A 144,179-nucleotide genomic window follows, 5' to 3' on the forward strand; every position below is an offset into this window, starting at 1 on the left:
AGTGTCCCACAGAGAGTGCAAATGGGCACAAGACTCACCATGCAGCTGCCTTTTAAAAGAAAATGCCAGTTAAGGGGAAAAAAATCGCCTTTCCAACGAAATGATATAGCAAAAGGGGAAGTAATGGAATACTGTCTTTCTTCACAAGAAACTATTTCTCTTATCAGACTCTTTCCAGTTAAGGTAAGCCTTATATGGGAGAGGTCAGAGGGAAAGCGGGGGCCACATCTGGGGAAACAGGGAGACATTAATGAATAGTTTTGCCTTTATAGGTAAAGTATATATACAATATGAAACCCCTAATATTTCGAGTCATATTATCAATGTTCAGACTGCTGCTTAGCAGTTATGCGGCTATGAGCATGGCCTTCATTCATTCTGAGCGTTTTCTCTCAGCCAGTCAATGGAGGTTACAGTCTGAAAAGAGAGACACGCCTGCCCTTCTGGTGCTTACATTCTAGCAAGGGGAAGCAGAAGACAAACATGCATGCCGATGAAATGATCATTTTAGACCAGGGTAGAACAAGAAAATCATACGGAGAACCACTGGCTGGGCGAGCAGGGGTTCTCTTAGGTTAATGCTTAGTTGAGGTGGTGACCTGAATGCAGTGAGGGGAGCCGGGTGGGAGGAAGAGCTGTCCAGGCAGAGGGAACAGTAAGTGCAGAGGACACACTGCAGTGAAGCTGGCAGGCAGGCCACCATGTTTGGACTTTATCTGGTAAACTGGGAAGCCCGTGCAGGACCTCAAGCAGGGAGTGATGGAATCTGAGCCTGACTGGGGAGAGTGAGCCTTCATGTCCTCATCCCTCGCTTTAGGGTTAACATGGGAGGAACACCAGACCGAGGCCTTTGCAAAGAGCAGGGAATCCAAAGGATGCTGCCCAGACAAGGTCAGAATTCACGGTGATTTGCTGAGTGTGGATGCTGTGGTTGCTGATGGTGCTGCTGGAATGAAGGCAGGGAAGTTACGGCTTCCTAGCAAGCCAGAGAGTGAAATAAGGACCCGTCTTTGACAGATCCATCAAAGTGAACCGGACTTGAATCAGGCTTTGCTGGTGTGGCTTATGGAGCTTACCTGAGCTCAGCTGGTAAAGAATCCGCCTGCAATGCAGGAGACGTCAGTGAGGCTTATTCCGGAGATTTCCAGGTTTGGGGCATAGTAAAATGAATTAAAAGATTTCAGGGAAAGACTCTTCCCACTAAGGCACACCTTTTGTGGAGCTGGCCAAGGCGAAAAGTGTGGGCATATTTGGGGAACCAGGGAGATAACTAAAAAAACAAATAAAAAAACAAATAAGTTTCTCATTATTTATAGGTAAAGTATGGTTGTTAAGCCTCTGTTATTTAGAGTCAGATTACCAGGGGTCAAACTCTTGGGTTTGAACACCAGAACTGTTTGGGTTTATAGAAATTGTGACCTCTTTGAGCCTTTCTTGTTCTCCATATTGTGCAGATAATAAAAAGATCTAACCTCATGAAATAGTAAAGATGAAACCAAGCAGTGAATTTAAAGAGTTCAGACAGGGGCTGGTATCTGGTACATAATAAGAGGTCAATAAATGTTACCTGCAATTATTACTATTATTCATTACTCAATATTATCTCAGCATTTATCAGCCTCATCCATACTGAATTCTACCACACAGACCCAGGGGATCACATATAATTGTATTCCATATTTTTCTCTTCCCACACCTCCATCCATACCCTCCTCAGGCAACTCGTTCGTTTTAGGATTTTACTCAGAGACCCAGGGATGCATATTCCTCGTGTTGAAATCACTGCAGCCTTCTTCTCCATGACCGGATCCGGAAAGAGACCTTCTGGACATGATCTCAATTGTGAGAACATTCCTAACATGTTCCATGTTTACAGGTGAGGAAATCGGGGCTCAGAAGGGGAAGTGACTCCTGTAGAGTCACCAGGTCAGCAAAAAGCAGAACTGAGATTCAGACTCAGGTCTGTTTGACCTCGATGTCTTGTAAAACTGAAAAAAAAAAAAAAAAGCATCTATTCAACCCCCCCACCAAATACCCCTGACACCCACACAGAAAGTACCAGTGACTTTAGGGCTCAAAATTAGAGAACTGTGATCAGGCCCAGCAAATGGAGAGCCCAAGGTTCTCAGTCTGCAGAGAGTCACAAAGTATCTCCCCGCATCCCCCACCCCCGCACGCCCTCCCACCCAGGCCAGTGGTAACACAATGTGCTGGTATTACTTTGACTGTGGCCATGTGGTGGTGAGCAGCCCTGAGCCCCTTCCGGCCTCTTTGTCCTGTTTAGTGCTCCATCTGTGGGCCCCTCACCGGCTGCCCGGCTGGTCTTGACTCTGAGGTGGAGGAGTAAACATCTCGGGAATCTTTATTAGTTTATTTCAGAAGATGGAGCCTGTTTGTCCCTGGGGCCCGTCCCTTTTTTATGGCCTCCAGCCCTTCTTGACAAATTCTGGTGACTGGAGAGAAAACCGCTTTCTACAGCGGATCATTAAAACACCACCATAAACCCAGGGCCATAAAATATTATTTGCTGGGCATAAAAGAAGGGTAGATTTTCCCAGAATGACAGCCCAGCCCTGGTTTCTCCCACTGAGAAAGCCAGCACAGGGATGCGATCGTTCATAAATTCCTTATCTCACACTCTGTTTTGTGAAATAACCCTGGTGGGAGAGCAGCCAAAAATATTGATTTATTTGTTCCACAGGCTCAAAAGCATTTTTAATGAGTGGAGTATGGTGATGCCTTGCCAGTGTGTCTGCAGATGACTCAATCTGTATGCACACACCCAAATGTACACACGCTTGGAAAAGGGAAACCATGGAGTTGCACAAACTGGAGGCAGGTGAGGCCAGAATATCTGCAGAGGGAGGTGAAGGGGCATCCATTTCCCTCCTTCTGGCTGTCTGCCTGTCTGCCAGCCAAACTGACCAACACCCATGGTGGGGCTGCTGCTTACAACAGGGCCCGTTTTGCAGAGGAGAACCTGATTGAAGGCTCACAGTGGATTTCACAGTTGGTTTCCCTTGACATTTTCCCCTGGAAAGAATTCCTTCATCCATTCATGCATTCATCAGATCATTCATCAAACACTACCAAGCACTTACTAAGCACCAGGTACTATTCTGAGCAGCAGAGTGAGTGAGCGCTGTGGAAAACACTGTTACCGAGCTTACTGCATCCTCCGGGCGTATAATCTCAGCACAGACATTATTAATATCATCAGATAAAGTTCACAATCTTTTATCTGAACTCCTTGGGGGATAGACTGATTTGTTGGAAATTTTAGAATTTTTTTTGAAAGATAAAATGGGGGCATATGATAATTTAGTTTGCAAATAGCCCCCGTGAGGTCTGGGGAAGTACCCAGTAACCCAACACCATTGGTATTTCTTCTGTGGAAAGTATGAACATTCACTTCAACTGGGATAAATTAAGACTCTAAATGATCTTGTCACAGGAGGTCCAGTTTCACCACCAAAGGAGCTTGAAAAGCCATGTTCAGAGCTGCGTTTTGCAGAGGAGCAGGTAATGAGTACCCTGTGTGCTGCCTGACCCCTGCTAAGTTCTCCATGAGCTCTGCTGTTCATTCTCACTGCACCCAGATTTTCAAGGTCACCTGTTTCATTTTCACTGCTTTCCTACCAGGTAGGTCATCATATTTCTGTTTTTCTTTGTTGTGTGGCGAAGTCATTATATTTCTCTGGTTTTTGTTTATATTGTAACAAAATCAATATTTTTGTTATTGTTGTCATAGGTGTGCGTTTAAGAGGATTCTGAGAGGCTAAATGACATGTCTCAGGTTTCACAGTTAGAAAGTGGCAATTTTAGGACTGGAACTCCAGACTTCAGAGTTTATACTCAGCCATAACCCAGCTCTAGTGTCTTCTCCAGGAGAGAAAAGACAGCAGAGCAGGAAATAAAAGTGCTGGGGCTGTGTCTACACACACTAACAAAGGCAGTGGGAGAGAAGCAGGCAATTGTTCAGATAATTCAGAATATAACAAGTTAATACAACATGTTAAAAAAAAAAAAGATTTGTGGTGAGGAAGCTGGTGTTTCTGGACTGATGGTATGTGGGGGGCAAATTCTGCCAGTAGGATCTTGTAAACATTGGCCTCCAGCACTTGGGTGACAAGCCCCACCAGGGGAACTGTGTTCTTAGTCAGCTTACTTCTGGCCACTTGTCAGAGCCTCCGTGAGTGAACTGGGTCTGTGGGGCATCGCTGGGGCACCTGCTTGGGATGAGAGTGTGCTCCCCACGGCCTGGATAAGCCAGGCTGCAACCTGGGCCAAGGAACTGGAGAGGGAACTGCGGGGGCGGAGGAGGGGGCGGGGAAGGGGGGCGGCCTGTCGAGCGGAGACCCCTCTTTGTTTAGACCCTCTCTCCCATAGGCAGATCTAAGGCTAGATTATAAATTGGAAAATAGCCCCCCAAGTGGTCAAGGCCTAGAGAAGGTCTAGCGGAAAGGGGATTCAGGTGAATGGGCTGCGTCCCAAGGGGATCGAAGGTAAACATGTATTGGCCCTTAGGTCTGCGCGCACCCCTGATGAAGCGAGCTTCACACTGCCCTTTTGATGCGCCCAGCAGGTCAGGGCCTTGGAGGGGTGCAGTCAGGTAGGACAAGTCAGGGTCAGGAAGGGACTTGGGAGGCACCTGCGGCGATACCCTGGGGTAGTCCGCCAGAGATGGGAGTGGGGAATGGAAAGAACAAACAGCTACCATCCCAAGTACCCGCCTTAAGGTCAAGTACATGCTGGAGTTACTGCGGAAATGGGGTGTGTGTGTGTGTGTGTGTGTGTGTGTGTGTGTGTGTGTGATGTGTATATGTGGGGTGTGTGTGTGTGTGGGTGGGTGTGTGTGATGTGTATATGTAGGGTGTGGGTTGGGGATGGCGAGAGCTGAGAAGAGTAACTGTGTTCCAGTGTGAGGCATGGTTTAACCTGGGTGGCGCCCTTGGCATACTGGGTGTAGGCAACAATCTGGCAACCCCGCCCAAGCAGGACCCCCAAACCACAGGTGTCTGGAAGTGCCTGGAAGTTGCAGCGGAACCTGATTTTGCCGAACTTTGCAGGCTTCTCACCTGAGATTGGGAACCAGTCAAGATCCAACCGGCAGGACCGCGGGTCGCTTCTAGATGCACTGGGTCACAGCCAGATGCTCAAATCTGCTACACTGGGGGCAGGACTCGCGCACTTACCCTCTTTTCCAGCCCGGGGGCTTGGGGACCCTCCCCCAGGGATAAGAATGGGGAGGTGGTCCTCCTAGAGGTTCCGTGGCATGGCGGCAGCCTGGGTGCAGCCCCGTGCAAGCAGCCTTGGACAGGCGAGCCAAGGGGTCCAAGCTGAAGTTGGGGTTCACCTTCCAGCGGGTAGGCGGCTTTGGAAGGAGAGCAGAGCGCCAGGCGGCTGTCAGGCTGCGGCTAAGGAATGGACCTCTCTCTTTCATCAGATGCCTGGGGGATGGGAAGCCAAGAGGAGGGGGCTCCTGCTGGGAGTGTATCCCGACGCCCCCCTGCACCCCAGCTTGTGGTACGGCTTTAAAATCCTGCGGAGTTTGTCATAGGTCGGCCTCACCACGCATGCGCAAAGGCAAAGTTAGTTTTTTTCTCCCATCCACCCCCCCCCCCCCCCGCCCACCCGCCCCTTCTTTCCAGCCGCCTTTGGTTCTCCAACTTAATTTTTTTTTTTTTTTCTCTGAGAACACCAGGGGAAAGAGGAGTCCGGAGAGAGGGAGGGAGAGGAGGAGGCAGTTGGCCAGGAGGGCCGGGGGGTGGGGGGGGGGGACGTGGTCCCTGCGGTCGGTCAGTCTGTCTGCGGGGCGCAGGATCGCGTGGAAGTTTGCTGCAAGCTCCCAGGCGCCGCCTCCGCCACCCGGAGTCCGGTTCCGTGCAGCCTCTGCCGAGTGAGCTCCTTCGCCGCTGCCGGAACCCGACCGCCCGCCGCCCGCCGCCCGCCGCCTGCTCTCCCGCCCCTCCGGCCCCGGCGCCAAACGAGGAGGTGGGCAGCCACGCCGGCCATGGACCGCCGGAGCTGAAGAGCCTCTGCGAAGCCCCTGGCCCTCGCGCCTCTTCGCCCTTTTCCCTGGAAAGGCGGGGGAAGAGAGGGGGACTAACCAGAAGAGAGAAAGAAGAGCGTAGGGAGGGGGAACCGGTGTCTCCCCCGGGGGCAGTCGCGCGTCGACCCCGAACCCACCAGAGGCAGAACTTTCAGGGACGACTTTTACCAGTTTGCTCCCACCTTTTTGCCAAACCCTAAAAATGAAAGGACAAAAGTTGGCGCTGACTCTGGCAGCTCGGATGACGACTGGAGCGTTTTCAGCGGCATCTCCAGGAGAAAAAACCGTGCGCGTCTGATTGTTCTGTGGCCCCCAAGCTGCAGTGCGCGTGTGTGTCGGGGGTGTGTTTGGGTGTGTGTCTGTGTGTGTACACAGACGTCCACACACTCACTCGCAGCCGCGGGATCAGCGCCTGGAAGCAGACGTTTCGGCCACAGACTCAGACTCGTAGAGGAGGAGCTGGCGATCGGGAGGCGTGAGCCACCAAAAGTGCAGGATCCTGGTGTGAATGAACCGGAGGCACCTGGGCGCAGGGATCACCTCCCCCACACCCCGCCCCGGGCCAGAGTTGAGTTGTGGGGCATTTTTTTTCACCCTCTTGTGAAGAATTTTTTTTTTATTATTTGTTGTAAAGTCTTTTGCACAATCACGCCCACATTTGGGGTTGGAAAGCCCTAATTACCGCCGTCGCTGATGGACGTTGGAGAGGGAGCGCCTCGCCGAGGAACAGTCGCCTGCGCGCCCTCGCCGGACCCGCGGCTCCCTTGTTGCGCGCCGGCCGGGCCCTGCTCCTGCTGCTGGCAGGCGGACTTCGGCGCCCCCTCGGTTCCCGCGCGCATCCCAGCGCTACTCTGGCTCGGGCACCCAGACTCGAACGCTAGTGACGGCTTAGGCTCCAGTCCCCAGAGCCTGCCGGACGAGCCCTGGAGGAAGCCGCAGCTCTGCGCAGGATCGTCTCCTCAGGCTTAACGAGGACGCGCCGCTCCGGTTCTTCGGCTCCGGTGGCGACTTCCTCTCCGCGCCCCCCTCCCCCTCGCAATGAAGGTAGGTGTTCTCTGTGCCGCCGAGGCTCCTCACTTCTTTTTTTCTTTACATTGTTTTCTTTTGGAAGTTAACTGACCCCTCCCCCCCACCTCTCCCTAACCCCCCTCCATTTCTCCTACCTCTGGAGACGCTAGAACCCCCCGCGTAGCTGGCAGAGACCCCTACCCTTTCGCCCTCCCCCCATCCCCGTGCACTACCTCGGTCTCCCAGGAGACAGACCTCTTCTTGTCCCACCAAAAGTTCTGCAAACTTTTTTAGACTTTGGAGAAAAAGTGGGGTAGAGACAGCGCAGAAAAACTGAGAGGTCCGCAGACGACTTTCCTTTTGCCCTGAGAAACTCAAGGGTAGCTTACTATGTATATTTCAGTAACAGGATAATGATTCAATTCAATAAATATTTACCAAGCGCCCACTGGCGCGGACCCCGAGAGGGTGGGTGGCCGGGGCTCAGAAAGGGGAAGGGGACTCCTTGGTTGAGAGACCGTGAAGCCCGACCAGGAGCCGACTATTCCTGAGCCTCGTACCCCCGCCCTCTGCTGCCAGAGGCCAGGTTGCCGGCTCAACGCAGCCGGGGAGCCCAAGCGCAGCAGGCCCTGTGCCTTTAAGAGTGCCTGGCAGAGGGCCAGCTCGCACCCTGGCGCTGGGATGGGGTCCTGTTATTAGCATTATTAGCCGCCACTGGGTGAGCTCCGCACTTTGCAGCGGTGATGGGGGTGGGGAGGGCTGGCGGTGGTTGCTCTAATTTGGTCCACTGGGAGAGCGCACCCCGGCCCCCCGCGCGGAATCCTCCCTGTCCTTTAGAAACATTTGGGCCTCCGGGTTGGGAGAGCGGGCGGGGGGCAGTTTGTGAACTCTTGTTTGTTTTAATTGTCAGTTGTATGTTAAAGCCGAGTCACACACTCCGAGGGTCACCGAGAGTTCACTTTTACGAAAAGTTAACATTTCCTGCAGTATAACTAGCTATTTTCCAAACAATTTTTCCTCTCTGTCCTCCAAGCTTCGATCCTTATTTTCATTTTTCTTGATTCTCCACTTTTAAGTTTTCTAGAAAATATCTTTGGGATTGGAATTCAGATGTTTCCTAAAGCACCCCCCAAAAAGTTTATTAAAAACCCACAACTTGGAGACCCCGTGGCCTGTTTTACTCTCCAATCGCAGTCTGGCATGGGGGCCCCTTCTCGTCTCCCGTCTTTCTTTAGATGGACAGCTCGATGTTTGGAAGTCACTTGGAGTCAGTGGTGGGATCACACCTCCTCACCCACTGCCCTCCTGCCAACGTTCAAGGCTACTCCGGCCAGATGCAGAGATTTTGCTTCTAGACAAACTCTGTGGGGAGCCGAGGGTGTGCAGGCAGTGGACATTGTGTGTCCCAGTGTGTGGATCTGTGCCCTGCATGTTGTGGAGAGTGAAGGGCCAGTTGTTCTCGGGTCTTGCACATATTAAATCCTCAGCCAGGACCGGTGCCACAAAGGAAGACCCTTCCTCCCCAGGAGGCTCGGTCACAGTCCCTTGCGTTTCCCTCCGTTCAACCGAGCGCTCTGGTGCACAAGGGGTTAGCACCGTCTGCCGGAGTTCAGCTAGTCCTCTGCCTGTTTCTTTCTCGCTGTGCGGTGCCGGCTGCCCCCTGTTGGCTGCCTTGAGGTAGGACATCTTGGAGCCTGTGTCTTGGCTGGGCAGGCAGCTTGCTCGCCTCTTCCGCCCACCTCTGGCTTTACAAGAACATCCCTTCGGATCTCCAGGTCCCACTCTCCCAGGAAGGCCCCTCGGAGGCCTCCAGAGGACATGCTGCCCTGCGTGGCTGCATTAGTAAGGGGCCAAGTGTCCGACCCAGCGAATGGGGCTCGGGCGAATGGAAGAAGGGTTGGTACCCCTTCTCCCCCGGGCACATTAAGGAGCAGGAGGGTCCCCCTAGGAACTCTCGGGTCTGGTCTTGAGACCCTCACTGGTTCACCCTGTAGCCGAGGACCAGCGCTTCTTTTTCGCTCTCGGCCTCAGTTTCTCGTCTATTAAAAAGTGGAGTTGAAACCACCTCTGGAAAATGGGTGTTGAAGCCTTCTGTCATTTCCTTTCTCTTACAGTTCTTTGGGACAGAGTTGAGAGGCTGTGCCTAGAGATCTGGGGAAGGTAGAAGTGATGTTTCCCTCTCTTCCCTGGTCCCCCCAGGTGCGTGTGTGTGTGAGAGAGAGAGTTGCCTTGCAGTCTGGAGATCTTGTCGGAGGATGGATGAGGTGAGGCCGGCAAGAGAACGAGACTTGGCCACTGTCCTTCCCTCGGAGACTCCTTGGCACCCGACTTGGTGTCCCTTCTGAGTCAGGGCAGTCAGAAGCCGCACACCTTCCTTGCACTGATTTGGGCTCAAGGAACTCCCTCCTCCACCTCCTCTCTTGGCTCCCCCACCCCTTCCGACCCTCAGTGCTGTGGATACATCCGGATGGCTAGGGGCAGCTCCGGCTCTCTTGCTCCAGGCTAGAGGCCTGGGGGAGCGCGGGCTCCTCCTGGGCTCCCCCAAAATGGACCTCCTTTCAGCCCACCATCCCCTCCTGCTTCTCCTCGCGTTCCCCAACTTTGTGGCTCCCCCTGAATTTTTCTCCTGCAGTTTTCTCCATCTCTCTATCCTTGCTTTCGGGAGAGATTGAAGTGGGGAAAACAAAATTTATCTCCCACTAAGAGCTGGGATTCTTAAGAGTTTCCTGTGCTTTTCGCCACCGCGAGCCCAGGTCAATCTAATTTATTCTCCCAGTTTCTCCATCATTTCCGCTTCCAGAGACTAGGGCCTGGGGGCTGGGGCTGGACGTGAAGTGGAAGGGGCTGCCCAGACCGAGTGAGGTAGCGCCAGTGGCTGAGGGGCAAGAATTTTCTCCCTGCCTCGAGGGAATTTCTTTTTAGGCGCTTCTGGCCTCCGACTTGGGCGTGCTTTCCCAGGCTTTCTGCCGCCCCCCAAAGTCCTCTAGTTTAGAGGATTCTCGGCCCGCACACCAGTTGATAAAGAAGGGGTAGGGACACTTTTAATCCAGCGGGGAAGGGTTTGGAGGAGAGACAATATAAGCCGACTCTACGTGGGTCTGTTCTGGGGCTGGAAGCAAGGGCGCGCAAACGCCCTACCCCCACCTCCCCCCTCCCTGGCGCTTGAACCTCTCAAACGCCCGCAGCCCTCCTCTCTGACGCGCACTAGAAACAGATTCAAAGTATCCTTACAAAGTCCATTTTCTCGGACCCTGAAATTGTTCAGAATTTTTAGCCTGGTCTTTCTTCGGTGAATTCAGCTTCTGCCCAGAACTTTCTACCCTGCGTGTTACGGTCTCCGGAGAGGTCTTATTTTGTCCTCTTTTTGGGTCAGTTCTCTTGGTAAACAGGCAGGGACGTTTACTCTACAGTTCGATGTATCAGTGAGTTGGCTGTGGGTTCCTTCAGTCTTTAAAACTTGTGGGGCCTTTTCTGGGTTGCACGGGGGATTGGAGCGGGAAGAGGGCCAAGCTGTTTCCGGGCAAGCGCGCGGGTTAAGTGGAGACGCGACTCGCGGGCTCTCCCGGCAGATTCCCTTCGGGATACCTCCGGCCTACTCCCAGCCTTGGGCTTAGAGACCCGCGTCGCGGAAGCCAACTGCCCCGCTCCCATTTTGGCCCCAGTTCTGTGAACGAGTGGCTTCTCCCCGAGGTCGTCGGGCCGAGAGTGGGATCGGTTTGTGTGGCTTCTCTTCTAACAAAGAGATCCGCAGTAATCCGCGGAATCTGTTATCAATTTCTGCGCTGCCCGCGCCCCGCCCCGCGTGCCCCGCCCGTCGGAAAGCTGGAAAAGTGCGCGCGTCCCGCAGCGCGGTCTCTGCCTCCGCCTGGGAAGCACGTCGGAGAGCGTGTGTGTCTGTGCACGAGTGAGTGTGTGAATGTGCCGGAGTGTGAGTGTGTATGAGTGTGTGCACGCGCGCGGCCTTGGCCCCCGATGGAGAGAGTTGACTTCGCAGCTTGGGCCGCTCGAGAAGGCAGCCCTCGCGAGCGACCCCCTCCCCTAGAGGAAACTTGACACTTCGGGCGGGGGTGGGGAGGAAGACCGAGCCTTCTCTCTCCTGGGCTGGGGAAACCCCAGGCTTCTCGTCTGCGGCATGCGCCCCCCAGCTTTGCGACGTTTTAGGGATGAGTGGACCTCGGGCGCGGAGCCCTGGGTGGCGGGCACTGAGGACCGCATAAGCATTTCCTCTAGAGAAGCCCCGAGGAATCCGGGCCAAAAGGGAGGCTGGCAAGGGAAAGCCGAGGCGCGCTCCTCAGCCCCTCTGCGTCTCCACCGCTGCCTCGGTCCCCCCAGTCTTTCCTGGTGCCGGTTCCAGCCCAGGCCCTTCTGCAGCCTGGAGGAGGTTCACGTTTCCTTTTCCGAGGAAGGGGCTCCCTTGGCAGCCGAGGGTGGCGCAGCGCGGCAGGGTTACTCTTATCAGAGATGTAAAAGGGATTTGGAAAGCCGTTCCTCCCACCCGCCGCCGTCTCGCTCCGCCGCCGCCTACAGGTGGAGAAGTCACCAGTGGGGAGGACGGCGGCGGAAACCTCCAAGGCCGTCCCCGGCCCCCGAAATTCTTGACGACGGGAACCTTTGCTGCCGAGGCCCTCTGCGCCCTGGAAGCCAGGGGCTCGGCCGAGGCGCGGGAGCCAGCGCATCTCTGGCCCAGCCGGGGGCTCCTTCGCACCGGCCCGGCCCGGGCCTCGCCCTGTACTCTCATCTTGCGGGACTGACCCAACCGCGTCCGAATTGGGCTGGAGGGTTGGGTAGCGGAGTTTCAAGACCACGCTAAAGGTGCCCCGATGGCGAGATGATGAACTCCAGACCAGGACCAAAGGAAACTAGAGTCCCCTCGGCTTCCTTTCCCCTTTCTCCGTGGCAGCTGCTAGAAGTGGGGACTGGAGGGAGCGGTAGTGGGAGTGAGAAGATCAGATTTTGGGGGAGTGCTGTGGGGAGGGCCAGGAAGGGAGCCCCTCTCCTCGGACAGCACGACTGGGGTTGGGGGGGTGTATCCCTCCTCTGGGATACACTCCAAGGCGGAGGCCGAAGGCAGGGAGAGGGCACTGGTTTCCGGTTTCCTGCGTTGGGAGAGCAGCTCGCCCATCCCCTTATGCCCCGTGTACCCCCATCCCCTTCTTCCCACTCCAGTCTGGCCGAAGAGCGGTTTAAGGAAGACCAGGCTGCCTTGCCCGCTATGGAAGCGGCTAGCCCCGGAGCGGGCCGTAAACTGATTATGAAACTGATGATGTTAATTCCGAGCTGCATTTCCCAGCTGGGCACTCCCGCGCGCGCCGCTCCCGGGGGCCTCGCCCCCCACCCCTTGCCCTTCCCTCCCGCGTGCTGCCCCCACCCCCCACCCCCGCGCCGGCCACCCCGCCTCCTCTGCAGCCGCCGGCGGCGCGCTTCACTCGCCTTCGCGCTCCTCTCGCCCATGGAATTAATTCCGGCTCCACTTGTTGCTCGGCCCAGGTCGGGGAGAGGACGAGGGTGGCAGCGGGTCCCCGAGTGAATTCCCGAGGAGGGACTCAGCACAGCGCGAAACTAGAGGGGAGCGAGGGGGTGCAGGACGCGAGCAAGCAGGAAGGAGGCAGCGCCTGGCACCGGGGCTTTGACTCAACAGCATTGAGACATGTTTGTAATCGCTGGCGTGCCCCGCGCGCAGGATCCCAGCGAAATCAGATTTCCTGGTGAGGTTGCGTGGGTGGATTAATTTGGAAAAAGAAACTGCCTATATCTTGCCATCAAAAAACTCACGGAGGAGAAGCGCAGTCAATCAACAGTAAACTTGAGAGATCCCGGATGCTTCCGTTGTTTAAACTTGTATGCTTGAAAATTATCTGAGAGGCAATAAACATCTGCTCCTTTCTTCCCTCTCCAGAAGTCGATTGGAATATTAAGCCCAGGAGTTGCTTGGGGGACGGCTGCAAGGGCAATGTCTTCCAAGTTCTTCCTAATGGCTTTGGCCATATTTCTCTCCTTCGCCCAGGTTGTAATAGAAGCTAATTCTTGGTGGTAAGTTTATCCTATATGCATATTCTTTTACTTTAAGATGCGTTTGTATTGTATAATAAATGCTGCAGTATTCTCAGTCGTGAATTTGGGTGCATTTATGTAATATACACACACACATATATATATTATATATATTTATATATGTGTATATATGAACATAATGTATCTTTAAATCAAATTTAATTTTGTGAATTAAGATTTTTGCTAATTTTTAACACTGTGAAGCTTATCTTGAGCTCCATAGGGAATAGAAGCTATAAATTTAACTTTTGTGTTTTTTTTGAGGTTCATATTATGTAGTACATCATGTAATTAAGGGAAACCAGAATTCACTTCTCTAATAATTGTAAGCCCATCTATAAAATGTGCTTTTTGCTACCTCTAGGTAGTAAATGTGAGTTCCAACACTTATTTTCTGTCACTTGAGGTTACTAATTTTCAGGGTCTAAGGTAGGCAGAGTTACTAGGAAGATAGCTAAACTCCAAGTGGGGAAGTACTGGGGGCTTGAAATTTAATCAAAAGAGGTTATCTTGAGTAGTTCAGTGTCCCTAAATGCGGGTTTCTTGCTGGTAGGGGCCTAGAGGGTAGACTGCATTATATCTAGAGGATTATTTTTGACTGCGTTCTGGGTTGGTTTTTTTTTTTTTTACTGTAAATGAACAGTGTTTTTCTGTCAAACATGACTTCTGTTCCCCGGATACTCTGTCTTGGGTCCCTCACAGTCACATAAGGAGCCCTTTTAAAACGTCCAGAACAGGGTGAATTTTCTTCCGTCTGTATACTTGTCCTCCTGTTCGTCCATCAGTCAAAAGGAACTGCTATCTCCTACCCGTGTCGAATTGTGTCTGCTTTCGGTATTCATACATTTTCAAGCAGATCGGTCCAATTTGTGGGGCAAAGTGAGTCATTTTCTCTCGTCAGACGCCCATCCCCCCCCCCCCCAACTGCCTTTTACCCCATTTCTGGTGTGGAATATCAGAAATTTTGGTTCAGGTATATGGCAGAAAGGGGCAAGGAGGGGAGTGAGAACTCTAGCTGAGAAGCCAGATGGCGGGATAGGGGCTATACAATGCCTCCGTTTTCTGAGTGGAGTTTAAACAGAGGAGTTCTATGAAGCCCGTCTCATACTTTGTCATGAGGACAAGCAGGAGAGAAAAAGCATCTGTGTGCTTAAACTTCTGTATTGCTGACATGTTTTCAGGGGGCCCACCTTGAGAGTTCACGTAAATCTTGAATGCACATCTCCCCCCCTTTTTAGGTCGCTAGGTATGAATAACCCTGTTCAGATGTCAGAAGTATATATCATAGGAGCGCAGCCTCTCTGCAGCCAACTGGCAGGACTTTCCCAAGGACAGAAGAAACTCTGCCACTTGTATCAGGACCACATGCAGTACATTGGAGAGGGCGCCAAGACGGGCATCAAGGAGTGCCAGTATCAGTTTCGACACCGGCGGTGGAACTGCAGCACCGTGGATAACACCTCTGTCTTCGGCAGGGTCATGCAGATCGGTAGGAAATCGTTTCAGATATTGTTAACTACATAGAAACTCTTCTCCTAGGAAACGTCTCTAGTGTTTTACTTAGAGCTTCATCTGATGGGACTCTTCCAGCAGGGTGGCGGCCCGGGACTTCTGTCATTATGGCTGTGTTCGTGCCTGTCCTCTAGATGTCTAATGATAAGTTTTGGACCTTTTGAATTAGATCAGGAGGGGGTGGGCATCAACTACACCTTCATTTTTCTGATCACTTAATTTTCCTAAAAAGCATTTTGTGTAAAATAGTACCAGAACACTTATTTTGGTTTCACAAAAGTAGATGGGGAAAGCTGAGTCATTTCTGTCCTTAAACTTCAAAACTCTTAACTGTTAGAAGTTTCCTAACCTAAGCCACAATTCAGATGGCCCAGACATCAAACTGAAAATTGCCATCTTGCAGAATGCTGGATGAGCAGCATGTAAGTAAGGTTTTAATTTTCCTAATACAGGTATTTCCTAAAGCTATCTGTCGAGATATATGTTAGACACTTTACTTTTACTCCCAGGAAGAATTTTAATTAGAAGTGATCCAGTTTACATTTGTGTTGGCCATTGATATAAGAACACCTGCTTCAAAGGGCATCCTGGAAACTTAGAAGTGTTCAATATATCTTTCACAGTCCAGTTCTTTATTTTTAAATGTGTTGTTGAACTTGTTATTCTATTCAGGGAGAAGGTGGCACTAAAACTGGGCTAAAGGCAAAGAATTTGGAAAATCAGTCTGCCTCTGGTTTGGTTGAATAGCGTAGGCTACAGTCTGACAGATGTGGTCCTGTGTGTGTTTGCTAGTGAATATTTTTGGTCTCTTTACTTTTATGCAAACAAGCCCATATAATTAATATGACTGCAGTGACTCCTAAAATAAGAAGCAATTTATCAAAGCAATTAACTATTTATACTGACTGAAGATAAAAAGTTGGCTTAATGTCCGTCACGGATGGATAAAATGCTTTTTAAAAAAACCCTGAAAAGTGCATTCATTGAGAACAAAAAAGAGTTGTCAGTGGATGTTTGAGCCAAGTGGCTTCATAAACTAAAATAATACAGGACTGGAAGCCGTTCCTCTAATTGAATGGGAGAACGGTCTGCAGCCTCAGCCTACAGAGCCTCCTAAGGCTTTCCTGTTAATGATTAAAATGTGCTAATGCATATTCTGGGACCTGAATCTAGGAATTAAGCTTTAGGAACACAGGAGTTTTCCCCAAATATGGGCTGCCTTATGTGGTTAACTCTGGGTGTAGTGAAGATTTAATTCTCCTGCATTTTGATGATATTGTGAGTGATCCAAAAACATCTTTGTCAGCTATATCACAGTAACCTCTCAGCTTTCTCTTCACCTTTGCCTTATGTGGTCCCTCTATCTGCCTTCCTCTCAAACTTTGGGAGTTTTCCCCATGTGTATGAGTTAGTGAAAATCATATACCTCTGATGGTAACAAGGAAGGAAAACAGCAATTGGAACTGTTTTTCTGTATAGTCACTGGAACACAGCTTTGATTTAAGATCCTCTTTGTATGTAGCCTGTTTGGGGCCAAAATGTTCAGAATAAGCTATCATTTGCTAAGTGGATTTGAGCTCTGCTGAAGATTTATTTAAAATGTGGTCCAAGATTCAAAGAGCCTGCTTCCTCAGGGAACAAGCAGAACCCCTGGTACAAAGGCCTGTGTTTAATTGTCCCCTGTCGACTCTCTGGTCCTTAGCTGTGTGGCACCGTCTTGGTTGATGGGAAGTAGGCAGGAGTGGACACTCGTGATGGCCCCAGAGGAGGGAGCCCTCCTGGGTCCGACCATCCCCGAGGCCCCCTCGCCAAAGGGTCCTCAGGTGGCCGAGCTCTCAGAGCAGACAGCTGCTGCAGGGTGGCTCATGGTGGAACACAGGGCCTTAGAGAGAGATGAAAACTCAATCGATTTTTATGGAAGAGGAACATGAACCCCACCCCAACGGTGGAAAAGTTCCTTCATTTTCACTTTTCTACTTTAGGGTTTGTTAGATGAGAATGAGCTAAGGGAAATTTTGAAACACCTTTGATGGGAAGTGTGTGGGTGCCCACTGCAGAGCATGGAGGTCACCAGGGACGTGGAAGCTGGCTCTCCTCCCTGAGAGACCCTATGATGGGGCCAGTGTCTGAGACGCAGGCTGCCACCCCCAAGCGCTCACCTACATTCTCGAGAGGCCAGTCCAGGCGCTGTACACAGTCGCCTCTTCATTATGAAAACTTCCTCATTTTTCATCATGCTAGCCTTTCCTTCCAGCTTTTGTCTCCGGCTTGTCTTTGTTTGCCTGCTGTGAAAAGATGTGTAAGAAAGGCGCCGTCCCCAGAGGGTGAGGACAGGAGAGGCTGATCTCTCAGGGCGGAGCTGTCACCGGATGCACTGCTGCTTCCAGGAGGACTGGGTCCCCACGCTGCAGCCAGAGAGCACTTCTCGTGCTGACGCTTTCCCTGCAGTGACCAGCTAGCTTAGAGATTGCTACCAGGTTTGACTTCTGGGTCAAAAAAAGAAAATGGTCAAGAATAGCACTGTCGTGCTTTGTATAAAATCCCTTTGATGCTCTCTGTATGCAGGACAGTGTTTTTTCTCTTCCTCTGTCTCCAGAGGATGGTTTATCTCTCTTCCTCAAGCTACCTCTACGAGTCTCCCGTCCACAGGCTTTTCTGTACTATCAGTGTTAATCCTCAGATCACTCCCTAGGATCTGTCTGCTTTCCTCATTTCTCACCACTCCCTTGATGTTCTCTGCCTTGCTAATTCAACTAGATAGATGGAACACCCCCACAGGAACTTTCTGGATCCTCCTGCCAACCACCAGCACACTCCTCAAGTTATTCATTTTTTACAATGTGGGGGGGGGGAAGGTTTGGTAAATCAGAGCCATCGCCATTTCTGAGAGGGAAATCACAAGTGGTCACAGATTGAGGGGCAGAAGCTCAAAGGAAGGGCAGTCTGCAGATTCCCCGAGTTGGCAGAGCCACCCTCCTGCAGGATGGCCCCTGAGTACTATGGTCAGCTGTTGCTGTGATTCCCTACGCCCACCAAAAAAAGCTCTTTAAGAGAAACTGATCCTGGTACAGGGATCCCAGTGTCAGAAGGGGCCTTTTCCCCCTGGGCAACTAATTCAATACCCTTATTTTATAGTTGAGGAAAATGAGGCCCCCTCATCACCCCGTGCCCGTAGGCCCAGCTTCAGCTGGCCGGGTATTAACCCTTCTCCCTCATAGTATGACACTTTCATTAAGTGACTTCTTGTCCCATGTAGAAATGTCTCTGGGTACAAGTGGAAACTGGAAATTAAGATAGTCTATCCTCACCTCCGTTTTTCTCCATACAAATAGGGCTCCTATAGAACTGTTTGGCAGGGAGATATTCTTTACAAGTTTTAGGGAAGGAGAACCTTTCTCTTCTTTTCTCCTGAAGACTGTATTTTCCCCCTCTTTGCGTTGTCTTCCTGACACTTGGAGTCAGAGGCTGCTGCAGAGTCGCAGAACTGACATTAAAGAGCGGCAGGCTGTTATGCAAGTAAGATACTCACCTTCTTGAGTGAGAAGCATCAGGCCGGTCAGCTTCGGAACTGAGAAGAGTCGAGAGTTTCATTTGTAACTCTCTAGGAACCGGTTGATAAATATCCTCTGGGGAAGTCAGGAGCCTTGTTCTGAGTCAGACTTGATGCTGCAAATGGAGGAAGGGGAAGCCAGGTTACTACCAGTGGGGCCACAGGAGCGGGAAGGGAGGGGCGGCTGCAGTGTGTGGCTTCCCTGGGGGCCCAGGGCTTTCAGTGGCTCTGAGCCTCTGTGCTCCTGTGCTGTGGGTCACTCAGAATGAAAATAGTAACAAATGTTTAAAATACGTGTCAAGAAGTCTACCCCAATTGTGTGTTTTCTTCCCTTGGTGACTTCTTTCCTAGGCATTTGGGTTATTTTCAGAAGAGGTGTATAGAACAATCCATCTCTGAGCATCCCGCCTTGGGCTCTGCGTGAAATGGCAGAGCAGAGGTGGGGTGTGTGGGTGTTAATACCCTCCTGGCTGGTTTCTGCGTGTTGGGGCGGAGGGCCTGGGTCCTGGGGCCTTCTAGTTCCCCCTCTAGGAGCCGGGTAGGTGTTCGCCGTCCGGGGCTGCAGAGTCGGGGGCGCCCGCTGACCGGTCCTCGCCCGCAGGCAGCCGCGAGACGGCCTTCACGTACGCGGTGAGCGCCGCGGGGGTGGTCAACGCCATGAGCCGCGCCTGCCGCGAGGGCGAGCTGTCCACCTGCGGCTGCAGCCGCGCCGCGCGCCCCAAGGACCTGCCGCGGGACTGGCTGTGGGGCGGCTGCGGCGACAACATCGACTACGGCTACCGCTTCGCCAAGGAGTTCGTGGACGCCCGCGAGCGGGAGCGCATCCACGCCAAGGGCTCCTACGAGAGCGCACGCATCCTGATGAACCTGCACAACAACGAGGCCGGCCGCCGGGTGAGTCCCGTCCCGCCGCGGGTCTGGGAGGGGCCGGGGCTCCCGTCTCTCCCTGTGTCTCTGCGACTCTCTTCCTGTCTCCGCCTCCCTTCCTAGCTTTTCCGGTCTATTTCCCCCCTGCCTGCTCCTCTCTGTCCCTCCACTCCCCTCAGCCAGCTCCCCACAGTCCTCCCTGGAGAGGGGTGCACACCCCAGAAAGGCCTCCTGGAGCGGAAGCAGCCCGCCCTGGCCAGCTCCAGCCAAGGGGCGCCGGCAGTGGCCTGAGAAAGATCTTTCTCCGCCTCTTTAATTAGTCCCCAGTGCAATTGGCCAGGCCAGAGCTAAACATGCTGCTTAGGTTCGCAGCCCTCCTCCCTGGAACAAGTCTGTGGCTGTGATTAAGTCGGGGAGAGGGAGTTATTTATTTCAGTAGGTGCCCAGTTGAGCAAGCCCTCGCCCAGCTCCGGGTTACCTCCTCCCCTCCCTGTGCCCCTCCTTGTGTCCTCGACAGCAGGCCTGATGGATTGAGGGTTTGTAAAAAGAGCTTTTCTAGGAAAACTCTCTACCCAACGGGGTGGAATTTCGTAGGTCTGACGATCAGGCCTGGAAGGGAAGAGAGAGGGCCTCGGAAGTGTCCAGAGAGAAAGTCCTCCCAAGGCAGCCCACTTCCCCACCCCATCCCCCATTTCACTCTTTCCTTCCCCTGGTGGGGCTGTGAAAAGCTCCCTCACAATAGTTAAAAAGACCTTTTTTTCCTGCGGTTAAACACATGGCACTTTATGGCTGCTTTAAAATGAAGGGGTGAAAACTTTTCCTAATTTTGGCAGCACTGAAAACCAGGACCATTATTTTTTTCAGAGAACCCAAGGTGGGTGCCAGGAACTTTCTGGTCAGATATCTCACTCTTCTGTGTTTTGGGGTGAGGAACAGGAATGGTAATCACAGAGTAACATCCAGGGGGCAGGAAGGAACCTGAGAGCCCCCGGCCGCACACCCTCACGTGAAAGATGGGAAACTGAGACTGGAGAACCACTTCCAGGTGGGGGCAGAGAATTAGGGGATGGAGCTGTCAGCCCAGGCACTTTTTTCCTTAAACTAAGGCGTTGCAGCTCTGGGGTAAAGGACTGCAGGTTTGGGGATTAAAGAAATCTAGGTTAACACCCTGCTCTGTTTCTGAGCCTCCGTTGCCCCATCTGCTCACCGGTTAGATGGACTTTAACACTGTCGCTTGGGGTTGCTGTAAGGACTCACTGGGGTCATACAATAGACTGAACCTTGTTATCAACAGTTGGCCACTTCTGAGTTCTAATTAATAAGGCTCAACCGAAGGGCTGAGTTCAGTGTCAACCAGTGGTAAGTGCTTGATGATAACTGAGTCCCTAGACCTAATGAAGCAGAGCACATGGGAAAGTGTGTGAACCCAGATCCCTCCAGGTAACCTGTTTCTTCTCAACTTTGATCTTGACTATGTGGGGGATCACAGAAGGACTCAACTCTGCAGAATCTTACCTGTGATGCCTGAGGGGTCAGATGGTTGCTCCAGGGGAGTGTGGCCACTCCTCTCTGAGGCTCCCCCTTGCTGGGGTGCCTGTACCAGGGGTGGACTTTCTGCCCCTTGCAGCCGGCCCAGGCCTTGGAGTGGGCACGGCCACCCCACTGTCTCAGGAGCCTAGCACCTTGGTCCTGTTCTCTACCCAGCACACATCACCTTAATCTGCATGCAGGGCGCCCAGCGTCTCAGACCACAGATGCCTCCAGGACAGAGGTATGGCTGACTCGGGCCCCACCGTGTCCCTCTCTGGTGCTTTCAGCCTTCTTTGGGGATTTCCTAGGTTTCTCTCATGGAGAGAAATCACAGGAGCTTAGCAACCAAGAAGAGCAGGTCAAGGGACTTCCAAGGGGAGACAGGTGGGGTCAGAGAGTGGGAAAAGCACATTTGATATAATTTCATTTAACATGAGCATTTATACATAGGTTTTTTGGAAATGTTATAGTTGGAGCAGTGAACTATGCTTGATCCTGGTGGATGAGGTTACAGAGAAGACGGTTTTCCTCCAGGATCGTAGGGGTGAGAGGAGGAAAGCTAGACACTGGGTCAGGAAACGGCATTAGACTCCTAGAAAGAGAATCAGGCTTCAGATTCTCCTCAAAGGGGAGTGAAGGTTAAACACATTTGCAGGACCCTTTCCCACACTAGCCACGGGCCTGAAACCCTTCATGTGGAGGGGGTTCGCTTGAGCCCCTTTGAGGAAAGCCCCTTCTGAAGCCCTGGAGGGAGAGGGTGGCTGCTGGGGCAGGAGCTGCCTCTCACGGCTCCGGCCTCCAGGTCCTGACAGGCCGCTGCCAGCAGCACGCCAGCTCGGGAGGCTCACTGGCACAGCACCGGGCAGCTGGCACTGCAGATAGGCAGCGGCCACCCCCAGACCCATGCTGCAGCACCAGGGGACTGGCAGGGGCCCAGCACCATGCCCTCGTCACCCTGCAGACCAGCTTTACTGATTGCATCCTGCCCACCCAGTACCTCAAGCCAGCATCTCTTGGTTTCACCCTTGTAACACTGCCGTGAGGTTGGCACCGCCACAATGCCCTTTGCAGATGGGGAATGGAGGCCGGGAATGGTGATGCCCTTGCCTAAATTCAGGGGCAGGACAGAATCTGTGTCCGCCTGGGTCCGGGGTGCACGCGCTCAGCCTGCACAGAGCATAGGGGCTGTGCAGGAAGCAGGAGGGAAGGCACCTGAGATCCAGGCCTGGTCCCCCTCTGTCCAGCCTGTGTGACTGTCTGGGCCGCTTACCTTCTCTGCGTCACTGGGCCCTTGTCCAGTCCCACCCAGGTTACAACCTTGCTGGGAGGATTTGGTGAGATGAGAGTGGAGAGGCTGTTAGGACAGGGCTCACCCCATGGCAGTAGGAACAGAAAGAGTGAGGAAAGATTTGAACCCTGACCACTTACCAGCTGGGCACCCATGGCGTGAGCTTGGAGGGCACCTGCCTGGCTTCCAGTCACGGCCCCTCCTTCCCAGTGTTGGGCGGGCAGCACGCCTCGCTGGGCCTCCCTTTCCTTCTCTGAGACACGGGCGGTGGAGCTCTTCCCTCACAGGCCGCTGCTGAAGGAGTCCAGGTGGTCACCTGACAGCAGTCTCCTGCTTCCAAAAAAGAAGCCGAGGCAACAGTTTTGTTTCTTGTTTCCATTCAAAACCAGGTAGTTTATGATGATGATGTGTAACAATGAGGGGCTAAGAACTGATTCATTTTGCAGACTAATTTTTAAAGAAGGCCACAAAAGGCTCCAGGTCTGGAGGACGAGGGAGAGGTGGCCTGGACTGAGCTGGTGATAAGGGTCTGGGTTCCCAGATGAGGGCACCCCCCGCTGACTATCCCCTTCTCCCCGCAGACGGTGTACAGCCTGGCCGACGTGGCCTGCAAGTGCCACGGGGTGTCAGGCTCGTGCAGCCTCAAGACGTGCTGGCTGCAGCTGGCCGACTTCCGCAAGGTGGGTGATGCCCTGAAGGAGAAGTACGACAGCGCGGCGGCCATGCGGCTCAATAGCCGGGGCAAGCTGGTGCAGGTCAACAGCCGCTTCAACTCGCCCACCACCCAGGACCTGGTCTACATCGACCCCAGCCCCGACTACTGCGTGCGCAACGAGAGCACCGGCTCGCTGGGCACGCAGGGCCGCCTGTGCAACAAGACGTCCGAGGGCATGGACGGCTGCGAGCTCATGTGCTGCGGCCGCGGCTACGACCAGTTCAAGACGGTGCAGACCGAGCGCTGCCACTGCAAGTTCCACTGGTGCTGCTACGTCAAGTGCAAGAAGTGCACGCAGGTCGTGGACCAGTTCGTCTGCAAGTAGCGGCGCCCTGCCGCCTGCCTGCCGCCCGGCCCCGCTCCCAGGACCCACTTATTTATAGAAAGTACAGTGATTCTGTTTGGTTTTTTAATGTTTTTTTTTTTATCCCTAAGAGTTGCAACCGGAACCATCCCCCCCCCGCCCCGTTCCCATCTGAGAACTCTGTGGTTAATAATATTATAATTATTATTTGGCAATAAGGGGGTTGGGAACCAAGAAAATATTTATTTTGTGGATCTTTGAAAAGGTAAGACAAGACTTGTTTTGATGCTATAATGGATGGGGGGGGGGAATAAAACATGCCCTTGCTGAGATGTGTGCACATCTGGAGGTCAAGGAAACGTTTTCTTTGTCTCAGCTATCGCATGAGACAGGTAGCACCCCACTGCAAGGAGGTGGCCCGGAGTGATGCGTGACTCAGCAGCGGTGAGCAAAAGGAGTTCTTCGGTCTGGGGAGCCGGAAGGTCTTGAGAAACAGACAAAACAATGAGAACCCCACCCCTCTGTTTCCCAGGGGCTGCCAGCCTGAAATGTTTCCAAAATGTATTTAAAATTTAAGAACAAGAATCTCATATCCCTTCAAGAAAGGTTTATCATATGTCTCACTGTCCTCCAGCATTCCGTCTACAGCTGGTCCATTCTATTAGCTACTGAAACCTGGGGAGCAGGGAGAGACGCCCTAGATATTAAAAAAACAAAAAACTCCTTATATTGAGTCAGTTGGTTTAACATTCAAAGCTGTTGTGAGAATCAGGTTATCCACTTGGAAAAGGATCCCTGGATGATTCTGGTACCAGACATTTTGTTTGCAGAAGGGCAGGGAGGTTGGCTTGGCAATAAAGGAAAATATACTGTAATTTTCTTAGGGATACTTGGTTAATAAATGATAATAATGAAAATAACACATGAATTCCATTCACAGATCCTCAACCCGAACTTCAAGGTACTTGTGTGCAGTTCAGCCCTGCACCAAAGCAGAAAACCTAGCTGAGGGAAAAAAAGTGACCTCCGCCCTCCCTCCTTGACCCTGCGCCCCCTCCAATTCCGTGCCTTGCTGCGCTGCGGCCGCGTTTCCAAGCGGAGCTCCGCTGGGTCCCCTCTGATTGTAGGACAGGGAATGAAACCTTAGGAGCTCCTCTTGGAAAACAGCTCGCTACGTAGGGATTTTATTCCCCCTACCACTTTTATTTCGAGGAACAGCAGTTTTCTATGTGTTCGTGACATCACTTGGCGAATGGACGTCACGGAGGCGTGGCCGCATTTCTCCCTTCTGCTCCTGTGTTCAGACTCCACTGGCGCTTCCCGCTCCTCTGCAGGTGTCCCGAGAACTGCTCCCAGTGGACTTGAACAGTTGGTTCAGTGGTACCTGATAGCTCAGTCTCTTGTACATAACATATATATATATATATACACATATATAAATATACATATAGTTATATCGGCGCAGCCAGTGATCTGGGTTCCAGTTTACTCGGGTTATTTCTTCGGCCTAGAGCCTTGTGGTCCTCCACTGCAATTTAAGTGGGATTTTCCCCGACGGCTTCTAAGCTGAGCTCGGGCTGTGGCCCTGATGCCATTACATGCTGAGCATCTCGAGGCAGCTGTGTTTCTGAGGAGTCTGGAAGGTCTTGGTTGTGGGCATGGTGGTTTGAAGATTTCCTTTTGTCTCCCCTGCTCCGTCCCCTGGTTGTCCAGCCTCGTTTTCTGCACCCTTTCTGGAGAGGGCATTACTTGTTCACTGCAGAGGTGGGGATGGAGAGGACACACTGCCAGTGTTTCTCTTTCCTCTGTTCACTTTGCAGGGTGGAACTTGGTGCCCGTTAGACCTGAGGGCACCTGTACCGAGTCCCTAGGGAATATTCAGCTCGCAACATCTTCAGCTAGTTAAAAAAAAAACCAAAAACAAAAAACCAGGACACCTCTTTGCAAAGAGTACCATCACCTGTGTTCTCATCTCAGACTTGTGCTGTTTTAGAAGTTTGGGAAGACACATGTTCTGCAGCCCTCACAGGCTCAGTGGCCCTCAGGTCAGCCCGGCCACCTGTGGCTCTTATTGCACAAGGATATTCGCTCCCCCTGCCCCCAGCTGCAGTGAATTGCAAGCAAAAGATCTTGAAAGTAAAAAGCACTAATTAGTTTGAAATGTCACTTTTTTGGTTTTTATTATACAAAAACCATGAAGTAATTTTTTTTATTTGCTAAACCAGATTTTTTGTTCCTTTCTAGTGATTCATGTTTATGAAGAGAGTTGAATTTAACAATCCTAGTTTTTAAAAGAAACTATTTAATGTAAAATATTCTACTTGTCATTCAGATATTATGTATATCTTCTATGGCCTTTATTCTGTACTTTTAATGTACATATGTCTGTCTTGTGTGATTTGTATATTTCACTGGTTCAAAAACAAACTTCGAAAGGCTTATGCCAAATGGAAGATAGAATATAAAATAAAATATTACTTGTATATTGGTAAGTGGTTTCAATTGTCCTTCAGATACTTCATGTGGAGAGTTTTTGAGAAAACATGAGGGATAGTTTAGGGGTGACTACATGTTAGAAGAGTGGAGAATTTTACCAAAACCAAACTATTTGGGAGCTTCAAAAGATTTCTATATGTAACAGAACAAAAGGGGAATTCTCTTTTCCTATATATGTTCCTCAAAAAAATCAAGCAGATGGCTTAAAGCTGGTTATGGGATTGCTCACATTCTTCGAGCATTATGCATGTAGCTTAATTGTTTTAGAGCGTGTTGGTGGCGTAGCATCTCCAAGAAGAACTGAAAAGGCACATGCTTTTATCCTTGAAGAGAATCTTAGTGCAGAACCAGCGCATTTGGGTTCAGCACTGCAGCTAGTGTGCCACTTGACTTGAGCTTCTGTGGATGGAGTGTCTCTGTGCCCCTTGGAAAGCAGTTTTATGAAAAGCAAGCCTCGATCTGCAGAGAAGGAAGGAAACTGAAGGTTCGTTGTGTTAAGTGCAATTAATACGGGCCCTTGTGCTTCTTGAAGGCGCGGTGAGTCTGGGCCGCGACGCACAAGTTGATATGTTAGCCCCTTGCTTTTTTCTTTCTGGATAACCTTGCAACATATTGAAACCTTTTAAGGATGCCAAGAATGCATTATTCCACAAAAAACAGTAGACCAACATATAGAGTGTTTAAAATAGCATTTCTGGGCAAATTCAAACGCTTGTGGTTCTAGGACTCACATCTGTTTCAGCTTTTCCTCAGTTGTATATTGACCAGTGTTCTTTATTGCAAAAACATATATTCGATTTAGGAGTGTCAGCATTTTTTTTTTTTTTTCCATCTCATCCTGGACTGCATTCAAAATCTTCCCAATACAGGAAAATTAGCAAAAAAATTTATATACAGGCAGCAGCGAATGGAGTTATGTTCAAAATAGTAATTATGGGCTTAAGTAAAAGGAAGACTGTTTTAAGCTTTAGTCCAGTGTATCTGTTCAGTTCTTTGAGCTGTTGACCTGAGACCGGCACTGTTTAGTAGGCCATGCAAACCCTCTGCTTGTTCTATTTTCCAATACAGTTATCAATTTGTTTTTGTAAGACCTTATTCAAGCCACCAGAATCATCAAAGATGACATGTTACCACAAGTACTCCAAATAAAGAGACTGTCACGGGCTGACTCCTAGAGATCGTTAGCAAAAGCAACCCCCGAAGAGTGAGTGATCCATAATGTAAATAGAGACAGCCAGAAAAGGGACTAATAACTTGAAAGGTATATATATAATGCAAATACACCCCAAGGCATAGGTCTGCAATACTGTATTAGCACTGTAAAATAGACTTCTAAAATATTTATTTTTTTTAAAAGTATTTGTTACTCTCCCCTCTCTGTGGATTGGTGAGAGCCAGATGCAGATGCTATACCTTGAAAGTAAGGCAATGAAATACATTCTTAATATTGGAAACAGCAATGCAGGAATTAAAACTGAGTAAAAGAACCTTCTAATTTACCTGTTCACACAGCCCCTATATTTAACTCTGATGACTGGATAATATTTTATGTTAGAGAAACAGCATCTTGTGAGCCAACTTTAAAAAAAAATGAATGATTAAAGGTTGGTATTTTTTTCTTAAAAACAAAAATGTATCAATTTTAATCTAGAAGATTTAATTAACATGCTGTCTCTGTATTTCAGAGGCAAACAAGAAATGAGGAAAATTGCATCGTAGACCAGTTTTACGTGCAGTGTACTATTTGCTGGGCTAGAAATGAGATAAAAATTATTTATTTTTGTTCATATTTTGTACTATTCTATTAAAATCATTTTATGAAATCGGTGCAGTCACGTGTTATGTTTGGCAGAGATGGTGTTCATGACAACTGAAGTTTAATGTGGACCTGGAGCTTGATGTTGGCTCAGAGAATCCAGAAAAAATATCCACATTTCAGGCATGTACATCCTATGGTCAGATTTCAAGGCTCTATCGTGGATCTGAATGCTTACCTTTCTTTTTGCCCACAGCTGTTTCCCACCCCCTGCCACCCCCCATCATTTCTTATTTGTTCTGCTGCTACTAATGTATAAGAGAGTTGTATTTGGGAGACTGTTACTGCAGGCATTCAGCACAGTGACATCAGATTATGAAGACATTCCTGGGCAAGAGAAGAAAATGATTTGAGAAGAGAGAACAGTCTTCGGGAAATAGACTGAATCACCTGGAATATTCTGCTGGCTCCCTCTTGGATGCTGCCATGGTTGCCAGCCAGCTGCTGAGATCAGGTTCCTTACCTCGGTGGTGTTGACATCTGAGGCTGGAGCATTCTTTATTGTGGGGGTGCAATGTTGAGCAGCATCATTAGCCTCTACCCATGAGATGCCAGGAGGCCCCCCATTTGTGACAAGCAATAATGTCTCCTGACACCGGGGACTGTACCCCAGGGAGTAGAATCAACCCCCAGCTGAGAAGCACAGCCTGAGATAGAGGGACTGAGGTTCTGAGCACGCAGGGAAGGAGGGTCGATGGTGGATGGGTGCTTGCCCAGGGTGACACCTGAGCCTGAGAAGTTCCCTGCAAGCTTCCCCGTGTGAAGGACGGGGCTGCACCACCCTCCAGAGGGCAGCCCGACTGAGAATACAGGCTCTGCATCTCCAGTGGATGCCACAAATAAGACCTGGTGCAGCCAAACCAATAAATATTTTAAAAATATACATAGGCTCTGAAGCCAGACTCCTGGTTCAGATCTTGGTACTGCCATTAGCGCTGTCCCCGTGGGAAGCTGTATAACCTCTGTGCGCCCGTGTTTGAAGTGAGAGAATATTATACTGCAGGTTTTGTGAATAAGAGTTGCCGTGTTCGGGATGTTCAGAGCAGGTTCGAGTCCACAGTGAGGGCTTGCTCTCGGTTAGCTAGCAAGGACAGAAGAAGTCTGGAAAGACTACACCCTGGAGGGCGGGGCCCCTGTTGTGTACAATACCCCCAGCAGCCAGCTCAGAGCCAGGAAGGCCCTCTGAGCGTTTGGGGGAGCTTTCACACCGTGGCCCCCTGGCTGTGTGCTGCCAGATGTGCTTTCTTTGACTGGCAAAACATTAAAAAAAAAACACAAACCTCAAATTAGTTGCCAGCACTTGAAAGATGAGTGTGTTCACATTCAAGTGTGCATTTCTGGCTGCGACACGGGAAGACCTGGCCACCTGGGTCCACGGCGCCACAAGTCCCCAGCACAGGGGACACTCAGCTGCACCCCAACAGCTGCTGCCCACGCCCCCACCCGTCCAGCCTGTGTGTCCAGTCGGCCAGGCTTTCTGTCACCTGACTGAGCCCGCAGGCTCACGTGCTTGCTGTGCTCTTCACCAGTGTTTTCCTTCTAAGTCAGTTTCTCAATGTCATCCCTAATGACATTGTGGCCCAAGCAATCGTGAGCAGTTGCCATGTGCAGTGTGCCCTCGGAGGGGCTCACCACACGCCTCTTGCCTCAGAGACCCTGACCAGAGCAGCTCACCCCAGCGGTGACCCTTTGATGCTGATGCTGCCGACCCCGTGCTATAGACGCAGGGCCTCGAGACTCACAGGCTTGAGCTTCTTCACCCTGACAAGGCGTAGGCCCATTTTACAGGTGAGGACACCGACACCAGAAGAGTCAAGTCACTCACTTTACCACTTGTCCGTTGTTGAATAACACAACACACTCATACAAAAATTAGTGGCTTAGAACCATAGCCATTGTCTCCGCTTATGGTCCCGAGAGTCACTGACATGGGCCAGGTTAGCTGCAGGGGACCAGTGTCCCGCTGCTGTTACTTGGGGCTGGCAGATGGGCAAGGGGCTGGCTGATCCTACACGGCCCCTCATACATACCGAGAGCTGGTTCTGGCTGTTGGTTGGGCCTTTCTCTCCACACGGTCTCTTGTCTTTAGGGATAAGGGGCGCCCTGTGGCACCGTATCCCCTGCAGGTGAGATTGGAAGCTTCAGAGTTCCACTAGAGTCATCCCTCTGCATCCACAGGTACAGGGCACTGACTGTGGGACTCAAACATCCTTGGATTTTGGTATCTGAGGCAGTTCCTAGAACCAATTCCTGTGGCTGTGGAGGCGTGAATGCATATCACATCCGCTGCATTTACTAGCCAAAGCAAGCCCACGCACAGCCAGATTCAGAGAGAGAAACGCACACCACCTCTCAATGAGAAGAGTGGTGAAGCCAGAGTGCAAAAATCCGCACCAACTGTGAGACGCTGCCGAAGACCTTCAGGCCGTCTCCCTCACAGGCCAAGAGTCCAAGAGGCCCTCTCTCCTGCGACAGCACCTGAGACGATTCCCTTCTCTCACCCCCAGAAGCCAACCGTAAGCATGGTGCAGTGGGTGGGACGCAGACTTTGGAGTCAAGAAAACCTGGTTCCAAGCTCTGCTCTTTCGAGCTGTGTGCCCTTTGGCTAGTTACTTAACTTCTCGGAGCGTCATTCAGTATTCTCATGTGGATCAGGAGGCTATGATGCTATAGTGTGTAGGTGAGGATGGCTAATCATAGAAGTAAAGGGCATGGCAACAAATAAGACCTCAGGCAGTGGCATGAACAGCAGTCATGGTGGCAGCAATCACACACCCCCCTCCCGCCCCGCCCCGGCATGGCAAGAAACCAGCCACATTCCTATCACCCTGCTTTTGATGACTCATGAGCCTCCCTGATTCAGCAAATTGCAGGGTGCTTCCTCGGAGGCACTGGGAGGGGGCTCCTGAAGGTTCTTGATCCGGCTCAGGCTGGGGAAGCAGAGGGTGGGGAGTCAGGATGGGCCGGCTCGGCCTCAGCTCAGGCGTGCCAAGTCCTCCCCCATCCCTGGGAAACTCCAAGGAATGTTTTCCCATGTCTTAGGAGAGACCTGTACCACGAGCAGGGTGAGGAGCTACATCCTCTTTACGGAGCAAGATCCTGGGGCACAGGAGAGCAGCCTGGGCTCCTGAACCCCAGGTGCAGCCTGCACCGCACCCCAGCTGGCTGGCGGCAGGTAACTGTGCCCTCGTGGGGAGCCTTTGGGCCAACTGCGCTTCCTTTGGGCCTCAGGTTTCTGTTTATAAAGTGTGAACAGTAAGACCTGTGCAACTCACACCACTGATTTGTTAGCAATTCCTCCCTTTTCCTGAACACATGTCCTGGGTGGCTTATTTCTTTAAGCTATTTTCTTTAAGTTTATTTTCTTTACATGACTGATTTCATGGCATCTGACAAAAAAAGAAGGGTCACTCTTTCCATTTTACAGAAGAAAGAGAAGCCCCAGGAAATTAAGTGTCTTTCCCAAAACTACAGATCTGGTCAGAAGCAAAGCTGGGTCTCTCTGATTACAGAGCCCTTGCTTTCATCCACAAGATAATAGCGCCTCAGGGTTACTGGGAAGAGACAAATGGCAGGCTAGAAACACTAGGAACCCAACCTTTCATTCCTGACCCAGGCACTCGTCCTAGTTTTCAAGCTGAGACCACCTCAGAGTCCTTCATCCGAGTTCAAACGCTTGTGCAAGGAGGCCCCAGTGTGGGTCAGGAAGGGTCCCCTCTACAGGGTAACCAGGCCAGGGAGACCCTGACGCTGGCTGTACTGCGAGCCAGCAGGACCTTCACCGTCCGGATGGTGGCCCGGCTCTGGCCACCACTTTGCTGTGTGGCTTTGGGCGAATCTCTCCCCTTCTCTGGGCCTTACTTCCTGACATGTGCACAAGAGTTTGGTCAGGGTCACATGACTGAGTTTGATTTCCGGTTCTGTAGTTTCGCCTCCCAGGAATGTGAAGGCATGTGGAGATGGAGAACAGGCCTCAAACCCCATTATGTGGAAAGAGAATGCAAATAAAAACTGGGGCGACACAGGGAAAGCATGTCAGTGGCACGTGTCCTCCTCCGGAGCACACGTTCTCACACCCACAGGTCCCTGCCGCGAGCCCTGGCAGGCATAAGGTGGCGGCGTAGGACAGCTCTGAGCGTTGAAATCAGAACCGCCTGCACAATCTTGGGCAAGAGCCTTGACCCTTCTGAGCTCCCATTACCTGGTCTGTGAAAGGGGCAACCCTGTGCAGGGCAGTGGGCCCGAGGAGGATCACCCAGGAAAGGGTTCACCTAGCGGTAGGCAAGCAGTGACCACTCATTCAACAGAAGCTCCTATCTTAACTATCCTAACCCGCAAGCCCTCCTGTCTGCTGGGATCCCTCCCGCCCTGGAGAGAGAAGCCTGGGGCAATTACTTAGTGGCTGATGGCTCCTGAGTTATTCCAACATACTCGCTCTTCTGCATGCAGCTGGGCACCAGGCCTTCCGCAAGGTGCGAGAAAGAGGACACCCTCCTGTGCCTCCAGCTGCTCCACGTGACCCCGAGGTCACCCAGGCCTAACCTTCCAGAGGCCGCGCGGCGATCGCCTGGAGCCTCCATGCGCCGGCAGGAAAACCACACCCTGCGCACGTTCTCAACGAGCAGTGTAAACCACTTGAATTCGGGTCTCGCAAACCAAGAAACCAGTTCTAAGTGTTTTCACCTCTCCCACTGCTTCCTTCTAAATTTCATTAGGGCTGACAATTTGTATATCCACTTACAGTGTAATGTGATTTAAATGGTTGGCCGTAACTGTTAGCGATGGAGTTTTCCCGGGGCGCGGGGAGCTGAGAGGCACCGGGGACCTTTTTCCAGCGCGGCCGGGCCCCCTCCGCACCCAGGCGGTCGTTTTATAAGCCTGGATGTGGCTCGTCAGGCGCGGCGTCCGTCCTCAGAGACGGGAGGGCCTGCCTCTTGGCCCCATTCCCTCTTCACCCCACAGTCACTTTTGTTCTTGGAGGCCGAGCTGTCTTGGAGTTTTCGGCATGCGATAAAACACGCCCGACCGCAGGCCCCGCGTCGAGCCAGGACGGCTGGGGGAGAAGCCAAGCCCCTTGGCCGGCCGGCTGCATGGTTAGGCGGAATTGATAGTGTGTGTCCTGCTCTGCGGCTTTCCCTTTTGTTTTGGCTTTGTAACTAAAACAGAGCTGATGCCTCGGAGATGGGCTGTTCAGCTTTCTTTTATTCCCATCAGTGTGTCATACACATTGTGTGTGTGTGTGTGTGTGTTTGCGGGGGAGGTAAGCAGTTATCATGGATTGAATGTGGGTTTGAATTCTCGCCCTGTCTCGCTTGGGGACGTCAGGCACGACCTTCTGCCTCTCTTTGGGTATCCATTTCCTCATCTGGAACAGGAAGCTGGGTGTTCCTTCCATACAATAATTAATTAGGTGAAGTATCTAGAACTGCACTGTCCAGTGCAGGAGCCACCAGTCACATACAGCTATTTCAATTTAAGGAAAACACAAAAGTAAGATCCCACATGCTGCAGCTAAGACCTGAAACAGCCAAATCAAGACAGAAGATGCCATGCATTTAAAAAACAATAAAATATCCAGTTCCTCAGTTGCACTAGCTGCGCTTCACATGCTTAACAGTCACACATCCAAAGTGACGGTGATGCTACAGGGCTTTCCCGCACTGAGAACAGTTCTGCTGGGAGCGCTGGCCTGGAACGGCACCTTGACCCACTAGACACCCAAGATGGACCAGCAGGAGGAACAGGGGGCCACCACCGGCACCAGCACCAGCGCCTGCGGTGGACAGGGGCTGATTCAAACCAGAAAAACATTATCCACAGTGCCGCTTCCCTGGAATGGAGAATGTGAAACTCACAATTCAGCTGTCTCGTTGCAAGGACCCGTTTCTCGTACATAGAATGCCCAAACGTGGGAAAATACTCCACAGAGAGGCAGATGCAACAAGAACAGCCAAGACTGCGACGTGCAGAATGGAGGCTGTCACCGCACAGGTGTGCAGTGCCATCGGTTCTGGACCATGTTAGTTACGGTTCTTTTGGTGGCAGTCCCAGAACCCCGCTCCAGCTGGAGGGAGCCAGCGCTCCGTGGAAGATGGTGTCATGTCTCCTGGAAGCCAAGGAGGCCTCGAGCCAGGGGGTGGCTCCGGCAGCCTCAGATCAGAGAAGCGCGGGCCCTGCTTCTGCCGCGTGCTCCAGAATCAGCTGGGATTTTCTAAGGGACAGACGCTGGGGCCCTCTTTTGGACAGCAGACTCACTGTGGTCAGAGGGAGTCCCGGGAGTCTGCTCCTTCCAGGAGCCTTGGGTGTTCCAGATGTTCCCTCCCACGTCTCCTGTGTTTCTAGAAATCTCCCTGTCGGGTTGATCACCAGGACCCTGAGTGGGGACCTGCCATCCTTCAGTCAGCACGCGTGGGGGTGGGGAGCTGAGCCCGACTCCTGGAGTCTAAATCCCTAGAGTTAATGTGGGACCCTGCAGCCCCCATTCTGGGTCTTTATTCAAAAGGACCCGAATCAGGATCTCAAAAAGCCGTCTGCACGCCCATCCTCGCTGCACGTTTATTCACAACAGCCGAGACCTGAAAAGAGCCTACACGCCCACCAGCAAATGAATGGATAACATACACACACAAGGAAACAGTATTCAGCTTCAAAAAACCAAAAAACCCAGAAATCCTGCAGTACGTGACAACACAGATGAAACTGGAGGACAGACGTTACGCTGAGCAAAGGAAGCCAGTAGAGAGGACAGGTACTGCGTGATTCCACTTACATGAAACATCCAGAAGAGTCCAGCGCCTACAGAGAGAGAGACTAGAAGGGCGGTTGCCAGGGGATGGAGGGGAGGGGGAAATGAGGGCTGCTGTTCAAGGGTATAGGGTTTCAGGCATGCAAGAAGGATAAATTCTTGCGACCTGCTGTACACCCCTGCGCCTGCCGTTAACAATACTGTATTGTACAGTTAAAATTTGTTAAGAGGTAGATCTCATGTTAAGTGTTCTTACCACAATTTAAAGGGGGGGAAAAAAAGAGGGAGAGAGAATTCTGATGAGGTGTCCAGAGAGCGCAGACACGGCTCCTGCAGGGCAATGCCGTTTCAGGACTGTATTTTGTGACGTCTAGGGGCGGTGAGGCAGTCTGTCATGCAGTCACAGATAACCGATGCAAAGAGCTATATTTTATTTTCTTTTGGGGAGAAAACCATTTCTCTTACTATTTAATGTGTTGTTGATTTTGCAACTTTTCAGTGAAAAACTTAGTCCTGAGAACACGTGATTTTAACGGGTGTGTCACACGCCTGACTTGCTGATATCCAGGGGTCTTCATCTCATTTTTGCCCTTAGACTAAATGCTCTATTCCATAATGGAAATGAATGGGGAAACTTCATCTGTGTGTGGGTGGGGAATGTCTGAATAGCATGCACAAAAGTGTTCACAGCAGCAGAGTCAGTGTTTAATTTGATTTATAATTTGATTATAACGTTTATAATATTGATAATGAATTTTTTTTCAAATAAGTCATTTTAACATATAAAAGGATATATGAAATACTGGTTGACGTGTGTAATTACGCCTGGGAAACCTGTGGAAAACGATCTGTCGGCTACCTTCAGGGGTGAAGTTAGAAAAGTTTTGGGTCCCAAGGGTGGAGGGTCGCTGAGGAGTTCGGCAGTTGTTAACCACACTCCTCCCTACCCAGGAGTCAGAGAAGCAGGATGTGCTAGGATTGTTCCAGAATGTCAGGCTAAGGGCTCCCAAGGAGTTTGCTCTTTGTACTTGGGACAGTGCTCTGTGCTGATAATTTTGTAAAAGTGCTGAAGAAACAGATGAAGAAAGGATTTCAGTCAGACTCACGGGGTGAAGCTTGGAGAGGGGGGAGAATCAGAACGCTAGCGGTCAAGAACTCACCTGCCAGTGCAGGAGGTGTAAGAGATGTGGGTTCGATCCCTGGGTCAGGAAGATCCCCTGGGCATGGCCAGCCACTCCAGTCTTCTTGCCTGGAGAATCCCACGGACAGAGGAGCCTGGTGGGCTGCCATCCACAGGGTCGCATAGAGTCAGACAGCACTGAAGGGACTAAGCGTGTACACACGTGTACATGGTGAAGCTTGGAGAGCAGCGATACTTGGAGGACGTTTACTCGACACAGAGCATCTGGGTTCCCTTGCATCTCTGACCTGGGGCTGGAAGTACAGGGGACCAAGGACGTGTAGCTGAGCAGTTGCGGCTTTCAGTGGGGGTGACTGAGGAACCGTGCCAAACTGTAGTGGAAACCGGTCCACTCGGCCAGCAGTCAAGGGAAGCAAAGCTGTGGTGAGCACGGGGAGGTCCTCCTATTCGAGGCTGCGGTAAAGCGGGATGGCAAGCTCCTAGCAGGCAATGCAGCCCAGCCAACGGAGGAAGCTGGGAGGGAGCTCCCCCTTGGTTTCAACAGAGCTGCCTGCCCCCTTGCCATGGACGTGTTTTCTCAACTACTTGAAGACAGAAATGAATTAATGGCTTCTTACTTATTTGTTCACTTGCTATCTTGCTTGCAAATGAGAACTTTCATTACCACTATTATTCATAATTGTAAATTTATAATTTATATGTATAATTATTAATATCAAATAATGTTGTGCACCTCAAAGTCTCTTGGGTTTAGTATCAATATGGCTATGGTTGTCTTCTTTTGGTTGGTACTTGTCTCTTTCAATCCTTTTATTCAACTGCTCTGAATCTTTAGATTTTGAGTGTTTCTTCTAAACATCTGGAGTTGGATTTTCTTTATTCTGACAACCTTTACTCTTTGTCTTTTAACTGAAAAGTCAGTTCATTATAGTGACTGTGATCATTGATGTATTTTGAGCTTTCTATTTGTCTTACTTTTTCTTTTTTGGGGCTTCCCTGGTGGCTCAGCTGGTAAAGAATCCACCTGGTTCGAACCCTGGGTTGGGAAGATCCCCTGGAGAAGCGAACAGCTACCCACTCCAGTATTCTGGTCTGGAGACTTCCATGGACTATTCCATGGGGTCGCAAAGAGTCAGACACGACTGGGAGACTTTCACTCACTTTCTATCATTAATCTTCCTTCTTCTTTGGGGTGAGTAGTGTTTCTTTTCCCTCATTCCATTTCCTGGCTTTTTGTTTTGAAAATCACAGTTCCTATTTTTTGACAATGTGGATAACCATATGCTTAAACATTTACATTGAAGACAGTCTAATATTAATCAGTACCTTGATCCTCCTCTCAAACAATGCAAGGTTCTTAGATCATTTGAATTTTAGTTTTACTCCTAATGGATATGCTCTTATTTGACCAGTGTGTTAGTTGTTTAATGCCCTGTAATAGACACTGCAAGTATTATTTTACAGTGTTTAGATTTTCCAGTATATTTGCCAAGATCTTGTTTCTCAGACCATCTGTGATCTGTACTGACCTTGCCTAGTGCTGGAAGTACAGCCTTTAGATGTTCTTTTGGTGAGTTATCTTAGTGGGAATTAGCTTTTATTTTATGGAAAATGTTTTTATTTAACCATCAGTCTTAAGTGGATGTTTTTCTGGGTATAAATGACAGTTCTTCATCCATTTCTTTCAGTTCAGTCGCTCAGTCGTGTCCGACTCTTTGCGACCCCATGAATCGCAGCATGCCAGGCCTCCCTGTCCATCACCATCTCCCGGAGTTCACTGAGACTCACGTTCATCGAGTCAGTGATGCCATCCAGCCATCTCATCCTCTGTCATCCCCTTCTCCTCCTGCCCCCAATCCCTCCCAGCATCAGAGTCTTTTCCAGTGAGTCAACTCTTTGCATGAGGTGGCCAGAGTACTGGAGTTTCAGCTTTAGCATCATTCCTTCCAGAGAACACCCAGGGCTGATCTCCTTTAGAATGGACTGGCTGGATCTCCTTGCAGTCCAAGGGACTCTCAAGAGTCTTCTCCAACACCACAGTTCAAAAGCATCAATTCTTCAGCGCTCAGCTTTCTTCACAGTCCAACTTTCATATCCATACATGACTACTGGAAAAACCATAGCCTTGACTAGATGGACCTTTGTTGGCACAAAATATTATGATAACCAAGCTGTGTGCTAGACACTGAGGAATCGGGTGTAAACTGGTGCACACTCTCTCTTGTTCCTATGGGATTAACCAGATGGGAAAACAGACACTCAAACCACTACACCCACAAACATGACAGTGTCGGTAACCGACATGAAGGGTCCACCGTGCTCTGCTTGCACGAGGGAGCTCGTCCTAGTCGGGGAACCAGGAAAGGCTTCCCTCAGAGAAATGAAAATTGAGTTGGGGATTAAACCAAAGCTCAGTGAATAAGTTGGAGGTACCCTGGGCACAGGCAGAGTTGGAAAGAGTGGAGTCGGGAGAGTATTCCAGCCATAAGAAATAGCAAATGCAGAGGCCCTGTGCGGTATGGCATGTCTGAGAAGCTGGAAGATGGCCAGTGGGACTAGATGACCAAGAATGGAGGTAACAGTGGCCAGCGAGGCTGGGAAGTTCCACTGGAGGTCTGAAGAATCTGCAAGAAGAGCTTGCAGATTGTGGTGAAGATTTGGGGCCTTCTACTAAAATGATATCTTTCTATTTAGAATTCACAGTGGAGAAGTTGAAGGAAGGAGATAAGGAAAGAGGAAAGGCAGCTAGCCAGACAGGTTTGATTCCCAAGGATAAGACCCTGTCTAAAGTACAAGGCACTTGCTATCCAAGTCCTCCTGCTGATATGTCTGTAGCCAGACATAGACCTAAACTTCCCGTCTATGGTGTTCACAACTTGCTAAAGCTCATTTCATCTAAAAGAGAAAGGCAGATAATCAACAACTTTTCCTTGACTCACTTTTCAAAATAGTTGACAAAAAGCATTAAAGTCAGTGTCAGCAACCTCCTGTCCCATCCTCTACTCCTGCCCTCTGTCTCTCCCCAAATACACCATGGAAAAAAGACAGTCTCTCCTCAGCAAGTGTTGTTGGGACAACTGGACAGCCACGTGTACATCAATGAAGTTAAACACATCCTCCCACTATCTGCAAAAATAAACTCGAAATGGCTCAAAGACTTAAACGTAACACATGACACCCAAAAACGCAAGATAGACAAAAATAGGCAAAACACTCATAAACTGCAGCAGTGTTCTCTTAGGTCAGTCTCCCAACACAACAGAAATGAAAACAAAAATATATGGGATGAATCAAGCTTAGCAGCGTTTTCACAACAAACAAAAATCATAAATAAAAGACAAGGCAATGTATGGATGGACTGGGAGAAACTATTGGCAAATGATGTAACTGACAAGGGCTTACTTTCCAAAAGACACCAATAGCTCTCGCAGCTCCATAATGAAAAACTATCCAATTAAAAATGGGCAGAAGACCTAAGCAGACATTTCTCCAAAGATGACATATGGGTGGCCAATAAGAACATGAAAAGGTGCTCAACATCACTAATTATCAGGGATATGCAAATCAAAACTCCAATGAGGTATCACTGCACACTGGTCAGAATGGCCATCATGAAAAGCCTATAAATAATAAATGTTGGAGAGGATGAGGAGAAAACGGAACCTGTCTACACTGTTGGCAGCAATGGGGTTGGTGCAGCCACTATGATCACAGACATATTAATATGCCTTTTGCTACCTGAATATTGCTGACTAGAGACATATCAATACATTTTTAGGGAGTGATACAATTAACATTACCGTGTGAAATTGTTAGAGCTTAGAATCGATCACAGGTTCATTATATGACTTATGATTGTTATTATCATCAACATTTTGCCCCATTAGGTTTTTGTTCCAACCATGAATATTATAAACACAAGTTTAGGGCTGTAAAATTTTCAAAAAAGATGCATCACCAAAAAAAAAAAAAAACTTCAAAAATGAGTGGATATTTTTCAGTGAATTTTACGCAAATATTTTCTCTGATTGTCCAAGCAACATATATACTAGTATCTTAGAAGATGATAATTCTTCAGAATATAGTTATGATTCAGACGATGTGAAAATTAGACCAACAGAAAGACAAAAAGATTCTGATACAGACAGCGAAAGTGAAGCTCACGGTGATGGAGAATGCTCCTTTGCTTCTGAGAAGAGTGCATTGAAGGCAACAGTTCCTGAAAATTAGAAGCCTTTACAGCTGTGTCAGGTATAACCACGGGATGTGATAACCCACAGAGTGTTTGTGAAATGATAGATTTAATTTCGGGTAGTGACTTTTGTGAGCTGGTTGCTTGTCTAACTTGTATCACCAACAGAATGAAAAACCATATAAAAAATATGGTAAGGCTTTAAAATGGACTGATGTAGCCAACAGTGACATGAAAAAGTTTCCTGGATAATAATTTTGATGGGACAAATAAGAGTCACAGTGGAAAGAACATTGGTTGACTGATAACCTTACTTGAAACATCTATCTTTCCAAAGTTTATGACAAGAAGAAGGTTCAAATAAATAACGACATTTCTTCAGTTTAAAGACACCTTTAGTGACAACTCCACTTCCTACAGAGAGAATTTCAAAAGTTAAGCCTCTTCTGGATTCTTTTCTACCAAAATTTCAATTGCTGTGCATACTCACACAAGAGCCATCACTTGATGAGACAATGATAAAAGGGGCGTGGATGACTCCGACTCAAAACCTATAATCCAGGAAAAACCCCCAAAATATGGAATTTTGGTCAACATGGTTAGTGAACGTGAAAGTGGACACATATGCAACCTTGAGATTTACACCTTGAGGTGAAGGGAAGAAACTAGGAAATAATATTATTGGTAGTAGCCATATTTTGGGTCATGGAACCATGTTACCAAGACAATTATAATGGTGTGTGTCCACATCTGAAATATTTTTGAAAAATAAAACCAGAGTTTGTTGGAGTATAAGAGAGAATCATGGTCTATGAAATCAATTTAAGGAGAAATCTAGAAATCTATAGAGGGGAAAAATGACATTCTTATGGAAGGGGGAAGCAATTTTTACATGGAAGGACAAGAGGCTCGTATGCACAGAGACAACCATTCACGACACCACCGTAGCCTCTATAGGACAGGAGGACGGGGACTGGCCATCACAGGACTACCCCACTGGCACATTAGAGTATAATAAATATATGAAGGGAGTTGATCGATCCATCAATATCTGGCAAACTTTAATGTCCTCTGGAAAACTTGAAAATGGCATAAGACAGCGGGTTTCTATTTGAATAACTGTGGTTTGCTCAATACATTTAAATTTTATTATAAGCTTGAAAGTGAAGTCGCTCAGTCGTTTCCGACTCTTTGCGACCCCGTGGACTGTAGCCTACCAGGCTCCTCCATCCATGAGATTTTCCAGGTAAGAATGTTGGAGTGGGTTGCCGTTTCCTTCCCCAGCTTAATGCTCCAAATAAAATGCCTTAGAAGCAGTGTTTCCTAGCAGCACCTACAGAATGGGTCACTGAGCATTCTGGGGAGTGCAGTGGCAGCCCCACACCTGGTCCTTCTCGTGGCATTTCTAAAAGAGCCCCCGGGAAACATCCACCCTATTGACTATCACAGAAAACAAAAGAACATATTCTAGATACAATAATACCCCCAGGACTAAAAATAAAAGGTGGCCAGAAAGTACAGAGTCTGCTCTTCCTGCACAGTGAAACACTACATATTTGTAACAGGTGTTCTCTCTCCCTGCACAGAGGTGCCTGCTACGCTGCCTATGCACACGTACACACTATGTCACGTCATCCAGTCAATCAGTCGTGTCCAGTTCTTTGTGACCCACAGTCCACAAGGCTCCTCTGTCCATGAAATTCTCCAGGCAAGAATACTGGAGTGGGTTGCCAATTCCTTCCCCAGGGGATCTTCCCAATCCAAGAACTGAACCCAGGTCTCCCACACTGCAGGCAGATTCTTTACCATCTGAGCCGTGCTTCAGTGAGACGTCTACAAAGTTTCAAACAGATACATTAAATGCAAGAAACTGTTGATATTTACTCAAAGGCAGGTGTTTCAATACTCACACATAACAAATTTCTGGTCATAGGCATTAGTTCCTGCAAAAATCACCCAGTCAGTAATGTGTTAAAGCTAAAAGTAGAGTTATCATATGATTTAGAAATACCCGCTCCTGGGCACGTATCCAGACAAAACTCTCATTTGGAAAGACACTTACTTGCACCGCTCCGGTCATCACGCCAGCTCACAACAGCCAAGACACAGAAGCAACCTGAACGTCCAACGACAGATGGACACAGAAGACGCGGCACGGAGATACAGGGGGATGTTACTCAGCCATAAAAGAGAACGAAATAATGCCGCTTTCAGCAACATGGATGGACCAGATAGCGATTATCACACTACAGGAAGTCAGAGAAAGACAAGTATCGTATCATGTCACTTATATGTAAAATCTAAAATGCAATATAAATGAGCTTATTTACATAAATAGAACCTCAGACATAGAAAGCAAACTTACAGTTACCCAAGGGAAGGGGAGTGGAGAGGGATAAACTGGGAGTTTCGGATTAGCAGATACAAACCACTATATATAACATGGATATACAACAAGGTCTTAGTATAGAGCACAGGGAATTATATTCAATATCTTTTGGGAGAGATCAAGAAGGTAGAACAGAAGGACACGGAGTTCCCTCCTCCCATAAATACATCAAAAAATCTACATGTGGAAAAGCGCTCACAGAACAGCTCCTCACTGCTGGCAGAAGATCTCCTAGGATCGAAACCGCAAGAAAGGGCTTCCCTGGGGGCTCAGTGGTGAACCTACCCATGCAGGCGACACCGGTTCCAGCACCGGCCCAGGAAGATTCCACATGCGCGGAGCAACTAAGCCGGCGCGCCACAGCTACTGAGCCTGTGCCCTAGGGCTTGGACCCGCAACGACTGGACCCACGCGTCGCAACTACTGAAGCTCACGCACCCTGGAGTCTGCTCTGCAACCAGAGAAATCACTGCAATGAGAAGCCGGCGCACGGGGCCTGAAGGAACCCCTACTCGCCACAACCAGAGAAAAGCCCAGGTCTCATCGAAGAGTCAGCACAGCCAAAATTACAGTAATAATAATATTATAACTATATCATAATTATATTGTAATAGTATATGATAAAATTATAATAATATTAATTAATAATTTATAATAATAATAAACCTGCAAGAAACATTACCAAGTGACCAGGTACAAAGGAAGGGGAAGACAAAATGGATTCAGCATGGGGCCTGCACCCCTGGGAGGGTGCTAGGAAAGAGGAGAGGTTCCTTCACTCTGGGAACCCCCTTCAACAGCTGGGACATCAGCCAGGACAGGAAGGAACTTCACAGGCTCAGAGCAGAGTGTGGCAACCAGCCTGTGGCGGGCCAACAGAGAGGAACCATGTGGACGCTGGCCATTTCTGTTGGCTGCAGTCCACAGCCTGAGACTTGCGCCTGCTGGCACGCGCAGTGGCTGGGTGCTGAAACTCAGGTTTCAACGAAAAGATCAGGAGAGAGGACTGGGGCTGGCTGTGGGGAGACAACTCCAAGGGGCTAGAATTTGTATACACCCCTGGCTGCACTGAGGATACAGGCAGGATGGAAGCCCAGCCCAGGCCGACAAGAAGCCCCCTTGTTAATGCACGTTTAGAGAGGGGGTGGGGCTCACCACTGCAACTTCTTTCCCGAGCCGTGCACTCACAGTAGGGGTGGCTCCACCTCGATGAGGTCTGCGGGTGTGCAAGCCAGTGGGCTGACCACACATGTAGGTGGAGCCGAAACTTTAGCTGTATCTTGGCAGCTTTGGAGGACTGATGCTGCTGGCTCCTTTGAGCTCAGTGCCTGAGTGACATCTGAGCTGACTGCAGGTATTCCCATGGTGGGGTGCGCCCTCATCAGCAGCTGCAGGCTTTGTTGGTGCAAGCATGTAGAGGCGAGGCCAGGGTCTGGGCTCACCCCATAGCTTTCATTTTGGGTCCAGGCATGCGACTGCCGCTTATTCCGATACCTGACCTCCATGGATCTGCACTGGAGGCTGGGTGAGCTCAGTGCCTGAGGGACATCTGGGCTGACTGCCTGCACAGCCATGGCTGAGGCATGGCCAAGGGCAGGGCCCAAATGACAGTGCCCTCTGGAAGTGGGCACAGTGGGTGATGGGTGACATTATAAGTGTACTTCCTGTACTTCCTGGTGTAGCTCCTGTGAAGGAATACTCACTGGCTCCTCTTCCAGCTGAAGCACCCCAGTCCCACCTACTCAGATCAGAGAGAGAGCTGGGGCCTCTACTCCAACAACTGGGGCGCAGATCCTGCCCTGGACACTCACTCACCTAGAGCTGTGAAAAACAGCAAAGATGAGACCCTGCTCAACATCCTGACCAGCTCTGGTCACACTACCAGTCATGACCCCATCAGGCAATAATGGCCAGAGCTCACCAAGGAAAGATGTGGTAAGAACCCATACTCAAAAAGGCTCTTACATTAAAAATCCTAGACTCATGCAGGCTACACAGATATACACATCTAAACCCAAAGTTCCAAAGAACAGCAAGGAGAGATAAGCAAGCCTTCCTCAGTGATCAGTGAAAACAGACAGAGAAGAACAACAGACTAGGAAAGACTAGAGATCTCTTCAAGAAAATGAGAGATACCAAGGGAACATTTCATGCAAAGATGGGCACAATAAAGGACGGAAATGGTATGGACCTAACAGAAGCAGATGGCAACCCACTCCAGTGTTCTTGCCTGGAGAATCCCAGGGGCAGGAGAGCCTGGTGGGCTGCCATCTATGGGGTCACACAGAGTCGGACACGACTGAAGCGACTTAGCAGCAGCAGCAGCAACAGAAGCAGAGGATACTAAGAAGAGGTGGCAAGAATACACAGAAGAACTTTACAAAAAAGATCTTCACGACCCAGATAACCAGGATGGTGTGATCACTCACCTAGAGCCAGATATCCTGGAATGTGAAGTCAAGTGGGCCTTAGGAAGCATCACTACAAACAAAGCTAGTAGAGGTGATGGGATTCCAGTTGAGCTATTTCAAATCCTGAAAGATGATGCTGTGAAAGTGCTGCACTCATTATGCCAGCAAATTTGGAAAACTCAGCAGTGGCCACAGGACTGGAAAAGGTCAGTTTTCATTCCAATCCCAAAGAAAGGCAATGCCAAAGAATGCTCAAACTACCACACAATTGCACTCATCTCACACGCTAGCAAAGTAATGCTCGAAATTCTCCAAGCTAGGCTTCAACAGTATGTGAATCAAGAACTTCCAGATGTTCAAACTGGATTTAGAAAAGGCAGAGATCAAATTGCCAACATCTGTTGGATCATCCAAAGAGCTACAGAATTTCAGAAAAAACCATCTGCTTTACTGACTACACAAAAGTCTTTGACTGTGTGGATCACAACAATCCTAAAGGAAAATCCAGTCAATCCTAATCAATCCTGAATATTCACTGGAAGGACTGATGCTGAAGCTGAAGCTCCAATATTTTGGCCACCTGATGCACGGAGCCAACTCATAAGAAAAGACCATGCTGCTGGGAAAGATTGAAGGCAGGAGGAGATGACAAAGGACAAGATGGTTGGATGGCATCACCAACTCAATGGACATGAGTTTGAGCAATCTCTGGGAGATGGTGAAGGACAGAGAAGCCTGGCGTGCTGCTGTCCATGGGGTCGCAAAGAGTCAGACATGACTGAGCTACTGAACAACAACAAAAGGCTACAAAGGGACACTTTTATAAAAAACAGCATTTCGAGACCACAGTAGATAACTGTTTTTCAATTCATAGTGTTAGAGAAATGCAGAAGCGGAGGCAACACTCCAATTAAAAGAACAAGGGAAATTTCCTGTAAGAGTGAAGAATGAAGCAGACCTCTCCAGCACAGTAGATCCCTAGTTCAAAAAAGGACATAAGAAAAATACTGAAGGAATTAAGAAAGGCTATTGATAGAAATACAGATCGCTGTCACAAGGAACTAGAAACTGTGAAGAGGAGCCAATTAGAAAATGCATTTGCTGAGATGAAGCCAAGTTGCAGTCAATAAATAGCAAATGAAAAAATGCAGAAGAAAAAGTAAGTAGTCTGGCAAATAGAATCATGGAAATCACTCAATGAGAATACCAGACATAAAGACAAATTTAAAAAAAAATGAAAGCAATATACAAGGCCTACAGGACAATACAAAATGAGTCGATCTATGTATAATAGGGATCCAAGGAGAAGAAGACAGACAAAATGGGATAAAATATGTATTTCAAGAAACTATCACTTCCTCTGTGGGATGGGAGACAAGATGGTGAAGTATCAACATGTTAGGTAGAATAGGGAAAAAGAGTCCAAAACGGCCGTGGGACACGACTCAGTGACTTCCCTTTCACTTTTCACTTTCATGCATTGGAGAAGGAAATGGCAACCCACTCCAGTGTTCTTGCCTGGAGAATCCCAGGGACGGGGGAGCCTGGTGGGCTGCTGTCTATGGGGTCGCACAGAGTCAGACACGACTGAAGCGACTTAGCAGCAGCAGCAAAAGGCAAAGAAAGGGAAAAGCCTGCGGAAATGGAACAAAAGAAAATCCATGCACCAAAGTGAGAACCTCAGGTGAAACAAACATGCCCCTTCCTGTGGCTAGCCCAGTTTGCACAGGGCAGGCTCAGTGGGGGAGGAGACAAAACATAAAAAGAGGAAGTCAAGATAGATTGAGGTCTTTCCTCTGGAGTCAGCCCGCCCTCACACCTCTAGGGTGTACTATCCTTTGTTTGCCGAATAAAACTCAGAGCTGTAACACTGGTCTGCCATTTCAAATCTTTAGTGTGGTAAGACAGAACCTGGGAAATTATATACTCTCCAAACAAACAGAAGACCTTTGAGCTCACTCCTCTCATGACCACACCAAAATCACAATTAACTGCTAAACAGCCATCAATTAAAAAACGTTCAGTTCAGTTGCTCTGTCATGTCTGACTCTTTGCGACCCCATGGACTGCTGCAGGCCTGCAGGCCAGGCCTCCCTGGCCTGTCCCTCACTAACTCCTGGAGCCTACTCAAACTCATGTCCATTGAGTCGGTGATGCCATCCAACCATCTCATCCTCTGTCAACCCCTTCTCCTCCTACCTTCAATCTTTCCCAGCATCAGGGTCTTTGCAAATCAGTCAATCCTTTGCATCAGGTGGCCAAAGTATTAAAGTTTCAGCTTCAACATCCGTCCTTCCAATAAACATTCAGGACTGATTTCCTTTAGGATGGACTGGTTGGATCTTCTTGCAGTCCAAGAGACTCTCAAGAGTCTGCTCCAACACCACAGTTCAAAAGCATTAATTTTTTGGCACTCAGCCTTCTTCACAGTCCAACTCTCACATCCATACATGACTACTGGGAAAACCATAGCCTTGACTAGATGGACCTTTGTTGGCACAGTAATGTCTCTGCTTTTTAATAGGCTGTCTAGGCTGGTCATAACTTTTCTTTCAAGGAGCAAGCGTCTTTTAATTTCATGGCTTCAGTCACCATCTGCAGTGATTTTGGAGCCCGGAAAAATAAAGTCAGCCACTATTTCCACTGTTTCCCCATCTATTTGCCATGAAGTGATGGGACCAGATGCCACGATCTTAGTTTTCTGAATGTTGAGCTTTAAGCCAACTTTTCACTCTCCTCTTTCACCCAAGATGGACAGGTGATGGCGGAAAGTTCCGACAAAATGTGGTTCACTGGAGAAGGGAATGGCAAACCACTTCAGTATTCTTGCCTTGAGAACCCCATGAACAATATGAAAAGAAAAAAAGATAGGACACTGAAAGATGAACTCCCCAGGTCAGTAGGTGCCCAATATGCTACTGGAGATCAGTGGAGAAATAATTCCAGAAAAAAACGAAGAGATGGAGCCAAAGCAAAAACAACACCCAGTTGTGAATGTGACTGGTGATGAAAGCAAGGTCTGATGTTATAAAGAGCAATATTGCATAGGAACCTGGAATGTTAGGTCCATGAATCAAGGCAAACTGGAAGTGGTCTAACAGGAGATGGCAAGAGTGAATGTCGACATCTTAGGAATCAGTGAACTAAAGTGGACTGGAATGGGTGAATCTAACTCAGATGACCCTTATATCTACTATTGTGGGCAAGAATCCCTTAGAAAAAATGGAGTAGCCATCATAGTCAACAAGAGTCCAAAAGGCAAAACTTGGATGCAATCTCAAAAATGACAGAATGATCTCTGTTCATTTCCAAGGCAAACCATTCAATTTCACGGTAATCCAAGTCTAAGCCCCAACCAGTAATGCTGAAGAAGCTGAGGTTGAACAGTTCTACGAAGACCTACAAGACCTTCTAGAACTAACACCCAAAAAAGATGTCCTTTTCATTATAGGGGACTGGAATGCAAAAGTAGGAAGTCAAGAAACACCTGGAGTAACAGGCCCATTTGGCCTTGGAGTACAGAATGAAGCAGGGCAAAGGCTAACAGGGTTTTGCCAAGAGAATGCACTGGTCATAGCAAACACCCTCTCCCAACAACAGAAGAGAAAACTTTACACATGGACATCACCAGTTGGTCAACACTGAAATCAGATTGATTATATTCTTTGCAGCCAAAGGTGGAGAAGCTCTATACAGTCAGCAAAAACAAGACCTGGAGTTGACTATGGCTCCGATCATGAACTCCTTATTACCAAATTCAGACTTAACCTGAAGAAAGTAGGGAAAACCACTAGATCATTCAGGTATGACCTAAATCAAATCTGTTATGATTATACAGTGGAAGTGAGAAATAGATTTAAAGGACTAGATCTGATAGAGTGTCTGATGAACTATGGATGGAGATTCATGACGTTATATAGGAGACAAGGATCAAGATCATCCCCAAGAAAAAGAAATGCAAAAAAGCAAAATGGCTGTCTGAGGAGGCCTTACAAATAGCTATGGAAAGAAGAGAAGTGAAAGGCAAAGGAGAAAAGGAAATATATACCCATTTGAATGCAGAGTTCCAAAGAATAGCAAGGAGAGATAAGAAAGCCTTCTTCAGTGATCAGTGCAAAGAAATAGAGGAAAGCAATAGAATGGGAAAGACTAGGGATTTCTTCAAGAAAATTAGAGATACCATGGGAACATTTCATGCAAAGATGGGCTCAAGGAAAAAACACCAGACTCTATCAACAATGATATTCTACATCCAAAGACATAAAGAAGAAACCACAATGATATGGCAGGAGGGGCACAGACACAATATAATCAAATCCCACATCCGCTGGATGGGTGACCTACAAACGGGAATGATTACATCACAGATGCTCTCCCACAGAAGTGAGAGTTCTGAGTTTGATGTCAGGCTCCCCAGCCTATGGGCCCAGCATTGGGAGGAGGCACCCCCAGAGCATCTGGCTTTGAAGGCCAATGAGTCTTGACTGCAGAAGCTCCATAGGAATGGGGGAAACAGAGACTCCACTCTTGAAGGGTACACAGAAGGTCTCATGTGCACCAGGAACCAGGGCAAAAGCTTCATAGGAATCTGGGCCAGACCTACCTGCTATTCTTGGGAGGTCACCTGGGTAGCTGGGGGGACCTTTTGTGGCTCGCCCTGGGGACATAGAAACTGCTGGCAGAGATTATGGGAGTATTCATCTGCATAAATTCTCGCTGGAGGCTGACATCTTACTTGGGTCATTGGAACCAAGACCTAGCCCTACTGCCATAGGCTCCAGGGATGCCTCAGGCCAAACAAAAATCAGGGTGGGAACACATCCACACCCATTAGCAGACAAGCTGCCTAAACACCTCCTAAGCCCATAGCCACCTCTAGACACGCCCCTTGACATGGTTCTGCCCAGAGGGCCCAGACTCAGCTCCACCCACCAGTGGGCAGGCAAGAGCCCCTCAACCCAGGAAGCCTGCACAAACCTCTAAATCAACCTCATCCACCAGGGTGCACCAGAGGCAAAAATCTACAAGCCTGCAGCCTGTGAAACTGAGTCTGCAAACAAAGGCCAACACCTACTCTGGGGCCAGCGGGTCCCTAGCCCTTGGGTGACAAGAGGGGAGTGTATTGCTGGGACACATAGGACTTCCCCGAAAGAGGGCCACTTCTCCAAGGTTGAGAAACAAAACATACCACATCATGAAAATAGAAACAGTTATTTAGGCAAAAATTCGATGGGACAGGAATATGTTCCAGATGAAGGAACAAGATAAAACCCCAGAAGATCAACTGAATGGCAGGGGGACAGGTGATCTACCTGGAAAAGGAAATCCACACAAGAAAGAGTTCAGAGTAATGATCATAAAGATGTTCAAAGGACTTAGGAAAACAAAGGATGCAAGAAGTAACAAAGTGAGAAGTTACATGTAGTTTTTAACAAAAAGAAAATATTAACCACCAAACAGAGCTGAAGAATAAAATACATGAAATGAAAAAATACACAGAAGGCATCAATAGAAGGATAAATGAAGTATAAGAATGGACCAGTGAGCTGGAAGACATAGCGGTGGAAATCACTGCAGTGAAACATAATATAGAAAAAAGATCAAGGGGTCATGATCTGTTGCCACCTCCCTCCTGGAGCGGCTGTGAACTGCCGCCTCCATCTGCCCAAACCCCAGGACCAGGCACAAAGGACTGTCTCTGCCCACCTGGACTCCACAAGTGGTTGTGATCCGCCTCCACTCCCATCACGTGCTCCAGGGGTGCCCTGAGCCTCCACCACCACCTAGCACTTCAAGACCAGGCATCAGCTGCCACATCTGCATACCCTATCAAGTGCACAAAGATCAGCACATGCTGAGAAAAGAGGCGATAGGTCTCTATACTAACAACAACCCTGGCACCAAACATGTCAAACTCAGACAAGCTACACAGTGATGCCTCCCCATACAAAGGCCTCAGTAGATAACTGTTTCTTTTAACTTGGAAGGTAAGAGATATATAAATAAAGCAAAGAAGCTGAGAAACCACTCCCAGTTAAAAGACCATGAGAACTACCCTGAAAGGCCAAACAAGGCAACAGACCTCTTCTAATAGACACTGACTTAAGAAAGGATATAATGAAAATGGTGCAATGATGAAGAATCTATCTGCCAATGCTAGATACGCAAGAGATACAAGTTCGATTCCAGGGTTGGGAAGATACCCTGAAGTAGGAAGTGGCAACCCATTCCAGTATTCTCGCCTGGAAATTTCCATGGTCAGAGAAGTCTGGCAGCCTGTAGTCCATGGGATTGCAAAGAGTCGGACACAACAGAGTGAGCACACACACAATGAGAACATGTGAGGGATTAAGAAAGGCTACTGATAGAAATGCAGGGTGCTGTCAAAAGGAACTAGAAACTATAAAGGGGAACCAAGAAAAAATAGAAAACTCATTTGCAGAGACAGGAACTGCAGATGAATGAAAGCAGAATAAGTAATTCAGAAAAACAAATAAGTGACCTGGAAGAAAGAATGGAAATCACCAAATCAGGACAGCAGACAAGCCAAAAAAAAAAAAAAAAAAGAAGCAATATAAGACACCTGTGGGATAGTAAAAAGTGAACCAATCTACTCATAGCAGTGATTCCAGAACAGGCAGAAAGATAAAAGGAAATGGAAAATATATTTGAAGTAATATGGTGGAAAGCTTCCCAAATCTAAAGGAAAGAATATACTGGTACAGAGGGTTCCAAACAAGATGAACCCAGGCAGGCCTACACCAAGACATATGTTAATAAATGGCAAAAGTTAAGGATAAAGAGGATTCTAAAGGCAGCAAGATAAAAATAAAGAGCTAATTACAAGGGAACCCCCATAGGCTATCAGCTTATTTCTCTACAGAAACATTGCAGGTCAGAAAAGAGTGGCAAAATATATTCAAAGTTATGAAAGGGAAAAGTGTATAATATGGGATACTCTACCGAGCAAGATTATCATTGAGAATAGGAGAGAGAAAAAAATGCTCAGACAAGAAAAAGCTAAAGGAATACAGTAACACTAAATCTATCTTAAAGGAAATATTGAAAGGTCTTCTCTAAATAGAAAAGGAGTAAGAATCTATAGGGAAGATAAAAATCTCAATTAAAAAGTAAATCACTTAATAAGCCAGTACACAGATCTTTAAAAAAGCGAAAATATCCTGTGAAACTGTTAATAAGCACCATGAACAGCAAAAGGATAAACACGAAAATGTAAAAGAGGACATCAAAACCATGAAATGTTGGGGAGGAAAGGAAGAAAATATAGATTCCCCCCACCCCAGATCTGTTTGAGCCTATATGACTACCAGTTTAAGATATGTACATACAGGAAGGAGGTAACATACTTGAAAATAGGGTAACCATAAATTAAAAACAGACAACCATTAACAAAAACCTAACAGAAAAGAATGTAAGTATAATACAAAGAAGATGATCAAACCACAAAAGAAACACAAAAAGGAAAAGGAAGTGACAAAGAAGAGACATAAAATGAATGGGAAAACAAGGTATAAAATGGCAATAAATACAAATTTATCAACAATTACCTTAAGTTTCAGTGGACTAAATGGTCCAGTCAAAAGACACAGCCGTTGCAGATTGAAGAAAACAGCAAAAGAGATCAACCCTGAGATTTCTTTGGAAGGAATGATGCTAAAGCTGAAACTCCAGTACTTTGGCCACCTCATGCGAAGAGTTGACTCATTGGAAAAGACCCTGATCTGGGAGGGATTGGGGCCAGGAGGAGAAGGGGACGACCGAGGATGAGATGGCTGGATGGCATCACGGACTCGATGGACGTGAGTCTGAGTGAACTCCAGGAGATGGTGATGGACAGGGAGGCCTGGCATGCTGCAATTCATGGGGTCACAAAGAGTCGGACATGACTGAGCAACTGAACTGAACTGAACAAAAGATCACCTTAGGGCAAAGGAATCACATAGATTGAAAGTGAGGGGATGAAAAATCATATTCCAGGCAAACAGAGAACACAAGAAAGTGGGAGTCATAATACTCATTTCAGAAAAAACAGACTTAAAAACAAAGACCATAAAGAAACATAAAGAAGGTCAGTATCTAATGTTAAAAGGAGGGTTTACATGTGTCAGCAAATATGCACCCAATATCAGTTCAGTTCAACTGCTCAGTCGTGTCTGACTCTTTGCAACCCCATGAATCACAGCACGCCAGGCCTCCCTGTCCATCACCATCTCCCGGAGCTCACTCAAACTCACGTCCATAGAGTTGGTGATGCCATCCAGCCATCTCATCCTGGGTCGTCCCCTTCTCCTCCTGCCCCCAATCCCTCTCAGCATCAGGATCTTTTCCAATGAGTCAACTCTTCGCATGAGGTGGCCAAAGTACTGGAATTTCAGCTTCAGCATTAGTCCTTCCAGTGAACACCCAGGACTGATGTGCTTTAGGATAGACTGATTGGATCTCCTTGCAGTCCAAGGGACTCTCAAGAGTCTTCTCCAACACCACAGTTCAAAAGCATCCATTCTTTAGCACTCAGCTTTCTTCACAGTCCAATTCTCACATCCATACATGACCACTGGAAAAACCGTAGCCTCGACTAGCACCCAATATCGACACACCCAAGTACATAAACAAATTCTAACAGACATAAAAGGAGACATTGGCAAGACGGCAACAGCAGTAGGAGACTTGAACACCTCGCTCACATCAGTGGACACATCCTCAAGATAGAAAATCAATAAGGCAAAAAAGATTCTAAATGGCACAACAGAACAGTTAGATTCAATTGATATTTTCAAAGCATTACATCCACAGAACTCAGAATACACCTTCTTTTCCAGTGCACATGGAACTCTATCTAGAACTGACCACACACTAAGGCACAAAACAAACCTCAACAAATTTAAGAGTACAGAAATTATCTCAGTACCTTTTTTTGACTAAATAGCATGGAACTATGAAAAAAATGATTACATGGATACTAAACAAACGAAAAAACAGTGCGACTAAAAAACCAATGTGTGAACATGGAGGAAAATAACAATATGTTGAGACAAATGACAATGAAAACAGAACCATAGAAAATCTATGGGATGAACCAAGAGCAGTTCTTGGAGGCAAATTCATAGCAGTACAGGCCTTCCTCAAAAAACAAGAAAAATTTCAAATAAGCAAACCTACCAGTTAAAAGGATTAGAAAAAGAAAAACAAAACAAAACCATAGTCAGTAGAAGGATGGAAATAAAGATTAGAGAGGAAATAAAACACAATAGAAAAAAAATCAATAAAACGAATACTTGGTTATTTGAAAGGATAAACAAGATAGAGAAACTTCTGGCCAGGCTAGTCAACAAGAAAAGAGAATCCACACAAACAAACTAAGAAATGATAAAGGAGGCATAACAACTGATACCAAAGAAGCACAAAAGTCCACAAGAAAATACTGTGAACAATTATATGTCAACAAATTTGACAACTTAGAAGAAGAAATGGACAAGTTTCTAGAAACATACAATCCACCAAAACTGAACCAAGAAGCAGCAGATACTTTGAACAGACTTATCCCTAAAAGTGAAATAGAATCTGTACCTTAAAAGCATACTGCAAACAAAAATCCTAGGCCAAACGGCTTCACAGGTCTACCAAACATAAAAAGAAAAACTTTTACTGACCCTTCTCAAACTCTGACTTCTCAAACTGAAGAAGAGAGAACATTCCTCAAAACATTCTATTAACATGAAGCCATCATCACCCTGATATCAAAACCAGATAAAGACACCATGAAAAAAGAAAATTACATTCTTTGATGAATATAGATGCAAAAATTCTCAACAAAATATTAGCAAATCAAATTCAACAACGCATAAAAGTGACCATATACTACGACCAAGTGTAATTCATCCCAAGATCACAATGATGATTCAGCATACACAAATCAACCAACATGATTCACCATATATATAAAAGACAAAAAGCACATTTATCCCAATAGATGCAGATAAAGCATTTGACAAAATTCAACATTCATGCATGATAATAAAAAGTCTTGCCAAAGTGAGTATAGCAGGAACACATCTCAATGTAATACATGCTATTTGTGACAAACCCACCATCAATATAACACTAAATGGTGAAAAGCTAAGACTCCCTGCTCAAATCTGGAACAATGCAAGGATGCCCACTCTCAACTGTATTCAACATAGCATTGGAATGTCAGCCACAGCAATCACATGAGAAAAAGAAATAAAAGGTATCAAAATTGAAAGGGAAGAGGTAAAATTGTCATTAAGTACAGATGGCATGATAGTATACATAGAAAACCCTAAGACACCTAAGAAAAGCTCCTAGAACTGGTAAATTCAGCAAGGCAGCAGGATATAAGATTAATATACAGAAACTGGATGTACTTTTTACATCAACAATGAAGTATCAGAAAAGGAATGTAAAAAAATAACAACTTTTAAATCATACTCTAAAAATTAAAATACTTAGGAATAAACCTGACGAGAGAGATGAAAGGTTTATATGTTGAAAAGTATAAAACATTAATAAAGGACATTAAAGATGACTCACAGAAATGGAAAGATACTCCATGCTCTCTGTCTTTGTTTATTTGGCTATACTGCACAGCTGGTGGGATCTTAGTTCTCTGACCAGGAATTGAACCCAGAACCCCAGGAGTGGGAGGACCAAGTCCTAACCACTGAACTGCCAGGGATCCCCAAGCTCTTTGCTTAGAAAAATGGATATTGTTAAAACAGCCATACTACCCAAAGTAATCTACAGATTTAATGAAATGTCTATCAAATTAACTATAACATTTTTCACTGAACTAGAACATATAATGCAAAAATTCATATGGAACTATAAAAGACCCAGATTTGCCAAAGAAATCCTTATGAAAAAAAATAAAGCAGGAAGCATAATCCTAACAGACTTCAGACAATATTACAAAGTTATTGTAATCGAAATAGCATGTATTGGCACAAAATAGGCATATGGATCCATGGAACAGAATAGAGAACCCCCAAAGAAATCCACACACTTATGGTCAATGCATCTTTGACAAAAGAGGCAAGAGTATATAGTACAATGGGAAAAAGATAGTCTCTTTAGCAAATGGTGTTTGAAAGCTGGACAGGTCCATGTAAATCAACAAAATTAATCTCTAAAATATGTAAGCAGCTCATACAGCTCAATAACAACAACGGCAAAAACACAACCCAATCAAAAAATGGGCATGGGGAGGGAGGTTCAAGAGGGAGGGACATATGTTTATCTATGGCTGATTAATGTTGCTGTCTGGGAGCAACCAACATAATTCTGTAAAGCAATTATCCTTCAATTAAAAAAATAAAAATTTTTAAAGTAAACATAATGAAAAAAAGGAAAAAAAAAGGCAGAAGAAAATATAGACATTTCTCCAAAGAAGACATAAGGATGGCCAATAGGCATATGAAAAGGCACTCAGTGTGGTAATTAGAGAAATTCAAACCAAAACTATAATGATATATGGCCTCACACCAGTCAGAAAGCCCACTATTAGAAAGTCTAGGAAAAACAAATGCTGGAGAGAGTGTAGAAACAGGAACCCTCCCATACTGTTGGTGGGAATGTAAGTTGATGCAGTCACTATGGAAAACCATATGGAGGTTCCCTGGAAAACTGAAAACTTGTCATATGATCCAGCAATCCCTCTCCTGGGCATATACCCAAATAAAATGGTAACTCGAAAAGCTACACGCACCCCTATGTTCATGGCAGCACCATTCACAATAGGCAAGACACGGAAACAACATAAATGCCCATCCACAGATGCACGGATACAGAAAATGCGGCACAAACGTGCAACGGACTACTGCTCATTCATAAAAAGAACAAAGTAAAGCCAGTTTCAGCAACGTGGACGCAACTACAGATTATCATGACCAAGTGAAGTAAGGAAGAATGAGAAAGACAAATACCATATTATAAACACACACACAGAATCTAAAATCTGACTCAAATGAGCCAATCAATGAAACAAACAGAATCATGACATAGAGAACAGACTTCTGGATGTCAAAGTGGAGGTGGTTGGCGGACGGATGGAGGGGGAGGTTAGGTTTGGCAAATGCAAGCGTTTATAGATAGAGTAAATAACAAGGTCCTACTGGATAGCACAAGTATTCCCTGATAGCTCTGTTGGTGAAGAATCTGCCTGCAATGCAGGAGACCCCAGTTTGATTCCTGAGTCGGGAAGATCCCCTAGAGAAGGGACAGGCTACCTACTCCAGTATTCTTCAGCTTCCCCTGTGGCTCAGCTGGTAAAGAATCCGCCTGCAATGTGGGAGACCTAGGTTTGATCCCTGGGTTGGGAAGATCCCCTGGAGAAGGGTAAGGCTACCCACTCCAATATTCTGGCCTGGAGAATTCCATGGCCTGTTATAGTCCATGGGATGGCAAAGAGTCAGATAACCCCCTGTTATAGTCCATGGGATGGCAAAGAGTCAGACATGACTGAGTGACTCTCACTTTCACTTTCATTGTATAGCACAGAGAACTATATACTCAGTATCCTATGATAAACCATATTGCAAAAAGATATATAAAAGAATATGTATATATAAATCACTTTGCAGTACAGCACAAAAAACATTTGTAAATCAACTATATACTCCGATGAAAAATATTGATAGAAAAAAATTGAAAAGAAATGAGGACAGTTTAAGAGCCCTCTGAGATATCAAACACAGTAACATTCACATTATAGGGGGTCCCCAAAAGGACAAGAGAAAGAGAAAGGCCCATGAAAGTGTCTGAAGACAGAGTAGCCGAAAACTTGCTTAACGTGGGAAAGCAAACAGTCACCCCAGTCCAGGAAGTCCAGAGACCTATTCAGGATTAACCAAGAAGGAACATAATGAGACACACAGTAATCAAATTGAAAAAAAATAAATAAATAAATAAAGAGAAAGAGAAAATATGAGAAGAAATGAGGAAAAAATAACAAATAACATAAAAGGAAACTCCTATACGGCTTAGCTGATTTTTAGCAGAAATTCTGCAGGTTAGAAAGGTGTGACGCACTCTATTTAAAGTGATGATAGGGAAAAATCTACAGTCAATAAGGCTATGCAGCAAGGCTCATGTTCAGCTTTGACAGAGAAATCAAAATCTTTATAGACAAGTGAAAGCTAAAATTCAGTCCACCAAACCAGCTTTACAACAACTACTGAAGAGGTTCTCTAGGTGGTGGAAAAGAAAAGGTCACTACTAGAAACAAGGGAAAGATAAAATGGGAAAGCTCACTGGTAAAGGCAAGCATCCAATAAGAGAAATCATCCACACACAATCCAGTAGGAAGGTTAAAAGACAAAAGTAGGAAGATTATCTATATAAAAACAATAAGTTAATGGAGCCACAAAATAATTAGATGTAAAATATAATTATCGAAAACATAAATCATGAGAGGAGAGTACAAATGCAGGATATTTAAAATTGAGAGATAAGCAACTTAGAACAGTCATGGATTTACAGAGTGCTGTATCTAGATCTCATGGTAACTGCAAACCAAAAATCTATAATAGATACATAAACACACACACACACAGACCCACACACAGACAGACACACACACACACACATACACACACCCCCTTGGTGGCTCAGAAGGTAAAGAGCCTGCTCGCAATATGGGAGACCTGCCTGGGTTGGGAAGACCCCCTTGGGAAGGGAATGGCTACTCACTCCAGTATGGAGGAGCTTCCCTGGTGACTCAGATGGTAAAGAATCTGCCCGAAATTTGGGAGACCTGGGTTTGATCGATGGGTCAGGAAGATCCCCTGGAGTAGGAAATGGCAACCTACTCCAGTATGCTTGCTTGGAGAATTCCGTGGACAGAGGAGCCTGGAGGGCTACAGTCCATAGGGTCGCGAAGAGTTGGACATGATTGAGTGCCTAACACTTCCACTTTCACATCAAATACCAAGAGAGGATAACAAAAGAGGAAAGGGGGGAAAAAAAAAAGACATACTAAAACAAACCCAAAACAATTAAGAAAATGGCAATATGAACATACATACTGATGGTTACCTTAAACAGGTTAAACACTCCAACAGAAAAACACAGACTGGTTGGACGGATACAAAAAGACCCATATATACAACTTCTAAAAGAGACACACTTCAGATCTGCACACTTACACGCTGATGTGAGAATGGAAAAAGGTATTCCATGCAAACGGAAATCAAAAGAAACCTGGAGTAGGAATACTTATATTAGGAAAAACACACTTTAAAGACTGCTACGAGAGACAAAGAAGGACACTACACAATAATTAAGGGACCAATACAAGAAGAAGCTACAATTGTAAATATATGTACATGAAAGGGAAGCACTTCAATATACGAGGCAACTGTTAACAGATATAGAAGGAGAAACTGACAGCAACATCATAGTGGGGAGCTGTAACACTCCATTTCCACCAATAGATAGATCACCCAGAAAATCAATAAGGACACAAAGGACTCAGATGACACATTAGACCAGATAGGATGAAATAATAATTATACAGCTGTCTCTCCAAAAGCAGCACAATGCCTGTTCTTTTCAAGTGAAACCTTCTCCAGGATAGATCACATACTGGGCACAGAAGATATCAAGCACCCTTTGCAATCATAACACTATGATATTAGAAATGAAGTACAAGGAAAAAAAAAACTGCAAAAAACACAAACATGTGGAAGCTAATCAATATGCTACCAAACAACCAAAGGATCACTGAATAAACCGGTGGGAGTGGGAGTGGGGGAAATACCTCGAGACAGATGAAAACAAAACATGACAATCCAAAATCTATGGGGAACAGACAAAACAATTCTAAGTGGGAAATTTATAATGATACAAGCTTATCTAAGGAAGCCAAAAAGATCTCCAACAACCTAACGTTAAACTGAAAGGAACTAGACAAACGGAAACAAACAAAATTCAGTGTTTCTAGAAGCAAAGAAATCATAAAGATCAGAAAAAAAATAAGCGAAACTAAGAACTCAATAGAGAAGATCAATGAAACTAAAAGTTGATTCCTTGGAAAGAAAACAAATTGATAATCCTTAGACTCATCAAAAAAAGGGAGAGAGTTCAAATCAATAAAATCAGAAATGAAAAAAGGAGTAATTATAACAGACACTGCAGAAATACAAAGGACCACAAGAGACTACTGCAAGCGAGCCTGTGCCTCTGAGACAGACAGCCTGGGAGAAATGGACAGGCTCTTGGAAAGGTACAATCTCCCAAAACAGAACCAGGAAGAAACAGAAAATATGAACACAATCGCAATTACTAAAATTGAATCTGTGATTAAAAATCTTCCAACAAATAAAGTCCAAAACCAGAGGGCTTCACAGGCAAATTCTACCAAGCATTTAGAGTTAACTCCTATCCTTCTGAAATGATTCTGAAAAACTGCAGAGGAAAGAACACTTCCAAATGCATGCTATGAGGCCATGACCACACTGATATCAAAACCAGACAAAGATATCACAAAAAAGAAAACTATAGGCCAATATCACTGATGAACATAGATGCAAAAACCCTCAACAAAACACTAGCAAACTGAATCCAGCAATACATTGAAACAAAATACACCATGATCAAGTGGAATTTATCCCAGGGATAGAAGGACTTTTCAATATCTATAAACCGATCAGTGTGATACAACACATGAACAAACCGGAGAATGAAAACCCTCTGATTATCTCTATTCAGATCAGTTCCGTCACAGTTGTGTCCGACTCTTTGCAACTCCATGGACTGCAGCGCATCAGGCTTCCCTGTCCATCACCAACTCCCAGAGCTTACTCAAACTCATGTCCATCGAGTTGGTGATGCCATCCAACCATCTCATCCTCTGTCGTCCGCTTCTCCCCCCACCTTCAATATTTCCCAGTGTCAGAGTCTTTTCCAGGGAGTCAGTTCCTTGCATCAGGTGGCCAAAGTATTGGAGTTTCAGCTTCAGTATCAGTCCTTCCAATGAATATTCAGGACTGATTTCCTTTAGGATTGACTGGTTGGATCTCCTTGAAGTCCAAGGGACTCTCAAGAGTCTTCTCCAATACCACGTTCAAAAGCATCAGTTCTTTGGTGCTCAGCTTTCTTTATAGTCCAACTCTCATGATGATCTCTAGAGATGAAGAAGAATCTTTCAACAAAATCCAACACCCATTAATGATAAAAATAAAAAAAACCCTCCAGAAAATGGGTAGAGGAAACCTACCTGAAAATAATAAAGACCATATATGAGACTGATTATATTCTTTGCAGGCAAAGATGGAGAAACTCTATACAGTCAGCACAAACAAGACCTGGAGCTGACTGTGGCTCAACTTATCAGCTTCTTACTGCAAAATTCAGGCTCAAATTGAAGAAAGCTGGGAAAACCACTAGGCCATTCAGGTATGACCTAAATCCCTTATGATTATACAGTGGAGGTGATGAATAAATTCAAGGGACTAGATGTGGTTGCCAGAGTGCCTGAAGAACTATGGACAGAGGTTCCTAACATTGTACAGGGGGTGGTGACCAAAATTATCTCCAAGAAAAAGAAACGCGAGAGGGCAAAGTGGTTGTCTGAGGAGGTCTTACAAATAGCTGAGAAAAGAAGAGACGAGAAAGGCAAAGGAAAGAAAGGCAAGATATACCTAGCTGAATTCAGAGTTCTAGAGAATATCAAGGAAAGATAAGAAAGCCTTCTTAACTGAGCAATTCAAAGAGATAGAAGAAAACAATAGAATGGGAAAGACTAGAGATCTCTTTAAGAAAACTGGAGATACCAAGGGAACATTTCATGCAAAGATGGGCTCAATAAAGGACAGAAACGGCAAGGACCTAAGAGAAGCAGAAGAGATTAAGAAGAAGTGGCAAGAATACACAGACGAAATGTACAAAAAAGATCTTCACAACCCAGATAACCACGATGGTGTGATCACTCACCTAGATAGAGCCTGGCATCCTAGACTGTGAAATCAAGTGGGCCTTAGGAAGCATCACTAGGAATAAAACTAATGGAGGTGACGGAACTCCAGCTGAGCTATTTCAAATCCTAAAAGATGATTCTGTGAAAGTGCTGCACTCATTATGCCAGTAAATTTGGAAAACTGAGCAGTGGCCACAGGACTGGAAAAGGTCAGTTTTTATTCCAATCCCAAAGAAAGGCAATGCCATAGAACATTCAAATTGCCAAACAATTGCACTCATTTCACATGCTATCAATATTATGTCCCAAATCCTTCAAGCTAGACTTCAGCAGTATCTGAACTGAGAAATTCCAGATGTACAAGCTGGATTTAGAAAAGGCAGAGGAACCAGAAATCAAATTGCCAACATACGTTGGATCTTAGAAAAAACAAGGGAATTTCAGAAAAACCATTTACTTGTGCTTCATTGACGATGCTAAAGCCTTTGATTGTGTGGCTCACAACAAACTGAAATATTCTTAAAGAGATGGGAATATCAGACCACATTACCTGATTCTTAAGAAATCCGTATGCAGTACAAGAAGCAACAGAACGAGACATGGAACAATGGACTGGTTCAAAAGTGGGAAAGCAGCATGTCAAGGCTTTGTATTTTCACCCTGCTTATTTAACTTATATGCAGAGTACATCATATGAAGTGTTGGGCTGGATGACTCACAAGCTGGAATCAAAATTGCTGGGAAAAATATCAATAACCTCAGGTATGCACATGATACCACTTTAATGGCAGAAAGTGAAGAGGAACTAAAGAGCCTCTTGATGAAGTTGAAGGAGGAGAGTGAAAAAGCTGGCTTAAAACTCAACATTCAATAAACGAAGATTATGGCAACTGATCCTATCACTTCATGGCAAACAGATGGGGAAAAAGTGGAAACAATGTCAGATTTCATTTTCTTGGGCTCCAAAAATCAATGCGGATGGTGACTGCAGCTATAATATTAAAAGACACTAGGTCCATGGAAGAAAAGCTGTGACAAACCTAGACAGTGTATTAAAAAGCAGAGATTTCACTTTGTTGACAAAGGTTCATTCAGTCAAAACTATTATTTTTCCAGTAGTCATATATGGATGTAAGAGTTGGACCATAAAAATGGCTGAGTGCTGAAGAATTGATGCTTTCGAACTGTGGTGTTGAAGAAGACTCTTGAGAGTACCTTGGACAGCAAGGAGATCAAACCAGTCCATCCTAAAGGAAATTAACCCTGAATACTCATTGGAAGGACTGGTGCTGAAGCTTAACCTCCAGAGCTTTGGCCACCTGATGCCAAGAGCCGACTCATTGGAAAAGACCCTGATGCTGGGAAAGATTGAGGAAAGAGGAGAAGGGGGTAACAGAGAATGAGATGGTTGGATGGCATCACTGGCTCAATGAACATGTGTTTGAACAAACTCAGGGAGATAGTGAAGGACAGGGAAGCCTGGCATGCTGCAGTTCATGGAGTTGCAAGGAGTTGGACATGACTTAGCAGCTGAACAACAATGACAAACACACAATTAACATTGTCCTAAACAGTGAAAAGCTAAAAGCATTCCCTCTAAGATCAGGAAGAAGGCAAGGATGTCCATTGTTACCACTTTTATTCAACACAGTTTTGGAAATCCCAGCCACAGCAATCATAGAAGAAAATGAAATAAAAGAAATCCAAGTTGGAAAAGAAATTAAATCGTCACTGTTTCCAAATGACATGATACTATACCGAAAAAATCCTAAAGATGCTATCAGGAAAATATAAGAGCTCATCAATGAATTCAGTAAAGTTGCAGGATACAAAGTTAGTATTCAGATACCTGTTGCATTTCTATACACTAATGATGAGAGACCAGAAAAGGAAATGAATCAAATAATCCTGTTTACCATTACATCAAAAAGAATAAAATGCCTAGGATTAAAACATACCAAAGTGGGCAAAAACCCATACACCAAAAAATGTAAGAAGCAGATAAACAGAAGATGACACAAAGAGTTAAGAAAAATGTACTGTGTTTGATTGGAAGAATCAATATTTTTCAAATGAGTGTACTACCGAAGGCAATCTACAGATTCAGTGCAATTCCTGTCAAGTCATCAAAGGTATTTTTTTATAGAACCAGATCAAAAAATTTTTAAATTTCCCTGAAAACACAAAAGACCTCCAATAAACAATGCAATCTTGAGATGGAAAAACAGAGCTGGAGGAATGAGGCTCTCTGACTTCAGATTGCACTACAAAGCTAGAGTCATCAAAAGAGTATGCTAATGGCACAGAAAAAAAAATATAAATCAAGGAATCGGATAGAAAGTCCAGAAATACTCCATGCACCTACAGTCAGTCTACAGTGAAGGAAGCAAGAATGTACAATGGAGGAAAGACCATTTCTTCAATACGTGGTGCTTGGGAAACTGGACAGCTATATGCAACGGGATGAAGTGAGAACACATTGTACTACCATTTACAAAACACTAAAAGAAAGAGAAAATACTGTAAAACTCACTGAGGAAAACACAGGCAGAATAGTATAACAAAAAGCACAGCAATGTGTTGTTGAGTCTATCTGCAAGTTAATGGAAATAAAAACAAAAACATGGGACATAATTAAACCTTCATATCTTTTGCACCACAAAGGAGAACACAAAATGAAAAGACAACCTCGTAATGAGAAAAAATATTTGCAAATAATGTATTCTATAAGAAATGTTCAAAATATACAAACAGCCCATACAGCTCAATATTTTAAAAAATAAAAACATAATCAAAAAAATGGGCAAAAGACCTAAATAAGTCACTTCTCCAAAGAAGACATAAGGATGGCTAACAGTCACACAAAAATATGCTCAACATCACTAACTGCTAGAGAAAAGCAAATCAAAATTAAAATGAGGTATCATCTCACGCCAAGCTGAATGGCTATCATCAGAAAGGTTACAAATAATAAATGCTGAAGAGGGTGTGGAGAAAACAGTCCTACTGTGCTGCTGTGGGAAAGTACATCAGTGCAACCACTGAGGAGCACAGTATGGATGTTCCTTAAAAACGGAAGAAGCAGAAGACCCAGCAATCCCACTCCTGAGCATACACGCAGAAAAACTAATTAAAAAAGATACATGCACATCATGTTCATAACAGCACTATCTGCACCAGCCAAGACACGGAGGTAACCTAAATGTCGATCAACATATGAATGAGTAAAGAAGATCTGGTATATGTACAGTGGAATATTGTTGTTATTCAGTTGCTCAGTTATGTCTGACTCTTTGTGACCCCATGGACTGTAAACATGCCAGGCTCCCCTGTCTTCCAATATCTCTCAGAGTTTGCTTAAATTCCTGTCCGTTGAGTTGGTGTTGCTATCTAATCATCTCATCCTCTGCCACCCCCTGTCCTCTTGCCTTCAGTCTTTCCCAGCAACAGGGGTAGAATATTACCCAACCATAAAAGATGAACTAATGCCATCTGCAGCAACAGGGATGGACCCAGAGATTTTCATGCTCAGTGAAATAACAAAGGCAAATATCATATGATATCACTTACATGTAGAATCTAAAAACCATGATACTAATATTATTCCTAAAACAGAAATAGACCCACAGATAGGAAAAAAAAAGCTTATGGTTACCAAAGGAGAAAAGAGAATAGGGATAAATTAGGATTGTGAAATTAACATATACATATTGCTATTTATATTTATATAAAACAAATAACAAACAGGGACCTACAGTGTAGCACAGGGAACTGTATTCAATATTTTTAACAAAGTATAAGGGAAAATAATCTAAAAATACATTATACATATGTTTATATATATGTGTTTATATATACATACACAGAATATACATATATGTGTGCATACATGTCCACATACACACACCCACAGAACATTGTAAAGCGATTGTAATTCAAAAAAATAATAAAAATTAAAAAATCTTTGAACCTATGGAAAGAAAAAAAAGTAAAAGAAGCAATTATGGCTGAAATAGTCCCAAACCTAAAGAAGGAAAAAGATATCTAGGTATAGGAAACACTGAGAGACCCAAAGAAGATGAGCCCAAAGAAACTTACACTAAGGAATATTATAACAAAAATGGCAGAAGTTAAAGATAATAAAAGTATTCTAACAGTCGCAATAAAGAAAAAAGAGTTACTCTGGAACCCCCATAAGGCTACCAACTGTTTTCTCTACAGAAACATTGCAGGCAGGCAGGGAGTGGCAAGATATATTCAAAGTCATGAAAAGAAAAATCTGTAAGCTGAATACTCTACCCAGCAAGCTCATCATTTATCAAAAGAATAGAGAGAGAGAGAAAGAATTTCTCAGACAAAGCAAAAACTAAAGAAACACACTAAGTCTACCATAAAAGAAATATCAAAAGGTCTTCTCTAAATAGCAAAGCATAAAAACCCACAGGAAAGAGAAAATCATACCTGGGAAGTAAGTCACTTAAATAAGGCAGTACATATATTAAAAAAAGAAATTGAAAAAATTCTGCGACGTGCAGTCATTAAAACACTGTATTAGCACAAAAACAGAAATAGAAATTAATGGAACAGGGTAGAAGCCCAGAAATAAACCCTTACAACTGTGGTCAATTAATCTACAACAAAGCAGGCAAGACATGCAACGGAGAGAAGACAGTGTGTTCAATAAATGGTGCTGGGAAACCTGGGCAGTAACATGTTAAAAAAGTGAAGTCAGACCATTCTTTAATACCATACACAAAAATAAACTCAAAATGAAATTAAAATCTAAATTTAAGACCAGAGAATGTAAAACTCTTAGAGGAAAAAATAGGCAGAATACTCTTTGACATGAACTCTAAGAATATTTTTTTCAGTCCATCTCCTCGAGTAATGGAAAAACAAGCAAAAATAAACAAATGGGTCCTAATTAAACACAAAAGCTTTTGCGCAGCAAAGAAAATCATAAACAAAACAACAACCACCACCTCATAATGAGAGAAAATGGTGCAACAAGGGATTAAGCTTCAAAATTTACAAACAGCTCATGCAGCACAATATCAAAAAATAAACCACCTCACCAAAAAAATGGGCAGACCTAGACATTTGTTCAAAGCAGACATACAGATGGACAATAGGCACATAAGAAGATGCTCAACATTGCTAATTATTACAGAAACGTAAATGAAACTACAATGAGATATCACCTCTCACCAGTCAGCGTGGCCACCAACAAAAAGTCTACAAACAATAAATGCAAGAGAGGGTGTGGAGAAAAGGGGACCTCCTACACCAATGGGAATGTAAATTGGTACAGCTGCTATGGAGAACAGTATGGAGGTTCCTTAAGAAACTAAAAATAGAGCTACCATATAAACCAGCACTCTCACTCCCATGGACATATCCAGAGCAAAACGTGGTTGAAAAGGATACATGCACAGCAATGGGCACCGCAGCACTGTTTATAATAGCCAGCATATGGAAGCCATCTAAATGTCCATTGACAGACGAATGGATAAAGAGGATATGTTATGCATATACAATGGAATATAATTCAGCCATTAAAAAGACTGAAATAATGCCATTTGTAGCAACATGCAGGGACCTGGAAATAATTATACTAAGTGAAGTAAGTCAGACAGAGAAAGACACACACACACACATATATATATATATATATATATATATCAGTTAAGTGTGCAATACATATATATATATAGAAACTAAACAAATGAGCTCATTCACAAAACAGAAACTGACTCACAGAAAACAGACTTCTGGTTACCATGGGGTAAGGATGGGGGAAAGGGATAGAGTGGAAGATTGGGAGTGACAAGTACACACTGCTGTCTTTAGAACAGATAACCAACAAGAAATTACCATATGTGCACAGGGAACTCTGCTCAATACTCTAATAAGCTAAACAGGAAAACAGTTTGGAAAAAAAAATAGATATCTGTATAATTGAATCACTTTGTTGCACATCTGAAACTAACACAACATTGTTAACCAAATATACTCCAAAATAAAACTTTTTAACAATAAAAAAGGAATAAAAAAAACAATTATATGACCAAAAATGGACAAACTATAAGAAATGGACAAGGGTCTAGAAATGTACAGCTTACTGAAACTGAATCAAGAAGAAATAAGATATTCTTAACAGAATGATCACTAGAAGTGAAATAGAACATACAGGGAGTTTTTTAAAACCTACGGGGGCGGGGGTGGGGGGGAGGTCCAGTAATAGATGGCTTCACTGGAGAATTCTACCAAACATTTAAAAAAGAATGCGTACCAATGCCTCTCAAAATTTTCTAACAGACGGAAGAGGAGCAAATACTCTCAAAGTCATTCTGTGAAGCCACTCTGATACCAAAACCAGACAAGTTCAGTTCAGTTCAGTCGCTCATTCGTGTCCGACTCTGAGACCCCATGAATCGCAGCACGCCAGGCCTCCCTGTCCATCACCAACTCCTGGAGTTCACTCAGAATCACGTCCATCGAGTCAGTGATGCCATCCAGCCATCTCATCCTCTGTCATCCCCTTCTCATCCTACCCCCAATCCCTCCCAGCATCAGAGTCTTTTCCAATGAGTCAACTCTTCGCATGAGGTGGCCAAAGTACTGGAGTTTCAGCTTTAGCATCATTCCCTCCAAAGAAATCCCAGGGCTGATCTCCTTCAGAATGGACTGGTTGGATCTCCTTGCAGTCCAAGGGACTCTCAAGAGTCTTCTCCAACACCACAGTTCAAAAGCATCAATTCTTCCACACTCAGCCTTCTTCACAGTCCAACTCTCACATCCATACATGACCACTGGAAAAACCATAGCCTTGACTAGACAGACCTTAGTCGGCAAAGTAATGTCTCTGCTTTTGAATATACTGTCTAGGTTGGTCATAACTTTTCTTCCACGGAGTAAGCGTCTTTTAATTTCATGGCTGCAATCACCATCTGCAGTGATTTTGGAGCCCAAAAAAATAAAGTCTGACACTGTTTCCACTGTTTCCCCATTTATTTCCCATGAAGTGATGGGACCAGATGCCATGATCTTAGTTTTCTGAATGTTGAGCTTTAAGCCAACTTTTTCACTCTCCTTTTTCACTTTCATCAAGAAGCTTTTTAGTTCCTCTTCACTTTCTGCCATAAGGGTGGTGTCATCTGCATATCTGAGATTATTGATATTTCTCCTGGCAATCTTGATTCCAGCTTGTGTTTCTTCCAGTCCAGCGTTTCTTGTGATGTACTCTACATAGAAGTTAAATAAGCAGGGTGACAATATACAGCCTTGACGTACTCCTTTTCCTGTTTGGAACCAGTCTGTTGTTCCATGTCCAGTTCTAACTGCTGCTTCCTGACCTGCACACAGATTTCTCAAGAGGCAGGTTAAGTGGTCTGGTATTCCCATCTGTCTCAGAATTTTCCACAGTTTATTGTGATCCACACAGTCAAAGGCTTTGGCATAGTCAATAAAGCAGAAATAGATGTTTTTCTGGAACTCTCTTGCTTTTTCCATGATCCAGTGGATGTTGGCGATTTGATCTCTGGTTCCTCTGCCTTTTCTAAATCCAACTTGAACATTTGGAAGTTCACGGTTCAGGTATTGCTGAAGCCTGGCTTGGAGAATTTTGAGCATTACTTTACTAGCATGTGAGATGAGTGCAATTGTGTGGTAGTTTGAGCATTCTTTGGCATTGCCTTTCTTTGGGATTGGAATGAAAACGGACCACTGCTGAGTTTTCCAAATTTGCTGGCATATTGAGTGCAGCACTTTCACAGCATCATCTTTCAGGATTTGAAACAGCTCAACTGGAATTCCATCACCTCCACTAGCTTTGCTCATAGCGATGCTTTCCAAGGCCCACTTGACTTCACATTCCAGGATGTCTGGCTCTAGATTAGTGATCACATCATCATGACTATCTGGGTCATGAAGATCTTTTTTATACAGTTCTTCTGTGTATTCTTGCCACCTCTTCTTCACATCTTCTGCTTCTGTTAGGTCCATACCATTTCTGTCCTTTATCGAGCCCATTTTTGCATGAAATGTTTCCTTGGTATCTCTAGTTTTCTTGAAGAGATCTCTAGTCTTTCCCATTCTGTTCTTTTCCTCTATCTTTGCATTGATCGCTGAGTAAGGCTTTCTTATCTCTTCTTGCTATTCTCTGGAACTCTGCATTCAGATGCTTATATCTTTCCTTTTCTCCTTTGCTTTTCGCCTCTCTTCTTGTAAAACTCTATTAGCCTTTGCCCTGCTTCATTCCACATTCCAAGGCCAAGTTTGCCTGTTACTCCAGGTGTTTTTTGACTTCCTACTTTTGCATTCCAGTCCCCTGTGATGAAAAGGACATCTTTTTTGGGTGTTAGCTCTAAAAGGTCTTGTAGGTCTTCATAAAATTGTTCAACTTCAGCTTCTTCAGTGTTACTGGTTGGGGCATAGACTTGGATTACGGTGATATTGAATGCTTTGCCTTGGAGATGAACAGAGATCATTCTGTCATTTTTGAGACTGCATCCAAGTACTGCATTTCGGACTCTTTTGTTGACCATGATGGCTACTCCATTTCTTTTGAAGGATTCCTGCCCGCAGTAGTAGATATAATGGTCATCTGAGTTAAATTCACGCATTCCAGTCCATTTTAGTTTGCTGATTCCTAGAATGTTGACGTTCACTCTTGCCATCTCTTGTTTGACCACTTCCAATTTGCCTTGATTCATGGACCTGATATTCCAGGTTCCTGTGCAATATTGCTCTTTACAGCATCAGCCCGTGCTTCTATCACCAGCCACATCCCCAGCTGGGTATTGTTTTTGCTTTGGGTTCATCCCTTCATTCTTTCTGGAGTTATTTCTCCACTGATCTCCAGTAGCATATTGGGCACCTATTGACCTGGGGAGTTCCTCTTTCAGTAGCCTATCATTTTGCCTTTTCATACTGTTCATGGGGTTCTCAAGGCAAGAATATTGAAGTGGTTTGCCATTCCCTTCTCCAGTGGACCACATTCTATCACCGGACAACCAGACAAAGACACTACCGAACAAAGAAAACCACAGATCATATATCTGATGAATGTAAATGCAGAAATTCAGCAAAACATGGGCAAACGAAACCCAACAGCACATAAGAAGGCTCATACACTGCAGTCAAGTTGGATTCATCCCAGGGTCACAAGGATCATTCAAAATAGGCAAACCAATCACTCTAATATACTACACGAATAAATGAAATAAAAAACACATGATCATCTCCATAGATTCAGAAAAAGCAACTGACAACATTCAACATCCATTCGTGATAAAAACTCTTACCAAAGTGGATATAGAGGGAACACATTTCAACAAAAAAGCTGTTTAGGATAACCTTGCAGCCTACATAATACTCAAACAGTGATCTATTTCAAGTCTTCCCACTCAAGTCTGGAACAAGATGAGGAAGCCCACTCTCACCACTTCTATTCGACAAAGTATTGGAAGTCCAAGGCTTAGCAACAAGATGAGAAAAATAATACACCATATCCAAATTAGAAGGGAAGAGGTAAAATTGTCATTATTTGTAGATAACATGATACCATATTAGGAAATCCTAAGGACTCTACACAAAAAGAAAAACAAATTTAGCAATGCAGCAGGATACAAGAGTAACATACAGAAATCTACTGTATTTCTTTACACTCACAATGAATGGGAAGAGAAAGTAAAAAACAAATCACTCTTAAAACTGCATCAGAAAGAACAAAATAGGAATTAACCTAATTGAGGAGGTGAAAGACTTATACATTGAGAACTGTAAAACATTGATAAAGATAAGAGAAGACGGTTTGAAGAAATATACCATTTTTTGGTATAAAAAGAAAGAAAGAAAAACAAATAACCTAATAAAAAAAAACTGGCATGTGCGTGAGTGCTAAGTTGTTTCAATTGTGTTTGACTCTCTTCGACCCCATGGACTGTAACCCACCAGGTTCCTCTGTTCCTGGGATTCTCTAGGCAGGAATACTAGACTGGGTTGCCATGGCCTCCTCCAGGGGATCTTTCCTACCCAGGGATCGAACCTGCATCTCTCACGTCTCCTGTATTGGCAGGCAGGTTCTTTATCACTAGCACCACTGGTATAAGATATAAATAGATGTTTCTCCAAGGAAGACATACAGATGGCTAAGAGGCATATGAAAAGATGCTCAACATCCATGAGAATCAGATAAATGCAAGTCAAAAGTACAACTGAGGTATCACCTCACACCAGTCAGAATGGCCATTACCAAAAAATATACAAACAATAAATGCCAGAGAGGGTATGGAGAAGAGAGAACCCTCTTATGGTGTTGATGGGAATGTAAACTGATACAGCCGCTACGGAGAGCAGTATGGAGGGTCCTGGCTGCACTGTGCTTAGTTGCTCAGTTGTGTCCGATTTTTTGTGACCCCAAGGACTGCAGCCTGCCAGGCTCCTCTGTCCATGGGGATTCTCCAGGCAAGAATACTGGAGTGGGTTAAAAATTAAAAATAGAACTATCACATGACCCAGCAATCCCACTCCTGGGCATATGCCCAGGAACATCACAATTCAAAAAGATACATGCGTCCCAGTGCTCCTGGCACTATGTACAATAGCCAGGACATGGAGAGAGCCTCCTTGTCGATCGACAGGAATGGATAAAAACGATGTGGTGCATAGATACGATGGAATATTATTCAGCTATAAGATGAATGAAACGCTGCCATCTGCAGAGGCATGATGGACCTAGAGGCTGCCACACCGAGTCAGCCAGCGACTGACTGTGAGAGAGTCAGCCAGTGAGAAAAAGAAAGACATAGTGTACATTAACGCATTTGTGTGCAATCTAGAAAAACAGTACAGATGAACCTATTTGCAAAGCAGAAAGAGAGACACAACCATGAGAGCACAAATGTATGGACACCAAGGGGTGGGTGGGTGGGTGAGGACACACTGGGAGACTGGGATTTACGTATATACAGTACTATGTATAAAGCAGGTGACAAATGAGAATCTATAGCACGGAGGGAAAAGCATCTGTAGGATAGACATTAAGTTAACGTTAAAAATGCATCCTAATATGCATTGCTGCTGCTGCTGCTGCTAAGTCGCTTCAGTCGTGTCTGACTCTGTGCGACCCCATAGACAGCAGCCCACCAGGCTCCCCGGTCCCTGGGATTCTCCAGGCAAGAATACTGGAGTGGGTTGCCATTTCCTTCTCTAGTGCATGAAAGTGAAAAGTGAAAGTGAAGTTGCTCAGTCGTGTCCGACTCTTAGCGACCCCATGGACTGCAGCCTCCCAGGCCCACTGTGCTGATTTGATCTCCTCCCCTTATCCCTTGGGGCTGCCCAGATGGCACAGTGGTGAAAGAATCTGCCTGCCAATGCAGGAGATGCAGTGTATATTAGGTGCAGACAAGTCGAACGGTTCAAAGCTGAATGGTTCTATGAAGACCTACAAGACCTTCTAGAACTAACACCCAAAAAAGATGTCCTTTTCATTATAGGGGACTGGAATGTAAAAGTAAGAAGCTGGAGATACCTGGAGTAACCAGCAAATTTGGCCTTGGAGTACAGAAAAAGTGGAGCAAAGGCTAACAGAGTTTTGCCAAGAGAGCGCACTGGTCATAGCAAACACCCTCTTCCAACAACACAAGAGAGGACTCTACACATGGACATCACCACATGGTGAATACCAAAATCAGATTGGTTATATTCTTTGCCGCCAAAGATAGAGAAGCTCTATACAGTCAGCAAAAACAAAACGGGGAGCTGACTGTGGCTCAGATCATTAACTCCTTATTGCCAAATTCAGACTTAAATTGAAGAAAATAGGGAACACCATTAGACCATTCAGGTATGACCTAAATCAAATCCCTTATGACTATACAGTGGAAGTGAGAAATAGATTTAAGGGACTAGATCTGATAGACAGAGTGCCTGATGAACTATGGAGGGAGGTTCGTGAGATTGTACAGGAGGCAGGGATCAACACCATCCCCAAGAGAAAGAAATGCAAAAAAGCTAAATGGTTGTCTGAGGAGGCCTTACAAACAGTTATGAAAAGACGAGAAGTGAAAGGCAAAGGAGAAAAGGAAATATACACCCATTTGAATGTAGAGTTCCAAAGAATAGCAAGAAGAGATAAGAAAGCCTTACTCAGAGATCAATGCAAAGAAATAGAGGAAAACAACTGAATGGGAAAGACTAGAGATCTCTTCAAGAAAATTAGAGATACCAAGGGAACATTTCATGCAAAGATGGGCACAATAAAGGACGGAAATGGTATGGACCTAACAGAAGCAGAAGATATTAAGAGGAGGTGACAAGCATACACAGAAGAACTGTACAAAAAAGATCTTCATAACCCAGATAATCACGATGGTGTGATCACTCACCTAGAGCCATATATCCTGGAATGTGAAGTCAAGTGGGCCTTAGGAAGCATCTCTACCAACAAAGCTAGTGGAGGTGATGGAATTCCAGTTGAGCTATTTCAAATCCTCACAGATGATGCTGTGAAAGTGCTGCACTCAATATGCCAGCAAATTTGGAAAACTTAGCAGTGGCCACAGGACTGGAAAAGGTCAGTTTTCATTCTAATCCCAAAGAAGGACAATGCCAAAGAATGTTCAGACTACCGCACAATTGCAGTCATCTCACACACTAGCAAAGTAATGCTCAAAATTTTCCAAGCCAGGCTTCAACAGTACATGATCTGTGAACTTCCAGATGTTCAAGTTGGATTTAGAAAAGGCAGAGGAACCAGAGATCAACTTGCCAACATCCATTGGATCATTGAAAGAGCTACAGAGTTCCAGAAAAACATCTATTTCTGCTTTATTGACTATGCCAAAGCCTTTGACTGTGTAGATCACAACAAACTGGAAAATTCCTAAAGAGATGAGAATACCAGACCACCTGACCTGCCTCCTGAGAAATCTGTATGCAGGTCAGGAAGCAGCAGTTAGAACTGGACATGGAACAAAAGACTGGTTCCCAATCAGGAAAGGAGTACATCGAGGCTGTATATTGTCACCCTGCTTATTTAACTTCTATGCAGAGTACATCATGAGAAACGCTGAGCTGGAAGAAACACAAGCTGGAATCGAGATTGCTGGGAGAAATATCAATAACCTCTGATATGCAAATAACATCCTTATGGCAGAAAGTGAAGAAGAACTAAACAGCCTCTTGATGAAAGTGAAAGAGGAGAGTGAAAAAGCTGGCTTAAAACTCAACATTCAGAAAACTAAGATCATGGCATCTGGTCCCATCATTTCATGGCAAATAGATGGGGAAACAATGGAAACAGTGAGAGACTTTATATTTTTGGGCCTCCAAAATCACTACAGATGGTGACTGCAACCTTGAAATTAAAAGACGCTTGCTCCTTGGAAGGAAAGCTTTGACCAAGCTAGACAGCATATTCAAAAGCAGAGACATTACTTTGCTGACAAAAGTCTGCCTAGTCAAAGCTATGGCTTTTCCAATAGTCATGTATGGATGTGAGAGTTGGACTGTAAAGAAAGCTGAGTGCCAAAGAATTGATGCTTTTGAACTGTGGTGTTGAGAAGACTCTTGACAGTCCCTTGGACTGCAAGGAGATCCAACCAGTCCATCCTAAAGGCGATCAGTCCTGAATATTCACTGGAAGGACTAATGCTGAAGCTGAAACTCTACTACTTTTGGCCACCTGATGTGAAGAACTGACTCACTGGAAAAGACCCTGATTGAAGGCAGGAGGAGAAGGGGACAACAGAGGATGAGACGGTTGAATGGCATCACCGACTTGATGAACATGAGCTTCAGCAAGCTCTGGGAGCTGGTGATGGACAGGGAAGCCTGGCATGCTGCAGTCCATGGGGTCGCAAAGAGTTAGATGTGGCTGATCGACTGAACTGAATTGAACGGACACATATTGTTTGATTCTACCTATTTGAGATACCTAGAATAGTCAAATTCATAGAGTCAGAAAGTACATTGGCAAGTGCCAGGGGCCAGAGGGTGGGGTGGGGTGGAGAGGGGAAACGGGGAGCTAGTGTTAAATGGGGACAGAGTTCCAGTTTAGGAAAGTGAAAAATTGGGGTGGTGGATGGTGGCGGTTGCACAACAGTGTGAATAGAGCTAGTGGTGCTGAAGTGCACAGTTAAATATGGTTCAAATAGTGTGTTTATAGTATGTGACTTTTACCACATAAAAAACATACAAAAGAAAGGAAAGCTATTCCATGGTCTTGGATTTGAAGAATACTGTTAAAAGGCCATGCTGCCCAAGGCAATCTGCAGAGTCAATGCGATCCCTGTCAAACCAGCCATGATATTTTTCATAGAACCAGAACAAGGGATCCCAGCCTTTATACTGAACCATAAAGATCCCAACTGCCAAAAACATCCTGAGGACAAAGAAGAAAACGGGAGGCATAACTTTACCAGACTTCAGACAATACTATAAAGCTACCACAATCGAAATAGAAAGATACTGGCAGAGAAACAGACACACAGATCAATGGAGCAGGAGAGAGAGCCCAGAAATAAAGCCACACATCTACAGTCAGCAAATTTTCACAAAGGAGGCAAGAATATACAGTGGGGAAAAACACTCTTTTCAGCAAGTGGTGTTTGGAAAGCTGGACAACTGTATGTAAATCAATTAAGTTAGAACGCACCCTCACATCATACACAAAAATAAACTCAGGATGGCTCAAAGACTTAAACATAAGATGTAACATTATGAAACTCCTACTGGAGATTATAGGCCAAAACTTCTCTGAGACAAATCATAGCCATGTTTTCTTAGGTCAGCTCCCAATGGAATGTGCTCAAGCTTATAAGCTTTTATACAACAAAGGAAACTTATAAACAAATGAAAAGACAACCACTGAATTGGGAGAAAATATTTGCAAGCAATGTGACCAATAAGGATTTAATATCTAAAGTATACACATAGCTCAGTTCAGAAACACACACACACAAAATTAAAATGGGTAGAAGACCTAAATAAACATTGTTTTTCAAAGAAGGCATACACATTTCCAGTAGCCACATGAAAAGATGCTCAACATTGCTAATTATTAAGGAAATCCAAATCAAAACTACAATTGGTCTGAGGGATCATCTCAGACCAGTTAGCAGGGCCATAATCAACAAGTCTACAAATAATCAATGCGGGATAGGATCTGGAGGAAAAAAGAACCCTCCTACGCTGTTGGTGGGGAAGTAAACTGGTGAAGCCACTATGGACAACAGGGTAGAAGTTGATTAAAAACTAAATTTAGAGTTGTCGTTTGCTGCTGCTGTTGTTTAGCCTCTTAAGTCATGTCTGGCTCGTTTGTGACCCCATGGACTGCTGCCCACCTGGCTCCTCTGGCCATATGATATAGCAATTTCACTCCTGGGCATATATTTGGAGAAAACTCTTAATCCCAAAAGTTAAATGCAGCTCAGTGTTCATAGCAACATTATTTACGGTAGCCAAGAGACGGAAGCAACCCAAATGTCCATTAACAGTTAAATGAATAGAGAAGATACATACACACAGGCTGGATGACTGCTCGGTCATAACAAAGAATTACATAATGCCATTTGCAGCAACATGGATGGACCTAGAGATCATCATACTTAGTAAATCAGTCAAAGACAAATTCCAACGATATCACTTACACGCCCAATCTAAAACATGACACAGATGAACGTATTTACAAAACTCAAACAGACTCATGGACTCAGAAGACGAATTTATGGTTACCAAAGGGGACAAGGAATGGGGGGGATAAATTAGGGACTTCGGATTAACAGATGCAGAGAACTATGCATAAAAAATATTGACAACAAGGTCCTACTGTATACCACGGGAAACTATGCTCAGCATATTTTAACAACCTATAATGGAAAAGAATGTGAAAAAGAAAAAAATAGAGAGAGATATATATGCAGACCTGGATCAGTTTGTTATACACTAGACACTAACACAACATTCTGTAGCAACTATACTTCATTTAAAAAGAAAACACAAAATATCAAATAACTACCAAAAAGTCCCTCTTTCCAGCACCAGATTCAATGTTCTCCATCACCTGAATGCAACTACAAACGACACGAGTGAACTCAGGTTTTGTGACACCCGATCATGACAGAGAAAGTAAGCTTTTTGCAAGCCAGTGCTGTGTGAGTTTTGGTGTACTATAAATCATCACATTCATGTCCTATAGCAACCAGAAATTTCCATAAACCACTTGCAACCCTAAAATATGTGTTTTTGTTTTTAACTTTCTGTGAATGGAATTCCTCATTTGCACATCCATCCTTTTGGATTTTTTTTTTAACACTGAACATGTATGTACATTTTTAGAATGTTAGGAAAAGCAAATGTATAAGATTAATTGTGATTTATTATTTTCATTAGGTGGTTAAGTGAGGTGATGCTAGGCAAGTTTTTTTCGTCATATTCTCTGGGGGAAAAGATTTGCTGAAACATCTATTATCATGAGCAGACAGTACACGCTATTTTAATGCATATAAGAGATGACTTCAGATTAGGTTACACAGTAGTCACACTGTAACCTGGCCCAGTGGGAGAACATGGAAGCCAGAGCTAGCAGACTTGGGTTTGAGTCCTGATACAACAACTCCGGAGTGAATGGCATCATGACAAAGCTTTGAGTCTTTTTTTTTTTTTAATTTTTTATTTATTTTTTTTTTAAATTTTAAAATCTTTAATTCTTACATGCGTTCCCAAACATGACCCCCCCTCCCACCTCCCTCCCCACAACATCTCTCTGGGTCATCCCCATGCACCAGCCCCAAGCATGCTGCACCCTACGTCAGACATGGACTGGCGATTCAATTCTTACATGATAGTATGCATGTTAGAATTCCCATTCTCCCAAATCATCCCACCCTCTCCCTCTCCCTCTGAGTCCAAAAGTCCGTTATACACATCTGTGTCTTTTTTCCTGTCTTGCATACAGGGTGAGTCTTAAGTGTCTCTTGTCTATGGATCCAGGGATCACACTATTTTGTAGGAGTTAATATTTAACATGGTGCTGCATGTGAAGAACAGATTACTTGGAACCACTCAATAAATATTGGCATTTGCTTTCCCTTTTGCTTATGTTCCATCAAGCTGGGCTGTTCAAACCTCCACGTTATTTATTCTGTTAGCCGCGAGTTAGAATCACAAACTGCAGTTAAACATACTAATATTGCATTTCTTAAAAACAAATGTCTTATTCTAGCTGGTGTTTCTCCTACATTCTCCTCAGCAACAAAGCTTGTTTCATACCCTCCACAGAACAGCAATATCCCAGAACGCCAATATCCCAGGTAATTTGATAGGGATCTCACTGAATCTGCAGACTGCCTTGGGTAGTATGGCTATTTTAACAGTATTCTTCAGATCTCAGTGCATGGGACAGCTTTCTTTTCCTAATGTTGTTTATGTGGTAACAGTCACATAACATAAGACATACTGCTGCAACCGTATTTAACTGTTCAGGTCAGCAGCACTATGCACACTCACAGCGCTATGCAATCCCCACCATCAGCCACCTCTCCAATGTTTCACTTTCCTAAACTGAAACTGTCCCCATGAAACACCAACTCCCCGTTTCCCCTCTCCACCCCACCCCACCCTTTTGCCCCTGGCATTTGCAAGCAATGCAACCAATAAGGGCTCAATATCTAAGGTATACAAATAGCTCAGTTCAGTAACAAGCACATTTTAAAAATGAGTTGAAGACCTAAATAGACATTTTTTCAAAGAAGGCATACACATTTCCGATAGCCACATGAAAAGATGCTCAACATTGCTAATTATTAGGGAAATCCAAATCAAAACTACAGTGAGTTATCACCTCAGACCAATCAGAATGGCCATCATCAACAAGTGTACAAATAATAAATGTGGGAGAGGATGCGGAGAAAAAAGGAACCCTCCTACACTGTTGGTGGGGAAGTAAATTGGTGTAGCCACTATGGACAACAGTGTGGAAGTTCATTAAAAAACTAACAACAGAGTTGTCATTTTTTTGTTTTTTTTTGTTTGTTTGTTTGTTTTCCTTAATTCTCTAATTTAAGTTTGACTCTTTTATGACCCCATGGACTGTAGCCCACCAGACTCCTCTGTCCATATGATAACAGCAGTTCCATTGCTGGGCATATATGTGGAGAAAACTCTTAATTCCAAAAGTTACATGCAGCCCAATGTTCATAGCAGCATTATTTATAATAGCCAAGACATGGAAGCAACCTACATGTCCATTAACAGGTGAATGGATAGAGAAGACACACACACACACACACACAGTGGCTTGCTACTCAGCCATAAAAAAGAATGAAACAATGCTATTTGCAGCAACATGGATAGACCCAGAGATTATCATTCTAAGTGAAGTCAGTCAGTCAAAGACGAATTCCAATGATATCACTTATATATACAATCTAAAATATGATACAAATGAACTTATTTACAAAACTGAAACAGACTCATGGATCTAGAAAACAAATGTATGGTTACCAAAGGGGACAAAGGATGGGGAGGGATAAATTAGGGATTTTGGATTAGCAGATGTAAACTGCTATGTATAAAATACATTAACAACAAGGTCCTACTGTACTGCACAGGGGACGATACTCAGTATATTGCAACAACCTATAATGGAAAAGAATGTGAGAAAGAGAACAGACATACATAGATACACTTGTAGAACTGTATCACTTTGTTTCACCCCGGACAGTAATACAACATTCTGAATCAATTATACTTCACGGGGAACACGTGTATACCTGTGGCAGATTCAAGCTGATGTATGGCAAAACCAATACAATATTGTAAAGTAATTAACCTCTGGTTAAAATAAGTAAATTTATATTAAAAAAAAATAAATAACAAGAAAACACACAAAAAACCAAATGGCTACTGAAAAGTCCCTCTCCCCGATGTTGTCCATCACCTGAAGGCAACTACAAATGACACGAGTGAACTCAGGTTTGTGATACCCGATCATTGCAGAGAAAGTAAGCTTTCTGCAAGCCAGTGCTGTATGACTTTTGGTGTATTGTAAATCATCACATTCATGTCCTATAGCAACCAGAAATTTTCATAAACCATTTGCAACCCTAAAATATGTGTTTTTGTTTTTAACTTTCTGTGAATGGAATTCCTCATTAACACATGCATCCTTTTGGATTTTTTTTAAAAAAACATTGAACCTTTATGTATATTTTTAGAGCTACAGTGAAAACAAAATGTTTAAGATTAATTGTGATTTATTATTTTCATTAGGTGGTAATGGAGGTGATGCTAGGCGAGGTTTTTCCCTCATATTTTATGGGGGAAAAGGTTTGCTGAAAAATCTATCATCATGAGCAGATTGTATGGGCTATTTTATTGCATATAAGAGATGACCTTCAGATTAAGTGCCCCATTAGTCACATGGGAACCTGGCCCAGAGGAAGAAATGGATGCTGGAGCCAGCAGACTTGGGTTTGAATCCTGACACAGCAACTCCTGAGTGAACAGTATCACAACAAAGCCTTTGAGTCTTAAGTGTCCCTGTCTATAGAACCAGGGATCACACTATTTTGTTGGATTTAATATTTAACACAGTGCTGCATGTGAAGAATAGGTTACTTGGAACCAGTCAATAAATACTGGCATTTGCTCCCCCTTTCGCTCATGTTACATTAAGCTGGGCTGTTCAAACGAAACCTGCAGTTAAACATACTACTATAACCCATTTCTTAAAAACAAATGTCTTATTCCAGCTGGTGTCAAAATCAGTAGAACATATCTCCTTCATTTTCCCCAGCACCAAAGTTCGTTCCATTCCCTCCACAGTACACCAGTATTCCAGGACCCGAAAAGGAGCATCTAGAAGCTGATTCCTTTGTTCCAAATCAAGAAGAAGCAAAAGCAGCCAGTTTCTGCGGGCCACAAACAATTAGTTTGTTCACAAAATCTGCACTTACCTGGATCCCCGTGTCTCACTGTCATCAGCAGAGCACCTTCAAGACCTTAACTAGAGACTGAGGCTGGGAGGCCAAGAACGGCCCAGATCGCATCTCTCATCCTCTAGGAGCTCACAGCCTAGTGAAGAGAAGATTAAGTGCTTACAAAATACATATTAATATGAACAGCTACCATTTACTGAGGGCTTACTCTGTGGCACCCGTAGGCACTGCGTTAAATGCAAACCCCGTATGCACTCACTTAATCCCCATGAGATCTCTGAGATGGCCACTGCCACTCTACAGGTGAGGAAACGGCGCAGAGGGGTTACGATGTTTGCAGACACCTAACCACACTTAGCGCTTTGCATAGCGAAGGAAACTATAAGCCTGAGGCAAAATATTTGTAAACCATCCAACTGACAGTGGATTCATTTCCAACATATAGCAACAGCTCATGCAACTCAATAAGCAGAAAAACAAACAAACATCCCAATCAAAGAATGGGCAGGAGGCCTAGATAGACATTTCTCCAAAGATGACATACAGATGGCAACAGGCACAGGAAAAGATGCTCAGCGTCTTTAATTATGAAAGAAACGGAAACCACAATGAGGGTGCACCTCACACCAGGCAGAAGCGCTGTTGCTGTTCAGTTGCTAAGTTGTGTCCAACCCTTTGCAGCCCCATGGACTGCAGCATGCCAGGCTCCCCGTCTTGCACTCTCTCCCAGAGTTCGCTCCAACTCCAACCACCACCACCAGTCAGCATGGCCATCGTCAAAATGTCTACAAACAATAAATGCTAGAGAGGGTGTGGAGGAAAGGGAACCCTCCTACACTGTCGGTGGGAATGTAAATTGGTGCGGCTACTATGAAAAAATTTATGGAGATTCCTTAAAAAACTAAAAATAGAGTTACTGTATGATACAGTTATCTCACTCTGGGGCATATATCTAGAGAAAACTCTTAACTCAAAAAGATAACATGCAGCTCAATATTCATAGCAGTACTGTTTACAATAGCTAAGACAGGAAACAACCTACATGCCCAACAAAAGATGAACGGATAAGCACATGGTATGTATGTGTATCTAAACATACACACGTGCAGTGGACTACTACTCAGTCATAAAATAGAATAATGCCAATGGCAGCTCCAGAACCTGCCTCCATACGGTCCTGGGCACACTCCTGTATCCCTCTGAGCCTCAGCTTCATCGTTAAATGGGCTTGACTGCAGGGACTAAAGGCTACAAGCGAATGTGCTTGGTGAGTATCAGAGGACTCTAGATCACAGGGGCTTCTTTCTGCCCCTGTGTAAGTACTTTTGGAGTTCTAAAAGCAGAAGTGTGCACTTGGTTGACCTGATGGGAGGGAAGCCTGTGTGCTGGGAGTGGGGTTCTGCAGAAGACAGAGCCTGAATTCTTGAGAAAGGGAAGTCAGGGAGATACCCTCCAGTAGGAGGGCTCCGGAAGGGGAGGAGCGGTGGGAACAGGGAGCACCCAGATGCCTGGCTCTGCCCCAGTGTCAATGCTCATGGGGGTGCAGCTCAGGGGGAGAGGCCAGGCTCAGTGGGTCCAACACCCCCGTTGGGCATCTGCACTGGCGTGATGTGGCTGAGGTCGGGTAGCATCTGGTTCTAGACGGAGGGCAAGCCCGGGCCCGTGTTCCCTGCACCCCAGGAGCCAGCAGCTCATTAAAGAGGAGGGAAGGAGCAATTACCTGCCAACTTCAGAAGCAAAAGACCAGAAGGAGCGGGGGCAGGAGGAGGGTGGTTCTCCACCTGGGGCCCCAGAAGTGTGCCAGGATGCAGAGGGGATAAAAGGAAGATGGAGACGGCTTCTGGGGTTACTGGCTGAGGTCAGGACAGGGTCAGTCAACCAGGTGGCCCAGAAGGCTGGACAGAGTGGCTGAGGCTTGATCTGACCTGTCATGAGGAGCCCCAGGGAGCCCTGGACAAGGAGGGGCAGGCTTCAAGGGAGAGAGCAGCTGTACATGACTGAACTGCAGGGGAATGGGGAGGAAGGAAACCCCAAGTGGGGCTGTGCCCTGTATCAAAGGTGGCGCTGTCAAACAGAAATATGCCAACCCCCTGGGCAATTTACGATTGTCGGATAGCCAATTAGAAACAGCAGGAAGGTGAAATTACTTCTGATAATATATGTAACCCCAAATATCAAATAATTGTCATTTCAGCATGAAATCAATGCAAAAATTACTATTGCAATAACTCACATTTCTGCTGTGCCAAGTCTTCAAGGCCGGGTGTGTCTCTTGGCCAGGACACCCGGATGCACATTAGCCGCCTTTTTGGAGTCATAGGCAGCTGGCAGCTGCAGCACAGGACAGCACAGGTCTAGACAGAGGAGAGGCTGGGCTGAAATGACTGCGGACGTGGCCCTTCCTGGCTTCCATCTGAGCCCTCTGTAGACTGCCACCAGCTCGAGGGCTCTGCTGTCCTTCGACACGAGCCGTGAGCAAGGGAGCACCCCTGGCCAGCCTCCTCTCTGCTCTGGGGCCAGGCTGGTTACCTGTCTCCCGCACATGCCTTGAACATTACTTAGCCCTGGGTTTCTCAGAGATAGTCCGAGAGAAAGGAGTTGCCCTTAGAAAATGAATGTCTCACTATTCTGAAGTGTCCCCGTCTTCCGAGGGCTAGGGTGGGCTGAGGAGGTGGGTTTCAAGTCCACGGTCATTGCTCACCCCAAGATAACGCGTGCAGATGGCAGCCTTGGAGACCTGATTGGGAGAGCCTGCAGCCAAGAGCAGGGGAGGCTAATTTAAAACAGCTGATTGTTATAGGTAACCAGGTGCCACGGATAAGACGCTTTAAGCCCCTTCTTTAAGCTGCCCATGCATCTCCTTGATTCGGAGAAGAGGAACTGGCTTCTAGAGAATCCTTTTAGGTTCCTGGGATAGCAGTGTGCCATGGAGGGTATGCAACAAACTGACGCTGGGCAACTCGGGCCTGAGTTTCAGCTTTATGGCCTCGAGAGAGTCGGGTCATCTTCCTGCACCTCAGTTTCCTTATCTGAGATGTGAGAACAGGAATGCATATGCTTGGGGGGTCTATTCAAAGGATAATATGTGTGTGAAGCCCCTCACCTGGGACATGAGGGCTCCACAGATGGGAAGTGATTTACGGGTTCTGACTACTGTCATCCCCATTGCTATTCATGGAGCAGGGCCTGGGCTGAGTTTGTGGTTTGGGTCGGCAGAAGCAACAGAAGAAAGACGGGAGGGGGCAGGGAGGGGCCCATGGAGGGATGTCTCCTTACCACAGCCAGTCTGCAAGGGGTTCTCTTAGGGATGAAGGTGGAGCCAGAGGCCCCCCATGATGGGCAGGGCGGGAGAGGGGGCGGCCAGGAGCTTGTCCTGGGCGGGCAGGCGGGTGGGTGAGCAGCTCTCCAGCCGTAACTGTGAACTCTGTCTGGGGGTCATGTTCTTCCCCACAGGTTTCCAGCTCCACCTCCCACGTCCAGAGTTACCCAAACATTTTCCAAACCAGTCTGACCCCTTTCTAATGTGTTCCAGATGCATTTGCAAGAAATTGGAAAAATGCAGAGCCAAGTGGGAGGCTGTACATTCATAGGGCCGTATTGGGCCCAAAGATTTTGCCCAGTGGGTACCCCGTTCCAGGGGTCGAGTTGCCTCCAGGCCTCTTCCTCTCGTCTCTCCCGGGAGGAGTCCTCCACCAGCCACTGCCCCTGCTGAGGCAGGGTCTGTCTCGGGCATGTGTGTTGACCCTCAGACCCATCACTGGGCTGGGGTCACTCATTTTCTGACTGTTTATTGAGCACCTACTATTACTATTTGTTTTGTATGATTTTTAAAATGGAGATAAAACTGACATAACATTGTATCAGTTTCAGGTATACTATATTTTCTTAATAATTTAGAAAAACAGTTTTGGTCTCACAAACTCCCTGAAAGGGCTCAAAGGACCTCCGGGGGTCCAGAGATCACTGGGAACAATGTCTTTAGAGGAAAACTACATGGATTGAGAGAGCTTAAAATACGGCAACCTGACCCAGGCTCAGGGACAAGATGCTAGAGTGAAAAGGAGGACAAGGGTAACGTATGTGCAAAGGCCCAGTGGTGAGCAAGAGTGGGGCACTCTCGAGGGACTGAAAGCAGCAGTTACGAATCCTCAGCCTGGTGTATACCGGGGCCGCTGCAAGTCCCTCCACCCCTCAGATTCATATCACTAAAAATGTGTTGATACGCCGAGTACAGAGCTCATCCCTTCCCTCTTGGAACTGACAGTCTGGGAGAGGGACAGGGTATGGTCATTCCCGCCAGCATGCCTATGGTGTGTGCAGAGAGGGGGGAGTTGGGTCTGATTTGTGTGCGAGCAGGTAGGGCACAAACGGCAGGTTTGGAAAGTCAAGGTGGCAGGGGGATTTAAGTTCAGTCTTGAAGGGAGAGTAGGGGTGATCCAGGCCCAGAGGATGGTGTGTTCATACCAAGCTGAAGGGCAGCAGGGCTTAGAGGTTGGGAGGGAAGAGTTAGCCTGTCCTGTGGTGGGAATGGGAAGCTGCGCCGTGGAGAGGTGGGGAGATCAGCAGGGGCCACGGCCATTCGGTGCAGGGTGTGGACCAGACCAGCTGACTCAAAGCCCTAAACCCATCGTGGTTTGTTGTTAAGACCACAGGCTGAATTCTAAGCCTTGGCTCTGTATCTTGTGGGTAAGTCACTTCATCTTTTCGGACCACCTTATAGATCCTACATTGATTGGAGTTTTGGATTCCTGTCTGGTCTGCCTGGGCTCAGATCCCAGGTCTGCGATAATTCACCTGTGTGACCTTGGATCCGTCACTGAACCTCTCTGTGACTTAGCTCCTCCTCCCTAGATAATAGGAACAATGCTAGTACCTACCACATACGATTACTATATGGAATCAGTGAGTTATATGTACCGTTATAGGACTGAAATATTATTCCTGACAAATTCCTCACCCCTAAGAGGGATGTTCGTCCCTACTTCCCCACTTTAGGTTTCAGCATCTGAAAAACTCAGGAAACGTGCATCAGGTACTATTTCTATCCGAGTACTTCAGAGAGGAGCGGAAGCGGAGGATCTGGGGGAGGGGTCTGTCCAGGGAGGGCCCCATAGGGTCCTGCTTGGTTACATTCAGTCCTCTGTCAGGCCTGGGAGGCTGCTTCTGCTCTCCCCCACCCAGCATGGCTCCCTTCCCTCCTCATCCCCATGGACTTGTTCCAAAGGACAGCCTTGTGATATGATAAAAAAAAAAAAAAAAAAAAAAACAAAAACGCCTCCTGCGCTTTCCTGACCGAGTCTTGTTTTACTGCCACGCTCAAAGCGGGTGAAGACAGGGTAGTTTGGCAGAGAAGAGTGTTGGGTGTCTGTGGCCGGACCACACCGGTTTGAATCCTGCCTTCCCCAGGTAACAGCTGAACAATGGAGCATGTGACTCGCTACAAAAGGCTCATCTGAAAAGTGAGATAGTAAGACCTCCCCAGTAAGCTGTCAAGAACAATGGAAGCACTTGGGATAGTAGGTGCTCAATAGATACTTGCAAGGCTTGCTGTTTGTCAGGCAGCGTGCTCAACACATTGCGTCACTTGGCCCGACGAGGCTGCCTTTGTAATTGTTCCTGCTGGCAGGTGTCAGGTCAACGGCCCAAGGACACAGAACTAGGAAGGTCCACACCCCACTCCACCTTATTCCAAAGGTTATGCTCTCACCTGCTGTCCATGTGGCTGCCAACAATGAATGCTTTCCAGTCTTCATTTTGCTACTTTCTGGTTGGGAAACTTTGGTTAAGCTGATTCCTTCATCTGGGCCCTGGCTTCCTCCTGCATTAAAAGATAATATGAAGTCTGAGATGTGAGTGGGGAAGAATGTGCCCATGAGGTTGGATTTCCACTGAGATCCTGGCATGGCCTTCCTGCTCCTTCTTGGGGAGAATTGGACCAAGTCTGCACGGTCCCTGCCTCAATTTCCCCCTTAGGTAAGAATGAAGTAAACTGCCTTGATGGATTCTGAGGCTCTTCCTCTAACTGGGCCATCTGAGCTGCTTCTGGGGACGCTGAGGTCAGAGAGGCTAGGGAAACGGCAGAGCACGGAACTGTCAGAGCTGACAAAGCAGCCAGGGCCCTCCCCTCACCAGCTTGCTGAGACTCAGCGTGGCGATCACAGGATGAGCCCCCTCCAGACGCCGTACCCAGCTGAGAGCCCCCTCAAGTGCTGAAGAGTCAGGGCACCAGGATTCAGCCTGCCTGCCACTGAGTTCTGGCTTTACTTCTTACTTGCTGTGTATGTGACCCTGTAGGATGAGTCACTTACTCTCTCTAAACTTTGGTTTCCCCATGGGTAAAATTGGGTAGGAATGCCTCCTTCGTTGGGTTGCTGAGGGAGATGAGGTCATTCACGTAATGGGCTCAGCACTGATCACAGAGTCGAGCAGGTAAAGTGCTGACTGTGGCGGAGAGCCTTGCACCCGATCCAGTGTACACTCCAGTCTTCTCGAGGGCAGGCACCTGTCTGCCAAGATCTATATCCCTGGGGCCCAGCACAGCACCTGTCCGTGCTCAGCAAATGCCTCTGAAATAGAGAATTAGCTCCTTCCGGTCACAGGTGAGGAGTCTGAGACTCAGAGAGGGAACAATCGGTGCCCAAACAGCCAGGTGCTAGAAAAGGCAGTACAGGAACCCAGCTTCTAGAATTGAGGCTGATTGTGTATCTGTGGCAGTGCACAATACCTTGAATTTTGTCATTTTGTCAAGACAGTCACCTGAAGGTGACTTGGAATGTCTTCAGTTAGTGCCATGGAGTGGGAGAGTGGGGATCCAGTGTCTTTGGGTTTCCACCGGACCTTGGGAGCTAGCAAACACCTCTATAAAACTGATTTTGATCATTTGTATGTAGAATCTAACATACGGTACACAGGAACTTATCTATGAAACAGAAACAGAGTCACAGACATAGAGAACAGGTTTCTGGTTGCCAAGGGGTGGGGTGAGGGAGGGGCAGATTGGGAATTTGGGGTTAGCTCATGCAAACTGTTATATACAGATGGATAAACAGGAAGGCCCTACTCTATAGCACAGTATACACAGTACACTCTATTCAATATCCTGCGCTAAACCGTAATGTAAAAGAATATGCAAAAGAATGCATAACTGAATCACTTTACTGTACAGCAGAAATGAACACAGCCCTGTAAATCAATTATGCTTCAATAAACTAAAACAAAGACAGAAACCCAAACCCTGATTTTGGGAGGTCCTCACAGCCTGAGAGAATGCAGAGGGAATCTCTGGGGTACAAATAGTGTAACTGTGTGCTTGCATGCTTACAATGGGGCTTGCCAGGAAGATGGGCGGTCTGGTGCCAATGTTTCCAGACAATGACCTTGCTAATAGTCTTTCAGTGACCCAAACATGTCGAAAGGCTTGCACAAGTCTGTCGAGCTCTCCTGCCTACCTAACTGCCCTGGTGTTTCCTAGCTGAGCTTTCTTGCTGGAAGCAGGAGGTGGGTTCTCATGGGGCTAGAGCTACTCCATGTTGGAGCAGGAAACATTTCTGCTGAGCCCCGTATAATGAGGTGTGGTGACCTCTGGTAGGGAAAGCGCGTCCTCCCTCTAGGAAGGCCGCTCTGTGCCTGGGGACAGTAGGCATGGATGTGTCTGATTTGAGGAGGTAATGAGAGAGAAAAGGTGCTGAAACATGTTTGTCAGATGGCCAGATGGGAGTGCACGGAGCGTCCCTCTGGCTGTGAGGGGTGAGGCAGCCCCATGGCCACGGGCAGAGAGGCCGCAGATGCACTCGTGGGATCTTTGGGGCGTCTTTCTAAGCACAGGCTCAGACAGCGGGCTTTCAGGTTTCCTATCTCCATCCCCAGCCCCTCCGCTGAGTTCCAGACTCTTAGCTTCCTTTCTCTATTTGCCATTTTTCCTTGGGCTTCTTAAAGTCCTCCACCCTCCTGCCGACTCCTACACAAACTGTAACTTCCAGTCCTCTGCATCTCAGCAATGATGCCATCAACTGTGCAGTTTAAGCCAGCTACCCAGTCCCCGCCCTTAACTCTTCCCTTTCCCCACATGCAATCCAGCACTAAGTTTTGTGGGCTCCATCTCCAAAATACATACTGACTCCAGGCAGGCTCTGCTTCTGCCCCTGCCGCTTCGGTCTCAGCCACTTCGCCACTCGCCTGGACTCCTGGAAGAGCCGGCCACCTTCTGCTTTCACCCTGCTCCCGTGCGGCCCCAGTGATCAGATGCTGCTCAGGACTGTCTCATCAGCCTCCCCTCTTCCCGTTCCCAGCTGCCCCAGCACAGGTGGGTTTTCTGAACCTGCATGCCCCAGGGTCTTTGTATTTGCTGTTTCTATTTGACTGGAATTTGTTTCCCTCGTGGCCCTCCACAAGCTCTACTTTTGTCCTCCTTGGGGTCTCAATTCAAATCACATTTCCCCAGTGATGCTCTCCCTGACCCCGGCCCTCAGTGCCTCCCTGCATCTCACTCCAGCGATGTGCTCCAGGGTGTCTTGCTTAGTCTATAATCATCTTATTTTCCTGTTTAGTCTGTCTTCTGGAACAACAAACCTTTTCAGTAAAGGGCCAGATAGAAAATAGTTCAGGCTCTGTGGCCCTATGTCGCAATGATTCCATTCTGCCGTTTTAGTGTGAAGGAGCACGATGTATAAGTGAATGTATGTGGCTGTGTTCCAACACTTTACTTGTAGACATTGAAATTCATGTAATTTTCATGTGTCACAAAACACTCTCTTTTTGACTTAAAAAAATCTTCAAAAATTAAACAAAACACAACACAACTAAAAACACTTTTTTAGCCCCTGGACCTTGCACAAATATTCAGCGGGACAGTGCGCTATCATTTGCCAACCCATTTTAAAACATAAGCTCTATGAGGCCAGGCTTCTATCTGTCTTGTCCATCCCAGTACCCCAAGTATGCCACAGTTCTTGGCACATAAAAGATGCTCACTAAATTCTGGGGGAATAAAAGGAGACAGTGGGGGCTGTATCTGGAGCTCACCGGACTTATCTCAAACACGCAACCATGATGTTTCTGAAAACAAGGAATAAAGGAACAAGGATAAAAAGGAAGAATGATCATGAGACAGGCATCTGAAGACCTGTCAACCAACTCTCTGGACATTACGTCCATCCTTCCAGTCAGAACAACAACCGACCACCCATGATCTGTATTTTCTAGCCCTAGAGATTCTTCCAAGCAGCCATTGTGCTGTGTGAACAATCTGGTGAACTGGCAAGTCAGCCAGGCTGTCAGAATTCTAACCCGTGGAAAAGCCATGGACATTTTGTCCTGGCACCAAGAGTTACCATCTGAATGAATTAATATTTACATGCATTTATGAGGAAAGTTGCTCTTGATCTTTGAAAAGGAAAATCAACCTTTCACTCCCACTTGGCATTTGTATCTTTGTATCTCTCTTAGTTTACACCTTGCCATTGGCTCAGAATAAATATTTCTCTGATATTTTCTAAATAGCATTTGTCCCCCTGCTATAGCTTTGAGACAAAATACTTTTCTGGATAATACTCTAAGAAGGAAAATATTTGGCTCTCTCCTCCGTAATTTTTGATGGAACCTGTTTATTGCCTTGTGGTCATTCCACTGGCGGTCATTTGATGCTTTGGGCTGCTGAATGAGGCCCTGTTTGGGCTGTGTCTCCGGACATCAGTAGAAACATTTGGAAACTTTAAAGAAAACTCAGACAATTGGCTGAATTTGGGGCAAAATATAACTAGATTCTACTTTTCACCTCATATCAAAATTCTGGATGAGCTAAAGATTTAAACAAGGAGAAAACATGAATGAACAGAGCATGGGGGATAAAAAAGTCTCTAAACATGTTACTGAAGGCAGAAACATAAAGACAACTACAGAGCTTCCTTGGTGGCTCAGTGGTAAAGGACCTGCCAAAGCAGGAGACACAGGTTCGATCCCTGGTCTGGGAAGATCCCACATACTGTGGAGCAACTAAGGCCACACGCCACAACTGCTGAGCCTGTGCTCCAGAGCCCGGGAGCCGCAGCTGCTGAATCTTGTGCGTCCTGGAGCCCGTGCTCAGCAGCAAGAGAGGCCGCCACCGTGAGAAGCCTGCTCACACCAGTGAGAGCAGCTCCTGCTTGCTGCAACTAGAGAAAGTCCATGCGGTGAAGACCCAGCACCGCCCAAAATAAAGTAAAATTTAAAAAAAACAGACAGTTACATAAGAGGTGAAAATCTTCAGCACCAGACTACCCCCCGCCATATCTCTTAAAATCTTGAGAAACCACAACCTTACAGATTTATTTGCTGACAAAGCATTAATTAATTAAATTGTTTTTATCTATCTTGGGGAGAGGACATTTAAATTCTACGTTATTACCATATTTCAATTATACAATGCAGTGTTATCGACTAGAGTCACCATTAGACATTGAGCCTCGGAACTTACTCCTCTTATACCTGAGTTTTGTAACTTTTTACCAATTTCTCCTTATTTCCCCAGCTCCTAGACCCTGATGATGAGTTTTCTACTCTCTCTCTTTTTATATTTCATATAAGTGTTATGCAGATTTTGTCTTTGTCTGGTTTATATCACCTAGTATAATGCCCTCCATTTTCATCCATATTGTTGCAAATGACAAGATTTATCAGGGCTGAATATTGCGTATACACACACACAAATATATATATATATATGTGTATATAAATATATATGATAAAATATATCTTATATAAAAATGTTACATATACCTTTTATATACACAAATATAAAAATGTTATATGTATTTATATATAAGATTATTTATCTTAAATATATCTATATATAAGATATATACATATAAAACTTTTTCTTGGTCCAACCACCTGTTGATGCACACTCTGGGTGTTTTCATATTGGTGATTTTGAACGATGCTGCAATGAACATGGGAGTATACAGTTCTCTCTTCAACATAATGCTTTGTTTCTTTGGGATATATACCCAGCAGTGGGGTTGCTGAATCATAGAGTAATTCTATTTTAATTTCTCAAGGAACTTCTATGCTGTTTTCCATGGTGGCTGCAGTTTGCATTCCCACCAGCAGAGCACAGGGGTTCCCTTTTCTCCAAACGCGTGCGTGCATGCTAGGTCAGTTGTGTCCGACTCTGCAACCCTATAGGCTGTAGCCTGCCAGGCTTCTCTGTCCATGGGATTCTCCAGGCAAGAGTACTGGAAGGAGTTGCCATTTCCTCCTCCAGCAGATCTACCCAGAGATTGAACCCACGTCTATTATGTCCCCTGCACTGGTAGGTGGTTTGTTTTTTTTTTACCACCATATCCTTGCTAGCATTTGTTATCTTGTTCTTCTGAAAAGTCATTCTAACAAGTGTAAGGTGATAGCTCATTGTGGTTTTGATTCGTATTTCTTTGATGATCAGTGATATTAAGCATGTTTAATTTCTTTAATTTATACAAGTACATAATCATTGAGGGGAGAAAAACCACGACCGAAAACTGGGGAGTAACTGTGTAGAGTTGTATACATAAGGCTGTTGGTAGAAAAATGAATAAAGGCCATAAGCAGATGACTCACAAAGTAAGTTCAACTGGCCAACAAATATTTGAAAAAAATCTTCACTCTTATTAGTAATTTAAAAAACCCACAAAACAACCCTGAGACGCAATGTTCTGCCTGTCAAACTGTGAAAAAGAATGAGAGTGAGTGCAGGGTGGACTCTTGGTGCGGCATCATGGCTACGTTTATCCCAAGTTCCCAACTCAGCAGTTCTACTTCTAGGAATTAAGAGTCACATAGTATTTGGAGGGTTTCCTCCATTTTCATTCCCATCAGGACAGGGACCCTGTCTGGCTTAGTCACCCTTTGTGAGCACCTATCAGGTGCTTGGTAAAAACTGATTGAATAGTGGATAACTGAGTGGACATGAAGAGATACAGACTAAGGATGAAAGAGTTCTAAGTAGCAAAACACTGGAGACCTTCTCCATGTTCATCAGTGGAACCGTTCAAACTTATCAACGGTGTACGTTGCCAAATGTCCAGTAGTGTAACCAGTGACATACTAGCCAGTTGACTAAATTGATATGAAATCAGTCAAGGTGATGCCTTGGAGGAGACGTGTACGCTTTGTTTTCATTCCGTCAGGTATTTTTGCTAGGGACACCACTGTTGCTTCTGTGTTGAACTGGAGCCTAAGCATATGAAACATTTTCCATATTAAAGGGTTAAATATATTTATAATCACTTACTACTAGATTGTTAAAGATCTAATACACCAAGTACACACATGCCTTTCTTCTAGCCTCCTCTGGTGTCAGGATTTTGTAGAAAATATTCCCTTCTACTTTAGCAGGCACCCACTACGCATGCATGTGGGCACACACACACAAGCCAGACCTCAGCCCTGGAGTTAACGCCAGTATCAAAAACCTTGGAGAATAACATTCCTGTTTGAGGCAATCTAATTAAACTTCTCCTGTCAACTCAAAGTGGCCCCCAATGGACAGATCAAACCTATTTTTAGGTTCTGAGAGTTATAAGAAGAAATATTTAATTAGAATGGGGGGTGTTTAAAATAGCTTTCTCTCTTAACATCAGTGCCTGCTGGCTTGTTTTCCCTGATGTCATTAATCACTAGCGAACACATGTCAGAATTCACAGCTATAGCTCCCGTTGAAATCTGCCTTCTTTGGGTAGTTGGTCCCATAACTCAAAATGCCATGTCTCTCCAGATTTTGGCACTTTCTTGCAAGCCAATGGCACTGAGAGCTTTAGACAATTGATCTTTGAGCTTTTCTTCAGAATAAGAGCCCCAGGCAGGGTATTTCGCCCACGGAGCTCTGTGTTTCTTGGCGCCAGTGGAGAGACTGTTGTATTCAGACTGGGGAGTAGAAAGTGTTCTGTGGTGTTGCCTCGAGACCTGAGTGAAGAACTGGGCTACACAGAAAGCGATGGAAGGGAGGGAACTCAAGCTCTGCTGCTGCTACTAAGTCGCTTCAGTCGTGTCCGACTCTGTGTGACCCCACAGACGGCAGCCCACCAGGCTCCCCCGTCCCTGGGATTCTCCAGGCAAGAACACTGGAGTGGGTTGCCATTTCCTTCTCCAATGCATGAAAGTGAAAGGTGAAAGTGAAGTCACTCAGTCGTGTCCGACTCCTAGCAACCCCATGGACTGCAGCCTACCAGGCTCCTCCATCCATGGGATTTTCCAGGCAAGAGTACTGTAGTGGGGTGCCACTGCCTTCTACTCAAGCTCTGTTAGGGTTCAAATCAAATTTTTGGTATTATTTTATCATTCTTTTGGATCAACGAGTTCTTTAGAAATTGGAGGACTAGATTTACTTTGCTTTACCTAACAGTCATGCTGTCTGGAAAGCGATTTAGATTAGACTTTATTTTTAAAAATCATATGTGTGCTCAGTTCCTTCAGCTGTGTTTGATTCTTTGCGACTCTATGGACGGTAGCCCCACAAGCTCCTCTGTCCATGGGATTTCCCAGGCAAGAATACCAGAGTAGGTTGCCATTTCCTCCTCCAGGGGATCTTCCCAAGCCTAGGATCAGGAGCCTCCTGAGGCTCCTGGGTTGCAGGCAGACTTTTGTTTTTTTAAACCACTGAGCCACATGGAAGCCCAATTCACACAGCACTTAAGAAATGCCAAGCTCTACTCTCCGTGCATCATGTGTTTTTAACTCACCGAGTCACCACGACAGCCCTCTGAGGAAGGTAGTATTTTTATCCCCATTTTACAGAAGAGGAAACTGAGGCACAGAAAGGATAAAAGACTTTCCCAAAGCCACTCCCTAGCGGGTGGCAGAACCAGGATTACAACACTCTGGCTCTGGAGTTGGGTGCTTAGCCATGTCTTCTTTATTATGTTATGATTAATGAGGAGTTTCTTTCTTTATTCCTAATAGATTTTAAGTGTTGCATGCCTCCCAGAACTTCACCTGCTTGCTTCCTACAAATTACTGTCTTTCTCCTGGGCTCAAAAGTTATTAAAAGTCATTATTTGTGAGAGGAAAGGCACTTTTATACAGCACTTGTGGGAATATATATTAAATCTGTTTCGCCTTTTAGTCCAATGTTTCTACTTCTAAAAATGGATTTAAGGAAATAATTTAAGATGTATATAGAGAAATCTACCTGAAGTGAATAGACACCTCTATCTTGTTTCCAGTATCATCAGAACCTGGACAGTTTCTGGCACACAGTGGGCATTTGACAAAGAAATATTAAGCGAATGAATTGCAAATAACAAACAAATAAAAGAAAAAGATACAAACTAAACTTCAGTGTCCACAGAGCATGGAATAATTTTATATCTATTTATGGTATGCTATATAGACATTAGAAATCACGTCTAAGAGGAAATATCATTAAGAGAAGCTTTTACATAATCTATTAAGTGGATACATGAAAACCAAAAGATTAGGGATATTATTTTCTTGGGTTCCTACCACCATCCTAGCAGCAAAATGGTTTTTATAATTTTTCTGCAATTACTAAATCATTTATTCACTGTTCAGTTCAGTCATTCAGTGGTGTCTGACTTTGTGATCCCATGGACTGCAGCACACTAGGCTTCCCTGTCCATCACCAACTCCTGGAGCTTGCTCAAACTCATGTCCATCGAGTCAGTGAGGCCATCCATCTCATCCTATGTCATCTCCTTCTGCTCTTGCCTTCAATCTTTCCCAGCATCAGGGTCTTTTCAAATGAGTCAGTTTTTCGCATCAGGTGGCCCAAGTATTGGAGTTTCAGCTTCAGCATCAGTCCTTCCAATGAATATTCAGGACTGATTTCCTTTGGGATTGACTGGTTTGATTTCCTCACAGTCCAAGGGACTCTCAAGAGTCTTCTCCATACCACAGTTCAAAAGCATCAATTCTTCTGTGTTCAGCTTTCTTTATAGTCCAACTCTCACATCCATGCATTACTACTGGAAAAACCATAGCTTTGACTAGATGGACCTTTGTTGGCAAAGTAGTGTCTCTGGTTTTTTTAAGATGCTGTCTAAGTTGGTCATAACTTTTCTTCCAAGGAGCGAGCATCTTTTGATTTCAAGATTGCACTCACCATCTGAAGTGATTTTGGAGCCCCAAAATATAAAGTCTCTCACTGTTTCCATTGTTTCCTCATCTATTTCCCATGAGGTGATGGGACCAGATGCCATGATCTTAGTTTTCTGAATGCTGAGCTTTAAGCCCACTTTTTCACTCTCCTCTTTCACTTTCATCAAGAGGCTTTTTAGTTCCTCTTCACTTTTTGCCATAAGGGTGTCATCTGCATATCTGAGGTTATTGATATTTCTCCTGGCAATCTTGACTCCAGCTTGTGCTTCATCCAGCCTGGCATTTTGCATGATGTACTCTGCATAGAAGTTAAATAAGCAGGGTGACAATATACAGCCTTGACATACTCCTTTCCTGATTTGGAACCAGTCTGTTGTTCCATGTCCAGTTCTAACTGTTGCTTCCTGACCTGCATACAGGTTTCTCAAGAGGCAGGTCAGGTGGTCTGGTATTCCATCTCTTTCAGAATTTTCCACAGTTTATTGTGATCCACACAGTCAGAGGCTTTGGCATAGTCAATAAAGTAGAAATAGATGTTTTTCTGGAACTCTCTTGCTTTTTCCATGATCCAGCGGATGTTGGCAATTTGATCTCTGGTTCCTCTGCCTTTTCTAAAACCAGCTTGAACATCTGGAAGTTCTCGGTTCACATATTGCTGAAGCCTGCCTTGGAGAATTTTGAGCTTTACTAGCGTGTGAGATGAGTGCAATTGTGCGGTAGTTTGAGCACTCTTTGGCATTGCCTTTCTTTGAGATTGGAATGAAAACTGACCTTTTCCAGTTCTGTGGCCACTGCTGAGTTTTCCAAATTTGCTGGCACATTGAGTGCAGCACTTTCACAGCATCATCTTTGGGGATTTGAAATAGCTCAGCTGGAATTCCATCACCTCCACCAGCTTTGTTGGTAGTGATGCTTCCTAAGGCCCACTTGACTTGGCATCCAGGATGTCTGGCTCTAGGTGAGTGACCACAGCATCGTGGTTATCTGGGTCATGAAGATCTTTTTTGTACAGTTCTTCTGTGCATGCTTGCCACCCCTTCTTAATCTCTTCTGCTTCTGTCAGGTCCGTACCATTTCTCTCCTTTATTGTGCCCATCTTTGCATGAAATATTCCCTTGGTATCTAATTCTTTTTGAAGAGATCTCTAGTCTTTCCTGGGAGAAGGATATGGCACCTCACTCCAGTACTCTTGCCTGGAAAATCCCATGGATGGAGGAGCCTGGTAGGCTACAGTCCATGGAGTTGCTAAGAGTCAGACACGACTGAGTGACTTCACTTTCACGCATTGGAGAAGGAAATGGCAACCCACTCCAGTGTTCTTGTCTGGAGAATACCAAGGACAGAGGAGCCTGGTGGGCTGCCATCTATGGGGTTGCACAGAGTCGGACACGACTGAAGCGACTTAGCAGCAGCAGCTAGTCTTTCCCATTCTATTCATTGTTAGAGGCATCTTTAAAATTATTCAGCTATTACATTTTATTGTTTTAATGTGTATTTTGTAGTTTTAAACAATCTGTTCATTTCAGAACATCACTAGTATTATCTGCCTGGCAACTTTTGAATGGCCTGTATTCTATTCTTTGGGTTTGGAATGTGTTTCACCTTTTCTACAATAAATGTATTACTTTCGTAATCAGAAGAAATAAATGTTTAAAATTTTACCTTCCATGGGTCAAAAGGAAGGAACAAAGATAACTAAGGATAGAAAAAGTAAGTGTTGATAGAAAAATGCCAAAAAAGTGGTTACATTTAGTTGGTGGCATCAAGGTTAGCATTCCACTGCTTTTAATTTACATATGCCCTCCAATTATATGATAATGAACATATATTATATAAACAATAAAACATTCATTTTTTTAAGGGGAAAAGTAGCGCCTGGGTGGGGGAGTTTTAAACTTGGCTGCAGCATTCCCCACTGGTTGGGGAATTTTTTTGTCTCCACATAAACAGCAAGCCTCTCCCGCCTGCCTTGACCTTACGATCCTGGCCATCTTGCTGACCCACTAGGGATCTCCATGCCTCCAGGGTCCTGACACATAGTAGATCTTCCCATGTTTACTGATTGCACTAAAATAGCTGTGGAGTTACTGTTAATTTAATATTTTAAAATGTGTTCCGCTTGCTTCGTAAGGCACGGTTTTCTCACCTCTACTAATCCCTCATCCCCAGGGTTGACACTGAGGATGTCAGGTGTATGCACCAGGGGGTCGGGTGCAACAGCGCTTTGTGTTCGGAGTGAAGCCTCTCAACCACCTGGAGGATGGAGTGTTTGGGAGACTTGCTGTTAGGCTCAGACCCCGACCCTCGGATGGTGTTGAGCCATCTCTGCTGTAACTTTTTGGTGGTGAGTTTGTGGGTGACAGTTAAGCCTTAAGAATAGTCACAAAGCTCTGGATGGCCACTGGGGGTCAGTCTTATGCACAGGAGGTGCGAGGGCCCCCCTCCCCCAGTATACTCCCCCAGTATCTTCCCAGCTCACAAACTGGCCACTGAGATTTTGCCACAGAAGATACTTCTTTTTAGTTTAAGATTTCCAGCAGGGATAATATTTAAACATTGGCAAACATTTACACTTTAATGGGATGGAGGGTTCTGAAAGCATGTTGGGTAGGCAAGGACTGAAGTTGGCTGACTGCCTCTTCTTATCAGGCTTTGTGTTAGGAGCCTTATAGAATAACCATAGAATTTATCCTCCAATTGGGATGCTGCTGAGCATGAAAGGAGATGCTAACTGTACGGATACCACGGGCAAAAACTGGGAATGCCTTGTAGCAACAGCTCTGCGTGGCCTCCTCATGTACAGATGTATCTTGTTGGGTTCATAGCAAAGGTAAATTATTATGCCTATTTAGATGAGGGAACTAAGGCTCAGAAAAGTCAAGGAACATGGCCGACATACCTGGTTTTACAGTTAATGTTCTTTTACTCCCTTAAGGCTCAAGGTCACTGGATTCCTGAGGTCAACAGGAGAGGGACATCAATGTGGGGAGAGGGTGGGGCTTAAACAGGGTAAAATGAGGAACAACCCAATGGTACTTTGTACACGTCCTGATTTTGTCGGGACCAGCTCTGGAGGCAGTCTGAGATAAGGATCCTGGCTGAAGAAGTCCTGTCTCTCTGCTGCTCTGCCTCAAATGTGTCTCAGCCCCAGGTGTCAGGCCACCTGTCCGGGAACTGTGTGTCCCTCTCTGAGCTGTGTGTATGGCCTTCCGTGAAGCCAGAGCTCCGCTTCCTGTGTGTTATTTCACTTCCATGCCATTGTCTTTCTGTCTCAGTCAAGGGTATGATCGGCAGGGTGTCTCATATAGGCTTTCTCTCATGTTTTGTGGTTTTGAAATTTCCCTGGATTTGCTCCATGACTGAGGGAGAGAGAGAAACTTGTTTCATGTCCTGGAGAGGTTTTCATCACAGATAGCCAAGGAGGGTTTGAGGCACACACGCTTCATTCCAGGGCCTGGAATTCCATGGGAGGAACAGGTGCTGAGCATTTATCTCATACGTTAGGGGCTTCCCACATGCTGTTGGTGGTGAAGAACCCCCCTGCCAATACAGCAGACTTAAGAGACATGGGTTCATTCCCTGGGTTGGGAAGATCCCATGGAGGAGGGCATGGCAACCCACTCCAGTATTCTGGTCTGGAGAATCCCATGAACATCGCTGGTGGTCACAAAGAGTAGACACGACTGAAGTGACTTAGCATGCACCCACATATATGTTATGCATATGTTCCCTTAGGAGGGAACACATTTCCTCCCTACATTTCCATGTGAGGGCTTTGTCCCAAGTCAGTTTGACCCACAGAACCACATTCACCTGGCGAATTCATTCCACAAGTAGTAAGGCTGGTGCTTCTCAACTCCCATTTCTTTTGTAGTTTTTCACATATCATTGGTCTTCACGTCTTGACCTCCTCCCTATGAAGTGGTCATCAGAACTGAACTTAAACTCTCACCTGGAGCTTCTGGGATGTCCCAAGGAGATAGAATGGCAAGAAGAGACCACCCTGCCACTCATCACCAAACAGACAGCCACAGTGGCCCAAGCACGCCTGACTGCGCGAAGCCAGATGGCAGCCTGGCCACCTTTTGAGAAAGTCCAAAGCAAGGAGATCCAACCGGTCCATTCTGAAGGAGATCAGCCCTGGGATTTCTTTGGAAGGAATGATGCTAAAGCTGAAACTCCAGTACTGTGGCCACCTCATGCGAAGAGTTGACTCATTGGAAAAGACTCTGATGCTGGGAGGGATTGGGGGCAGGAGGAGAAGGGGACGACAGAGGATGAGATGGCTGGATGGCATCACTGACTCGATGGATGTGAGTCTGAGTGAACTCCGAGAGTTGGTGATGGACAGGGAGGCCTGGCGTGCTGCGATTCATGGGGTCGCAAAGAGTCGGACACGACTGAGCGACTGAAATGAACTGAACTGAACTGAACTGAAAGCTCTCATGACACCTCTGTTTCTTTCTCCAAGGCTACCCTCAAGGTCACTTCTAGATCTGAGCTCCTTGTTCTTTGAATATATTTTGTAAAATGTACTGCCTCACCATGCATTTTCTCATTACCCCCATTCTATTCAAGGGGAGACCAGAAGTTGACCCATTTCTACCATAAAAGAAAACACAGTTCTAGGTTCTGGGTACATGGATGCATCTTCTATAATCTTTCCAAATTCCTACATACAAAAAGGACAGCTGAGCAGCAAAACCACAAACCAACGGTCAACATTCACCGAACATCTCAACTGCCTCCCCCAAACCAGGGTATTCCTACCAATGCCCAAATGGAGAGACTGAGGATAAACCATTCCAAACCACAAGACTCCCATGCATCAGCATCAACGTAGAAGCAGCAGAGGGTAACACAACAGGGAGTCTGGTGAACTTGAGAACAACAGAATCTGAAACTATCCCACCGGCGACATGGCTGGCCCACTCCGGAGGCGTAGTTGAACCTGGAGGCGGGCTCCTGCTCGCTGTTCACAGGGGAGGGCGAGAACCCCCGTGAGGTTAAGAATGGCAGGAGCGGCCTAGCCCCAGGAACTCCAGCATCTGATCCTCTCAAAAATATCAATGGCCCTCTAGTGTTTAGAGTGTTAATCCTAGACACTTTTGTTTGTTTGACATTCAAACCCCTTCAGAGTTTCCCCCTAACATGCCTTTCCAGTATAATTCCAACCACATCTTTCGATGTGCCCTCCATGCCAACCACGCTGTTCTCAGAGGTTCCACCTGCCTTCTCCACCTCCTTGCGTCTTGCATTCCACTCAGCTATCACAGTATGGCTCGGGTGAATTCTGGGTAACATCACTGAAATGGGCAGGCGCGAGGCACAGTCAGTGGCTCTCACTTAACTTTTGGCACAACATTTTTATAAATACACACTCCTTTTAGAAGAGACTATAGCTTTGGCCAGACATAGTTCACTTAGCTCCACAAACAGCAGCAGAACTCCTATCACTGTGGTGGTTGTTACAACACACGTTTCCCTTGACTTTCCACTACTGTAAAATGGTTAAATCATGTTTTTGTTTAAAAAAAAAAATCCACCCCATATTTGGAAAAAGGCTAAAAGGCATTTGCTTGATTTCTGAAATAATGATGGGGCATTTCTATTTGCTCAGAGAGTGCCAGGCAGGTTCCAGGTCCATACAAGGTGGGGACCTTAACCAGTTTTGAAGATTCTCCAGGGAAATAGATGTCCAAAGAGAAGGCTCCAGTCACTTTGATGTCCCCCTGTTGACTGTGGCTCGGTCCTGCCCCCTGCCCCCATGGGATGTGAACAGAACTGCCCCTGTTGAGAGAGGCCATGGATGCAACATTTTCCATTTTTTCCGCTGAGTGTGAGTGTGTGGTGGGGGATGACTTTGATATGCAGAATCCCACCACGTCCTTGGTCAGAGAAACAGATGCACCATATGATTTGGAGTGTGGCACCCAGGATTTGGGTCTAGTTCAAGCACACAGCTCATAAAAGCCCAGACAATAAAAAGTGAAGATGTAAAAGATAAAAGGGTTGCCTTCAGATGCCATAAAATATTGTTTAAAACCATTCTTAACCATAGCATTCTAACCTTTACATTTCCATTTTTATGCATGGAAAAAAGGACGGTTCAGTATTTGTACTAACCAAGCCTCAGGAAATGAACATCTTCTGGCCATTAAAAGCAGGTTCTACTAGTTCAGTAACGGCATGTGAATCACTCTCCTTGCGATCCTGGGCTTGCCATCATGCTGTGGTATGCATTCATTTCCTTGTGCAAAGGACCTTGCTAATGCTTTAATTCCTGTAGGTAAATCCTGTGGGAAAACGTCATACTGCGTCTGAATTTCTGACGAAAAAGTTTTTTGTTTTTTTTTTAAACTAAAAAGAGATTGGTTGTAGCTGATTTAAGATAGCAACCATTATGGACATCTCTTGAACATAATTATGGTTAGACTTGAACCTTTAAATGTTTAGCTAATGCTGTTTTCTAGGCATCATTTAAATTAATAGCAAACTAATAATGATAAAATGAGAGCTTATGTATATTACACATTTTTGTGGATTAAGCCTCGTGCTTTGTAAATCTTCCCAACATGTCTGGGGCAGGAGCTGATGGGCAGCTCCATTTTATAAATAAGGAAAGTGAGACTAGGAGGTAAAATTAACTTGCCTGAGGTCAAATGGTGCCAGAATTTTCTTCCAAATCTGTCTGGCTCAAAAGCCAAATTTCTTAAATCACTTTTGATGTACTGTATTTTGCCCACTTGAAATTTGTATAAAATGTAAAGTAAATTTTCTTAAAACCAGAAACTGTTTAAAATATACAACTGTCCCCCTTTTGACCCTGAAGTTGGGGGAATGCATTGCTCCCTATGTAAAGGCAGTGTAGTCGCAATAAGTAGTTTAATTGCCTGGGTTTTCGTCTTTTCATTGGCAAGATTAAGACATTGAGCTAAACACTCTTCCAAGAGCAACTTTTCCTTCTGACAGTCAGTCATTTGTCTGTTCAGCTAAAGTTCTTTTGGATTTCTACTATAAGGTAAGACTGGGTGATTTAATTATAAAATGGAATAATGAGGTGTGTTCCCTAAGTGTAAAGAACTTGGTTTAATGAAAAATTCACCAATCAGTAGAATCCAGTGTACATCTGTGCTGTAAAAGGTGTGCGTGCATGTGTATATACACATATATACACTTATGTGTATACACACTTGCAGTCACGTGTAAACATGTGTAAGCACAGACACAGACACACTCATGCCTGTGGGAAGAGAGCAGAGGCAGGGACTTGGAAACAGGGTGTTTCCCACAGCGTGACAGTAATCCCACGGGGAGCGGGGCTGAGTCTGTTTTCAGCCCCGCTGTGTCTCGGGCCTGGCAGATCAGTACAGATTTGCTGAGTGATGGCATGAGATGTAGTCTGGGTTGTAAAAGATTCATGAGGCTTCACCAGGCCAAGAGGAGGAGGTAGGCATGTGTTCCAGGCAGCAGGAACAGCATGTATAAAAATGAGGGGCACAGAAACTCCGCGGTGGGCACAGAAGGAAGGTGCCTGCGGGGCAGCAGCAGAAAACACGGTCACAAAAGGTCACCTTTGGCAGAGTCACAGCGGATCCACAGCCACGGGATCCAGGCAAGGTGTGACTCTGCACAGCTCCCTCAGTGAATGGAGCCTGTAGCTCTGGGTGCCATACTTACTCATAGCTGTTGGACCCAGATTAATTTAATAGACCACTTAACAAATAAAAGGGTTAAGAGCAGAAACTCCTCTAGGAAAAGATATTGTGGGTGGGCTCCCATTTTCAGGGAACAAAATACTACCAACCTGAATCAGAGGATCAGAAAGAATCACTGATGTTAAACAACGGACTGAACCTGAGTATAGACCTGTTTGGATGCAGGAAGTTCTTCCTGAGAAGGCCCCTCGGTCCACAGGGAGAACCGAGAGGACGAGGAAGCGTAAGGCATCAGCGGAAATGTGATTTTTCAGCCCTGCCCATCACGAGACAGGATCCTATTTCTCCATCCCCCACATCTGGACTCACTATATAATCTGTACTGAAACAGGAGGGGGCCAGACCTCAAGATGCCCTACTTGCTTCCATTCGTTCTCTTGCCACACTGCTGCTACCACGTGAAAAACCCAGGCAAGCTTGATGGTTGTTACCCCAAAACTGGAACCCAGCCCTGCTCTAGACACGTGGCAAGGGCCATCCTAGAGCAGCCAGCCCCCAGCCAGCTTCCCCGCTGTTCACGACACATGCTTAGGGGAGCCCAGCCTCATTCAACAACAATGTCCAGCCAGCCAGAAGAGTCACGACCAAGAACAGATGGCAGTTGTTTTAAGGTATAAATGAAGGAAGGGAGGAGGGGAGGAGGAGCAAATGTGATGGCAAAGGCTGATGATGTGTTGACTGAAATCTAGCTCTTAATGTGAGTTAGGTCCTGGCTTACTCACTGTACATCCCTAATTTCACTTAATTAGTTCTTGGTTGAATCACATTTGTTCACAAATGCATCAAATCTCTCTTCAAATGAAAGTCAGATTCCAACGACTTCCAACAGGATTTGCAAAGGTGTATGCCAAAAGGAGGGGTTTCCCAGGTGGTGCTAGTGGTAAAGAACCCACCTACCAGTGCAGGACATGCGGGTTCAATCCCTGGCTCATGAAGATCTCCTGAAGGAGGGCATGGCAACCCACCCCAATATTCCTGCCTGGAGAATCCCATGGATGGAGAAGCCTGGTGGGCTACAGTCCATAGGGTCGCAAAGAGCCGGACATGACTGAAGCAACTTAGCACGCACGCATGCTAGGGATTTTTATTCAAAGGTTTTTGTTATCAAACGAATCTGGGTTTGAATTCCAAATCTGTCTCTTGCCTTCTGTATAACCTTAGGTAATGTATTTACCATGAACCCCAGTGTCAATTTCTGCATCTGAAAAGTAGGATTCAATGACTATACCTCAGAATACTACTCAAGCTTAAGAAGAAAATCCTGACACCCTTGTTACAGCTGGAAGGACCTTGAGGGCATTATGTTAAATGAACTAAGTCAGAGAGAGGACAGATATTGTGAGAGCTCACTTATATGTGGAATCTGAAAAAAAAAAAAAAAAAAACCTGCAAACATCCAAACTCGTAGAAAACGAGATCAGATTTGTGATTGCCCGGGAATGGGGTGGGAAATGGGGAAGGAATTGGATACAAGTGATCAAAAGGTACAAAATTCCAGTTTTAGGATAATTGAAATATACACAACCGAGGATACAGTACCTCGTGATGACTACAGGTAACACCGATGTGTGGTATATTTTTAAAATGCTAAGAGAGTAGATCCTGAAAGTTTTTATCACAAGGGAAAAAACTTTTTGTTTTGGTATTTGTATGAGATGATGGATGTTAACTGAACATTGCAGTAATGATTTTCACAATATAAGTCAAGTCAATATACGCTGTATAGCTTAAATTTACACAGTGCTGTATGTTAATTATATCTCAATAATATGGAAAGAAAAAAAAAACTAATACTTACCCCTCTATTGAAGTGAAAGTCACTCAGTCATGTCTCACTCTTTGCAACCCCATGGACTATACAGTCCATGGAATTCTCCAGGCCAGAATACTGGAATGGGTAGCCTTTCCCTTCTCTGGGGGATCTTTCCAACCCAGGGATCAAACCCAGGTTTCCTTCATTACAGGCAGATTCTTTACCCACCGAACCATAAGGGAAGCCCAAGAATACTGGAGTGAGTAGCCTATCCCTTCTCCAGGGGATCTTCCCGACTCAGGAATCGAACTGGGGTCTCCTTTACCAACTGAGCTATGAGGGAACCCCTCTATTGTGTGAGGGTTAAATGAGTTAATCCAAGTGCCTGTCATGGTTCCTCATGTACCAGTGCCCAGCAGTGACAGCTGCCTTCTTATCGCCACCTGTGAATTTGAACAAGGAAATTGAGGGAAAGAATATCTTATAGCAGAGGTTCTCACCCTGTTTCCAATCTGCAGACTGATGATCTCATGACCTTGGGCATGACACACTCACTTTGTGGGCCCTCCCTGCCTTATATTTAATTTCTTATACTTTCTTTTCTCTCCATTAAGAAATACATTAGAGAGTGAAAGTAACATCACAGGCACAGCCTCTAAGTCACTCTCAGCTATAAATAAAGACTGAATAATTGCAAATTTGAATAGCTTATTACCTACAAATTACTGGCGACAAGCTGCTATCTGTCAGGACCCAGGAGAAGTAATGTCTTGCACATCTGCAGGTTTAACCAGAGTGCGCAGACATCCGCTCCCCTCTGCTCTTTGGATTCCGAGCATCACTCAGGCAAAGCCAATGCTGGGTCCTTGGCACGTGCTCTTGGCATGCAGCTCACTGTCTGGCACATAAGTCGTAATTGATAAGCATTTGCTGAGTGAACAACTGTACTCTCTCACCCTGAGCGAGCAACAGAGCAAAGGGTTTCTCCACCCCCAGTAGATCAGCAAGCCCTGCGGAATTGGAAGGGAGGAACTGGGCAGAATGTCATGACTTGAAGGGTAAATAGCAACTTCCTGTCAGCAGCTTGACTATCTTTTCGGCTATATCTGCCCAACAAGAAAGGTTTCAGGGTCCTGAGGTGAGAGCATATTTAGCGTGCCTGAGAACCAGCAATGGGACCTGTGAGTCTAGGGCAGAGTGAGCCTGGCAAGCCCAATAGGAGGTGATATTTGGGAGGTAATGGGCTATCAGGTCACGGAGGGCCTGGCAGACAATGGTGAATCTGTTGGCTTTTGTTCTGAGATAGGAGGGTTTTGAGCAGAACGGTGGTATGCTCTGAGTCTGGTGATTAATGGACTGTCAGTTCAGTTCAGTTCAGTCGCTCAGTCATGTCCGACTCTTTGAGACCCCATGAATTGCAGCACCCCAGGCCTCCCAGTCCATCACCGACTCCCGAAGTTCACTCAGACTCACGTCCATCAAGTTCGTGATGCCATCCAGCCATCTCATCCTCGGTCGTCCCCTTCTCCTCCTGCCCCCAATCCCTCCCAGCATCAGAGTCTTTAGCATCATTCTTTCCAAAGAAATCCCAGGGCTGATCTCCTTCAGAATGGACTCGTTGGATCTCCTTGCAGTCCAAGGGACTCTCAAGAGTCTTCTCCAACACCACAGTTCAAAAGCATCAATTCTTCAGCACTCAGCCTTCTTCACAGTACAACTCTCACATCCATACATGACCACTGGAAAAACCATAGCCTTGACTAGACACACCTTTGTTGGTAAAGTAATGTGTCTGCTTTTAGATATGCTATCTAGGTTGGTCATAACTTTTCTTCCAAGGAGTAAGCGTCTTTTAATTTCTTGGCTGCAGTCACCATCTGCAGTGATTTTGGAGCCCAAAAATAAAGTCTGACACTGTTTCCACTGTTTCCCCATCTATTTCCCATGAAGTGATGGGACCAGATGCCATGATCTCCGTTTTCTGAATGTTGAGCTTTAAGCCAACTTTTTCACTCTCCTTTTTCACTTTCATCAAGAGGCTTTTTAGTTCCTCTTCACTTTCTGCCATAGTATCCTTTTTTTTTTTTTTTCCTGTTTAATGGTCATTTGGATATTCTTTTTTTGAAGTACCTGGTCAAGAACTCTACTCATTTTTCTATTGGGGTGTTAGTCTTGTTTTTTCTTTTTAATTCTTTTTCTAAATTCACTTGGGCTGCTCTGTTGACAACAGATTGAAGGGGGACAAGGTGAAAGTGGAGAGATCTGCTGAGAGGCCAGTGGGTGAGGGATGGCAGTGACTTGGGAGATGGTGAGGAATGGCTGGATTTCAGATGAGCTTTGAAAATAGAGCTGATGGCTTTGCTGGTGGCTCAGATGTGGGGCAGGAGAGGGAAGCCCCTTGGAATGGTGCTCCATCCTCCTAGGGTGAGGCCTGTGATGTGTGGAAGAGGTGGCATGATTTCATAGGGGTAGAAAGAGATGCCTAAGTGTTTTCACAAATCCTGTAACCAATGGATGTGACTCAGTCTTCCTTTCTGAAATCATTTCCAAGGGTAGTACTATTTGTAGTTTTCTCTGAGGGGCAGTCTTCAGTCAGAAAGTCAGATGGTCAGCTGGGAGGCAGCTGTGAGATCAGATAAGCCAGTATGTCCCATGGTGTCCAGAGGTCCCTGATGCTTAGCCAAGGGATTTCAGATGACACATAGTAATGAATGTTACTGCATCAACCTCGGAGAAAGCAATTTCCTTTTCAATCCTATTTTCCTTATATATCAAGAAGCAATCTCAGCTTGGTCGTAAATCTTAAGTGCTTCTTGAACACCTCTTTTCAATGGAAGGAGACCAAGTCTTGAGCTCAGAGCCATAGCAGGCAACAGAACCTCACTGGAATTTAATAACATGGTTTTGAATGCACTAAATATATTTATCTGTGGACTCATATGTATTCCTTTATTTTTTTGGACTTCTATTTGTATAGGATGCCAATGAGTCTAACATTTGATTCAAGTAATTCCTTAAAGCATTAAGAGGATTGCAGATATTCTTATTTAATTAAAAAGCACATTCAATGAAGTGTATATTCATGCCACAGAGCACCCATGAGTATGCAGCTTGATGACTTTTTGAAAAGTGGGCACACACTTGCAATCAGTGCTCAGACTAAGACACACAGTAGTGGAAGCACCTCAGGAGTCCCCTCCTCCGTAACTGTCTCCCTAAACAGCATTACAGAAGGAGACCGCTGTCTTAACTTCTAATACCTTAGATAAGCTTTGCCAGTTCTGAAATTGACGTAACTGAAATCACTCAGTATAAACTCATGTTTGCCTTCTTTCGTGTCATATTGCATATCAGAGTGTCATCTGTGTTGTCTATGCAATTTTGCTCCATTATGCATTTATGTTGCTCCATTACTATGTGGTACTCCACGTGCTAATCCATCACAGTTTACTGAGCCCTTCCACTGCGGATGGCCTCTGTTTCCAGGTTTTGGTCAGTAGGTGGCTATGAACATTTTCTTGGCTCTCTATGCATTTCTATCAGGTACACAGTTTTCAGTCAGTCTTCCAGGTATGTCGCTAAATCTCATTGTGGTTTTGATTACAGATTTGCATTTCTCTGGAGATTAATGGAATGGAGTACTTTTTTTTTTTTCTGTTCATTGGTTATTTGGACTGGATATTCTTTTTTTGAAGTACCTGGTCAAGACTTCTGCCCATTTTTCTATTGGGGTGTCAGTCTTTTTTTTTTTTTTTAATTGACTTGTAAGAGTTCTTTTCAAGCTTGTTTTGGCTACTTGGGATCCCTTGCATTTCCATATTGATTCTAAGATCAGCATATCCATTTCTGCAAACGAGATGGTTAGAATTTTGATAAGGATTGCATTGAATCTGTAGATCAACTTGGAAAATGTTACAATCTTAATATTAAATATTTTAATCCATGGACACAGATGTCTTTCCCTTTATTTAGATCCTTCTTTTCAAAACAGTTTGTAGTGTTTAGTGTACACCTTTTCTAATCTTTACATTTACTATTTAATTCTTGATGATGTTAGAAATGGAACTGTTTTCTTAATTATGTTTTCACTACTTCTGACTCCTAACTGACAGAACAGTAAGACCATAAATTTGTGTTGTTTTAAGCTATTACTTTGTGGCAGTGTGTTACAGCAACAAGAGAAAACTAAGATACTCTTCTTATTCCAATTCTTTTATATTTGCTTGTATGTACTTTATGGCCCAACAAAAGGTAAATCTAAGTAAATATTCCATGTGTAGTTGAAAAAATGTTTTCTCTAAGTGTTGCAACTTGAACAGCATGAGTGGGAACTTTCTAGGTCCACTTGTATATGGACTTTTGTCAGCAAATATGGATTACAGTACTACCCCATTCACAGTCAGTTGAATCTGCAGATGTGGAACCTTGGATATAGAAGGGTTAATGTAAAGCTATATACAGATTTTCAGCTGTGCTGGGGAGGGGGGTCTGTGCTTCAACCTTCCTATTGTTCAAGGGTCAACTCTATGAATGTATATATGCAACATGTAATGTTGGACACCCAGGCTCTTTCCATGTCTTGACTATTACTTTCCCTATTCTTGTCACTGTTGTACCTAATTTAGTTCTACATATATTTTACATGGCACAGTAAGTTATTATTATTTTGTGCAGTTAATATGGATTAGGTTTCACCCACACATTTGTACTTTCTATTGTCTCATTCTTTTCTCCATTTCCATAGCTCCATTTGATCTCATTGTCTTCTGCCCCTAAGAATTTTCTGCAGTATTTCTTTTAATGCATTTCTGTTGTATATGAATTCTCTAGGGTTTTGTTTGTTTGAAAATGTCTTTATTTCATGCACATTTTGAAGGATGTTTTTAATAAGCATAGAGTTCTAGTTGACAATTCTTCGCTTTCAGCACATTGAAGATGTCATTTCATTGTTCTTTGGCTTCCATTATTTTTGTTTAAAACTCAGCTTCCATCATTACTGTTTTTCTTTCGGAGGTAATATGTTTCTTTGCTTTGGCTGGTTTCAAGGTTTTTTTTTTGTTTTTGTTTTTTTTTTTGGTCTTTAAGTAGTTTTACCATGATATGCCTAGATGTGGTCTCCTTTGTTCTGTTTGAAATTGTTAAGTTTAAAAAATCTTTAGCTTGACGTCTGTGGGAAACATGAGGAAATTTTCAACTGTTATGTATTTGAATATCACTTCAGTTCAATATTCTCTTGTTTCTCCTTCAGGATCTCTAAATACACACATTAGAAATTTTTACCAAGTCCCGTATCTTTTGTATATTAACTATACTTTTCTTTTTTTATATTCATTCTCAGTCTGAATATTTTCTGCTGTCATATATTCCAACTTACAGATTCTCTTTTCTGCAATATCTAATCTGTCAATAAACCTCATCTGTTGAATTCTTATTTTGGGTTATTGGATATTTCAATTCCAGACTTGCATTTTTTCAAAGATTCTAGTTCTCTTGAAATTCTCCATCTTGTCATCTACTTTCTTGAAGTTATCAACTGTAGATATTTTGAAATCTATACATGATCACTCCAATATCTGACTCACATATAAGATTTTTTTCTTTGTTTTTAGGGATTTGCTTATGTCTCTTAGAATACCTGGTAAATTTTAGGAAGCTCTGGACATACAACAAACTATGACAAACTTAAAGCCAACTAGAAATGCTGGATTACGTTGTTTTCTTCCAGAGAAAACCAAATTTTCTCTTGCTTCTGGCATATTTTTCAAATACTGGTAGATCATTTTTTTAAAAAAAATCTGGGTTTGAATGGGCTCAACACTGGATTTTAGTCTTTATGAGCACTGAACTATTTCTGCTTCACTCTCCCTGCTAATGTGTAGCCCTTTCATAGTTCCAGTTGAAAGTCTGAAGTGTTTACCAGGGCCCTTCTCTTTGGTGGACCCTGAACATCAATTTTTATCATGAGACTGGCTGCAGACTTCTGAGCCTCTGGGTCCTATGAAGTTTACAAATCAGCAACGCGTAGAGGGAAACAGTGATTCAAACCCTTGACTTATTTCAGTGTTCTTTCCTTGGCTCTTGGCTCTTAGTTCTTCAGGGCCTAGCTGTCTTAGTATCTCCCCAATGTCTTCAAACAGAAGTTCTTTGTTTTTATTTTAACATTTTATATATTTTATCCAGATTTTTAAGTTGTTCTTGGCAAAGAGATTGGTCTAAAGCAAACTAGTCTGTCATGACTAAAAGCAGGAGTCCATTGTACTTATTTTTGTCATTACCTCCTATTTTAAGACCAGTGATTCTGGCTTTCCTTTTATATTAGTGAAACAATTTCCTTTCTAAGCAAGTGTATTTATTATGAGAAATGTACAAGCTGTAGCAAAACACAACAAACAGTTTAATAAATACTTGTTTCCCTCCCCAGTGTGTAACCATACTCGAATAAAGAAGAGCTGACTTAAATGAAAGGACTACATAAATAGCAGTACTGATGGTGCTTGGGGATGGTAAAAATGGTGGGATGGGGTTCAAAAAGTTGTTTTATATATAGAGAAAGGGAAATTCACGGAAGTCATTGTCTGGCCTCACATTACACAGAATATGCATGGTAGAGCTGACACGATGACTCAGCTCTCTAGGTGCCCAATGTAATCCTTTATCTGTTCTAACACAGCTCCTGGAGGCAATTCTCTCTCCTTGACTGGCTCTCAGAGGTTTCATTTCTGTAGCTTATTTTCCATTTTGGCCTGAATTCTTCCACATGTATCCTAAGCCTATTTTTATAATTGTCTTTTAGTTATTGGATTGTAAAAAAAAAAAAAAAAAAAAAGAAAGTAGGCCTAGGCCTAACCCGTGAGTGTATTTCTGTGGTGTGTGTCCAAGTATGTGTGTGTGCGTGTGTATGTATGTTTCAAATCCCTGTCAGTTTTTACTAGCAGTTTCTATATAATGTTTGAGCCCATGAGATTCAGGGCGATTGATCCTTCTAAATGTTCTCCTCCTTTTAAAACTGCATACAAAAGAATGACCAGTTCTGTGGAATTTATTGTTACTAAATCTCCTCTCCATTTGCTTAATTGTATTATTTGCCTGGGGGATGCTGTTTAAATGTGGAGCCAAGTCAGCTAAATGAAACATGATCCTGGCAAGAAAATAATGATGTGTCTCTTTTGCTAAATAACAGTCTCCCCATCATCTGCAGATGCTTGGAACCACACCCGCTTTCTCTGGAGGCAAGAGAGGGTGGTGCCCGGCTTGGTCTTGGGTGTCAAGGGCCTTGATGAGGGAGTGGGCAGACCAGTGCCGCAGGAAGCAGAGCTTGGGATTGGAGACCCAGCAGATGCTGAGGACACTGAGTGACTTGGACAAGTGGGATCCTTGGGCTTTCCTCTGCTCCTGGACTTAGGCCAGGTCTTGTCCCTGCCCAACCAAGAAGCTGAAAACCAATGCTACCGGGTAGCCATTTAGTTGAGAAAATGGTCAAGGTTGGACAAGGTTCGAGGCAATCAGCTGCTTCCTTTATATCATAAAAGATCACAGAGGGGTGGTGGAAGGGGCTTCCCTGGTGGCTGGTGGCTCAGTGGTAAAGAATCCACTTGCCAACGCAGGAGACACGGCTTTGATCCCTGATCTGGGAAGATTCCACATGGCCTGGAGCCAGTAAGCCCATGCACAGCAACTGCCGAGCCTGCACTCTAAAGCCCACCAGCCGTAACTACTGAGCCCACGAGCTGCAGCTGGCGAAGCCTGCGCACCTTAGAGCCCGCGCTCTGCAGCGAGAGGGGCCCCTACAGTGAGACGCCTGCGCACTAGGCAGAGCAGCCCCACTCTCGGCAGCTGCAGAAAAGCGCACACAGCAGTGAAGACAGCACAGTCCAAGTACAAAGACACTGACTAAAATGAACATCTAGCCTCTTAACCCCCTTTTTAAAAAATCCCTGGGACTCAGTACTTAACGTTTCTAGATTAGTGGTTTTTTTTTCAATCATGTCATGACACAACCCATCACAGACAGTCTCAACTTTTTAACCTTCCCTCTTGGGGTCCTCTGAAATCAAATAAGAGCAGGGGATGCATCAAAGATCACTCAACTAACACTTACCAAGTGTCCACGGTGTGCCAGGCACTGGTCTAGGCTCTGGGGACCTGGCAGTAAGGACTGCCCATGGAGAACTGACATTCAGGGTCAGATGGGTAAGAAAAGACAAATCAAACACATGGATGATGTTATGAATGGAAAGTGTTATGGAAAAAAATCCAAAGGAGATAAGGAGGGCTGAGTGGGGTAGGGATCCTGTGTGAAATAGGGTGGTCAGGGAAGCCCTCCCAGAAGAGGTGAAGAGGATGAACCTCGTGGTTTGGGCTGTAGGGAGAAGTTATAAGTGGCTTGAATGCTAGTTGGGGTCAGAACTGTGGTAAGGAATGTCTCCTAGACCCAAGCCTCTGAGAGTCTGACTCATTAGGTCTAAGGCAGAGCCTGGCCATCTGCTTTCTAGAAAACCTTACGGCAATTCTGATGTGAAGGTTGAAAACCTACTTTAAAATATATGTATTTTACTCTGAACTTTCTGTGCTTTGAAAGCCAAAAACATTGTTCTAAGAATCAGAAATTTCACATTCAGAAAGGACTTTCCTGGAGGCTGCTATTTTGTTTGTAATTACTGAGTGCTTGCTGTGTGTGGAGCTCATTCCCCATTCACTGCCTTATCTGATCTTCAAAGGGATCGACTCTGGGTTCAGAGCTCAGCTCGCTTCACTGCGAGTCTAGGGTGTGGACGAGCGACTGTGAGCATCTGCTCGGTCTCCATCCCATGAAGGCTGCCACCTTCATCTCTCTGAGCCCAGTTTGTGCCAAGGCCAGCTAGACTCTTAGTAAAACATTCTCCCAAGAAAAGTTTCTGGACCAACTCCTGGGTGTTAGGCCTTTGGGAAAACTCACTTTCTGAATTAAAAGGGACCTCAGAGATCATGTAGCTGCCCAGGAGTAGGAAAGGTGAGTCATGTCTGCCATGATCCTTTCCCCATTACCTCTGTACCCATGGAAACCATCAGTAAAAGAACCTAAATGCAAGCTCAGAACCTTCATAACTCAGTGCACTAGTTAACAGCTACTGATGTAGCCGATGTGGCCCAAAGAGAAGAAACTTCTTTGCCATCTGGACTATTCCTTCCTAACCCATCAGAAAGCCAGGACCCAGTGGGGTCACAGTTTATCACAGTTTATCTGGTTAGTTTGTACCAGAGCCAGATCTCATGTCAGATGATCGCTTCCTTTTTCTTTTTTTAATACAAGCCACTTTAAATGGCCTACCAATCTCATCCTTCAAACTCTAGTATGTAAGATACATACCTATAAACAACCATCAGCCATGCTCAGCTTCTGGATCAAATCATTTTTGCACAATGGCAGCAGCATAACATCTGCTTCCCACTTTGGAGCTATGCCAAATCCTGGGAGACAGCAGAGGACCAAGGCCTGAGTGCCTGTATGGTCCTACCTTGGTCCCTGTGCTCTGTGGTGCCATCTATTAGGTGCTTCCCCACGGTCCGGTCTTCAGCCGTGAGCCTTCTGCCAGCACGCTGGTACCCGAGTCCACATTCCTCAGCTTGTCTGATACTGGCCTGGATCTCAGGGCTGCTGCTAAGTTACTCAGGATTGCCATCTGCAAGGTCCCATCACATCCAACTCTCCTTCAGCTGCTGGCCCTGGTTCCTTCTTATCATCCAAGGATGTGGAATATTTCTGTGTGTCTGGGGGTATTCTGTGACGTTGTCTCAGGCTCAATTTGCCCTGTCCATCATCTCAGATCCTATGCATCAGCCGGGGGACCCTGAAATCTCTTCTCCCTCCACTGGTACTCAGCATAGTATGGTGGTGGGGAGGATGGAGAAACTGGCCTTGGGTCCCCTTTCTATCAGTGCATGGATAGGCTGGTATCCATGTGCCCATGTTCGGGCTTGCCATTCACCTCCTGAGACCTTTCCTCTCACCAACCAGACTCATCCCTCTTCTCCCACATCTACTATTATCCAGAAGTTCCCTCCACACGCATTTCCTCACACTGCATGCTAAGTTGCTTCAGGCGTGGCCTACTCTTTGCAACCCCATGGACTGCAGTCCAGCAGGCTCCTCTGTCCATGGGATCCTCCAGGCAAGACTACTGGAGTGGGTTGCCATGCCCTCCGCCAGGGGATCTTCCCGACTCAGAGATCTACCCATGTTTTTCGCTTCTCTTGTGTCTCCTGCATTGGCAGGCGGGTTCTTCACCACTAGTGCCATCCGGGAAGCCTTTGGGAAGAACTGAAAAAAAAAAAAAAAAAGGTTTTCAGATTTCAAAAGCCAGGAAGAAATTCTTATTGCTTTCTCTGTTGCCTTATCTTGTCCTGAGGCAACAAACTCAGGGTGGCCTTACTTGAACAGAAAGAAAGGGAATGTCGCACTGTTCCAAAATGTTATCTTCTCACATTAAGTTGCCTCACAAGTCTAGATTTTAAAACTTGCCTATTGACTTTCAAACTACAATCAGTGGGCCAGATCTGACCTGTTGCCTATTTCTGGATGGCCTGCAAACTAAGAATGGTTTTTATATTTTAAACAGCCACAGTGGGGCTTCCCTGGTAGCTCAGTGGTAAAGAATCTGTCAGCCAAGGCAGGAGACACAGGTTTGATCCCTGATCCAGGAAGATCCCGGATGCAGTGGAGCAAGTAAGCCCGTGTGCCACACTATCTGAGCCTCTGCCCTAGAGCCCGGGAGCCACAGGTAATGAAGCCCGTGTGCGTGGCTCTCCCAACAAGAGAAGCCACCACAAGAAGAAGCCGCACACCCCAAGAGCAGTCCCTGCTCCTTGCAACTAGAGAAAACCCGAGCACACCAGAATAGCCAAAAATAAATGCAATTATTTTTTTAAAAATATAGTCACATTGAAAATTATTATAACTATAGAATATCCCTTATTTGCATCTTGGTCCGTAAATCTGTAATTATCCAACTTTCTGAGAAAAGCTTGTGGACCCTGGATTAGAACCCTGGGTGGGAGGGGGGACATTGTATCCCAGCTCTCTGAGATGATGGGGAAAGGGGCTTCTGGTTTGCCTTTGCTTATTCACATTCCCACTCTTTAAAATAAAATATCATTGACTGCTCTGCCCTCACCAGCTGATCTCTGTTCCAGGGTGGTTGAAAAGAAAGAAAGTTCAGAGACGCTAATGAGGAAGAACCTTCCTAATAAAGGTCCCCCTCAGCACGGCTGCTGCCCTCCGTCATCCCCAGGAGCAGACGCTATCTCTCTGGGGAGATGCTTCTGACCAGCAGTGACATGTGGAAAATCTACTGTGGATATGAAGTTTCCTGCCCATAAGCTTGTATTTTGGCATTGTCCCACAGAATACATTGGGAAACAAATGTAATTCCTACAATTTGGTTCTCCCGACAGGAAAATATGTCACTCGAGTCAAAGAATAATATATGTTGCTATATATTTTTAATAAAATGAGCAAATTGTTTCTGAGTATTTGGAAGGCTTAATTCTTCATTTGCTAGTTAATTCTGAAACCATTACAGCCCTGTGCATTACTCCCTGCAAAGGCATGAAATTAACCATCATATTTTCTGCTGAGGTCTGAAAGTTGAGCAAGTTACTGTTTCACCCAAACGAGCTTCTTTCCCTTCACATTTGCTCTATCATTAACCTCTTTTTGAGCCTGTAGTAAAAGTTACATCATGATCGGATTCAAGGAAAGGTTTTGGGTAAGCCAGGCCTAACACAGATATTTATTACTGGGCTAGCAGCTTGGGAGTCACAGTGATTTGGATAATTTGTTCACAATTTATGCTGTGAGTATTTCAAACTCTTGAACACAAACACACGCTCTCCTGTTTGTTAACCAACTGCCAGAGTGACGGGCACAATAACTGCTTCTGAGAGCTGGGTTTTGCTAAGATCTTTGAGGAAATCTTGTTGGCGTGGCTGATCTTTGCTATGAGCTGTGAAAATTCATCTTCTTAGTTTTGGTGAAGTTGCTGACCATGCCACTTTGACTACTTGTACTTACTGTAGAGTTAGTAGCAATGATGGTAATGAAGGTTATTCTTTATATGTGCTCAAGCCTTTATATCTATTCTCTCTTGATCCTAGGATGCCCTGCAGACTAAGAGCATAAATACCCTTTCTACTTAAAAGAAAGGAACACCAAGACTCGGAGAGGGGAAACGGATTGGTGAGGGCTACACAGCCAAAGTGCCAGTTCTTCTGTCTTCAAGCTTTAAACTGCCCCCCCCCCACCCACTTTTGGATCATGATATCTCTTCTTCTGATTTGCTGGTCAATGTTTGAGGGGACCAGATGACCCCCATTGTCATCAGATAGCCTGAGGGTGTTTAAGGTACCTGAGAATAGAGTGTTTATGGAGTTTAGAATAGACTTAAGCATTTTAGTCCTGAATTTAGAAGCAATTTTACTTTTTTTGAGTTTTTGGTCAAACCACTTTAGGCAAAATAGAACTTCTTTGTTTAAAGGAAATAGACTTTTTAAAGTCTTGTAAAACAGACCCACAATGCTTTTTGGGACTCAAATAACTCTGACCCAAAACATTTTAATAAATTAAACGTAAGTGGATTAGAAACAGACAGATTGTCTTTTCATGAAATACATCCAGGCCAGACTCAGAAGGAGAAGCACCGAGAAACGTGTTTAGGGTTTCTGTGGACACTGGCAGGCGCACAGCTTGATCTTCCTTTTCTTTCTGATAACGGAAGGGAGATGAAATCTGCTATTATTTCTGAGTCTATTTCTTTGTGCCTTTCCAGTATGCATCTCTGAATGGGGCCGTGTGTAACCCCTTAAGGTACTGAATTGTGTTATCCCCACCTTCAATGGGTAACATTTAATCAGGCACAGGAAGCGGGAGTGATGGTGTGTGACTTGGCTGTATCCATTGTCTTTGCTCCAATCTGAAGAGTGTACAAGTAACACCAATAGCAGGGTAGTGCTGGGAGGTGTCGGAGGGTCGTAAGTACATTGGGAAGACTGGGGATTTAGAGTGAAATGGATTGGGGTTAACCCCAATCTTCCCACTCACCTGTTACACAAGCTATGTGATCTCTGTGAACCCTAGTATCCTCAGCTGTATAATGGAAATAATCACCGTCTATCATTATTAACTGGGTGATTTATGTCAAGCGTGTATTTAGCAGGTGTACAGCACACAGTGGGAACGCAAGGGACGCTCAGTGTCTGCATTATGGTGGATGTTGGCTGCTTTTAAGTTGCCTCCATGCTCCTTTTCTTACTTTTAGCACCTGATGTTCCCTTGGGGAGCCCTCTTCCTTTACCACATGGAGTCATGCTGTGATTGCCAGTTAGGCGACCTTTCCTCAAGAGAGAAGGGAGTGGGCAGGTGGCCTAAGATAAAACAATAAATTGTCTCTCCTGGAATCTGACGCTGGAGCCAAGAGACTCAAGAGCTGAAGTTTTAAATGGCTTTTGCTGCCTGGGGAATATATATGCATGTATGTATATGTGTGTAATTTTTAAAGTTAAGATGTGCCATTGTTACCCAATGGTATGTATTATTTATATTGCTGAATTAATTTCTAACTGATAAATTTCATCATCGTTATTATCACATGCCTTAGGTAAAAACTAGATGGTCAAATGGTACAAGAATAGATGCTCAATACCACTAATTATTAGAGAAATGCGAATCAAAACTCCAGTGAGGTACCACCCCACGCCGATCAGAATGGCTAACATCAAAGAGTCTACAAATGCTAAATGCTTCAGAGAGTGTGGAGAAAAAGAAATGCCCCTGCACTGCTGGTAGGAATGTGAATTGGTGCAGGCAGTATGCAGAACAGTATGGAGGTTCTCAAAACACTAAAAATAGAGCTACTATATGATACAGCAATCCCACTCCTGGGTGTATATCTGCAGAAAACTGTAAATCAAAAAGATACATGCACCCCTATGTTTACAGAAGTGCTATTCACAATAGCCAAGACAGGGAACAGCCTGATTGTCCACTGACAGATGAATGGATAAAGAAAATGTGGTGCTATACACAATGGAATATCACTCAGCCACGAAAACAATGAACTCATGTCATTTGCAGCTACATGGATGGATCTAGAGGTCACCAAAGTGAAGTAAGTCAGACAGAGAAAGACAAATATGTGATACCCTTTATATCTGAAATTTTAAAAAATGATACAAAAGAACATATACAACACAGAAACAGACTCACAGACATTAAAAACAAATTATGGGAAATGAAGGGGGAAAAAATTAAGGAAAAGCAGGGGACAAGGCATAAACTGGGGCTTTCCAGGTGGCTCAGTGATAAAGAATCTGCCTGCCAATGCAAGAGATTCAAATTTGATCCCTGGATTGAGAAGATTCCCTAGAGGACGAAATGGCAACTCACTGCAGTATTTTTGCCAGGGACAATCCCATGGACAGAAGCCTGGCAGGCTATAGGCCAGGAGGTCACAAAAAGTTGGACATGATTGAGCATCTGAGCACACACAAGAAATAAATTAAGGGTCTAGGATTAGCATATATGCATTACTATATATAAAATAGACAACCAACAAGGACTTACTGTATGGTACAGTAAACTGTACGGGTACAGTTGGATTTTACAATGACCTATTAAGGGAAAAGAATCTGATATATATATATATATATATATATATATATATATATATATATATATTCACTGTACATGGGAAACTAGCACAACATTGTAAACCAACCACACTTCAGTTAAAAACATTCATAGCAGGCAACATACATACAAAAAAGAAAATATAACCCTAAAAGACAGTGTAAGGGGAAAAGAAAACACCGTAAAAGAAAACAAAATTTAGCCACAAGCCTTTAGCCTGGAGATAGCCTCTCTTAATATGTTCATAAATGTACTGTCTTCACATATGTGAAGTTTGTATTTTTTGTAGGTTTCCTTGAAATTACGGTTTATGAACACTCATAAACCTTTGAAGATGATGTCAGGGACAATGTGGGGGAACGTCTTTAGAGTCGAGGTAAGGACTGGTTTATAGTCTACGGAAACTTGAACAGAATTTGTATCCTGCTGTTGTGTGAAAATTGTATAGATCTTAATTATGTTGAATCGGTTCCCAGGGCTCTTCAGGTCTACTATCTCCTTCTGCTTTTCTGTCTATTCATTATATTAATTTTTGAGGGTTTGATATCGAAACTCCAACTAAAGATTTTAATTTATCTACTTAAAAAATAATTGTAATATATGGTGGAACTATATGTTTCTTTGTTCTGTGTTTTCCAAGTCTCCTGTAACTGTGTTAATATACTTTTATAACGTAAAAAATTAAAAATGAAAAAACAGTCAAGGTAAGGAGTTATTTGTGGAACTCCGGGGAGTGGAATCTGTGGAATTCTGAGTCCACATTTATGTAGGAACTGAGTCTTAGTCTCTGGAGTATGGCTCTGACGGTCACCTCGGTTCATGCCCAAGAGTGCTACTTCGCAAAACCAAAGTGGTTATCCAAAGTTGGCCATCTCCAGTTTTGGGGAACTCTGTCCACCAGATGGATAAGTGATAGCTTACGAGATGGATGGTCAAAGGGTGAGGTGCTGAACACACTGAGGTCCAAAAGATAGTGGGCTGCTGCTGGAGCCACCCCCTCTTTTCTGAATACTGGACATATTTTCTTCACAATCGGGACATAGTGGACATGGGAGTTACATCCTAAAGAGGCGAGTAAGGTAAAATAGAAAGTAGTCATGGCTACAATGCACACTGGACAGGTGACTGCTTTTTTGGGAGAACCCTGACTGAAGTGTTAGCTTGCCTCGAGAGACTGGGCTTTATGAACTAAGTGTCCAGTGCTAGAATTATCCGCACTTTGATGAGTCCCTGCCTTCCCGCTTCCTCCCCTTTCTTTTATACCCTCAGGTGTAAAGCCAAGACCGGACACGCACCCAGCAATCTCACACCTGTCATCTTGAACTTCCTCCAGGGCGTATATCCATGAGCATGCCAGCTGAAACCGTGGGTTCCTTTTTTTAAAGTTGTAAAAGAAATGGTAAAAATAAAGAAAAAACGCCCATGTTCTGCTGAGCAATCGTAGTTGGAGTCTCTGAAGCGGAGTGTGTATGTGTGCAGCCCCCCTGGCCTGTGCTTGGAGAGGTGGAATTTCAGATCTAAACTGCAGACTCAGAGCCGCCAGCCTCAGAGGCCACAAACATAATAAGACAAGTGTGTTAAGTGGTCCCCACCAGTAGGGGGGCATCAGCCTGCAGAACTGGCTTCAACCAGTACCTCCTAACCCTCCGTTTAGGGGTTCTTCAATTCCTGTACAAGGGCACTTCTTTCCAGAGAGCATCAAACCCAGTTTGATCAGATATCTATCTGGTATTTAAAAAGAAAATTGTGTCATAAAGGACATCTTTATCATCTTTTTCTTTCTTTATCACTTAGACCATGGATTTAATAGACTCTGAGCAACGCTTGTGAACGCGACGGATGGTACGTTAGCCAAGTGACTGTTTCCCTTAAAGTCATCACTGCACCACTGATATTACCCTTTAATGCAAATTAGTTTCAAATTAGCCTGCATTTCTATCATTTTGAAGTATTTTAAAGAAGAACTTCCTCGAACGGATAAAAATTATTGTGTATCATTCCCAGCAATTATAAGCTATTTACAGGAAAAGCATTTAGCCAGATATATCAACTGTGCCCCCTAGGAGTGCGATCACAGCACAGGTTAGCTGAGAGGCCGTGACTCTGAGAGCTAGCGCAGTGCAGCGACTTCGTACCTTGGAGCTCGACTGCCAGGGTTCAGATCCTGACTCGGGTGTGACTTCACACCAGTCACTGTATGTCTCTGAACCTCAGTTTTCTCATTTATAAGGTGGGGTTGATAATGGGGTAAGCTCATGAGTTTGTGGTAAAGATGGAATAAAGTATTATGCAAAGGACTTATATATCATAAGCACTCAAAAACAGTACCTGTTTATCACAGTTGGCATTGCTGTGGTGGTGGTGCTTGTTAAAACTATAAATGATGTGTGGGACACTTCCCTCATGGTCCAGTGACTAAGACTCTGAGCTCCCAACGCAGGGGGCCCAGGTTCCATCCCTGGCTATGAGACTAGACCCGACATGCCACAACTAGAAAAGATCCTGTCTGCTGCATCTGAGACTCAACGCAGCCAAATAAATAAATAACTAAAAATAAATATTATAAAAAAAAATGAACAGGACTTCCCTGGTGATAAGAATCCGCTAGCCAATGCGAGGGACACGGGTTTGATCCCAGGTCCAGGAAAATTCCACATGCCTCGGAGCAACGAGGCCCACGTTCCACAGCTACTGAAGCCTGAGAGCCTGCACTCTGCAACAAGAGAAACCACAGCAAGGAGAAACGCGCACAGCACTCCGAAGAGCAGCCCGCACCTGCCGCAACTAGAGAAAGCCTGGGTACAGCAGCGAAGACCCAGTGCAAAGACAATAAAAATAACAACGTAAAAACTATAAAGAATGTGGAATCTGTCATAGAAATGAATTGCTCTGTGTGATAAGAAAATATTTCTTTCTCACTAAATATGATTTTCTAGATTTCAGAAACTCGTTTTTGTCAACGTCCTCTGAATTAAACACTTGCTGAGATCATCGATGTATTAGGAACACTGTGAGGAGCTTCGTGGGCCCGCACATGCTTCCAGAGGAATTGGGGATAAGTGGTGAGCACGCAGCATACTTTCTGACGTGGCACGTTGTGGGGCAACGGCTCCAGTAGCCAGTGTTCAGCAGCCCAGAGGAGGAGCAGTGGCCAGGGTGGGTGTGGTCAGGGGAGATTTTGTTAATGATCGTGGTCTTGAAAGATTTTAGACAGAAGGAGAGGAACAAAGGTGGTATTGCAAATAGGAAAGTACCAGATGCAGGTAGGCAAGGGCAATGTTTATGTATAAGCAAGAAGTACATTTAATGGCACATGTGACTGTTCCATGAGAATGTGTGGCTGCAGGCCCACATCTGTGGGGAGAGCCACAGATTCTAAAGATCCCATACAGATTCTAAATACGCTCCTCTCTTCATCTTAGCCCTGACTCTCCGACAGAGGTCGTTTCTCACAAGGAACTGCCCTGCCCAGTGGCAAAATAGCTGTAGAAGCCTTGCCATCATTCTTTCTGGTTTCAGCGGAGTGGGGGAAAGACTCCTGGTACTTATTCCAACAAGGCAGACCAAGGTCTGATTGGGTCTCGCTGGCTTCAATTAGATCTTGGCTGGCCTATCCCTGGGTCACCCACTGTGGCCTGGGGAATGAGAGATGAGAGATGTCATCAGAATGAGAGATGTCTCAGGTAACACTTGGTTGACTTAAGTTGGGGGAGGACAGACCCCCCCCCCCCTCACCAGAGCAAAATGGACGGTAGCAGAGAAATACCAGATTCTGTGGAGAGCAATGTTTTTCACCTGAGGGGGGTTTATCCTCTCTAGGGTTATTCTGTTGAATTTGATACCTGATTTACCACAACCTGAAAGTCAGGAGATCTATAACATACCTTGGGGATACTGAGTTCACTTCTCTGTACTCTTTTACACTAAAAAAAAAAAAGTACAACTGGCAACAGTTGTCCAGGTCAAAATGAGTAATACTGGATTTACTTCATGCAAACCATAGCCCCCTTCGCCTCCTAAGCGTACTTTGTTTTTTAGAATGTGAGGGACAGGATATGACTGAACAGGCCATAATTGCTGCTTTCAAGTCTTTTCAGGACTGCAGCTAACTCATTCTCTCTGATCTCCTTGGTTCTTTGAGTCATTCTGGAACTGGCTCTCTGTGTTTTAGTGGCACTTGGCTTCCTCAAAGTTGAAGAGGTAGAGTCAGGGATTTCAAAAGGCAAACACTACTGAGAAGGATTGAACTGCATTTTAAAAATCCGTACTTTTATATCAATGAAAATTCTTATTGTCTCCTCCTTGGAAAGCTTATCCAGTTCCTTCTGGCTCCTTGGAAAGGCTTTCTCCAGTGCCTTACTGCATGGGACATTTTGACAGCTGACTCCATGCAAGATGGGTTATGATTCCTCTCTCACTGTATCCAGCCCTTTTTTTGGCCGAGGACATGATAATGAGGACGGTGATGAATATGGTTGAAGCAAGAACTATTATCTATTCAGCACTCGCTATGTTAAGAGTTTGGGTATTTATTATCTAATTAATCATCACAGTCACACTGTTAGGTTCATCCTGGTATCTCAGAAAATGAATCAACGAGTGGATAAATTATTCCTTACATTTCATAATCTCTTGGGCAGGGAGTAGGTACAATGGTAAAGAGTGTGTGTGTTGCACTCCTGCCAACTTGGTTCAAAACTTGTCTTTACCATTTATGGCCTGAATAAATTGGGGCAAATAATTTAATTCTGAGTCCCAAGTTTCCTCAGTTGTAAATATTAACTTTTTAATAAGTTGGTTGTGAAGCGCTGACTCATTGGAAAAGACCCTGATGCTGGGAGGGATTGGGGGCAAGAAGAGAAGGGGACGACAGAGGATGAGATGGCTGGATGGCATCACTGACTCGATGGACATGAGTCTGAGTGAACTCCGGGAGTTGGTGATGGACAGGGAGGCCTGGCGTGCTGCGATTCATGGGGTCGCAAAGAGTCGGACACGACTGAGCGACTGAACTGGACTGAACTGTGATGCTTGAGTAAGAATGTTTGCGTGACTATTTATTACTCAGTAAGAGATAACTATTATTAATTACTCCCTTTGTGCTCCAGACTAGACTTCTATGCAGTTAGTTCTGCTGTGATGGCTGTCTTATAATTTCACATTTACTTCACTGAGATTGATATATTAGGGAACAACTTGAGCGTGACATGGATATTACATTTGGGTCTGCTGAATACTTTGTCCAGAGCAAACATTTGGTGAACTCTGGAGACTGCACCCAGCTGAACAAAGACATGTAGGAATACACCAAATGCACAGCCCTCCAGCACCCCTCATCTCTGCCAGGTCGCTGAGGCCATTGTGAGCCACACCACCCACAGCTGGCACTTCAACTTTCCGTGTGATTTCACATAATCTGCCACTGCAAAGACGACCTCACAGGCTGCAACCCTTCCCACACCCATTTCCACGAGGGAACACTAGGCCTTTTTCAAGGTAAACTGTCATGTTGACTATAGTACATGTTGACTATATTAATAAGCGGTATTCCTTAACCACTTAACACATGAACAAATGTGGTGCCATTTTTATAAGACTCATGTCTTAAAAAAAAAAAAGAAATGTGTCCCTGATGAAGATTCTGAGTGCTATGCTTCAACACCTTTTCCTCTTCCTAAGTCCTGAGGTTTTTATTGCACAACTTTACATAGCGTGGCGCCTTTTTGGAATATATGTGCTGTGTTACAGCAGTGCGGATGGTACTGGCCATTTGTCTGTAAAACACTGCTCCCATTCTCAAAGAGGGGTTGCAGTTGCATAGAGGGTCTTGCGCCACTAAGGTTTGATTCAGATCATTGGCGTCCAAGCCCCAAAGGCTAATGGTTTCACTTCAGAACAGGTGTGCTGTGCAGGATTATTCCTTGGTTTCTCAAGAGAAGCTAAAAGGAAGCCATGGTTAGCATAGCCTGGAATGTACTGACCTTTCTTCACAGGAAATTGCCATTGGAAGAGCTTGCCAGCACGTTCATTTCTCTCTTTTCATCTCGTGTGTGTGCTTGAAGCCCTGAAGATGGGCATGTGATACTATCTTTCTGCTTGAATTGGCAGCTACTTTTGGTAGAAACGATGCCTCACATCAACACAGGGCTTTGATATTTTTACAATGCACTTTTATAATGAATTAGTCTTCTTTATAATTTTAAATAACTGGGGAGGTTGGTAAGACTGTCTTCTTTTGGGGATGGAATGTGTGGGAATAGCACATAAATATGTATGGCCACTTTCCATTTCATGCCTTGGCAGATACTATTAGTCAACCCTAAATTTCTTTTGTTGCTGAGCTTGAGTTCTTCTTGAGCCAGTACTCCACAGAGCTCCTACCAATGCGTTGGTGATAGGAAAAGAGATACATATACATATCTGCCTTCTAAGGTCTAGACTTTTGAGCTCCTTAGGGCAGAATGTATCTCGAGTCTCCATCACAGTATGCATGAACAAATATTTAATGGGGTGAACTGAGTGCCTGAGGAAACAGGCAAGGCAGGTTAGGTGATGTTCTCATGGTGGGGATGCCTATATTTTGTAGTGCATGTTAGGCAGGGGGATATTAAGAATGTGCTATGGATAAAGAAGCAGACACACAGAGAACAATCTAGTGGTTACCAGTGGGGAGAAGGAGGGGACAAGGGGCAAGGGAGGGTAGGGGTTTAAGACGTACAAACTATTATGTCTAAAATAAGCTACAAGGATATACTGTACAACACAGAGGATATAGCCAGTATTTTGTAGTAACTATAAATGGAATATAAACTTTAAAAACTGTGAATCACTCTGCTGTACACCTGTAACTTTGATAATATTCAACACCAACTATATTTTAATTTAAAAAAATTTAAAAAGAGAATGTGCGTTTAGCTGTAACACCCTCAGGCAGCTAATTCCCTAATCAGGAAGCTGGACCCAGGGTGAATGAGCCAGTATTCTGATCAGAAAGCCTATTTAGCTTTCTCTAGCCCTTCTCTCCATACTACGGGCTCTGGGAATTTGCAGAAAGAATGCTGGAAATGGGTTTTCCTTGGTAAAATGAGTGGCTTGTCCACTCATGGTGGTGAGTGCTTGTCCACAGCGGGGGGAGCATCAGATATGGGTTCTCACTGCTGAAACTAGTATAGTTAATACCTGTGGATTGGTTGAAATGTACTAGGGACAACTCCTTACATTCAACAGACTATTGGAACATCTTCCGTAAGTCAGTCTTTCCCACCAGCTGTGATTGGTGCTCCTGAGAAGTCACAGAGCTGGGGTCTCACCCATTTTCCTATACAGGCTGTGTGAGCTGTTTGGTACATCCTTGCCTATTAGTGCCTGCCTATAAAGGGCCTTCCAGTGTGATAGATTTAGGCTGAAACTTGTTTTCAATAGGAAACTTGTGGGGGTAGAGCTAACCCTCACTCACATTTAATCAATCATCAACAGTTATATGTGGAAAAACAAAACAAAACTAATATTTTAGCATGAGTAGCTTAGGTGTTTCAGTCAGTAAAGAATCTGCCCACAATGCAGGAATCCCAGGTTCTATCCCGAGGTCAAGAAGATCCCCTGGAGAAGGGCATGGCAACCCACTCCGGTATTCTTGCCTGGAGAATCCCATGGACAGAGGAGCCTGGTGGGCTTCAGTCCATAAGGTTGCAAAGAGTCAGACATGATTTAGCTACTAAACCACCACCATTCAGAACCCTAAAGTTACACACAAAATTAGGTACAATCTGGAACAGCCACCCACATCACTGCTCTCTCCCTAGAACTGTATGATATTTTTTTTGGTCGGGCCGCCATGAATGGTTGTGCAGGTAGCACACTGCCCAAGGGCTGCATCTCTAATACCATTTATATCACGAGTATTGGATATTAGGATACTTATTACATGCATTTTCTGGAAGATAACAATAGAATGCTTTCTTCCAAAAAATGTAGTGATTATGACAAGTGGAAGTAAAGACTTTTGAGGGAAGGGTTGCATTTTTCTAATATTCACTAGTAAAGTGCTAGTGAGTTGCTCTCTTAGCATTTCATTTAATCTTTCCCTCAGGTGAAGCAGCAGCAGGGCTCTCATACTCCCTCACGACTGGCACCAAATGAGAACTCTATAATTCAGTAAGTGAATAAGCAATTAAGAGAGATGGAGGGACTTCCCTGGTGGTCCAGTGGCTAAGACTCTCGCTCCCAACTCAGGGGACCCAGGTTTGATCCCTGGTCAGGGAACTAGACCCCACATGCCACAATTAAGAGTTTGCATGCTGTGACTATAGAGCCCGCATGCTGCGACTACAGAGCCCGCATGCTGCAATAAAGATCGAAGATCTTGCATCCTGCACACAACTAAGGCCTGTTGTAACCAAGTAAATAAATACGAAAATAAGCAGAGACAGAAGTTCTACATTCCTAAACATGCTAAAAGGCCACTCTTTATGGGTAAAGAACTGAGATAATAAGAATATAAAGCTCTTGAGGGCTGTGCTACTGTCCTAAAATAGAAAATAGATGATGAAAGGGGAGAAATGAAGGGGCCTAATATGCTTGGACCAGTAGGATCTTCCGGTCCCCCAGCGTCTCTCCACCAAGTCCCACTAAACGCTTTCCTTGGCATGTTTCTGCCTCTGCCTTTCTCACAGTCTCAAGCTGCTGTGTGTGTTCGTTCCTTCACTAGAGTGCGTACTCCATGAGAGCAGGGATTTTGAGCTAGTTTGTTCACATTGCATCTGCAGCACTCCAGGGAGTGTCCAGCCCGCCACATGCAGCTGTGGGATAAGGGAATGCAGACCTGAGGCTTCTAGCCTCCAGGACTGTGAGAAATAACTTTCTACTCTTTATAAGCCAGTTGGTCTGTAATATTTTGTTTGTTCTAGCAGCCAGAATGGACTATGACACTATCTAAGTTCCAGTTTCACAGAAGGTGAACTAGAGGGTCAGCTGGGGGTTGATGAGAATTATTTGAGGCCTCTGTGGATGTCTGAACCAGACTGGTTGCTCCTCTGGATCAAAACTTAATTTTTATGTCTATAACCCATTGCTCATGCTTGGTCCTAAGACCAAGCTTTGCCCTGTCAAGTTCTCATCATCTTTCCACCAGGAAGCTGTAGGAGTAGGACCAGAAAGAGATAAATCTAACACAAACCAGTTGGCAGCTATAAGATTTAGGGAACTGAGGCCATGAAAGATGACTTTTATCTCAAGCATTTGGCGATCACTCAGCCTCTCCTTTGCAGTATCCTGCTGCCAACAGAGACCAAATCACCTAGAATCTCTCAGCAGAGCACCTCAGAAGAATATATATTGGGCTCCCAAACTGCTAAGGCCCTAAGTCTAGGCCCTCGCTGACCTTCCTGCCATGGTGGTGTCTTCATGGAGCCAAGGGTGGAATAACACCCCTGGACGGCTTTTGCATATGAATTCCTCGCATTTGAAAGCTGCGCTTCACTTGGAGAGGAAAGTCTGCACTCTACAGGGGCTTAATGAATGCCTGGGACCACAGATGACAGCTTATGATATCTGGAGACAGACGAACTTTAACAAAATGTATATATACCTATGTAGTCAAGATATGTACCTATCCAGTCAAGATATAAAACAGTTTCGTAACCCCAGGACATTTCCTCGTCCTCCTTTGTGTTCAGTCCTCCATCTAGAGGACTGTTCTGATATCTACTCCATAGGTAAGTTTTGTATCTCTTCAAGCTTTGCACCAATGAAATCCTACAAAATGTACCCTTCTGTGTCTCTTGCAAAAAAAAAAAAACAAAACACAACACCCTGTTTTGGAAATCTATACAATTGTTACGTGAAGCAGAGTCACGCCCTTTTCTTGATGAGTCATGTCTCACTGTGTGAATAGACAACAGCTTGTTCATCCTTCCTCTTGATGGATGCACAGTAGAGTCACTTCTCGGTTTTGGCTTCTTTGAAATAAGCCTCTTTGTGAATCTCTGTGCACAACGTTTGGTGTACATATGTTTCATTTCTCTCAGGTAACTATTCAGGAGGAAAGTTTCTGGGTCAGATGATGAATGGCTGTTTACCTTTATAAGCAACTCCTCAACTGTTTCCCAAAGTTGTCTCATCATTTTACATTGCCATCAGCAGTTCCAGCTGCTCTACACTGTTGCCAAAAGTGAGTAACGTCCATTAAAAACATTTAGCCATTCTGAGGCTCTCCATGATTTTAATTTGAATTTCTTTCATGATGACAGATATAGATTTATATCCTAATCAGCCATTTGTATATCTACTTTTGTGAATTTTATATTTCAATGTTTTAGTCATTTTTATTGTATTATTATTATTGAATTACATGTGTTCTGTATGTTTTGTGTAACTACATGTTTTATATATATAAGACATAGAATATTTCCCTACGTAGCCTATTTTTTATTTTTCTTACTGATAACTTTTAAAGAGCAGATGTTTTTAATTTTTGTGAACTCAGTTTTATCAGTTTCCCCCATAATTTGTACTCCTTTTATTCAATAAAAATACCTTTACCTAACTCAAACTTTGGGAAAATTGGTTCCTAAATTAAGTTTTATGGTTTTAGCTCTTACATTTAGGTCTATGAGCCATTTTGAATTAATCTTTGTTTATGGTATGATGTAGAAGTAGGTGTTCATTGTTTTAAAATATCCAGTTCTGTCAACAGTATTTGTTGAAAAGACCATCCTTTACCCAGTCATTTACTCTGACTCTTCTCTTATAATAAATCACTTGACCACAGGCATGTCTGTCTATTTCCGTACTCATTGCATGTTGATAGCCACGCCCTTACAGTATTGTCCTGATTCTTTCCACTTAATAGAAGTCTTGAAATCCAGTAGCATTAACTCTCCAACTTTGTTCTTCTTTATCAAAGTTGTTTTCACTATTCTTTTTTATTTTAGAATCAGCTGTCAATTTCTACAAAAAGAAAAAAAAAAGGCATACTGGGATTTAGATTGGGATGGTGCGTATGCTCGGTCATGTTTGACTCTTTGTGACCCCATGAACTATAGTCTTCCAGGCTCTTCTGTCCATGGAACTTTCCAGGCAAGAATACTGCGGCAGGTTGCCCTTTTCTACTCCAGGGGATCTTCTCGACCCAGGGATCAAACCCGCATCTCCTGCCTCTCCTGCATCGGCAGGTGGATTCTCTACCACTGTGCCACCCGGGAAGCTGTTGAATCAATGGAGGTGTTTGGGGGAGAAATGGCATCATAACAGTAATAAGACTTTCAGTCCATGAATAAGGCACTTCTCTATTTGATTGCTTTGAGCTGTATTTTTTTAGTTTTCAGCATGCCACTTGGGCTCATTCTTTGTTAAATTTATTCACGAATGTTTTGTACTTTGTAAACGGGTGTTTTTTTCTCCTTTTAAAAAGTAAACTTTTAATTTTGGAACAGTGTGAGATTACAGGAAAGTTGGAAGGATAGCACAAAGACACCCTGCGCACCTGTCACCCAGTTTGCCCATTGCTAACATCTTATATGACCGGGGCACGTTGTCACAACTCAGAAATCCTCTTCGGCACATTGCTACTAACTCCGACTTTTTTCAGATGTCGCCAGTCTTTCCACTCACGTCCTTTTTTCAGTTCCGGGATCCCATCCAAGAGACCACATTACATTTAGTCATCCTGTGTCCTTAGACTTTTCTGGTCTATGGCAGTTCCTCAGACTTCCCTCGTTCTTATGACCCTGATTATTTGGAGGGGTTTGGTCAGGTATTTTGCAGACAGCTCTTCATTTGGGATTGTTTGATGCTATGCTCATGACTGGATTTGAAATGGAGGAGCAAAGTACAGAGGTAATGTGTCCTTCTCATTCCATCAACCACTCCCCTTTGGAGTCTGTTAGTTTTCCAGCTGGGAGGAGGTTGGGCTGTTTTTTCATCTTTGAATTCAACTCCAGCAAGACCCTTGAACCCTATTTTTCCCCTCCTGTATTGATGCTTTTTGGCAGAACTCTAGGGTGTGGAAGGGGGTGGTGAGTGTTGTGGGGATGAGTCATTTGTTTTTGCATTTGGATTTAGTCCTGCTAGTCCAGGCTTTCATCTCAGGTTTGCCTCATTTCTTCTTATCTGCACAAATTATCTCTGTTTATGGTTGAAGCCCACTCCTGTCCATTTGGAAACTGAAGCTGACTGAGGTTCTACTACGATATAGCGCTCTCTTTTCTCTCTGTAATTCAGTCACTCAAGGCTTGAACTGCTCTTTAGTAGCTCCTTACCATTTTTATTTTATCTGGGGTCTTGTTAACACAAGAGAAATGGTCCATCAGATCCTTCTACATCCTAAGGAGCAAAAGTTACCTATGTTTGGGTATTTCTTTACCTTGTTTTATTCCTTATGGTTTCCCCCCACCTCTTTTTCTCTTTTGTTGGATTGCGTGATTTCTTTTCTTTCCAGCTTATTCCTTCACTGGTTTGCAAGTTCTGTGTTTCTTTTATATAATATATTTAGGAGTCAACACAATGTTTTTAGCATGATTGCTTAACTTAATACTATAAGTAATGTTTTCACTCTCATTCAGTTCAGCCACTCAGTTAACTCTCATTCCCCCTCTTTATTGATAGATTATTGTGACCCCTGTTGTCTTGCCCTGCAAAATCATTTATTATTATTTGTATACCAAGTTGTTGCTTTAGATTTTCCCAATTTGTTCACGTTGCTTCTCTCAACCTACCCTCTCCTAGAGAAGTTCAGGTTTCTCTTCTCTGTAATCCATTCTCTGATGGTTCTTTCGGAAGGGACTTCGAGTGGCAAATTCCTGCAGACTTTGTGTGAAACTATATTTGCTTTATTCTACACTCTCACTCTGGAATGGTAATTTAGCTGAGGGGAAAATTCTAGGCTTACTATTTATTCTTGCTATTTTGGGTGTATTCTTCAATTTTCTTCTGACTTAGACTGTTATTTTTGAGAAGTTTCCTGCCCTTTAACGCGCCATCTTTTGGTTCAAATATAGCCGTCTGCCTACCTGCTTCTAAGATTTTTCACATAGTCGTTTGTGTCCTACAGATTGAATGTGAAGTACCTCGATGTGGATTACTTTTCATTTAGGGTTTTACTGTTGGTAGAATATTTCAATGTCTACTGTCACATAATTTATTATACGGGTTCACGTCAATAGGTATTTAGGTGCTCCTCTTGTTTCATTATATCAAAAGTTCTCCAGCAAACACTCGGGTACGGTGTCCTGGTAAATGAGTAAATGTCGTCTTATTTTAGCCACCAAAGCTTTATGATACATTTTAATATCCAGGGGTTTGGTAAATCTCTGCTATAGTATTGCTCTCCTTTAAAAAATATTTTCCTTGCAATTTTTACTGACTATTCTTCAAACTAATTGTAGAACAACTTTGTCAAGTTCCAAAGTAGTGAGATGGTATTATTTTACAAACTAGTTTTCAAGAAAATTGATATACTAATTATGTCTTCCTATCTAAGGGCATCTGTGGTATATCTCTTGATTTACTTATCTTTATTTTATACCCCAGTATAATTTAATTATCTTATTTGGTTAGGTCTTGAATATGTCTTGTTTATTTCTAGATATTTTGTGTTTTAAGGCATTTTTTCAAATTTTGTATTTTTAGAATAGAATATTGCATAATATTTTATTTATTCTCACATATGTATTTTGATCCAGAGTAACTTAAGTTTCTCTGAGTTTATTATTTTTTATTTGATTCTCTTAGTTTTTCGGGGTTTGAAAAAGTAACCCATAAGAAATAATTGCAGTGCTCTTCCTTTTTAATAGTTTTGTTTTTTAGGTATGTAATGTTATCATCCAATTTCATGGCTATATTATAAAAATGTTCAGTAATAGTAATGACATCACTACTCTGTTCTTAATTTCATTGGGAATTAAAGCATTTTGTCAAAGATGCTTTATTTTGTACTGCTGGTTGATTTAAGAAATTTAAAACACATATTTAAAAATCATCAGCCTTCTTTTCGGAGTCTTTCAAAAGTTGAGAAGAAGACTCAATAATCTTATTAAATGCTCTTGGACATGAGTTTACGCAAGCTCCGGGAGATAGTAGAGGACAGGGGAGCCTGGTGTGCTGCAGTCCGTGGGGTTGCAAAGAGTCAGACATGACTTAGCGACTGAAAAATTGTAAAATATGTCATATATACAAAAACTTGTAAAATATATTAGCAGTTTACAAAAAAATAATCACATAAGCCCCCAAGTACCGACCACTCACATTAATTAAACACACACACGCTCTCTCTTCCACTACCTTCCAAGCTTTCTCTTGACATTTCCCTGATTTCATCTCCCTCCCTCTACCTAGGGATCAATATTCAAAATTTTTTCTCATTTACTTTCTTTATGGTTATATCACTATTTATTACATATTCTCAAACAATGAATCCCTTAGCCGACGTGAATTTGAACTTAATGTAAATGAACCGTATTGTTTGCACGCTTTTGTAACTTGCTCTATTCATTTGAACTGTTACACACCACTCACTGTAGACCTGTACTACAACTTAGCTATCCATTCTAGGGTGGGTGGACGTTTAGATTGTTTCCAGTTTCTCACTTTCGTGAATAATCTTGCCATATCGTTTCGTGTGCGTTCCCGGGCACACATTTGTTCCGTTTCCTGTGAGAGAGTTTCTCGCAAGAGTTTTGCAACCTGGGCTGGAATTGCTGGGTCTGGTGCTGGTGCACCGTCCCTTTACTGGAGTAACGCTAAGATATTTTTCAGGGTCCCTCCTAATCCACACTCCATTAACAGTGTAATGAGAATCTCCATAGCTCCACACCCTCGCCTACATCTAGCACTCCCAGATTTTTTTGCATTGGTCCCAGTGCAAAATTATATCTCCAGGTAGTTTTAATTCATGTTTATTTAATTACTAATTGAGATTAACTTGTATGAGGCATAGAATCTGCTTATTTCCTCCCTATGAAATACCCATTTGGAAAGTTTTTTTTCTATTGAGCTACAACTTTTTATAGAAAAATCTTATCCTTGATACCAATCCTCTGTTGGTCACGGGTTGCAAAAATCTCCCAGGTTGCTGTTTTTTTATGAAAAAGTTATCTTTTAAAGTTGTCAAAATTTCCAATCATTTCCTTTACTTTTTGTGATTATTATGTCTTATTTAACAATGCTTCCCTTATAAAACTAACAAGGTTGTTCTGCTGTATTGATTTCAAAAAATATTTAGAGATGGAGTATTTTCAACTTTCGTCACTAAGTATTTTATTTGCGGTGGTTTTGTTATAGGTTCACTTGACTAAGTTGAATTTTATGGAATGTCTCTTTTGCATTTACTAGGATAATCATGTGGGAGTTTTTTCCAATTTGTTAGCATGAAGAATTGCATGAATATATTTTATATTTAAATCAAGATACATTTCTTGATCAAATCTAAATTGGTAATGGTGTTTTATTATTTTTATGAACTTCTGATTTTAGTTTGCAAATATTTATTTACATTTTTTTCATTTATACTCACTAGTGAAATTGGACTGTTATGCTGTCCCTGTTTTGTTTGGAATAAAGGTCAGGTTGGCCTAATAAAATAATTCTCTGGAAGAGTTTGTATAAATTCAGAATTATCTGTTCCTATCTGTTTGGTGGGACTTGCCTATAAAGCCATTTCAGACCAGTGTTTTCTTTTAGCAACACTTTAAGCTTTTGATATTATTTTTAAAACAGTTACAGGATTATTCCTATATTCTCTTTCTTGAGAGTCAATTTTAGTAGTTTGTGTTTTTCTAGGAATTTGTCCACTCTATGAAAATTCATAAGTTTAGTAACATCAAGTTATTAACTTGTTATTAACTATAACTTGTTAAAATAACTTATTAACTATTCATCTCTGCAGATCTGCAGTTACGTTTTTTCTTTCACTCCTAATATTGCTTATTTGCGTAATATCTCTGACTTTGGTAACTTTTTATCTCCTTTAATAGTGATGATAGTTTCCTATTTATTAGTCTGGGTTTGTTGGTCTTAACTATTGTGTATTCATTTTCCATTTTATTATTTTTGCTTTTAACCTTATTTTTCCTTTTCTCCTATTTGTTTTTATTCTTGTATTTTCATCCCTAAATCTGTTTGTTGAATTCTTAGCTCATTAATTTGGAGACTTTCTTATTTTCTAATGGAACACTGACAGTATAATTCCCCTGCAATAATATATTAGATTCTTCCCACATAAGTATTTTCTGATTTTCATTATTTTTCATTGACACATTAGTTTTTTAAATTTCTAAATATGTACAGTTTTTCTATTTTTCTTTTCTTCCTCACATTTTCTCATTTCAGAGTATTCAGGTCAGAAAATGCAGGAGACAAGTTTTTGAACCTCCTGAGGCCCGCTTTCTGGCATAATCCACGGCCAGATTTTGTGCTTGAAAGGAGTGTGTGTCCTCCAATTGCTGGGCTCGATATGCTATGTAACCCATTAAATCAGGATTGTTAATTGTCTTTAATTTTTAATGGTTGCTTGGTCTGCTTGATCTGTCTGATATTGAGAGAGGTGTGTTAAAGCCATTTCTGTAGCATGGACATATGTATACAATCACGTGTAAAAGAGACAGCTGGTGAGAAGTTGCTGTGTAACACAGGGGGCTCAGCTTGGTGCTCTGGGATAACCTAGAGGGCTGGGAAGCGCGGAGAGGAGGGAGGCTCAAGAGGGAGGAGACGCATGTATGACTTGCTGATTCACACTTTGTAAGGCAGAAGCCAACACAACACTGTAAAACAATTTTCCTCCAATTAAAAAATAAATTCTAAAAAGCCATTTCTGTTATATTGATAGATTTACTTAGTTCTTACAGTTCTGTTACTTTTTGTTTTTATACACAGCATATACTTGAACTTTTAAAATTCCAGTTCTGCCTGGCAGATTTTGTCTTTTACCTGTAGACATTAATCCATTTGTATTCATGGTGAATGCTGACATATTTAAATGTATTTCTTCTATTCTGTTAAGTGCTTTGAGTTTGTCCTGCTTCTTTGAATTCTTCTCCTTTCCCCTTTCTTTTGGATTTTAGTTTCTCATTTCCTTTTTCTCTGCTATGCCTCTGGTGGGCATATGTTCCATGCAATTTTAATAAGTATATTCAGTTTAGCAAAGTCCAAACTTAATTAACATATTTCCCATCTTCCTGAACAAACTACAATCTTAGGGTAATTTTACTCCCAGATCACCCTTCTTCCAACTACTACTGTTCATTAGTATTGCCTCAGCTGGAGTTCTATTACTATTGTAAGCCAATATTTTTATATCAGCTATTATTTCTGCTTTGCCACATCTCATTTGGTTTTATTTTTATCATCACTTTATACAATCATTTGATTAGTCCACATATTACCAATATATATGCTTACTTTTTCTACTTACAGAAGATTTTAATCTGGACTAATTTTTCTTTTATCTACATATAGCCTTTAGAATGTAAGTTTTAAGGATATTTTATAGTATTGTGAATAAATACGGAGGCTTTGTGTCTTTATCTGATCGTCATTTGTTGAAAGAGTCTCACTGGGTATTGATCCCTAAGTTGACAGTAGCTTTTCTCAGCCCACTTCTTTCAGATTCCACTTCTCTGAGCTCCCTTGTAGTTGAGAAGCCAGCAGCCCTTATAAACGCTGTTTCTTAGTAGGCAATCTGTGTTTTATCATTGTCTGCTTTAAAGAGAGTTTCGTTTTCTTTGGTTTTCGTCAGTTTCACTATGATGCCTCTATGTTAAATCCTAAATCTGAAAATTGGTAACATTATCTCTTTGATAGTACTTCTCCCTTATTTTGTCTTTTATCACCTTCCAGAACTTGGATTCGATTTGTGTTAAACCTTCTCCCTCCGTCTTCTATTCGTCTTAACCTCCTGGACTCCTCATCCATCTTTTTATCTTCTCACTACATTTGGAATATACTCTGCCTTCCATTTTATTAATTCCCCCTACAGCTCCGAGGCGCTGGCTCCAGCATGAACACATACTGCTAACTTTAACTATAGAGTAATGTGCCTCCATTAGGAGAAATCATAAGCTGTTTAACCATTCTCTAGAGGAAGATCAGGTCTTTCCATTTCAGGCCTAGAGACGAGAGATTTACTAAAAGAAACACAGACTCTGCTTGCTAATACAATTACAATCCTGACGGGTCAGCTGCCACACCACTTCTTGCTTCCCTAATGGACATCTGAGTATTTCTAGACAACCATTCAGTAGGTGATGCCAAGAGCCCAACTGAGTTACTCCCAATATCTCTATCTGTCTTTAGGCCACATCAGAGGGTGAAATCAACAATTACAGGCTGCATGCTTGCAGCAAAGAATACAATTTTATCATAACATAGGTAACTGTTCCACACTCCACCCAATTCGACCACTAGAAAATGTGTCCCCCCATGGGGAGGAGGGGAGCGGTCTGGCACAGTAGGCATGTTAGTCTCGGTTCCATCTTCCTGCCCATGTCTGTCAGACACTGGAGGTCTGCTGCTGTCCTTGGCACGGCACCTTTCTGGTGCTAAGGGTATTAATCAGAGCCTACTGAGTAGTTTACGCTACCATGAAATTTCTAAACCAAGCAGATTATCCTAAGTGAGTTGCTGGTTTGTTTTGTAACTGCCAGAAATGACACAAAGCAGTAATGAAGTTCTGCTGACCCTCGTCTCATTTTTCTTCCTTTGCTGTGTTTGGTTGGAGCATTTGGTTTCTAATGGAACAGATGGCTTGGGATAGACACTCTGAAACAACTGGTGAAGGCATCCACAGAGAAAAACAGTCTGAAGTGGCTGGGATTTTGGAGGTCTTCAGAGAGGAGAGATGCCCTGCTCAGGGTCACGCAGCAAGTCAGGGCTAGGCTTAGCACTCCCAGTGAGGACCCCTGTAAGTGTTAGACTCTTCAGGCTCAAGTCTTCCAGAGGAGGTTGGATTCTGGGCGGGACTGATTTTGTCCTCGAATGGTCACTGTGGCTTTGGCTGGCATGATCCACTTGCCTTTCCCCATCACTCCCCTGACAGCAACAATGTAGCCCTGGCCAAGTGTAGCGTTGTGTTCCAGTGGCCTCAGTGACTGGCTAAGGAATACCACGTGATCCAATACTAAACACACTGTGACTTTGAGGGAAATATCAGAAAAGAGATACTTCCTCTTTTCCAGTGGACTAGAACCCACAAGGATAAAGGCAGAAGCTAGCTGCCATGAGGGTAATGTCTTTGGGAGAATGGAGCCAACACAGAGAGAGTGGGGCAGATACATGGAGAGACAACAGATCCTGGGGGTGCTTTCTGTGCACCTGGACTCAGCCACGCCTGTAGTTTTCTCTCCTCTGGTCTTTTCAGTTTGACAACTCCATCAAACCATGCCTTAGAGAGTCTTGATATGGTCTGATCAATCCACCTCTGTGATTCTAATCAAGGGCCCACATGACCCCAGTTCTTAGGAACTTGGTCAGAGATTAATTGCTATAATAGTCCATTTCATATGTCAGCTTGACTGGACTTGGAGATGCTCAGATGGCTGGTAAAAATTGTTTCTAGGTGTGTCTGTTAGAGTGTTTCTGGAAGAGACTAGCATGTGATTCAGTGGACTGAATAAACAGGATGACCCTCGCCAGTACGGGTGGGCATCACTCAATCTGTTGAAGGCGCCACTAGAACAGTAAGGCAGAAGAGAAACAAATTTGCTCTCCTTGTTTGCACTGGAATATGTTTTCTCCTGCCCTTGGACACCTGTGTCCATGGTTCTCAGGTCTTTAAACTCAGACTGGGACTTGTCCTATCAACCCCCTGATTCTCAAGACTTTTGATTTAGACTGAATTATGCCACCAGCTTTCCTGGTTCCCAACTGGCAGACAGCAGATCCTGGGCCTTCTTAACCTCTTCATCATGTGACCCAATTTCTAACATAAATCTCCTCCTGTCTATCTGTACATTTACATCTATACCCGTATATATCTATATATCCTATTTCTGTTTCTCTGGATGACTCCTAATAACACAATTGCTTCACTTTTATCAAATAACACTATCAGTCTTACATGATCTGCAGAACTCGGTGTGGCTACTCAAACAGTGTCCTGGCTGCAGGATGATTCCCAGGCCTATTTTGAATGTATCATGTTTGTAAACTAATTGGAGAAAATGATTCAAACAAATAAAAAAAATGAACAGTACATTCTGAGTAGCAAGAGGTGGTTTACACCCCCTTAAGTGCTCTTATTCTTGGTCAGTATTAAAATACTCTTTCTGGCAGAAAGTCAGAAGGCTTTGGGGTGAATATAAACTGTGACAGCCCTGTGGACCCACTCATCCCAGCAAAGACTCTAACTTTACCTTAAATAAGAGAAAGAGAAAAAGTGAGGAATTACTTGGAAGATTGTTCTTTAAAGATATTATGGAAACTATATGGGTCTCATTATTGATGGAGAATGCCAGAGTTCTGGGAACAAAGTAAAGATTTCATTGCCGACTGTAAGCTGATCCCTGCTAAGCGTTTGCAAGGAGAGCTCTGGACCTAACATGGAGATAGGATGGGGCCCCTCTAACTCTCTGATTCTCCATCTCAGCATTAATGCCACTGAGATGGAAGAATGCTCTGCCCTGAGCATCTTAGAATCTTCAACATCATACCCAGTTTCAACTCACAAGATGCCAGCGACATCCTCCACCTTAGTTGTGACAAACAAAGATGTCTCCAGAGATGAAGTGTCCCCTGGAGGACAAACCCTTTCCTCTGAGAATCACTGTTGCACTCCACATCATTCTCCTGCCTTTGCCCTCCATCTGAAGCGAGACAACAAGCCAGATCTGTACTGGAAACTGGCACATCCTGACAAACATCCAGGTGCACCCGTGCCAAACATTTATAAAGCAACTGTGCTACGCATCTGAAAGAACATGGGCTTCAGAGATAGGCAGAGGCGGGCTCAAATCCTAGATCTTCCCAGCTGGGGCACACTGTCTAGTTTTACTGAGTTGCAGCTTCCTGATCTGTAAAATGGGAAGGATGATTCCCTACGCAAAATGGTGGTTTGGATTAAGGTTGAGTTGCTACATGTTCAGAAGTTGAATATTTAGACTTCTTAGTTGTTAAGCATTTAAGATGTTTGAATATCAGAGGCGGCACATAGGAAGCACTCAGTACAGGGTAGGCCTGTTAATTTTGGTCACTGTGCCTGGAGTTTGGGAGTAGGCATGGGAGTGGTGAGGGGTGGGTGGGAGTTTGGTGTGTTGGAGAGGGCGGGAAAGGGGCAGAAATACAAAAGCACAAAAGCACACTAAACACGCTTCCTGTTCCTCAGCATTCATAATCTCATTAGGGAGGTAAGCTTACCACATTGAAAACTGTCTGTCATAGTAACAAGAGGCAATCCTTGGTGATATCTGGAGAAGAGAAATAAAAGAGCCGGGAGGGAGGCATGTATTGCTGTGTGGGGCCCTAGTCAGCCTCTCATCGGGAAGCACAGAGCAGCCGGCCCTGGGATGGGGCTACAGAGGCACCTGGCCAGCACTGGCCGGGAAGGGAGTTGGGCTCCAGCCTCAGGTCGCACCTTGACCTGGTGGAGGCCGTGTGGAGCTGCCTCTGACTTTCCTCAAAGTAACTGATGACTACCCTCCTTCCCCAATCCTAGGGATTTGTTTTATGTTTTCCTCAAAGGATCCAGGGTGAGCGTGACGCCAGCACATAAATCTCAGTCAAAGACGAGGGTCAGTGGGAGGACAGGTCAGGAAGGAGAAAGCCCAAACACACCCGGGAAGGGTGGCCCGGTCACATCACCCCCGCCTGGGGCAGTCCAAGGCCCGGGGGCCGCCTCCCTGCGGCCACTGCCCAGGCCCAGGTCTCCGGGGGCAGCGGTCACCAGCCCTGAGAGAGCCAGCACCTCCGGCTGCTGTTCAAATGAGAGAGAGAGAGCCCTGCCAGGTGCTGCTGTGGCTCGCTCCCTGGTCTGAGTCCACTCGTAGTGACTCAGTTTCCTAAGTATTTCTGGAATCGATGCCCCAGCACAGCAGGGTGGTGTTCAGGCAAACCAGGAACCTCCCACCAGCGTTACTCCCCAGCTTCTTGCTGCCAAAATCTAACAGCTCTCCACCCTTTATACCACCCTCCACACTTAAACAAAACAGAAAGAAATTCACTTGAAGTGGTCTGTGTAGAGATACAACCCTGAACAACCAACAAATACTGGTGGTTAGAAACAGAATTAGAAATTGAGAAGAAGTTCAAGGACGTGGGAAGCAGTTTTAATCAACAGGTCCCAGGATCCCTAACTTTCTGCATGGACCATTCCTCTCTTTCAAGGCAGAGCTCAGCGCCCCGTCACCAGGTAGGCCCACCTGGACCGCCTGCGCTTAACAGTGAAACTGGGCCTTTGATTGCTCTTAGACTGCTCTGTTTCATTCCTATGGTCCTTGCCACCTTCTAATGCTCCTCATAACTCATCATCATAGGGTTTATTGTTGATGGCCTGTCTTCTGTCTCTAGAATGTGAGCTCCATGAGTCAGGGCTTTAATCGGTTGTGTTCTTTTGTTCACTCACGTCTCCCAAATACCTGGACCAGTGCCTGACACGTGGAAACCACTACCAAATATTTACTGGCTGCGTGAAGAAATGAACAAGTAAGTAGGCAAACAATGCTTGCTGAAAGCCATAGTTTAGAATGTAGGGCTCAGGTTTAGCTCTCCCCTTCTCTGCAAAAGGTTGAGTTACTGAAGAATTTGGAATAATCAGAGTTGGCCAATTTGGAAGTGATATTCCTGGAAGATGGCAAGTGTCTCAGCACTGGGGACAGTCACATGCAAGGAAGGAGAAGGAAAAGTCCCAGTTCCAGATGTCCAGTTGGTCTCTAAGCCCTCTTAAGTCCCAGCCATTTGGATGGTGTCAAGATTTTCGCTGCATTAGCTGGTGCTTTCCCCTGTTCCAGAGAGAAGTGTCCAGCTCTGTACATTTCCAGGAGACCAAGGCAAGATTGGCAAAGTGATGGGCCTGGAAGGTCTTCTCCTGAGATCCATGATCTTGAAGAGTTGGAGGAATGCACCAGAGCAGGGGTTGTTTTGAGTCTTATTCTCTTGGTTGCAGGTAACAGAAAACCCGGTTCAGACCAGTATAAGCAAAATAAGGAACTCTCACTTGTAACAGAGTGGGCTAGGCAAAAGTGGAAGGACCATGAGCTCACCTCCACTCACAAGCCCACCAAAATCACAACTCACTGCTGAACAACAATTGATAAAAAAAGACTGGACATTCTACATCCAAAGACATAAAGAAGCAGCCGAAACAAGATGGTAGGAGGGGTGTGCTCATGATATAATCAAATCTCATACCTCCCAGGGTGGGTGATTCACAAACTGCAGAACAATCATATCACAGACATGCTCCCACAGGAGTGAGAGCTCTTGAGTTCCACACCAGCTCAGAAGCCTGGAGGTCTGGCATCTGGAAGAGGAGCCCCCAGAGCATCTGGCTTTGAAGGCCAGTGTGGCTTGATGACAACAGCTCCACAAGGCTGGGGGAAATAGAGGCTCTACTCTTGGAGGAAGCACACAAGGTCTCATGCCTTACGGGACCCAGGAGAAAAGTGGTGACTCCACAGGATCCTGGGCCAGACCTACTTGCTGGTCTTGGAGGGTTTCTGGGGGTGGGGGGGTGGCGGGGGCAGTGTGGGAAAGCTGTGGTTCACTATGGGGACAAGGACATTGGTGCAGGAGGTACCAGGGAGTAATTATCAGCTTGAGCTCTCCTGAAGGTGGCCATTTTGGCCCCAAGACTTGGCCTCACCCAACAGCCTGCAGGCTCCAGTGCTGGATGCCTCAGGCCAGACAACCAACCTAAGAGGAATACAGCCCCACCCATCAGCAGACAGACTGCCTAAAGACTTTCTGAGCCCACAGCCACCTCTAGACACTCCCCAGGACATGGCCCTGCCCACCCACCAAAGGGCAGGCCCAGAAGAGAACCACCATTTGGCAGCCTGTGGGATCAAGTCCACACACACAGATCAGA

At 44.6% G+C, this 144,179-nt stretch overlaps 1 protein-coding gene and 1 long non-coding RNA gene across 5 annotated transcripts; one reads left to right on the forward strand and one right to left on the reverse strand.

Annotated features, from left to right (window-relative positions):
• The first annotated feature begins 5,734 nt into the window (after positions 1–5,734).
• On the forward strand, positions 5,735–23,797 carry WNT5A (Wnt family member 5A). Of its 2 annotated transcripts, none has more exons than XM_069561580.1 (5): positions 5,735–7,096; positions 12,957–13,090; positions 14,350–14,600; positions 18,775–19,067; positions 22,440–23,797. In XM_069561580.1, exons 1-5 carry the CDS (start codon positions 7,091–7,093, stop codon positions 22,896–22,898), a joined length of 1,143 nt encoding a protein of 380 aa, XP_069417681.1. In that variant the 5' UTR covers positions 5,735–7,090; the 3' UTR covers positions 22,899–23,797. The 2 variants fall into 2 exon arrangements, with proteins under 2 accessions (XP_069417681.1, XP_069417682.1); XM_069561581.1 differs by lacking the exon at positions 5,735–7,096 and adding an exon at positions 12,462–12,547.
• On the reverse strand, positions 15,121–81,522 carry LOC138424504 (uncharacterized). 3 transcript variants are annotated; one of them, XR_011250818.1, is made up of 6 exons: positions 81,224–81,522; positions 80,983–81,100; positions 21,999–22,188; positions 18,153–18,289; positions 16,783–16,908; positions 16,195–16,505 (listed from the first exon to the last, which is right to left on the reverse strand). It is a non-coding gene; the product is annotated as an uncharacterized lncRNA (long non-coding RNA). The 3 variants fall into 3 exon arrangements; XR_011250817.1 differs by lacking the exons at positions 21,999–22,188; positions 80,983–81,100; positions 81,224–81,522 and adding an exon at positions 18,636–19,354 and having other exon boundaries at positions 15,121–16,505; positions 16,783–16,905; XR_011250816.1 differs by lacking the exons at positions 21,999–22,188; positions 80,983–81,100; positions 81,224–81,522 and adding an exon at positions 18,636–19,284 and having other exon boundaries at positions 16,081–16,505.
• Positions 81,523–144,179: the final 62,657 nt, after the last annotated feature.

Source organism: Ovis canadensis, chromosome 19 (assembly GCF_042477335.2).
Source record: "Ovis canadensis isolate MfBH-ARS-UI-01 breed Bighorn chromosome 19, ARS-UI_OviCan_v2, whole genome shotgun sequence".
NCBI lineage: Eukaryota > Metazoa > Chordata > Mammalia > Artiodactyla > Bovidae > Ovis > Ovis canadensis.

Bases quoted from the DNA above. Each gene is read 5' to 3' on its own strand.
- WNT5A (XM_069561580.1), top strand. The intron at 14,601-18,774 runs GTAGGAAATCGT...CCTCGCCCGCAG, and splicing joins CGGCAGGGTCATGCAGATCG to GCAGCCGCGAGACGGCCTTC. The intron at 19,068-22,439 runs GTGAGTCCCGTC...TTCTCCCCGCAG, and splicing joins ACAACGAGGCCGGCCGCCGG to ACGGTGTACAGCCTGGCCGA.